Here is a 144,179-nt window from a genome sequence, read left to right on the forward strand (position 1 = left end):
ACAAAAATAAGCAAAGACCCATCGAAACAACATCTGATAAACAAATTTAATAATACTTTTAGATATTTGGATGATATTTTGGTTCTCAATAATGACGACTTCAGTATGTATATTAATGAAATTTATCCTGTTGAACTTACTTTAAATAAAGCTAATACTAACAATGACCACTGCCCTTTTCTCGATCTTGATATCTATATCACTAATGGAAAGCTGAATACTAAAATTTATGATAAAAGGGATGATTTTTCATTTCCTATCGTTAATTATCCGTTTTTAGATGGTGACGTTCCCTTGTCACCATCTTACGGTGTTTATATATCTCAACTTGTACGATTCGCTCGTGTATGTAACAATGTTTTAGATTTTAACGAGAGAAATTTATGTATTACTGAAAAATTATTACACCAGGGTTTTCGATATCACAAACTAGTCAAAACATTTACTAAATTTTATCATCGGTATAAAGACATCATTCGTAAATATAGTTCAACATGCAGACTTCTAATACGTTCAGGTATTTCACATCCAATTTTTTATGGAAATATTCTTTATAAAGCACAAAGGTGTCAGTATTCACCTCAGAAACTTACAAAACCTTTGAATAGACTTATTAAGAAGGGATATAATTACGATACTGTTGTCAAGTCATTAAAGATTGCATATTTTGGCGTTAATATTGAGTCACTGATAAGGTCTTAGCATCGGAACTAAACACATTTATTCTAAAAACAGTTGTTGGCATGACACGGGTTATGTTCTTCTCATATATGTTATGATGGTATGATACTAAACCCCTAACGGGAAGGATTGTGCCTGATGTTCATATGATGATATCATAATCTTTCAGTCAGTTTAATTGAAGTCTGGAGCTGGCATGTCAGTTAACTGCTAGTAGTCTGTTGTTATTTATGTATTATTGTCATTTTGTTTATTTTCTTTGGTTACATCTTCTGATATCAGACTCGGACTTCTCTTGAACTGAATTTTAATGTGCGTATTGTTATGCGTTTACTTTTCTACATTGATTAGAGGTATAGGGGGAGGGTTGAGATCTCACAAACATGTTTAACCCCGCCGCATTTTTGTGCCTGTCCCAAGTCAGGAGCCTCTGGCCTTTGTTAGTCTTGTATTATTTTAATTTTAGTTTCTTGTGTACAATTTGGAAATTAGTATGGCGTTCATTATCACTGGACCAGTATATATTTGTTTAGGGGCCAGCTGAAGGACGCCTCCGGGTGCGGGAATTTCTCGCTACATTGAAGACCTGTTGGTGACCCTCTGCTGTTGTTTTTTATTTGGTCGGGTTGTTGTCTCTTTGACACATTCCCCATTTCCATTCTCAATTTTAAACTAAATCAAAAGATTATTATTAGAGTTAAATCTTGTCTGTAATAGCCAAATTTCACAAATTTAAAGTTGTTTATAAAAAATTATATCATGAATGATGGTTAATTACGTTTTTTGTTTATCAGTTATTGGTTATCAGTTAAACCGCATGGTTCTATTATTACCATAGGAAAACACCCGAGACGTTAAACCGCATGGTTCTATTACCATAGGAAAACACCCGAAACGTCCCAAAAATACATAGGTGCTCCTATGATAGGAGGAACATTATACAGTTGTGTTCACACACATGGCGGCACGGAACACGATCCGAAATCCCTTTGACGATATCTAAACGTTTCGAAACGATGTGAAAAATATCGTGCGCCACGTGGGCGCTTACATTTGTCCATCTATGCGCCATTTCTAGTCAATATGCGCTATAGGCGCAGGGCGCACGTCCTTCCCGATCACTGAGTGCTCTTTTGCGTATCTTTTGAAAGGCAACTGGTCGAAATAACATACTGCATACAACATTATAAAGGGACATAAATCAAGAACGATAAAAGTGACGCTACACAAATTTATACTTGATCTGATTTTAATGATAATAAGTATTGTGTATATGTTTCATAATGTTTGGTATGGGCAAACTTTAGATACAGAACGGAAACTATTTTTTTGCAATTTTTCGATTTATAAAGGGGCATAACTCGATATTGGTTAAATTGACACTACCCAAATTCAATATTATCTGTATTTTGTGGCAATAAGCATTGTGTATAAGTTTCATAAAATTTGGTTGAGGCATTATAAGTTAGAGAACAAAAAACATATTTTTTTTGTAATTTTTCCATTTATAAACGAGCATAACTCTAGAATAGATAAAGTGACGCTACCAAAGATCACACTTGATCTGTGTTTTGTGGTTATAAGCATTGTGTATAAGTTTCATAACATTTGGTTGAGGTAAACTTAAGTTAAATAACGGACACCAATTTTGGGACTTTTATAGACACGGGACAATTTAGAGTTTAACATATTGCAAAGATATCTGGCTATTGTTATAGTTTGCAAGTTGTCCCCTAGATGTCTTAGTTGATTGGGGTTTTTTTTTTGCCGTTTAGTTTCTGTCTCATTGATGTTTAGATATCTCCGTTATTCATATATAGATATCATCTTAAAAGCACGAAATTGGATTAATTTGCTTTACGACAAAGAGACTGTGCATATACTGTGCATGTGTGCAGTCGTTCATTCCACGTGCATTTTTTTTTATAGACACACAATGAATGCTACAACCAAGATTTATAAACTATATATTTAATTGTAGTTTATTAACTTCTTCTCTTGTAATCTTATTTTAACAAGAGATTCGTCTTTTTTTTTAAAATTTAATACGTCTTGCTTACCTGCCAGTGGCATCTGTTTTAAAACGAGTACAAAATAATAAGAAATTGAACATTAAATTTTATTATCACTTACAAGTGGATCAATAGTCTCTAACTTTATCATGGTTTCTCTTTCAAAATGCGACTTTTGCTTAGAACATTTTATCAACTTTGCTATGTATTCTCCAATGCTAAAACATAAAAATAGCATTCCACTTTCTACTAACAAAATATAGCCAAACCAAATCGGTGCGGTCTTCATTTTTCTGCCAAGGATAATTGGGTTGACAATCACACCTATCATTGCACATGTCATGATCAATGCAGTCATTTTACCGTCAACATGGAAAAATTTTTCTTCCGTCCATGAAAAAAAAATTGGAAAAAAGATTGACATAGCAAATCCTGCAATGACAGATGCCACCCATACACCTTCACCAATAAGATTTAATGATGTAACAAGCAAGCAAATAAATGCTGCAATTATCAGCAAACTGTACACCCGTAATAATCTAGCTTGTCTGAATATATTTACAATAAAAATACCAGAAAATCTTCCAACGGCAAATGAAGTCCAAAAAACTGACGTTGCAAATGATCCTTCCGCTTTTGTCCATTTTAAATGCTTTACGGTGAAAGTCATCAAAAACCCCGCATATGTGTCTTCCACCGCAGTATAAAAAGCAATTATAAAAGCTAATATAACCAACACAGATACTCGTAAACGAAACGGTATGGCTTCTTTTTTTTCTTCCTCAATTTGAATTTGTGACGTAGGACAACTCGATTCATTATTGAGAATGTAAAGAACTAGAAAAGGAATGGCAGAAGACAATGATATGAACGCAATTATTGTATATGCTTTGTACACTTCTGAATCTCCGTTACCTCTGTCATATTCGTTTTGACTGAAAACTTCAGATATATTAAATGACACATTGGACTGTTGTAGTGTAAAGTTTACTGCAAAAGGTAGAGTTGTGTTTTCGTTATGAATCTTGACTTCGGATTTATTGAAGCTTAAATCATTGTTTTGATTCCGAGACGATAAAAAGGATGCCGATATGATAGGTGAAAGAATTCCTCCAAAAGCAAATGTGAAATGTAAAATTTGTATATATGTCTTCACAGTCTGTGCAAATATATGCAGCAATATAGCATTACCAACTACAAAAGAAAAAGAAAAGATGAAACTAATCGTTTACGAAATTAGAAAATATATAATTCTGAGTTGAGTCTTTGAGATGAAGAACAGCTATACAAGCGCGGGTCCATTGCTTTTTGTGTGTTTTTTTTGTTGTTGTGCATACACTGATTTTATGTCATGGATGGATACCCCATACCAAGGATTCGTATAGTGACTATATATATATATATATATATATATATATATATATATATATATATATATATATATACAACTGAATCCTTGCCCACACCCTTTGTTTTTCTATTATTTTTTCCAATCATTGCTGTACATATACTGATTTTATATCAATCTAATCTTAAAGATATGTTGTTGCAAGTCAAGAACAATATCATCACATATTAAAGAATGATATGGAATGTACTTGTATCCTCACCCATTTTCTCAAAATTTTGGCTAAAAAGACTGACTTGATTGGTTGTAAAATTTGAAAACTGAATTACTCAAAAAAAGATATCTCATAAAATAAGTTTTATAAGATATATTATAAACTATCTGAGATATCTTATAAAGTTTGTAAGCTATCTTGAAGTTAGAAAAAAAAGTAGAACGGCTTACCATGAAATACTGTTTCATTTCAACTGGATATCCGCCTTGAATGAAGGACATGTAACAATAAATATGGTAGAATATTTACCTGCATCAAGAAATCCCAAACAACAACCTTTGAAAAAATGTATGGTGACCATAGCTTCATATATAACGCACCACGGAATAGCTGCAACTACCCCTGACAATATAAGAATTGGAAAGAACATCTGCAACAGCTTGTTGAATCTTTCGAACATAATGCCGGTCAACACCGAAGATATTAGATATCCAATGGTATGGGCATTAAAGAAATATGATGCTTGATCTAAGCTACATCCTGTTATCATCTGCAGATCCAAGAGAGTTGGTCCAAACTGACCGATATTCAGACCCTGTAATGATAAGTTCAATATTTCTCGTGTAGGTATATACTATGAGATACGTGATAAAAAAAGCTTTCATTTTCTAATTTAAAAATCGACAATGCTTAATTCATTTTAAGGTTATTGTAAATTTCAAAAATGACTTAAGGAAAAATTATCCCTGAAAAATGAAACAATATGATAGGTAAGTTGAACTTACCAATACAAGAAAGGCGTAACACAGGCAAATAAAAATAATAAATTTCCTTTGAAATAACTTGTCATCCTTAAGTTGCAGGAAGAAGTCATTAACTGCTGACGATTTAGCATTTCCGCCCTTGTTCTCTACATGACCATCCAATAATGTAACGGCGTTCTCTCTTTGTGCAACGTCTGCTTCTAATTTATCTGATAGACCAGCCATTCTAAATCAGTTAAAACAGGTTGATTAACCATGATTAAACGGATTTAAGAAAGTTGTAAGAACCGAGGTAAGAACAATTCAGTTCAAAATATGATATAATAAAGGCCAATAGTGAGAAACAGATATACAATAGGTCACTTTTTCAACATACAAATGATTTATACTGGCTTATGATCATGTTTTAGCGGTATATACTACTGTTGCCTTTATTTAGGTAAGAAAGTCAAGAGACATTATGTAGCCAAGACATTTATAAAAACCAAGTAACAGGAAGTACACCTGCTCTAAATAATTCCCCAATGAATAAGCAATAAAAGTCAGGAAAGGGAAATAAATCGTATGAAAGTTTTTAAAGTTGGAGTCAAATTCGGGTGATGAAAAAAGACATGTCCTAGACAAGGCTATATTCTGTATAGATAAAATATGTGTATTTTTTGTTAACAGTATAGATTTAGGTAGATTCTTTTCTTTTAATTAATTTGATTGTAACTGACTTAAGGAGGCAGTATATATACGATTAATTGACAAAACAAAGGTTGATTTTTTTCAAGAATAGAAGACAGTGGTATTAGACAACTCTCCACCGTGAATAGAACAACTGACACAGAAATGAACAACTATGGTTACCGTTGGCCTTCAACAATGAGCAAAGCACATATCAAGTACATTTTCAAAATCTGTATATAAATAAGATTACAAGTGATATAACAATACGTGTTTGGGTTTTATTTTGCTTTGATTCTTAGGTTTGTATTATTGCATTCTGTTTTTGTTAGTTTTTTCTTCTTAGCCAAATCATGTCATATTTATACTAGTGGAATGCGCAAATGAAGTATATATTTTTTAACACAATAATCCTAGAATCTCATTATCAGAATATGCATACTCTGGAGTTAATGGGTTGCCGTAGATTATGTTTCCTTGTAATTTAATCGCAAATGGGTTGTCGTACTTGTAATGTTTTGTTTGATTACATACGAATAAATTTGATGTAATTTTTGGTAAAATCACGAAAGAAACATAACGTTTATATATAAGAAGTATGAAAACGCTGAGATATTTAGTAAAAAATTTATATAAAACAAAGAAATTCAATATACCTGGTTGTTTCCCCGTGTTATCATCGACAAATATAAAAAAGTACGATAGACCATTGGGGCAATTTTGTTGTTGAATGATTGTGCATTAGATAAGTAGGAAAAGGGGAAAATCTTTTGAAAGGAGAATGTGTTTATGTTGTAGGTGTTTTTGTATGTTGCGGTCGTATCACGGGGGGGGGGGGTAACTTCCTATTATTGGGTATACGGGGATGTGCCAAAAATATGGGTCATAATTTTGCGAGATTCCGTTATATAAAATGACCCTCCTTTTTAATGACATCCTATATTAAAATGCATTTACGTTTGATAACTGTATATTGATTTGGGGTATGATCTACATATATAGAAATATGCTATTGAGAATCTTACATTATTAATGGTCAATTATTATATTAAATTAAATCAATTCATTTGAAAGTTTTAAAAGTTTTTAAAAAAAGATTATTAAAAAAAGATTGTTGGCATGACACGGGTTATGTTCTTCTCATATATGTTATGATGGTATGATACTAAACCCCTTACGGGAAGGATTGTGCCTGATGTTCATATGATGAAATCATAATCTTTCAGTCAGTTTAATTGAAGTCTGGAGCTGGCATGTCAGTTAACTGCTAGTAGTCTGTTGTTATTTATGTATTATTGTCATTTTGTTTATTTTCTTTGGTTACATCTTCTGACATCAGACTCGGACTTCTCTTGAACTGAATTTTAATGTGCGTATTGTTATGCTTTTACTTTTCTACACTGGTTAGAGGTATAGGGGGGAGGGTTGAGATCTCACAAACATGTTTAACCCCGCCGCATTTTTTGCGCCTGTCCCAAGTCAGGAGCCTCTGGCCTTTGTTAGTCTTGTATTATTTAAATTTTAGTTTCTTGTGTACAATTTGGAAATTAGTATGGCGTTCATTATCACTGAACTAGTATATATTTGTTTAGGGGCCAGCTGAAGGACGCCTCCGGGTGCGGGAATTTCTCGCTACATTGAAGACCTGTTGGTGACCTTCTGCTGTTGTGTTTTTTTATTTTGGTCGGGTTGTTGTCTCTTTGACACATTCCCCATTTCCATTCTCAATTTTATATGTTAATCTAGGACTATTAACTAGTCCAGTATTAATATAGAAAATTTATACAAAATCTTCCCAAACTCTACATTAAAACATTGTTATCCAGGTGAGTGTCCAGGTGTCACCTCAATGTCTTTAACACAGTGGGAAACCCACATCATGAAGCAAGAGCCGACGCACTATAAATAAGTAATACCGTTCTATTTCGGCGCACTCCTATATAGAAGGATGGCTAATGCGCTAAATACACCCACACCCACTAAAATCTCATGCATGGACCCCTATTTTTTAAAACAGCAATTTGTTTCATTTTGCAAGGAGATTATGTGACCCAAATTTTATAAAACTGTAAATAGCGCAATTTTTTTAATTTTGATAAACATGCAGCAAAAAATGACGTTTTTCCTCTATTCATGAACATTTGATAAATATAGAGTTATTTCGGAATAAAAATTGCATAATTTTTAATGATACTTATAAAATACAGAAATTACCGATTATTTAACAAAAACCATTTTGTGTTTATCTTTTAAAACAAAAAAGTTATGTCTTTCTTTCGAAAAAGAAAATACGGACACAAATCTGAATTTTGAGCAAAAATACAAAATTTCGAACTCATTTTACTCAAAAAGTAGCACATGAAGGTATATTTTTTATTACATATTTGATTTAATGAGGTAAAAAATAGCCTATATGCAAATTTTCATCAACTTGTAAATACAGGTTCAATACTGTATCGTATGCCCTTAAACATGCAGTTAATCCAACAACCCATGCGTATATATAACGATAAAATATATGTGCACCAAACGATGTCAATTCATATATAAAAACTTAAGGGGTAGCTGGTATATTTATGAATTACGAGTGACGATGAGTTAGTGCTTATATAAGCATGGGTCATATTTCAAATATTGTATATAAGTATAGGTCATTCTTTCTTAAATATTTATATAACTATAGGTACTGAATTTCAGTGAATGTTATATTAAAATGGGTACGTTTTTTAAGGCAAAAATGGCACACCCCTAACAAAATATATCGAAGTTACCCCCTCCCCCCCCCCCGTGGGTCGTATACTATTATGAGTTCTATGGCGTTGTCCAAAAACATCAAGTTATAATAAATAAATAATCTTTATTGCAAAACATGAAACCCTGGCGGGTTAAAATATCAATAATATATTTTGAGTTGTATATATATATATATTATAATTGAACAATGTGGACCTTATTTTCGCAATTCCATAGTAATATAAATAATATTATTATAAAATAAAAATAATAAATAATAATAACTTTATTTACTGAGGGCATAGTTGTATAATTTACATCTATGCAGAGGGTAAAATCAGTTAGTACAATACTAATTTCCCCTAATGCCATCTGAATAATTCAAAATATAACAATAATATATATTATTGCATAGCAATATAATATTTCCCACAGAAAGTAACCAAAAGTTAGCGTGCAATAAATTCCAATATTGCACTAGTGCAATAAATCTTCAAAATTCGCAAGCTCGTGCAATATAAAATTCTACTCGGGGAAAATATTCACCAATATTCATGCAATAACCCTTTTATTGTATACCAATATAATATTTGAAAGTAAAAAATAATTTAAACTAAGATTTTGTCGTTGATGACGTCATGAATTTTGAAGAATTATTGCACTAGTGCAATATTAGAATTTATTGCACGCTAACTTTTGGTTACTTTCTGTGGGAATATCTTATTGCTATGCAATACATACATATACATACATACAGCTTTTTATGCAAAACAAATGGCGATAAAACATCCAGAATCATTTCATGGACATATTTTGTTAACGATATACAAGACAAATGATGGTAAGTTTTTGGTATTATTATAAATTTTCACTTCTTCATACTATGAAATTATTTGTTTTGTAAAAAATATTTCCATTTTCAATTCAAATTGTATACCTTACCACTAAATTATTTTCATTTTATCTGTGTATATTATTGTATATTATTATACATATAGCGGGTTTTTTTTCAAGGTTATTCGGGTTTTTTTAATTGGATTATAAAAGACTCAAATCTAATTAAGTGATGTTTATTCTAATTGATCAGACTGTTTCTCGAGATCTTCATTTAAATGATTTATCAATCCTCCGCCGGGTGCAAGCTTGATATGACCATAGAGGTTGCACCCTGATCAATTGAGGCAAGTATTGACACATCGGTTAAGCTTTTAAGAATTTGGATTGTGATGGAATATTTGACACAGCATAAGTCAGTTGTGACACAGAGTAGGTTTATGACACAAAATGAATGTGATCAAAGAACTGAAAAATTGAAATTGGACATTTTCTTATTTATATGGTCCAATATCCAAAATCTACTGAAAAACATGGTTAGAATCAGCATATCAGAAAACCCCAAGAATTTAATGTTTAATGAAATCAAATATTTATTTTATTTAGGACCCTTTGGACCTGTGGATCTCGGATCTGTATTTGTGTCTTTTTTGTTGGGATGTACAAGTACCAACATCCATCTATATTTTTGTCAGATGTATTTTTATTTGTATCCATCGGATGAGTTGAGCCTTTTTCAACTGATTCTTAAAGATAAACAGCTTTACTTCCAACAGAATTTTGTGTTTGGTTTAAAACTCCTTCCTTTTAATTATTGAGATAATAATACATAAATTGCCAAAATTTACGATAGCGTTAGTGTTACTTCTGTCAAAGTTGTAAGAAAGAAAAATGATTTCTAGATGTCATTCAAATTTAAAGTCATAAGAAACCTCAAATCAAAAAAATAGTGCATATGTTTTTTTTATAACTCAATGGATAGTTTACATTATAAAACTTATGTACATATACTTTTCTTGAAGAAAATTCTTTAATTTATTCATATTTAGAAGAAGTTTACTTTATTTGAATTGCTTCCTCCTTCCAGGAAGCAATTCCCCCAACATATTTTCCGTATGCAAAGTGACCTCAGTGTGACCCATCTCGTAAAAATCCGGTGATCGCAATACGCATGGATGTCCTTAAAATAAACTATTATCTGAATTTACATGTTAAACACGTGCTCAATTTCCATGCTTTTTTGTTTATTTTTTGTTGATTGTTGACAAACAGGTGACAATCGTTAAACTTCGGCTTCAAAACACGAACTTTAATTACCTGCCATATTTTCACAACAACACTGACCGATTGAGAAAGAAAAAAATTGACGATTATACGAAATTTATGCGAAAAAAATGACTCGAAAATTTTTGAACAGAAGACTAAGTTAATGATGTTTGTATGCATTGGTTCAAGAATTGGAAGAACATTATTTTTCATCGGTCACTCGTTTCTTATGACTTTAAAACGTTCTGATTACAATAGTTAAATTAGTAGCATATCAATATTTTTCTCACTATAACCTACTGATTTCATTTGAAGGACTATTACATTCTTTTACTTCCATAAGCAAATCACCTTCTTTACCGTGATTTAAACGTTCTAATTTGACCAATCGTGCTATGTAAACTGTCACAGCAAAGAATATCAACAATACTGCACTTTCCACCGTTAATATATATCCAAACCAAATAGGTGTAGTGTCCATAACTCTGGCAAGAATTATAGGGTTTATAATTACTCCTATACATGCGCATGCCATTATCAACGATGCAATCTTTCCGTCAACATGAAAAAACTTTTCCTCTGTCCACGAGAAAAATATAGGAAAGAAGATAGACATGCCAAACCCTACTACTGCAGATGCTATCCAAACTCCTTGGCTTACTTGATATAAGGATGTCACTAGAAGACAAGTAAAGGCTGAAATTATAGTTAAACTATAAAAAAGCAGCAACTTTACCTGACCCATTAAATTCACAATAAATATTCCACAAAATCTTCCAACAGCGAACGAAGTCCAAAAAACTGATGTTGCAAAAGCCCCCCTTGCCTTTGTCCACTTGAAGTATTTCACTATAAAAGCGACTAGAAAACCAGCATACGTGTCTTCCAATGCCGTGTAAGAGGCGATTATCATACATAAAATGATCAATCCAAATACTCGTATACAACCAGTTACTTTCTCTGTTTTGTGCTCTTCATTCTCACTTTTTAATGATGGACATGTTGATTCGTCACTTCTACAATAGAGAACTATAATTTATTCCTGTCAATCATCCCGGAATCGTAGAGGTGAAAGACCTTAAATGACCCAAGATTCTATGTGCCTTTGAAACTGTATAATTAGATGGAGAACAGCTTAATGTCCGTAAAATCTCTTTCATACTATGTACGTGCTTATCTAAATACTAATTAAATAGTGATACATCAAAGTTTTGACTGACCGCAAAAGTAAAGACATCTGTAGAGAACATAATATGTGTGTGAGTTAAACTGTAAAACAAATAAATATCTAGATCATTGATGAAGACCGTGAAAGTAATAAATATGTCTCACTGGCGATTTGTGGTCAACATCACCCAGTGGAAAATCAAGTACTCCTAAACATAAAATTGAGAATATAGACTACCAATTTTATTCAATAGATTTACATAAGTTTATGATTATACAATTATTTTTTGGCCCTTGGGAATCATCTCAGCTATGTATAAATTTTGACCGGTCCCTGCCTAAAAAGTTTATTAGCATTCATGAGAAGCAAACTTCAAAGGCAGTGACACACCCGTCAGTTCGAAGGAACCCAGCATGGCTCCCTACTGCTTTAGACAGCGCAGCATGGCTGCCGAACGAGTTGAACTGACGGTGGTGATGAGACAACTGAATTCTTGGGGAAATAAATGAAATTTGGTTTATAGATCCAGACAATAAAATTTCATTAATGTCCAAAAACTCAGATGAGAATCAGCTGAGTGCCCCCAAGGATGGTGTGAGGTGGTTTAGCCTTCAATATATCAACGATAATAAACTTGTTTCAAAGACAAGAGAAATTAACCGCGTAAACTAAAAATAAAGTGTATTAATATACATAAGCAAACAATCCTATATAACACAATGAGTATATACAAATGTAAAAATAAATTTACGACTCAGTTAAACTTTGTTGAGCATATTTGATAGAAGTTGGGGAAATCTTGATATATCTACAATAACTATCTGATTTCCATCGACCAAGTACTTTGATCATATGATCTTCTACGCGTGCTTTCCCCGCACTAGTTGCGGCACCAGATCTGAAAGAATGACCATTATACAAGTTTGGGTCATAACCGCAAAGTTCTAAAATATTCTTCAATTTCACTAGAAAAAATTGTCTTGTTAAAGCTTCCCTATTAACTGTTATAAAAAGCGGATCAGATGGAAATCCAATTCCAAATTCAGAATGCCTAATACTTAAAAATCTTTTTAAAGCCAAAAAAGGACAAATAGAGTTATCTATTTTAAAAAGTTTAATATCTATTCCCTTTCGGAATGGATCAGTTTTAGATTCTTTAAGTCTCAGAATAGCATAATCAGTCTTTAAAATAATATCAGATATGCATAAGCTAGTTAGAGGGTCAAACTTATCGACATTCATGACGGTAAATTCTCCACATCTCAAAAAGGCGAAAAACGCAACTATGCAAGTTGTTTCTATCAAACAATCAATATATTTACCAAACACGCCTTTTCTCATTCTAAGGCAGATTTCCTGTAAAATTGGAAAAGTAATCGGCAACCTAGTTCTAGTTTGTGAGCCTTGTATGCGTTTAACAGATTTTAAAATGAGAGTGAGTCTTGGTAAAAATTCGCCATGAGGCGTTTCTAGAGGATTATGATATCCTGACTTCAAATAAGCATGTCTTATACCACATAAATAAATTTTTATAGTAGTGTGTTTGAGTTTCAAAACTTTAAAACAATGTGCTATAAAGTAGATGAGAACGTCCTCTGATATATGAGGTAGATCGTGTGAATTATATGTAATACCATTTAGCAACAAAAATCTAACAAAGTGAGAAAAACCTATATTATACAAAGATCTTGTTGTATTAGCAACAGCATGTGTCCATAATTGTTTGACTGTTTCATTCAACACCACATTACTTCGTAGACAATCGGGCAGTTGTGTGGCAGCTTCTCTGCATGTGGAGCGAGGCGGTGGAATTTTTCCATCTGCAAACGAGATAAAGCGTCACTAATGTTATTTTTACGACCCTCAATATGTTTAGCAGTTACCTGGAAGTTGTTTACACATGCGCACCACGTTAACTGTCGCATAAGCTTCATAATTTCGATACATTTTGATCTTCCCTTTTTAACAATTGCTACAGTCGCCTCATTGTCACAAAGAAAGAGGATTTTCTTGCATTTCCATTCTTTACCTCACAAAAGAGCAGCTACTACTATCGGATATAGTTCTAAAAATGCCATTGATAGCGATTTATCGTTTAAAGAAGGTAACTCTTTTGGCCACGTCGAGCAAAACCATTTCCCTTGATAATAACCTCCGTACCCAATTGTAGATGAAGCATCAGTGTATAGTTGCATATCGAAATTAGAAGTGTAATTACAGTCGTAAAACATGTTTATTCCGTTCCAATTATGTAGAAATCGGAGCCAAAATTCTAGGTCAACTCGAGCTTCCTTGCGCAAATTGACATAGAAATGAAGTTCTTTAACCTTCGTGGATAATTTTATAAGATAGGAAACAAAAGATCTACCTGGCACAATAACACGTGATGCAAAGTTTAAATGGCCTAAAAGTTGAAGTAATTCTCTTGTTGACTTTTGAATTATGGAAATTATAAATTTGCAAATTCTTTCTACTTTGTTTGCAGGTAATCTAGCCTCCAATTTATCTGTATCTAACACAATACCAAGATATTCAATGCACGTTAGTGGGCCCATAGTTTTGTTTGCCGCAAGTGGAACATTTAATCGATTAAATATCATGGTCATTAACGCCATTGTTCTTTCGGCATCGAACTCTGGAGGGTCAACAGTAAGGAAGTCATCCAGTAAATGTAGAATATGTTTAACTTTGTAATTATGTTCTGCTATAAAAAAAATCGCTGTAGAGATATTATCAAATATTTTTGGGCTACTACGGCATCCGAATGACAATCGCACATAACAATAGTAAAGAGATTCCCATTTAAAACAAAATAATGGCCATTGATTCGGTAGCACTGGGCATATTTTAAATGCGTTTTGAATGTCGAACTTACAGAGTTTTGTCCCTTTCCCGTAATTAGTAATGAGACGAATTGCGTCATCTATCTTGACATACGTCATAGAGCACAAATCTTTGTCTATAAGATCGTTGATGCTAACGTTTGTATCGTTGTGCGGTGCGGACAAGTCTCAAATAAGACGCTTTTTGAAAGAATATTTACCTTCTGCAACTCCTAACGGACTTACTCGATAATCATCAAAAGGTAATTTTTCAAACGGACCATAAACGAAACCGTTAAGTAGTTCTTTGTTAATAAGATCTGCAACTGTATCTTTCTGTGACTTAGCGCTTAAATTATTTCTACATTCCATTGTTTTAATGTTATCATATTTAACCATAGTATCAAAGCCATAGTGTAACCCATTACATAAATAATCAACGAAATGTTTGTCGGGATGATTCATTAGTTCACTTTTAAGCTGTTTGACATTGACCGGGGTTGTAGCGTGCATATCAAATTTAGTTAGTCACATTTTACGAGATGTCTTTGGAGTTTCTTTATCAATCGGGGGTGTCTGATTGGATGAAGACGTTGCTGATGGGCGTTTCCCACATAGAACCTGTGAATGTCCTGGCGAACGGCATTTGGTGCAAACATGTGAAAAAGAACAGGTGCGTGTCACTCGTTTCTTATGACTTTAAAACGTTCTGATTACAATAGTTAAATTAGTAGCATATCAATATTTTTCTCACTATAACCTACTGATTTCATTTGAAGGACTATTACATTATTTTACTTCCATAAGCAAATCACCTTCTTTACCGTGATTTAAACGTTCTAATTTGACCAATCGTGCTATGTAAACTGCCACAGCAAAGAATATCAACAATACTGCACTTTCCACCGTTAATATATATCCAAACCAAATAGGTGTAGTGTCCATAACTCTGGCAAGAATTATAGGGTTTATAATTACTCCTATACATGCGCATGCCATTATCAACGATGCAATCTTTCCGTCAACATGAAAAAACTTTTCCTCTGTCCACGAGAAAAATATAGGAAAGAAGATAGACATGCCAAACCCTACTACTGCAGATGCTATCCAAACTCCTTGGCTTACTTGATATAAGGATGTCACTAGAAGACAAGTAAAGGCTGAAATTATAGTTAAACTATAAAAAAGCAGCAACTTTACCTGACCCATTAAATTCACAATAAATATTCCACAAAATCTTCCAACAGCGAACGAAGTCCAAAAAACTGATGTTGCAAAAGCCCCCCTTGCCTTTGTCCACTTGAAGTATTTCACTGTAAAAGCGACTAGAAAACCAGCATACGTGTCTTCCAATGCCGTGTAAGAGGCGATTATCATACATAAAATGATCAATCCAAATACTCGTATACAACCAGTTACTTTCTCTGTTTTGTGCTCTTCATTCTCACTTTTTAATGATGGACATGTTGATTCGTCACTTCTACAATAGAGAACTATAAACGACAAGGCTGATAATAGAGTCAGAATGGCTGATATTGTGTATGCTTTATAAACCTCAGAATCGCTACCGGTGCCGATGGAAAAATTGGATTGTATATAAATCTGTTCAGAGGTATTGATATGACTGACATTCAGAGATCCTGTTATATTCTGGAAAAAAGTATAGGTATCTGTACTATTGTTCCACGTCGTCCTGTTGTGTGGCTGTATTTCCATAGAATCTTCTGTTGACAAAAAAGGTGCAGATATCAATGGTGCTATAATTCCACCAAAGGCAAACATAAAATGTAGAATCTGCATGTATGTTTTTACATCTGACGCGAGAAGATGGATGAGTAAAGCGTTTCCAACTGAAATAAAAATAAACGTGGTCAAACAGACATTTATAAATTAATGTAAAGCGTTTCCAACTGAAATAAAAATAAACGTGGTCAAACAGACATTTATAAATTAATATATCAATATTGTTATATTAAGGTTTCAGACAAGGCTCAGAGATACGAACCCATAGCCGGGAATGTCAGATTAACACCTTGTCTGAAAACTGGAAAACACATATTACGGATGACTTCTGCCTTAAAGTATTTTCCAGTACCAGGTACTTGTTGAACATTTACATTGCAGTATATTTATTCAGTACATGTTTTTTGTAGGTACTTTGCTTTAATAAACAATTTTCTTAAATAGGTAATATATTTTAAAGTATAAAACTATTATGTTTGTGACTTTTTTGTATTTTTAACCAACAGATATCATATATTGATACTAGTAACTCACTCCTATTTTTTCCACATACGTGAACGATTTTGTTGTTTGCAATAAAAATAATTTCTCGTATATGCGATACTTTTTAACAATACTTGTAACCATTAATTTAGAATTAAAAGTGTTAATACCGTAATTTCCAATTAAAAACCTACCATTGAAAGATTCTTATAATTATTTGATCCTCAACGCTCTTCAACTTCGAACTTTATTTTGCATTTTTTTTTTTTTTTTTTTTTTTTTTTTACTTTTTTTGGATTCGAGCGTCACTTATGAGTGTCTTGTAGACGAAACGCGCGTCAGGCGTAAATAAAAATCTAATCCTGGGTATCTATGATGAGTTTGTTGTTAACCTCATTGTGAGCCTATGACATTCTTTTACCTATTTATTAAGACTGCGTCATAGTATAGTTATACTAGTTCCAGTTCTTTTACCGTTTGCCTCTGACCATTATAAGGATCGGATAATTAACAACCATTTTACCACCTGTTCCAAATATTGACTTGTTTTGAACGGTTTTCCATTTTGAAACAGAAAATACAGGGAATCAGAACCGAATAAATATATATTAAGAACAAGGCATACCATGGAACAACCAACGTCAGTAAGTGGGAATTGTCAGTAAAACAAGATCTAACGACGACAAGATTGAGTTCCACTCAGCACTTTTTTAATGACAGTTTGAAGTTAAAACAAGCGATTTTTTTTTTTGAGGAATCACATTTTACTTTTAAAAGAAGCAAAAATTCGTTGAAATTTATCAATAAAACCGAAGTAGAAATCGGTGTTTATCATATTGCGTGAAAAAGAAATCATAAAAACTTCGTCTGAACAGACCTTGAAACGATTCAGGATTCCGTAATGAGGAGTACCTAAATTGAATCCATAGTTAAATTCACATCCTTAAAAAATGAGTAACAGATGTTTTGTTCCATTTCTTCAAATATTAAGAACAATCTGACATTGATCCATGATTACTATCCATTTTATAGGAAATGGATGCTTGTAACATATTTGTTTTGATCATTTTTAGAAGATGACTTTTTGAGAACGCATGACGACGTTTCCGTAGATTCACTATTTCCAGTTAACGCTTCATCTATTGACATTTACTGTAAACGTTTTGTATATATTTCAATATATTCAGCCGTATGTTGAAAGACGCGTATAATGTCAAATCATAAAACTACGAAGTGTTTAGTTTCAAAGAAAACTTGAATAGGTGCAATTTGGGTACTGTGACGTTACCTGTTGCAAGCAGGTCATAAATGAATAACAAACAGTAATCAGAATCCATTATTATCAAAACTATAAAACTCTTCGTAAAAGGTCAGGCTTTCGGTCGATTGTTTTCTATTTGTACTTCCATTATATGTATGCGCCGTTTTTTATGCACATATTTTTTGTGACGGAATTCCGTTACAAACATGGTCACAAATTACCGGTCTTTGATAACAAAGGGAAGAGAACCAGTTTACGATCGTTATGATTAACGTCATTGAGGTTCTAAGTGTCTAATAAAAAGTATTAAACTTAATAAATGAACGAGATAAAAATATTAGTGGGATAGGAAAATCGGTAAATGAGAGAGATCCACTTTCTCCATCACACATGCCAAGAAGATACGCAGGTGCTGCAATACTCTTGAAGAAAGAACTGAATAATCTGCTCAACCCTTTCAGTGCCTTGGAAACGAAGGAATTTGATACGTCGAAATAAAAGAAATAACTGTCAAATTAATTCTTTTTTTCTTATTAGATGCCATATAGAAGCTCAAACAATAGCACGGCTACATTTATAGAATGTATCGAGATATTATATGAAATTATGCAATCATTTGGACCAACGCATACAATTATTATTAGAGAAAACCCAACTTGTTACCTCGAACATCAAAAGAACCCCATATATTTCTGTATTTTTTAAACAAAAGAAAGTAGAATACACAGAACGTCAGAAAGACTTTTATACACTCAAACGGCAAAGACTGTACTGCAATTGGTTATATCTTGTATCCTGAACACTTTACAGCTATGAAGAATATAAAGAACAAGTACTATTAATATATATCTGATCATTGTGACAGTGTGTGCCAATGTTAAATTTTGTTTCTCAGTGAAACCTATGCAAGGTATAAAGCAGTAATAGTGGACAAGCTCGTAAAATAGATTGGAATAAAATTGACAAAGATTTGTCATGTCAAACATGCCTTATCTGTTCAACTTGACTCCACAATTAATGATCTGGTAGAAATTGATAAGGCAATTACCAACATCAAAACTGCAGTAAGTTATGCATTAACAGATATTGTACCACTTCATAAAATGGAAAAATAAACGTAAAACAAAACTGAAATTTATAACTCACAATATTTATCTAGCAATCAAGGCAACGAAAAACGCCTTATGGGAATGAAAACCCAACGGCAGACAGGAAGACCCCTCAAATCCTACGACATATGACCTTGGAAAACTATTCAAAGCTGAAATATAATTGATGCTAAACTTTTTTATCTTTATATTATCAAAATATGGCTAGATGTCTACAGACAACAAGAAGTAACTACTGATGAATTAGAAAAAACAAAACACTACATTAATTGGATAGAAACCTGAGCAGCGGACGTTTTTGGTAATAATATAGAATGCCTTCTAATTCACTGGAGGGGGAAATTTGATAGCACGTTGCTTAAAGTCATCAATGCTCCTTTCAGCACTGTTATTTATCAAATACTTCAAAACTGGCATTCTTACCTAATAAAAAATAAGGGAGCCATTTTGAGTTCAAAGTATGGATTTACTGAAAACACTGCTCCAATAAAAGTATCCATAACCATGGAAAAAATCAAAGAAAAAGTAAGGATTTAGTGAAACCAACAAAATACGCAATGTTAGACGAAAGGTCTGCTTTTGATGCTACTTCTAAAGCTAACCGGAAAGGATGCATTTAATATTAAGCAAATTGTAACAACAAAGAAACGTTTAGTCTGATGCATACAGGATAAATTGGAAAAAAATGGTATAGACCCAATGAAGACAATAAGTATGCTACAGACATTTGTATTTCCGATTTCGTTTTATTGCTTAAAAATGTTACTGCCTACTGGAAAAAAAAATCTAAAATCACTTTCAAAACAATATAAAAAATAATTAAGCAAATCCTTACTTTATCCTTTAGAGGAGCGACCCAGCAATTTGCGTAATGATTACTTCCTGTTGAAGCAGTCATACACAAAATAAAAAAAACACTTATATGCACGACTTGATACAACTCGACTGAATAGAAAATTGCAGAATGCAGAACAACATATAGGAATTAAAATCACCAATAGTAACAGTTAGTTTAATGCTATCAAAGCCGTCTTCTTTGCATATGAAATTGCTGATCCATACGTGTAATTTTGTACAACAGAAAGTCAGTAACTATTGGACTAATCGGATTAAACAAGAAATTCCATACTGTATACAAACTTCATCAAATGCAAGAATCTTGTCAGCCAATACAAGAAACGTCTCTAGATTACCAGTCCGACTAAAAGTTTTAACCGGAAAGTACATAATACAGACAAAGACCAGTTTTATATAGCACTACATCTGCTGGTATCTGCTTAATGTGTAAGAAGAACGAGGAAACCATGAATCAGTTCCTTTGATAAATGTGGACCCAAAGCGCATACGAAATCCACTCATTTCAGAAATAATAAGCATTTGTAGTATGTGAGTTATTGTTATGGCCATAATGAACAATTAATGCTCCAAATCATGCCTCCTTTACGTCATTTATGTAATTTTTATAATTTTCCGCGTTTCGCAGTATAGAGGAAAATTATTGTACTAACGTTTCGTCTGATTAATCATGTGATTATCACATGTTTACATGTACATGTAATAAATGAGCGGGAAATAATCCCGTGGAGTAATCACTCTCTACCCAACACTGATACAGTCAAGATGGACACCGATATGTTGAGCAGCCCTTTAAGAAATGCCATTTCGAGAGAAGTTTCCAATGCCATATCAACATCTCAACAGGATTTATTGAACAGTATAAACGGTATAATGGACAGTAAACTGACAAATTTGCAGACCACCTTACAAGAAAGTCAACAAGAAATTTCGCAGACTCAAATGGCCAAGATGGAGGAAACTCTGACCGATAACTATACTTTTCAGAGGAAGGGCAACGAAAACCAATTCAAGTATGGTGTGAAGGTTCTAACAAAGCTGAAAGAGGCGAAGTCAAGCTTAGAAGTTCATGATTTGACCAGAGCGACCGTACAGAATGCTAAATCCAGGATTTCAGAAGGTATTGACATTGTGCAAGAGAGACAAAAGTTAATTAAACTTGCAGATTCTTCTCAACTCGGTTGGAAAGTGGTTAATGAGTATGTTGCCAACCCAATAGCAGAAGACTCCGAAGATGAGAGAAAAATGTTAAGAGCTCAGTCTAGAGCAGAGCGCAAGAGTAAAGCAGAGAAAACCAAGAAAAGCATCAAACCCAGACAAGTTCCTTATGCCAGGAATGCAGATAAAGATGATTCTTTCAAGCCTGGAAAGTGTTTCAATTGTGGAAAAAGGGGGCACTGGGCAGATAATTGTCCTGATAGAAAACAAAAGATAAGTAATTCTTTATATTTATCAAACTTAGATAGTTCAAACTTATTTTGTAGCTCAGATGATAATTTTTATTGCAATAATTCCAAAATAAGAAACGCCAATGAGAAGGTTTCAATAACAATTGATTGTTTACAAAAAGTTGATCTTGTTACTTATGTGGAAAAACCGGTTAGTCCAGTAGGTAGATTGAAAAATGCTATCGATGAATGGAGATTAATCACAGGTAATACACATATAATTGATGTTATACAAAACGGGTATAAGATACCTTTCAAAACAGAACCAGATCATAAAATTATTAGAAATAACAGATCATCTCTTGATAACGCAAGTTTTGTTAAGTCAGAAATTGAAACTTTGCTGTCAAAAGGTTGTATATCAGAAGTGAATGAGATACCTTGTGTAGTTAATCCTTTGACCGTTGCTTTTAATAAATCGAGCAAACCCAGGTTGGTATTGGATTGTAGACACATCAATCCTCATTTATTTAAATTTAGATTTAAATATGAAGACACAAAGTTAGCAAGGGAAATTTTTCATCAACATGATTTTCTATATGGCTATGATTTAAAAAGTGCTTATCACCATATTGAGATTGTTGAATTGCACAGAGAATATTTAGGTTTTGCATGGGAGATAGATGGTGCAAACAGATATTTCGTTTTTAATGTCTTGCCATTTGGATTGGCTACTGCTGGTTACATATTTACCAAAGTTCTCAGAGAAGTTGTAAAGTATTTCAGATCTAAAGGCACACAAATTATTATGTTTTTAGATGATGGTTTGGGAGGTGGTAAAGATTTTGAATCTTGTCAAAAAAGTAGTCAGTTTGTAAAATTTCAACTTCAAAAGCTAGGTTTTCTAATTGCACATGAAAAATGTGTTTGGGATCCATGCCAAAAATTGAAATGGTTAGGTTTCATTTGGAATACTGAAACTGGTAGAATATTCGTCAGTCCTGAGAGAATAGATAAAGCAGAGCAAACTGTAAACTATATACTTTCCGAGATTGGGAGAGGTAAAGTTTTGTTAAAGGCTCGAATTTTAGCGGGCATAGTCGGTCAACTCATATCAATGCAAATAGTATTTGGTGATCTCGTGAGATTGAGAACAAGATTTTTATATGCTTGTGTTAACGGTAGAGCAAGCTGGGAGGCATCTGTAAAAATTACATCAGAAGCTATTGATGAGTTAGAATTTTGGAGAGTTTCTTGCAGAGCAAGGAATAGTAAAGGTGTGAATATAAGCACAGTTAATTTTCACGACAATTTTGATGTCGATTTGTTTTGTGATGCCTCAGATGTAGGCTTTGGTGGTTTTTGTTCCACTTATGATCGTACCGAAGTATTCGGTAACTGGGTAGGTAATGAACCTTTTGAGAGTTCAACTTGGCGTGAACTTGAATGCGTCAAGAGAGTTTTGTATACTCAAGATTCGTTGTTGGAGAACAAATTAGTTCGAGTCAACAGTGACAATCAAAATGTCGCACGTATTTTGACGGTGGGGAGCAGAAATTTGTCACTACAAAAAACTGCGATTAATATTTTAGAATCTTGTGATCAGAAAAACATTAATATTCAGACTCGCTGGGTCCCTCGGGCTCAGAATGTGTATGCAGATCAACTTAGTCGTTATACAGATCACGATGACTGGTCTTTAAACGATGAAACATTCAGGTTTTTAAACAATATTTGGGGTCCGTGTAGCATAGACCGATTTGCCACTCATTACAATACACATTGTTCGCGTTTCAATTCAGTTATATGGTGCCCAGGAACTGAAGCAGTTGACAGTTTTAGTCAATATTGGGGAAATGACAACAATTGGTTGGTACCCCCACCTTCTTTGATTGCAAAAACAGTAAACAAAATGTGCAATGAGCGTGCTAATGGTATTTTGGTTATACCAGAATGGAAATCGGCGGCATTTTGGCCTTTACTTTGTGCACAAGAAATTTTTAAGAGTTTTGTTTCAGAAGCTATTTATCTTACAAATGACAAAGTTATAGTGAAGGGTGCCGGTAAAAACGGCATTTTCGGGAAATGGCCACTTAAATTTAGGTTGATAGCTTTAAATATTATGTTCTAATGATCCATATTTGCGATTTTCAGGCTTAGGACTGAGGCAACATGTTGTGGAGATTGTAGAGAAGAGTACTGTAGGATGTTCGGGTGAACTTGGAAAATTAGCAGAAAAGATGTCGGTTTATCTCATCCAGTCTAAAAGTGACAATACTACAAAAAAGTACTTTGCTAGTTATAATCGTTGGAGATCTTTTGCTCAAGGATATGGTTTTAACGAATTACCAGCAGATCCGATTCATGTTTCATTGTTTTTAACTTTATTGATTGACAAGAAGTCATCACCTTGTACTTTAGATTCGATAATTTATGCTTTAAAGTGGGTACATGAGCTTTATGGTTACGTTGATCCTACAAATAACGCTTACATTCATTCGTTAGCTCAATCATGTAAAAGATTAAATGGAAAACCAGTCGTAAAGAAGGACCCTGTTACCTCGGATATAATACTTGAACTTTGTAAAATTAATGAATTTGAAAATGACTTGCTTATTGTTAGAGATTTGACTATGATTTTGATAGGCTATGCTGGATTTTTGCGATATGACGAATTAAGTTCTATTACATGTAGGGATGTTAAGATTTTTGATGATCATATTTCTATTTTTCTGCCCCGGTCCAAGACCGATCAATACAGACAAGGTAACGAGATACTTATTTCTAGTGGTAACACTTTGGCATGTCCAGTTGTTATGTATAAGCGATACATTTCACTTGCTAGTTTGGATGTTAATTCGGATTATTTTATATTTCGACCGATTTTTAGGTCTAAGGGGTTAGCTAAGTTGATATATAAGAATAAGAAGTTAAGCTATACAGCCACAAAAGAGAATATTGTACGTAGGTTAAAGACTGTAGCTCCTGACTTGAACCTAGGTTTGCATTCTTTACGTTCTGGTGGTGCTTCTGCAGCAGCCAGGTCAGAAGTAAATGAGAGATGTATTAAACGTCATGGAAGATGGAAATCAGATATTAGCAAAGATGGTTACATTGCTGATTCCTTAGATATGAGATTATCAGTATCTAGAAAACTTGGTTTATAATTTGGGCTCTTTTCATCCCTTTCTTTGTGATCTCTAGATTACGTTGGGCAGTCGCCAAATATATATTTGGTTATTGTATTAATATTATGTATTATAGTGAGATTTATGGTATAAATTGCAATGAGATTACATCAGTAAAGTGTGTACTTATAATTTTCCGCGTTTCGCAGTATAGAGGAAAATTATTGTACTAACGTTTCGTCTGATTAATCATGTGATTATCACATGTTTACATGTACATGTAATAAATGAGCGGGAAATAATCCCGTGGAGTAATCACTCTCTTCCCAACACTGATACAGTCAAGTTTCTTAACGATATTTGCATATATCGTTTCTCATTAATATTTCATATCTAGATCTTAATTGGGTTTTTATAATGTTTGTGCAATGTATTATTACGTTTTTTGCTGAATGTACTGATGCACGTAGGGTTATTTTAAAGTTTCATGTTCCACTTTATATCATTTGTTTGTTTTTGTTATATGTCATATCTTTAAGTATACTGTCCAAGTATGACTCCGGAAACGGTCTTTCGAGCATATTAGCTTTCGACTAATTTAAGGTTTGGACACAGGTTTCCAACGCCGTCTATCGACATAGTTGGTTTTTCCTGGCCGGCGGGATCGTTAAGGATGGAGAAATTTTGATGATTTATAATTATTAATTACAACTCAGTATGTTATGCTGTATGGTTATATCACACATGCTGTTATATTTCACATGTCATGTTTATTTATTTGTAATAAATTCGGTGTCCTCTAGATTACGTTGGGCAGTCGGCAAATATATATTTGGTTATTGTATTAATATTATGTATTATAGTGAGATTTATGGTATAAATTGCAATGAGATTACATCAGTAAAGTGTGTACTAATTATTTCCTTCTACTTCTACTTTCTAGTCTTCAACAACTTAAAGTTTATGTCTCTTGTATTGCGCATTGCTTTGTGGTTACGTATATAAAGTGAAAATTAAACAGTTTTATAATTTAAACACAATTGATGATAACATTTTTACATAGTGGTAGTGCATAGTTTAGTTTTATTTTCAACTTCAGATATTTTACTTCACTAATAGTTGTTAACAAAGCCCTTGACAATGGAACTGAGGTTCTTCCCTGCAGTTAATAACTAATAAAACCAGGGGATTTCATTAGAAAACTTCTTATTAAGGTAGATAGGGTGTCTTCCTCCATCTTGGATTTTGAAATACTAGAAAACAAGGTCTAGATCTTTGATGAAATGTGCAAATTTTTATAGTAGTAGGTAATTCATGTGTAAGAATTTTCATTATAATATAGAAAATGCCATGTTTGATCATATTTATGATTGTATTTTACAAAAATAAGAATCCTTTTGTTTGATTCATTTTTTTCCAACTTTGTCAAATAAGGGGAGGCAACTCAAATGCAAGGGCAGATAATCCAGATAGTGTTGCTTTTACAATAGAATGTGTTAGGAATTTACCCATTTTTACATGTAGCAAGAAAACGAGTCCGGTGACCCCATTTTTTCTTTTTCTTGTCTGAAAGCATAATATTGAAGCTATCTTCTCATATTTTATCTCAAAATTCTATGGTGTGGTTTGCGTTTTATGGCGGAAAAATGGGTTTTCTATGCATAATCTATACAAAATCTTGACAATTTGAACAACCTGTAGCGTGAAAATAAGTCCGGTGACCCATTCTTTTTATTAATGTTTTTAAACAAGCAGGATATGAACTACATTTTGGCAAATTATTAAAAGATTCTATGGATTATAATTTAGACACCCCATCTACCTTAAGTCTATAAATCATTACGCTTTAGTTTCAATTTATCGAGTAATTCTGCAAGCACGTATACTTAGTGTGGCCTATAGCTATCAACTGAGACACAAGAAGCTTAGAACTGCGAAATTGCATTCCTTGTAATGGACTGATCGCATCTTGGAAATGTAGTGTTTTGCCTCATAACTTAATATAGGTATTTACTACCTCATGGACCGGTTTATACTGGTCTGGATCTGAAAACGTAGATATCTTCCCGTTGGTTTGGCAATTGGAAGCCATTTATAGACTGGTAAAATTATACGATCTGTAAATGTGTATGCCGTAAATTACAGATTTCATAGAAGCTGTTATAGTTTATACTGAATTATATAAAAAAAAATATATAATGCAACAAACAGTAGTATACCGCTGTTCAAAAGTCATAAATCGATTGAGGCAAAAGTATCTTGGTTACAAACTAAAACCCAGTATAATTTGCCACTCTTATACTGTATCAATGTATCATAAGTCGTGTAGAGATAGCGCCAAGCTTTTCCACGTTAAAAACCCTGTTGTATGCCAGAACTATATGCGGGGTCCGTAATAGGTCTTTGCAAGGCAAAATGCTTACCCCTTTCAAATATACACTCATGTTCCAATGGCAGTCAAAAATTCGCCGACCTTCATCTAGGATGGCCCCTATAACAGGACTTCCCTATTGCATTTGATGTTACTTTTTCGCAATCTGAAAATGCCTGAAATATTTGCTACTGGACATGAAAGACACCAACAATCAATGAATAATTATCCCTGAGATTTTTCTGGTAAAGACTTATTGAAAATTGTTCAAAGACATCTCCTAGCAGCAATATATAAAAAAAATAACAAAAAAATACCGAACTACGAGGAAAATTCAAAACGGAAAAACCTGAATCTAACGAATAAATCAAAAGCTCAAACATATCAAACTAATGGGTGACAACTATCACATTCCTGACTTAGTAAAGGCATTTTCTTATGTAGAAAAATGTGAATTGATGGAAGTACACCACAAATTTATGGCCCCATTAATTTTTATGTTAAATTCCTTAATTTCAAGCAGGCACAGCTCTTTCATTTTAAGATTAAATAAAATGACATTCATTGCATGTCGAAGCTTTACTTTATGGTGTCTTGTACTGAAAAAAAAAATCAACATACCTTTAATGACATATAAGAAAGAACTGGTTCCCGGAACGTCGGATGTACCAAAACAGATACTTCAGATCTGACAAACAGGCAAAATGTACCCTCTTTTAAAATTTGGTGCAGTTTTTTTAAATATCCAAAATTAAAGTCAAAAAGTGTTCTAAAATTATCACCAGTCATTCAGCTTTCATTTGATACCAAAAATACATAAATATTTTACATATTTAGAAAGTAACACTTATGCTTAGGAACTATTTTGTGTTAAAAATATTCTACTTTCTGGTATTTGCTTTCTGGCCGGGCCTGAATAAGGGGTGATACACCTGATCCCGGTTTTATAGCTAGCTAAACCTCTTTTGTTCTTATTGAAGAAGAATGTGGAAGATTTGCAATTGTTTGACGATAACTGAATCTGAAAACAACTTTTGTTATAAAGTATATCGAACTTTTATTTACGATTGCCTTATCCACAATATCTATTGTCAGTGTTTGTTGGGTCAGCTGTACACGACTCAAGATACAAGATTTATTTGTCTACAATTTTTATTCCTTTGTCATTCATCAGCTAATAGTCAGTCAGACTTTTTTTGGACATTGATCCATAATGTAATTCTTTTATTATATTTTAATACTTCTTACCTGCATCTTCTATTCCCATGAAAAAGCCTTTGAGAAAATGAATGGTAACCATAACTTCATATACTGAACACCATGGAATGACGGCTACCACCACAGAAAGTAAAGCGGCAGCAACACACATTTGAAGAAGTTTGTTAAATCTTTCAAACGTAAATCCAACGAAAACTGAAGAAGACAAGTAACCCAAGGTATTGGCATTGAACAGAAACGAAGCTTGGCCAAGACTACATCTTGTTATGTTCTTCAATTCGAGGATTGTAGGTCCAAACTGACCAACATTGACACCCTGCAAGATACAATCAAGTTTTTGTTGTGTTCTTTTCAATGTTTATATTTGTTTGTTTTTTTTTCATGTGTAACCTCTAAATAGTTAATCCTTGAATTAACCCCTAGCAAAGTCTGCTAATCTAGAGAATCAATTTTAATACAGAATTACAAGGTAGACTACCATTTTATGCATATGTTCGAAACCAAATATTTGATATTTAATATTAAAGATCTTAGAGAAGTGAACATATTAAAAGACAATCCAAACCAGCTTAGGAACAGCTTTGTATAAAGAGGAATCACTATTTTTAGCTGCATTAATAACATTTTCTCTATGGATAAACAAAGTGTTGATCTTGATCTAACGATTGATTGATTTAATGGAGTGTATTTCATGGCATTTCAATGCATGGAAAACAAATAGATCGATAAGAACTTAAATACAGAACAGATTTCTCATATTTTTTCCAGAAGAAAAAAGATCACTTTTGTTTATGTCTTTTTATTGAATTAAGCCATTTCAATTGAAATTTAATAGTGTGTCTTTCTATGTTGTGATGTTACACTATTGTTTCGGGTAAGGGTGAAGGTTGGTACCTATTTAAACGTTTAAACCCGCTGCATTTGTTTGCACCTGTCCTGAGTCAGGAACCTGATGTTCAGTAGTTGTCTTGATCTAACGATTGATTGATTCAATGGAGTGTATTTCATGGCATTTCAATGCATGGAAAACAAATAGATCGATAAGAACTTAAATACAGAACAGATTTCTCATATTTTTTCCTGAAGAAAAAAGATCACTTTTGTTTATATGTCTTTTTATTGAATTAAGCCATTTCAATTGAAATTTAATAGTGTGTCTTTCTATGTTGTGATGTTACACTATTGTTTCGGGTAAGGGTGAAGGTTGGTACCTATTTAAACGTTTAAACTCGCTGCATTTGTTTGCACCTGTCCTGAGTCAGGAACCTGATGTTCAGTAGTTGTCGTTTGTCGATGTGGTTTATAACAGTTTCTCGTTTGTCGTTTTTTATATAGATTAGACCGTTATGTTTCCCGTTTGAATTGTTTTACACTAGTCGTTATTTTGGGCCCTTTAAAGCTTTCTGTTCGGTGTTCGGTGTGAGCCAAAGCTACGCGTTGAAGACCGTACTTTGACCGATAATGGTTTTCCTTTTACAAATTGTGACTTGGATGGAGATTTGTCTCATTCGCACTCATAACACATCTTCCTATATCTATTTAAAGTAAAAATGACTGTGCAATCTTTCATTTTTATACGTTTAAAAATACAACTTCAAAACAGAAAGACATATTTCTCTTAATTTTTATTTTTGTAGGGGAAGTGTTTTTTTTTTTAATTTAAAGGCCTTTAATAACGCTCATGAAATGAAGACTGAATGCAAGAATAAAATAATAATCCAGGATGGCTTCCAACAGGAGGAGTAAGTTCAACATAGGACCCTGTGGGAAATATGTACAAATGTTTTCTTCTAGAGAACCAGTGAATAGAATGAACCCAAAGATGTCATGACTGTTCCTAATGAAGTGCTGACAAAGTCAAGTGTGGTTATTTTGTAGTCGAACCCAGTGGCGGATGCAGGAATTTTCGAAAGGGGGGGTGCTAGCCCAGGGCAAAGGGGGGGTGCAGGGGGGGTGCAAACATATGTCCCGTTTCAAATGCATTGATCGGCCAAAATAAAGGGGGGGTGCGGACCCCCGGAACCCCCCCTCTGGATCCGCCACTGGAACCATCACCCAAGATGACCGTTAAACATAAGAGATCATAAGACCCTATGGGAAATACTTTCATCTTTATAGATTGATATATACTGTAAACTGCAAAAATATCAAGAAAAGAAGACCAACATGACGGACTGACAGAATGAAGTACGGACGGACAGGGGTAAAACAATATGCTCCCAACTTTTAGTTGCAGGGCATAAAAATAGAAAGGTTAAAATATACATGTACTAGTAGTAAATATAGCAATGCATGATCATGCATTACATATGAAAAGGACTGAAACACTGCTAACAAAAAGTACAACTTTTAATATTGCACAGTTAAATTTTATGGGAAACTCTTTTACAAAATACATAGTAAATCATGTTAATCATTTTTCAGAGAGAAAGAGTGAGAATTACTTTGTCAGATTTTCGGAATCCTCTGGTTTTATCAATTTGAATGCCTTAACAAATTTTGCCCATTGACCTCCATTTTTCTTTTTATAAATCTTTGACATGTATCATTATAATCCATTTGTAAAAGTCTTATAGAAAACTAAGGATTTTCTTACCCCAGGAGTAGATTACCTTAGCCGTATTTGGCACAACTTTTTGGAATTTTGGATCCTCAATGCTCTTCAACTTTGTATTTATTTGGCTTTTTAACTATTTTGATCTGAGCGTCACTGATGAGTCTTATGTAGACGAAACGCGCGTCTGGCGTATAAAATTATAATCCTGGTAATTTTGATAACTATTTACACCACTGGGTCGATGCCACTGCTGGTGGACGTTTCGTCCCCGAGGGTATCACCAGCCCAGTAGTCAGCACTTCGGTGTTGACATGAATATCAATTATATGGTCATTTTTTGTAAATTTTCTGTTTACTAAACTTTGAATTTTTCGAAAACTAAGGATTTTCTTACCCCAGGAGTAGATTACCTTAGCCGTATTTGGCACAACTTTTTGGAATTTTGGATCCTCAATGCTCTTCAACTTTGTATTTATTTGGCTTTTTAACTATTTTGATCTGAGCGTCACTGATGAGTCTTATGTAGACGAAACGCGCGTCTGGCGTATAAAATTATAATCCTGGTAATTTTGATAACTATTATAAAATCGTTGTTATTTTATAACAGTTTTTGAGAACTTAAACTCTATAGATAAAGCTATGAAAAGTCAAGAGAGAACATTTTCCCGCCAAAATTTCTATGGCTTCTATCTCAAAACAAGTACATTCACCTTTATTTTATTTTTGCTTTTTTTGGTTCCTTTATTAATCCCCTATCAATATATACATGTACTAGTGTTATGAAAAGCTTGTCATTTTGAAACTGAGTAGCGAACTTCCTTAATCCTTAATCAACAGGGAATACTCAGTAAACACTTTAGTGCAAAAAGTCACTTTTGTCGACACAATGGTGTCATAAATACGTGAAAATTGACATATTAGATCCTACATGAGCAATAGCAAATATTTTGAAAAGCACATTTCATAACAAATTGTATGCTCGGGTCAAACAGTGACTCGTGTCTAAATATAAACCTATATAATTTAATTTTGGATGTAACGCGTCTTCTGATTTGCTGACACTGTTTTGTTTATCAGCTCATAGACATAGTTTTGTCATGTGACCGTGACGTTATCAACGTCTTTTCATGGTTTACTTGGGTATAAATTCAATTTAGAATCAAATTATAAGAAGTGACTATGATATTTTTTTCTGTCTATTCGAAATAACATAAAAATTGTGGTGCACACTTCAAAATAACCCACTACGTTTTATGTTATTTATTCATAGACAGAAAAAATATTACAGTCATTCCTTAAATAACCTATAAAAGGTTACAGATTGTTATTGATACGATATTAGACTAGTATGTTTCTAACGTTATCTTTTGTCAGTATCGTTTCACAAAATCTGAACTGTTGGAAATAAAATTACGTGTGAACTCAGCATTACAAAAATATACTCACCAAAACGAAGAAATTGTAACAGATTGTAACAAAAATGAGAAACTTTTTTCGATATGCTTCATCAAATTTCAATCTAGTTTTGTATTCCAAGATGGATGACGTTTTCTGATTGTCTGAAACTTTTCCTTCGGGTGACAATTGTTTATCCTCGGAAGAATTAACGTTATCATCACCATTGCAAAAGCCTTCAGTTACGTCTTTCTCATCGTTTTCTTCTACTGTTCCTTTTCTCATTGTTGCATCTTAATCTAAATTAAAATTAACTAATTATTAACTTATCTAAACTGTTGACACATAACATGACTTGCCTTATGTTATTTTGATAGTAAAATGCAAACATTAAAATCAAAATGATAACACTTTTAAAAGAGGCCATGTCAATAAGCATTGACTTTCATACTACATATACAAACCGTGAATGCGCATTAATTTATATTTAGTTTAAAATAAAATGCTCTCGTCAATAATAAAGATCATATATGTAAAAGAGAACAGTTTTTTTCGATCATGTCATTGCATCTTAATAGTGTTTTTAAGTAACGAAATCAAAGAACAATAAGAATACAAGTGTGGATACAGATCAGTATGGATTGGATGTTTGACAATGTTTTCTGACAAACAGAGATCTGTTTTTCCCAAAAGGTTTAAACTGTGTTGCACAATGACAGCCTACCTGAGCAAAATACTAAAACATCAGCAGTGCTGTACATTTTTATTTTGTATTTTGTTTTAAAGGGGCACTAGCTGCCAAATTCATGTTCACCGATTTGACCCAAATTCTCATATTTTATTGATAACAATGTAAAACATTTTTCCAAACTTCCAAAAGTATAAAATAATCAATTTACAGGACATGGTCTCAATAAGATGTAGCTTTGTTTCGTGTGAATTTTAGCCAAGACGTCATCTAATTAACTATCGCGTTGATCTTCTATGACCATATAAGCGATGTAAACATAAACATAGATATAAATAGATTAGCAACTCGTGCACTTGGAGTTTTATAGGTCTATTAAATTTTGTATTATAAATTAAAAATTTATGTTTATCGTCGTTTTTACCTATTTAAGAATTATGTTTTGTGGATCGAATCAGTTAATCAAACCATTTACCTTTGTTTCACTTTCAATGTTGACATTCTTTTCCTTTAAAAAAAACGTACACGGACAATGCATGAGTTATTCTATCTCTTTCTACGGGGTTAAATTGGAGTTCACATGAATACGGATTTAATGAGGTCGAATTATTCACTTGCAAGAGAATAATTCATTATCAATGTTTATTAGCTGAATTTGACAAAATTGAACCGTTTTAGCTGATAAAAGCAAATTATTATTTCACTATTTCACTTTCATTAATGATTCAACAAAAAAAAATATCATACTATAGATTTTTTATACATCTCGTAGCTAGTGCCCCTTTAATGTTCAAGACTGTGATTAGATGATATTTAATGGTTTTTAAGTAATGAAAATGCCTGACATGGTGCGTGGGGCTAGATAAGCTAGAAAGTAAACTTCTGTGTTATTTTACATAGTTCTTTTCGAAAATTTCTTTTCCGAAGTAAAAAATAGTTTTAATCAATATGAACAGTCAGGATTCTACTTCGTCAAAATTATCTCCCCATTACGCCAGTTAATTTTCACAATCGTAAAAATGGAAGCCATTGTAGGGATGGCGCGCTGCCAATTTGTGCTCTTGAAAACCGATAAATTTATTAGCATAGTATTATTACGATCCTTATATGTCAGTTGTATTTTAAAAGACAAATGTATCTACTAGCTAATGAGCATCAATTAATGATCTTGTCTGCATTGATTTAACTTAAAACTATTGTCTAATCGGTTGTCAGGTGGAATTTTTGAAAATTCATAAACATTTAAAAAAAATTCTACTGCTAATTAAATATTTCGTGCAAGGGCAGACTAGATTTTTTTAGTAGTTGAAGACTTTAGTTATCACACACACACACAAATATTTTTTGTTCGAAGATATGCATTTTCATCATCCAACTGGAAAGACTGTCGTCAAAGTACTTCAAGTAAAAAATAGATATTCGAACACACCTATTCTGTTTTTATGATTCATTGGATAGGTATTTCACTTGACCCATATATTTCATCTTTTAGTACTGTGATTTTTTTATGTTATAAAGTCAACCTGTAGGTTTGATATATAAAAATGATAGGATCTGAAGCGAGATGATGTATCACATATTCTTGCTTTGTACGTTTTCAAGACAAAATATTCAACTCAAACACGCCCTAACATAAAAAGGTGCACTCGATTTTCTCTTTTCGGTACAATTGTTATCCATTTTTTAGAATGTTTTTTTGAGTCATATAATGGAAGGGCAGACACAAAAATTTCTGAACTAATAGATTCTCCGTCCGTGGTATTTTTTTCAAAAAAATCGGAAGTTATGCATTTTCTACATCCAACTTGATAGATACCCATGTCGTCGACTTGATATCTAATTGTTCTGCTTAACTATGTAATAGATAATTGAAACCTTATGCAAATGGTGTTTTTATAATAGAACACTTCGTAATTTAGAAAATTGTCATTTAATTTGTTTCTATTAACTTTTAATTTTTTTGTTACTATAGTTAACATTACAGTAAGCATTTATCGCCTACTCTAACAAAGAGCTTCGATTCTTTTGATCTATTTCAACCGGGTTTCCGCCTGTGAAAAATAATATCAACAAAAGAATAGTGAGAGCATGCTCCAAAGACTCATACCTGCTACAAAAAGTCAACTTATAAAATTTCTAAAGACATTTTTTCTTATCATTTAAAAGTTAAAGTATTCAAAACGAAAAAAAGATATTTCCAAACAAATATTAAAGTATGAAAGTACTGTAATAAATATTTACAACATTTGTATGTGTGTTGATTGTTTTGTCATATGAGGTTATGCCAACGAGAAAATATGAAAATATTTGAACTGGAACTTCAGAAAATTAAATTATTTCTATCATACATGAACATTGACTTAACTATATATTTATGCATATCTTTTTTTGAATTGATGTTAAGTTAAAATTATTGTTTTGTAATAACTTTTGATTGTATTTATTACCTATAATTTTATAGTTTTTATTATAGTTCTTTTTTTTTTTTTTTTTTGTGTGTGTTCGCGTTTTTTTGTTGTTAGGTTTTCAGTCTCCAAAAAAATAAAATTAAATTATTGGTCTTTAAAACAATGTCATTACTGATCATGCACGTTAATGTATGCACACCACTGGGCTTCCATACGTCTGTTTGTTTCTTGTGTTATTTTTAGAACGAACTTTTTTCCGCGGACTTGGCATCCAATGCCGATTTGTTTACAATCAAAATGTAGGTTATATCAAGGAAACTATGAAATGAAGTTCTTGGACAAAATTATCGACATAATTTAGTTGTACCGCATTCCGTTTTTAAAAAAAGTCTTCGACTTAATTGTATGTACGAATCTACCGTACTAATATTGGATAACGCCGCGGCTTTGGCTATATAAACGGAAATGAATTATAGGAGCAATAAAATCGTGTCCTTACAATTGTTGTGACCTTTGTGGTAGCTTTAAACTAAGCTTACCTTATAAAATTAGGCTGGTGCCAAATGTAGATGATCTCGAATTTTAAGTGTCAAACTGTTAACCGAGTAGATTAGTGTAATTTACGAAAATACACACAAACCGAAAACAGATAATATTACGGAAACCTATAAGCGCCACAAATATTTTTTTTTTATAATTTTCTTCCTATGTTTGCGTTATAACGCAAAACTTTGCGGATCCCGGTAAAGTGAGAAACGGAACAGAAACGAAACGAAACATGGCAAAACGAAACGAAACACAGCGAAACAAAACGAAACATGTAAATTATGAAACGAAACACAACGAAACAGAACAAGTTCTGTATATTGAGGAACGGCCAATCATGAGAAAATCTGCCCGACGATTGTGTAATATCCTCCACTCCCCAAGTTCGTCCACCTAACGAATATCGCGGTGCATTTTCAGCTACGTTTCCCGTATATTCCCAATAATTTGCAGTCATAAAGATTCAATAAAATTCTAACCTTTGACACGAAAAAGAATCAACAAATAAAGACCGTCGTATAAGGTTAAAAGGAAGTATAATAGGTAGAAGTAAATTTATTTTCTGCTGCCTTGGTAATTAGAAATTAAAATTGAAATAGTGAGAAATGGGTGTTGGCCATTGGTGTAGAAATAGCGAGAAATTTAGAGAAAACTCTCTGTGAAAAGCAACATTTTCTGTGCCAAATTAAGCAAGGGGTGTTCTTCATTCATACTATTTCGAAAATTCCGGAACCGTTGAGTACCCTTAAAAAATGCCATTTTTCTATCAAAAAAACTGCGGCACCATATGTGTTTGACCATTGTAATTACATCCAAAGGTGTTGATGATTCAGAATTCGAAATTTTTTTCAATGGATCTTTGATAATGAAAAGGCAGGACCAAATAAGGCTACCATTGTCGCCTATGTAAATAATTACTTATTAACCATAACGGAAATGCAAAAGTGAACACTTACTTGAAATCAATGCCTGTTCTACTTTCGCCCCTCAAGTTCGTCCACCGGATGTACAACCTTGTTACGTCACACAGATTAGGCCAAGCATATTGCATTTTCGCATTGTTTTAAAAGGGTAAGTATTGAAAAAAATCATCAAAATTAAATAATTAACAATAAAATTTTCAACAAGTAACAATAACATGGAAATTTGGCCAAATTGTCTATTCCATGTCCTTGCAATGCATGCAGTAAAACTTGGTATTCCTCCTCACAGCCCTCAGTTCTGTTCAGTATTTCAGATGTGTCCAGTGCACCTATAATTGTCACACTAGTTGCACCCATTTGGTAAGTTCAACACCAACCCCAAGTCTAATTTGATTGGGGGTAAACTGTTTACACACACAGCATAGTTCGACTTCTTGAATGTCTTCATCGTCTGTATCGCTGAAGTCCATGAAATCATCAATGTATATATGTGACTAGGTCCTGTTTTTTGAGACGTGTGGCCTGGTTTATTAGATATGTGACTAGGTCCAGGTTTAGTGTGGCTAGGTCCTGATGTAAGTGACGAAGCAGAAGTGGACGTATTCTTTTTATTTTGTTATCCAGTTTTCTTACTACTCTGGTTGCTTGGTTTATTTTTTCCTTGGTTTTCAACGTGCTGTTTAACCTTTTCTGCCACCTCACTTTCACTTATTGGCATACCAGAGACAATCTTTCCAAGGGTTTTTCTTTCTTGTCATTTTCGGACTTCATTTTTTTTTAGTTTGTTTATTCTTTCCGCAAAAAAGTGTGATATAGCAGTATCATGGTCTTGAATATCTTCAACAACACCAGTCACAGCACTTTCAACAGCTTCCGTTACTTCTCTATTCATATTAACTTCAACTACTTGTATTTGTATCTCATCTGTTTTTGGTTCATCTGTAGTCTCCGTAGTTTCTTTGCATTCCTCATTTCTTGTAAATACCTCTGATTGATCTTGGTTGGTGACAGTCTTATCCAGGGGGTATATTCCAGTCTTCCTAAATGCTGACTGAAGGTTTTCTGGGGACAGTGCTTTCTGGTATGCTTTGCAGGCTAGTTCACATATATTGTATTTGGTTATTACCGAGGAGTTTTGACGTATGGTTTTGTGACATTCATTATCATAAATACGCTGCAACGGCCCATAACATCCAACATCCAAAGGTTGTAAAAAATGTGAGGTATGAGCTGGTAAGACGTGAATGATGATGTGGTTCCTCTGTCCATTCAATTATGTCAACTGCTACGTGATTTATGCCCGTCGAGGAGAAGAAGTACGTTGTCATTGTTTCTGCCAGGGATGTATTTAAGAAAGTGATCTGTTAAATATTGTCTGAATATGTTGGTATTGGACCATCCTGAGTCTGATACTGCACCAACAGCACCAGGTGTTGCACCATTCATTAATTCATTATTAATTCTTTTCCCTTCAAATACAAAATATGGAGGAACAGCAAATCCCGAGGCACTTCCACATCCAAGTATGGTGGTAGTACTAGACCTTTCAGATGTTACTGATGATGTGGTACATTCAATTCCAGATACAACATTAGGTGGTTTATGATTCAGTGTTATACCCTTCTCATCAACACATGAGATGTGGTTTATCCTGAAGATTGTATTTTAGGACGACTTCCTTTAAGCTTGCAAAGTATTTTTCAACATTAGCAACAGAACCACATTTTGCACGTAGAATCTCCAAACTTCTAGGTTTCACCACTCTAAGTTCTGGCCAGCTTTTTATGAAACCCTCAAACCATCTCAAGGTAAATTATTCACTCCTTGGTTTTATTTTGATTGTGTGGGCAAAATCAGTAGCTAGATCTGTAACTTCTTGTCTAGTGTACCCATATCCATATGAAGCCATGGACTTTACATGTTCCACAATCCGTGCCTCCTCTTCATTTATCTTTCGTTTAATAGTCTAAGTGTCCAATTTCATTGTAGTTTTTTTTTTTTTTTTTTTTTTTTTTTTTTTTTTGTGGTTTAATGTAAATATTACTTTGTTGAAAATTTTTGTTGTTTACAGTTTATCTTTATCATTAATAATATTCAAGATGATAACCAAAAACTGCAACATTTCCTTAAAATTACCAATTTAGTGGCAGCAACCCAACAATGGGTTGTAAGATTCATCTAAATATTTTCAGGGCTTTTCGGGGAATTTGACCTAATGAACACTTTTATCCCATGTCAGATCTGCTCTAAATGCTTTGCTTTTTGAGATACAAGCCAAAAACAGCATTTTACTATGTTGTATCTTTCTTTGCTGAACATATTTGCTGTTTACAGTTTATCTTTATCATTAATACTACTCAAGATAATTACCAAAAACTGCAAAATTTCCTTGAAATTACCAATTTAGTGGCAGAAACCCAACAATTGGTTATTTGATTCATCTGAAAATTTCAGGGCTGATAGAACTTTATCTTATAAACACTTTAACCCTGTCAGATTTGCTCTAACTGCTTTGGTTTTAAGATATAAGCCAAAAACTGCATTTTACCCCTTATGTTCTATTTTTAGTCATGGCGGCCATGTTTTTTGACGAAACAGAAAATAAAACACAAATTTTATTCTAGACACCCTAAGGAACATTCAGCTTAAGTTTGGTTGATTCAATAGTTTCAGCAAGATGTTTGAAATAGTTTACTCCAGACGGACGACGACGACGGACGCCAAGTGATGGCTAAAAAAATGATATGTGGTATGATTGCCAATGAGACTACTCTTCACAAAAGACCAAATGGCACAGAAATTAACAGCAATAGGTCTCCGTACGACCTTCAAACCCCATACCGCATAGTCAGCTATTATAAGTCCCCGAAATCACATACGTTAAGCAATTCAAACGGGAAAACTAACGACCCTAATTAATGTATAAAAAAAAGAACTAAAAACTAATATGTTACACGGCAACAAATGACAACCACTGAATAACAGGTTCCTGACTTGGGACATGCACATACATACAGAATGTGGAGGAGTTAACACACAATGAATTTAGCGGGATCCCAACCCTAATCTGGTACAGTGGTGTAACTGTACAACATAAGAACGAAGTATACAAATCAGTTGAAAAAGTCTTGCCTCATCAGATAGATACAAATAGAAATACATCTTACAAAACAGAGTGGACTTGGCCGGGTACTTGTACATCCCAAGAACAAAAAGACACTAAGTACAGATCTAAGATTACTCGCAGTACACATCCAACGTCCAATGGATTTATTGTAAAGACGTCTTGTTTATCATTTGGCTAAGATTAAAAAGGAGATCCCTGAGATCTCAAAACTAGGGTAGACCCACTACACAACCATTGATTTCGCATGTCCAAAGACCAGAACCTGATACGTGGTTGTTCTACGACAACGTCATATATATCTGGATTTTTATAATTTGCAGAATTTTGTGCAATCTAATTAAAAACCGATCTCTCATCGCTCCCGTTTTCTGATATGTCGCGTGGGAGATCTAACGAAACCGGCTTTGAGGTCACATGTGAGTGAACTAAAAGTTATGAATTTATAATGATATGCAAATGAGTTGACGACCTATTAATAAGCCAATCAAAAAAGTTTATGAATTATTTTGACTGACGATTTCGTCGTAAATAAAATGTGTTACATCCCTTTACCTTACGTTAAACTTTCAAGATCGTGGAAGACTCAATTTCATTGGTCGAAAAAGACACACCTACGAGGTCACTCACATGTGACCTCAAAGCGGGTTTCGTTAGATCTCCCACGCGACACATCAGAAACAGGAGCGATGAGAGATCGGTTTTTAATTAGATTGAATGTTGTGTTGACAGCAGAAGTAGTTTCTGTTCGATTTATCAACAACTATTATAGACTGGGTATTTTTAAGCTTGACACATACATATTGTTGAAGATTATATGTCTTCTGGTTGTTTTTGGCGTAGTATTGCTTTCGCATTGATACAGCCCGTAACAGAGAAGTGATCGAATTGATGTTTCTTTACCGTCAAAATTAGCTACGTTATCGACAAACTTAATTGAGTAGTGACCGAACTATTGGTACTTTAACGTTAAAAACATTGACAATGCTGACAAACTTTCATGTGTCGATAATCAAGTTTAATACCGATAATATTGAAAATAATTCTAATAATAGAAACAAAATATGTCCATGCACCATTTCGATTGGGCGAAAAGTAGTCATTTCTTCAAAGTCAGAACAGAAAAAAAAAGATTTATGGAAGGACGTCTTGATAGTATTATTTCCTTTACAATTTTACCCAAAACTAAAAGAAATATACTGGTAAACAATTAAAAAGGTGTTTGATAGGAATGAAGTCCTTTATTTTTTCGGACTACGTCGGACTACGTACTACTCTTACGTACGTCGGATACCGGGCAGTTTCTTTGTTATATCTGTACTTTATCAAATACATGTTAATATTTACCTAATATTAAATAGGTAAAAATTATTGCTGAAATTATAAAAAAGAAGATGTGGTATGATTGCTAATGAGACAACTATCCACAAAAGACCAAAATGACACAGACATTAACAACTATAAGTCACCGTACGGCCTTCAACAATGAGCAAAGCCCATACCGCATAGTCAGCTATAATAGGCCCCGATAAGACAATGTAAAACAATTCAAACGAGAAAACTAACGGCCTTATTTATGTAAAAAAATGAACGAAAAACAAATATGTAACACATAAACAAACGACAACCACTAAATTACAGGCACCTGACTTGGGACAGGCACATAGCCTGTTCAGGGTTTCTTTCTTGTGTATGTTTATATAATTTTTCACATGCTTTAACTCATTGACGATAATGTAAGGTGCTCTATTAGAAAAAAATGGATTTCTAGTTCGGGTTTGAAAAAGAAATTTCGCCTTTTCTTGAGCCTGTTTTGTACATTTAGTTTAACAGATATGATCCAATGGAAATTTTCACATGGAACCTTCGGTAAATAGGAAAATGAAAAGATATGGGGTAATTTACAGAGAGACCACACTCCATCCATGAGAAAAACGGAGGGAATTTAAAAATCTAGAGGTCTCCACAAGGCTTTCAACAATTAAGGGTGGAATCTCACTCCTTCTGAAAAGCTCTAAATCGCCCCAACGTGTACATACGTTTGGTCATCAAGAGATTCTGGTTTCTCTTTTTGTGTGTCATAAACATTCAATTCGGATTTGAATTTAATTTACCGAAACATTTCCGTACATTAAATCTTAGGACGGTCAGAACATTTTAAGGACGCAACAGATCGAAGTACAATTTTAAGTAGTACATAGATGTGCAATAATTCAGCTTCCTGTACATGTTCATGAAGTTGTAAATTTTGAATGTTGATTTCTTTAAATAACACCATTTTTTTACAATAAAAAATCTCAAAAAGTCCGTTAACAATGAAAAAGTTTGACCATGAAAAATCACATATCTAAGAAAAGCAGTCGTTTAATTGATTATAAGAAAGTTTTAGTATATCATGTCAAATTTCTTTAATTTGAGAGTTTTCCTTTAGTTACAAATGTAGCTCCGTGTCTGATGGTGAAATCAAAATGAATGTCTCAGAAAGTGGTGAATTAGTTTCCATAAATGACAGATGAATCGGGCCAAGCTTTGTAACTTACAGTAAACAGACTACCGTTACAATGACGCACTCGTCGAACTGTTTAAAAGATTTGTGTTTATGACCAAAAATTTATATACAACTTCATTTATAAATTAATCTGAATTTCATAGCGCGTCGTCACAATAATGAAAGTTATAAAAAAAATCTATAACCAGTAGATCTATACTTCTATAAAGAAAGTATTCTTGTACAAAAGGGTATTTATTATAAAATGGTCCTAACTATAGAATAGATAGTTTACCACAGAAATCTTAAACGGAAGTTTCGACAATTTTAAACAGAAGAGATTTGAAAATAAATTTAACTTTAAATAAACACTGAAATAATTTTAATACCTCGAAGGTGTAAAGAATAAACCAACAATCTCAATCTTTAAAAGTGTCTTCATTGCACTAACCGACGAGTTCATGTTTACAGTAGAAACAGTGGATGTGACTCCAATAAATTCATTATCATTGCAGTCGTGAATATTTATCGCTTATATTAAATTGATAAAGATTTTATCGAGGTCGCACCAACTCAGTCTGTTTCTACAGCTAAGACCAGTTACATGTAACATGATCTCGTCGATTCGCACGACGAAGCCATTGTTTATGACAGAACACACATTCTAGATTATGTATTTTTGTTTCCGTCAGTTCGAAAGTATTTGATCATTTCAACTCCTTTGTATAGGTTGATTATAAAAAATGTTTTACTGTGTTAAAAAAACTTCGACTTAAACAATGAAAACATACACGTTGGACATGAAATATTTTGTCGATGAAGAAAATTAAATTATGTCACTTCTGAAATAAGTTTGTCGATAACGTAACTTATTCTGACAGTAAAGAAACGCGAATTCGATCACTACTCTGTTACGGGCTGTATATACTCCACACCTTCTTTTGTTCTTATTCTTTGACGTTTTAAATGACGGACATAGATGGCAAGTATTGACAATAGCTGACATACCTGTTAGTCAGAGAGAGGAGCTTACAAAGGCTAGTCTCATTTAGAAACATAGAGATATCATGCCAATTTCCCCATGCCTGTCATCATGGGAACTTTATGTCTTAGAAATATACAAATCTTTGATTTGAATGATCATATTAGCTTTCATTTTAGTGAAACATTGCAACAGTTTCCAGCGTAGTCTGTAAATTCTCTCTTCCTCGAGTGGCCTTGTTATTAAACATAAAAACTGCAGCCCGTTTTTTTCCACCGGACCTGGGGTTAAAAAGAGAATGTGTAAATTATCGAAATGATATCAAGGAAGGGGGATGGCGGTATAAGCGTTCAATCCTTACTACAATGTCACATTGAATTTGGAGTTGTAACATCTTATGTGCTGATTACAAACGGATATACATTCAAATTGAAATAAGTACGAAATTTTAAACAATTGATTGCATACTGCATTAAAGACATTTTGTTGCCATATTTTTGCATTTTGTTTAATGTTATTACACCACCGGACCATGTTAAGGAAAAATATGTTAACTCCGCCATCTTAATGTGTCTTTCCAAAGTCAAGAGCCTGTTTTGCGATGGTTGTAGTTGATTGCTGCCTTTCATATTTGGGTTTCTTGTATAACTCATTCATAAATTATTAAGTTAGGTTTCTCGTTTAAATTGCTACACATTTTGTAATGTCGGGTGCTTTAATAATCGAGTAGACAGTTTTTAGTTATGCTAATTTTTGATGGCCGTATGGTGGCCTATCGTTGCTTACATTTACTTGGAGTCTAGTGAATATTTGTCTCATTGGCAATCATACCACATTTCAGGCCTCAATATAGACATAAAATTAATATTTTAAATTCTGCTCATTAAATATCTCCTCCCCACCCCAGCCCTAAAATAACGTGTAAAATTAGAAATATCCTGTCAAGTGAACCGCTCCTCTGTTTCAGTTGAAAAATAAAAAAAAATGTTGCTCTAGACTTTGATCTATTATTGGTGGCGGAGATAAAGGCAAAAAAAAAACAAACATGAATTCATGCTTCAGTGCTAATTAATTTCGGAAAGAAGTAACCATTTGGAACATCAAAAACATTACAATATTTACTTTACAAAATATATGATAAGGACATCAATTGTCAAATCTAGGCAATAATATAGACGAAAATGAAAAAAATCAGTTCCTCAAAAAACAGATTTTGTTCCATTTCGTTGTGTTTCGTTTCATTTCGCCATGTTTCGTTTCTGTTCCATTTCTCACTTTACCGGGACCCCCAAAAAGTTACAAAATGCGTCGGAGGCATCTATTATTAACTACCTCCACATAAGGCTATGTACCAATACAAGTTTTAAACAATCTATAAAATCTTAATTTATTACCATTGACATTATTGTTATCATTCCATACTTCATGATGCCAAGATTCTTTTTCAAAAGTTTGTATAGAATTCCATACATTACTCAAATTAATTTCATCTTTTACATTTTGAATCAAACTATATTTACGAGCTAACTGTAAAACTCTATCATCCCATGACGATTAACTTCTAATCGCCCAGGTACGAACCTTTTTACATATATTACTGGTATTGTCGCTTTTAAGGCGATAGTTTAAAAAATTCAACTTTTAGTAGTGCATCACCTGATAAAAAACCCACATCACCTCTAGCAGCTAAATTGCTGCTTCTCTTGCTTAAGCCTAAGAATAATTTACAAGCATTGTTTTGCAAACTATTTATACAATTATGTATATTAATGCCCCTTACACCGGAAGCATATGTAAAAATGGGTTTGACTAAAGTGTCATATAATTTAGTAAATTCATCAATATTCATACCACCAGTTTTACAAAATTTTGCTTTAAACACCAAGAGCTGTATTAGCTGACATACAATTCTCTGGAAATTATTGAATAATCCGAAAATTCATTCAAAAGTATACCAAGATATTTTTAACAAGCTGCATACTAATATTCAAGACAAAGTTCACCACATTTGAACTGATAATTACATTTTTGTATAAATTTATTTCTAAAATGAACAATTTTGGTTTTGTTTTTATTTAGAATTAATCTCTACTTTTCACACCACTTGTTGAAAATGTGCAACTGGTTTTGCAGTTTCTCTGCATCAGGTGCAATTAATGCAATGTCATCAGCATGTAAAAATATAGAGACCATTATGTCATCTACTTGAAAACCACAATTTGCTTCTTTAATATTTGAAACTATATCATTTACATAGATAGAAAATAAAGTCGGCGATAACACACAGCCTTGTTTTACACCAAGAGCAACAGAAAAAAGGATGTCATAAAGTTATTTACTCTGACTGCATAATTGACATTAGTGTATTTATAAGAAGTAATACAATTTTTAAAATATACTACTAGTAGACAGTCTCTTTCAACAGTATCAAATGCTTTCTTTGCGTCAACAATTTATACAAATGTATCCTTTTTTGCAGTTTTCTGCTTTTTTATGACGAAAATAAACTCATCATAGATACCAGGATTTAAATTTTATATTTACGCCAGACGCGCGTTTCCTTTACAAAAGACTCAACAGTGACGCTCAAATCAAACAATGTTTAAAAGGCCAAAGAAAGTACGAAGTAAGGCATTGTGGATTATTTCTTTTAGGCTATTTTTCAATTTTACATGGGGAATGGTGGTATACAGGGTTGAAAAATCAAAAGTTTTGATAGAACTAATTTCAAAAAGAGACCGAGATTAAGAATTATCCCGAAGTTCTTTAGAATTTTTAAGAATCCACATATGGTTAATACCACTACGCGAGTAAACAGTTTCGCAGTATTTCTGTAAACCCTCTTTCACTGCGGACAAAATTTTAGTCAATCTAATGATCAATTCTTTAATGGAATATGCAGATGAGCCGGCAATGTACCGTTGTTTGTACGGAATTTTGAGAAGCTTAGGTATCCAATACAAACAAGGTAAGTCCTCCGATTTGTTCTTCAATGTTATGTTTAATTAAGCAATGAAAGACTTGTGATTCGCCAAAATATCCTTGTCAAATGATATGTTTTGTATGTGGGATTACCTGAGTGCTCATGTATTCCTAATTCTTTTACTAGACATTCGTAGTTATACGATTTACATACACAGACAATATTATTTGAAGCTTTGTCCGAAGGAACAACACCATACTTAGAAGAGATGATAGACATTTCACAGCCCCTTTGTCTCTGAAAACGGATTTCGGTCGATCATTCACACAGTTTTCCAACTTGTGAAAGCGACATTTTATCAGAGACCTGATTGTTTTGACCCATTCTGACAAAATGTCCAGTTCATCTTCTTCTCATTTAGCCCATGCTCTGGCATAGACCTCAATGGAATCCATAATTATAACGAAGTTATGGTTCCAATTGTAGCGCCATGAGAAATCACCTATCGGTGATTTTCATGTTGAATTATGTTTAGATCCCCATGCAGTAATAACATGGCCAGAGGGGGAGAATGGGAACAATCACATGTCAGAGGTTTTTTTTAGGTAATGTTCGAAATCTAGGTCCTGCAATGCTTGTTTATAGATAAATTCTTTGGGTGTAATGGTTTTGGTGTAAATGTAGGATACAATAGGAATAGACTGATTTTGAAAATAAATAGGAATTTTATATGTCACCTCCTTGTGAAGTATAAAGGTTGCATATGTTGTTTGCATCAATTCCTCTATTGGTAAAGTGAACTGGAAGGAATTAGGAAGACTCTTTTTTACACTAGGTCGATGGTAATGTTTTTGCCCATGACTATGTTGTTGTCGTAAATAAACTCATCATAGATACCAGGATTGAAATTTATATAGGTAGTATTAAATAAACTCATTACATTAAAAGCACTGCATGCTGGTATGGCATGGTATTGGTTGCAAAAATTCGATATTTTTCATTTAAATGCAATATTTTATATTTAATTGGTATATTTCTTAATTTAAATGCAATATTTTTTCATTGGAATGGTATATTTTTTTCATTGGAATGGTATATTTTTTTATTTAGATGCAATATTTTTTATTCAAATGGTATAATTTTTCATTTAAATGGTATATTTTTTCATTTAAATGCAATATTTTATCATTTAAATGCAATATTTTTTATTCAAATGGTATAATTTTTCATTCAAATGGTATAATTTTTCGTTCAAATGGTATAATTTTTCATTCAAATGGTATAATTTTCATTCAAATGCAATATTTTTTATTCGATTGGTATAAAAAAATCATTTGCTTGCAACGTTTTTTTTATTCAATTGGTATAATAGTTTTTTTATTTATATGCAATAATTGCATTATGGGAAATTCTTTGACGTCTTAAGGTCAAATTTGCAACAACGTTTGTGATTTGTCAATAATAGTTTGGATTTCTCCCCTTTCTTTCTAAACATGGGTGACCAATAATTAAAAAAACGCTTCAGAATATCGCCCCTCTAACTTAACCTGGCTTTCGTGCGAGTCCTGCACTGGCTGTTTTATTAAAATCTTGAATCCCAACATGTATTTCTATTGCAAAATATCGATGGTCACAATGTTCTGACGGCCACTTTCCAACAACTTCCATTGTATATAGATATATATGCAAGTATGCCTTTTTTTTTTTAAATAGATTAGACTTTAAAGGGTTTCACGCTACTAATTTTTGGGTCCTTTATAGCTTACTGTTCGGTTTGAGCCAAGGCTCCGTGTTGAAGACCGTACTTGGATCTATAATGGTTTACATTTACAAATTTTGACTTAGCCATGAAGAGTGAGTGGTCTCACCGACACTCATACCACATCTTGTTATATCTATATACAACGTAAACTAGACGTTTTTCAGACTGTTTTCTTTATCATTCTAAATCCTTTGTCGCGCGTTGTGTCTGTTTGTTAACTCAATCTTGAAGAACAAGATTTATTTCAGTTCTAGTTGTTATTAGCTTTGAGCAAATTTCCAGTAATTGCAAATACTCTTAATATGTCAGTGCGTTTTCTATTGTCTTAAAATTAGTTTTTTTGTGTGTGTCTCATTTCGATCTTTTGAGTTAATCTAATTGCAGCAAATTGTACTGTTACAACACTGTCCCAGATTCGGGAGTGCTCACAAACATGTTGTACTGTTACACCGCTGTCCTAGATTATAGGGAGAGAATTTGGGATCCCGCTAACATGTTTAAACCCGCCACATTCTGTATGTATGTGCTAGTCCCAAGTCAGGAGCCTGTTATTCAGTGGTTGTCGTTTGTTGCTTTGTTATACATATTTGTGTTCGTTCGTTTTTTTTTTGTACATTAATTCGGCCGTTAGTTTTTTCGATTGAATTGTTTTACATTTGTGATTTCGGGGCCTATTATAGCTGACTATGCGATGTATGCTTAGCTTATTGTCGAAGGCCGTGCAGTGTTGATTTCTGTGTCATTTGGTCTCTTGTGGAGAGTTGTCTCATTTGCAATCATACCACATCTTCGTTTCTATATCAACCCTGCCATATTCTTTATTTACCTGTCCAAGGTCAGGACTCTGTAGTTTAGTGGTTGTCGTTGATTCATGTCTCGACTCATATTTGATATTTTGTAACTTAAATAATTTGACTTTTCATTTTTTATTGCATATCAATTTGATATGATATTACTTGGGCTAAAACAAATAATTGAAGAGTAAGTTTCATATATGAATATGGTTGCCTCGTAAGAGCTGAAAAATAGGCATGATTAGCGACAGATTGAAATGAATAATAATTCCCTCCCTCATCCTTCATTTATAAATTTAAACTGACCACCACAGAATAGCCCAATAGTGTTGAAAATAGTGTTACAATCTAATCAAAATGTTGATCTCTGATTACGTTATACTACATATGTATAGTATAACGTAATCAGAGATCAATATTTTAATTAGATTTAATCAATCAAAAACCCTTTCCTAGAATATCAAATAATTGTCCCTTAACAGTTATTGTCCGTGTAGTTTTTAGCTCGCCTGACCTGAAAGGTCAAGTGAGCTTTTGTCATCACTTGGCGTCCGTCGTCTGTCGTCCGGCGTCAGTCGTCCGTCGTCCGTCGTCCGTCGTCCGTCGTCCGTAAACTTTTACAAAAATCTTCTCTGAAACTACTGGGCCAAATTCAACCAAACTTGGCCACAATCATCCTTGGGGTATCTAGTTTAAAAAATATGTCCGATGACCTGGCCATTAAACCAAGATGGCCGCCATGGCTAAAAATAGAACACAGGGGTAAAATGTATATTTTGGCTTATATCTTTAAAACCAATGCATTTAGAGCAAATCTGACAGGGTAAATTTGTTGATCAGGTCAAGATCTATCTGCCCTGAAATTTTCAGACGAATCGGACAACCTGTTGTTTGGTTGCTGCCCCTGAATTGGTAATTTTAAGGAAATTTTGCAGTTTTTATACGCCCGTCTTTTAGACGGGACGTATTATGGTATACCGTTGTCCGTCCGTCCGTCCGTCCGTCGTCCACACTTCGGACAATAACTCAAAAACACTTTCACCAATTTCCATGAAACTTAAGTGAATTGTTTATATCTCTTGACGTAAGCTCCCTTTCGTTTTTTTTTAATTTCAGATTTTAAGTTTTGGATTTATGGGGCTTTATTCATAAAAAAGGGGGGATTTTCAACACTTCGGACAATAACTCAAAAAGGCTTTCACCAATGTTCATGAAACTTTGGTGAATTGTTTATATCTATTGATGTAAGCTCCCTTTCAATTTTTATAAATTTCAGGTTTTAAGTTTTGGATTAATGGGGCTTTATTCATAAAAAAAGGGGGATTTTTAACACTTCGGACAATAACTCAAAAAGGCTTTCACCAATGTCCATGAAACTTTGGTGAATTGTTTATATCTATTGATGTAAGCACCCTTTCAATTTTTATAAATTTCAGATTTTAAGTTTTGGATTTATGGGGCTTTATTCATAAAAAAAGGGGGATTTTTAACACTTCGGACAATAACTCAAAAAGGCTTTCACCAATGTCCATGAAACTTTGGTGAATTGTTTATATCTATTGATGTAACAAATAATACTTAATAAAATCTGATGAAAACATAAAATTTGTAAAATCTTTAGTTCAATTTAAAACATTAAATTTCTTGTAAAAGATAGGTTCCATGAATGTCATACGTTTGTACTATTATTGAATGGTTGCAAGGATGAAAGCACATTAGCAGTCCCTGAGATACTAACTGTTCCCTGAGGCATATATCATTTTATGATAACATTTAAGCTATGGATAAAAATCAAATACTGTTTTTGCATATAGGATGTTTTACTCTTGTTAAAACTGGTTGCAGTTGAAATCACAAATGATACCTTAGCATTGCAGCTTTTTTATAGAGTTCGGTTTCGGTGGAAGGGTTGAGCGCAATAAAAAATGTTATAAAACATAACTAGTCTACAATAGCACATAATAAGTGAACAAGCGACAACATGAAAATCCTAACATGTGACTAAATATTCCTTAAATGTTAAAGGGTGTCATTTTACTGTGTTCAACAGAATCTAACTATGAGCAATATACCCCAAGAAAATTACCTTCTTTCAAACTACTATAAAATTTGGAAATCAGCCATAGAATTACTAAAACCCATAATCATATATCACTTTCCTTATATTGCATTGAAGACTTCTATGTTATATGCCAATGTTAATGATATTTGTTTTTATGCTAAATATTGAAAAGCTGAACTAGGTTTAATCATCAGTGTCTTCTTCACTGTAATCACTGTCCTCATCATCAGAAAAATCCTCATTTTCATTCTCAGAAGAGGCCTCCTCATCATCAATGAAATCTTTATCTTCATCATCAGTGAAATCCTTACTTTCATCACCTACTTCCTCATTTAGTTCATAACTTTCAGTAGAGTCACTTTCGCCATCTTCACTTTCCCTGTTATCTTCTTGCTGCTCCTCATTGTCATTGTAGTCTTTTTTGCCATTTTTATACGCCCGTCGTCAATGAAATCCTTACTTTCATCACCTACTTCCTCATTTAGATCATAACTTTCAGTAGAGTCACTTTCACCATCTTCACTTTACCTGTTATCTTCTTGCTGCTCCTCATTGTCATTGTAGTCTTTTTTGCCATTTTTATACGCCCGTCGTCTTTCAAACAACGGGCGTATCATGAGCTAAAGCGCAGCCCTTTATTGGTTATTATCTTGAATACTATTATTGATAGAGATAAACTGTAAACAGCAATAATGTTCAGCAAAATAAGACCTACAAATAAGTCAACATGACCAAAATTGTCAGTCAACCCCTTAAGGAGTTATTGCCCTTTATAGTCAATTTTAACAACTTTTTCGTCATTTTTTGTAACTTGTACAAAAATCTTCTTCTCTGAAACAACTGGGCCAAATTTAAACTAACTTGGCCACAATCATAATTGTGGTATATAGTTTTAAAAATGTGTCCGATGACCCCACCTACCAAACAAAATGGCCGACATGGCTAAAATTAGAACATAGTGGTAAAATGCAGTTTTTGCTTTATATCTTTGAAACTAAGACATTTAGGGAAAACCTTTCCAGATTTAAATATCATTCAGAATAAGATCTATCCCCTCACAAATTTTCAGATGAATCCTATAACCCGTTGTTGGGTTGCTGCCCTAAAATTGGTAATTTAAAGGAAATTTTGCAGTTTTTGGTTATTATCTTGAATACTATTATAGATAGAGATAAACTGTAAACAGCAATGATGTTCAGCAAAGTTTGATATACAAATAAGTCAACATGACCAAAATTGTCAGAGAACCTCTTAAGGAGTTATTGTCCTTTATAGTCAATATTGAACAACTTTTTCGTCATTTTTGTAACTTGTACAAAAATCTTCTTTTCTAAAACTATGGGCCAAATTTAACCAAACTTGGCCACAATCATTACTAGGGTGTCTATTTTAAAAAAGTGTCTAATGACCCCGCCTACCAACCAAGATGGCGGACATCAGTAAATACAGTAACAGGTGAGCGACACAGGCTCTTGAGAGCCTCTAGTTATATTTATATAGCTTATCGTCCTACTGTCATACCATAAAAAAAAACGTTTATAAAACAGCTCACATTCTAATATATCTGCATTCATAAATTTATAAAGGAGTAGGTTCAGTAAGACCCCTTTTTGGCCCCAAAATACAGCAGTTTTACAAAATTGTTAAAATGTAAACTTTTAGCTATTCATTCGAAAGTAGAATGCTTCTGCTACATGAATATGGGCTGTTTTTGACAATACAATGTACATATATCGGGTACTAGTCATGCTAAATTACTGAAATCGTCATAAATATAGCATTTTAATTAAATTTTATACAGTTTCCATCTTAAACGAAAGTGGCCGCATCCGTGTTCATTCATAATATTGAAATGTAAGTTGTATTTGATGATAATACATAACATATATAAAGCTTGAGGATGAACACGAATGCGGCCACTTTAATTTGTTGGCATATTTGATAGATTTTTCCAATTTAAGCTTGAATGGGGGCGTTTTAAATGACTTAATTAGTTAAAATCTTTCACATAAACTAATTGAATCAACTGAAATAGACACTTAAGTGTTTAAAAAGTGTCCGAAATCTGTCGTCAGATGAACCTGAAATTTGAGGCCAAAATCGACCCTTACCGGACCTTCTCCTTTTATTTAGACTAAACGACGCCATGTGCCTCTGCCGTCTTTTAAAATAACCTATCAAAAAAGAAGAGTTAAAAGAGAGCCAGAATATCTTTCAAATGCAAAAAACAGAAAAAGTTTTCTTCTGGCTCACTTCCGAAGAACAAAAAAAAAAAAACATACACGCGACCAATTAATATGTTTTTAAAAACGCCTTGCCCCTTCCTCCCCCCCCCCCCTGTGGCACCGTTAAAGTCCACAATTCCTCTAAAGTCCACAACACCGCTAAAGTCCACAACAATTTTACGCTAAAGTCCACAACGCCGTTAAAGTCCACAAAATGACCTCCGCTAAAGTCCACAAGAAAACACCGTTAAAGTCCACAATAACAAGTTCCGCTAAAGTCCACAAAAAACACCGTTAAAGTCCAAACATTTTTTTTTTTTTTTTTATCCAAAGATCAATTTTCTATGTCTTACACCTGATATTATAGATGTAATCAAAAAGCATGGACTTTTGTTCTTAGAAAGTATATCGTGTCAGCATAAATTATATGTTTGATGAATGAAAAGATTATAGTATTTTCTTTATCACCAAAAATTCGATCTTTGTGTTGCGATTTTTTATCAATCAAACAGACAACATTTCGGAAAAGTTATCTAGCTATTATACTCTTTTTATTCTTTAGTAAACATTTGTTCATCCTCAAGAAACTCCAACATAGCGTTCTCTCTTTATGTATATGCTAGAGACATAATTTGGAACCTATACTAGTATTTGAATTTCCTTTGCAAATATTTATAAAACATAAGTAAGATGTCCATTCAGTGTCTGTTAGGCTCCAAAGCAGCCAAAACGGTCCGTAAATCTCAAAAATATATTTTGAACCATCATGTTCTTGTTTGAAAGCAAAATAATGATAAAGAATACCACACATTCATGCATTTTGTGGTTCTCAGCAGATTTCCATCACTCATTGGTTTGCATGTTTGTTTTGTTTTCAAAAAGAAAAATGAATTTGTTTCAGAATGAAAGATTAATTAAATAAATTATACGCGGATGTGGTTCTGTATTGTGTATTATCCATGATGAGTACAAGTACATTTTTTTCAACAATACTACATGTATATATGTTCCAGACAATATGAGTATTTGAATACTTATATGGTCCAGACGGCGACGGGTACGGTCTGGACCATATAAGTATACATGTACCTGAACGTATACTCCTACCGTATGAGTATACTCGTACGGTTTAGTACGCGCTCGACCATACATGCGCATTTGTCAAATTTATCAAGAGTCAGAAAATGAAATAAAAACTTTAACCAAATACAAAAGTGACGCTACATTTTTTAGTATGAAATTGAGTTCAAATGCTCAAATTGCAATTGAAGTTATTAGAAGTACATACATGTATATTTTGGAAGATAAGCTTTTAGAACATTTAGGAACGTTACTTCAAAAACCGTCAGTAAAATATGATGGTCAGAAATATTTGTCACTTACAATTTGTTGTTATATATATATATCATGAAAATCTACGGGTTTTTTTCATAACAAATATTTAGGGACTAAATCATGTAAAATTTTAATCAAAATTAGTACCAATAGAAGCAGATCTCTCATAGGTTTATTTGTTTATTTGGCAATATATCTATTTTGAAGCGTTAATTATCAATTTCTGACGATTTAACACACAGTTTTTTTTTATCCAAAAATCTGATTTGAAACAGGAGAAAAACAAAACTAACCGAAGACAAATATGACCAAATTTTAATAAACAAATAAATATTCAGAAAATTCTGCGCCTTTCAACAAATGGTTTGTGAAAATCCAACCGTAAATGCCGTCAAATGTAAAAAAAAATTTGCATTCACTTAATTGCCGATGTCTTTGTTGAGAAATCCAGAACTAATAAAAAAAATATGTGTCTATGAGCATTGGAGGGATTGGATATAGGATAAAGGCAGGGTGTGGATATAGAATAAAGGCGATAAGAACGTTCATTTTGCATCGATTGTTGAACTATCATATAGCCATATTGATTGATAAAATGTACGTCACGTCAAAGTTCACGGTATCGCTTTCAGAGTTAATTTCCTTTCTTTATTCTCTTTTAAAGATACTTTTTTAGTATTTTGAAAAGGATAAATGGAAGACTAGTATGAAGTTTTAAGCTGAAACTTTTACGAATTATATAATATCAAAGAACGTTTCTGTTCTTTTCATTACAATTTTATTGGTTACTGTAGAACAGATTTTATGTTTTGTGAGTTTATACATTTTAATCTTGTGAGTAATTTTACATGTGATTAAAACACTTTACCAAGATAAACAACTAGTGTATGTATATTTTATATTTTAAGTCCCATTTATGGGCAACGGTTTTCCCGTTTGAATGGTTTTACGCTTGTAAATTTTGTGGACCTTTATAGCTGGCTGTTCAGTCATGGTGAGCCAAGGTGCCTTGTTGAAGGCCGTAGCTTGACCTATAATGGTTTACTTTTATAAATTTTAACTGGGATGGAGAGTTGTCTCGTTGGCACTCATACCACATCTTCCTATATCGATCAAATTAGTTTTATTGTGACATTTCAATACCAATTCAACGCATCGATATCCGATACTAATCGATAAAAATATAATTTAATGCTTAAAATATTTTCTTTTTTATTTAGAATTTATCATATTGGCTTCATTTTTCCGTTCTGAAAATCATAACACATTATTTTTCGTTGTTTTCTATAACGAACACCGAAATTAATAACGTTAAACGTTGGTTAAAAGTGTTCCGACAGGAGACCTTTGGAACTTCATAAACTTAGTATTTTTTTGTTTTGTTTATGATATACAAGATTGTTGCCTGAATGAATGCCGTTCAAATGTTATAGATTAGAAGGAACATTTGCTTTGTACATTAATTATGTCAAAAAGTGATTATATGCAAAGAATAAGAGAAAAAAGTACTTGTAGAATGCAGTAATAATAACTAACGAATTTACAAACTTTATAGAAATGATGTCCAAATTGGCCATCATCATCATAATACAAAGATCAAAGTTAATGGAATAAAATCATATACAGATACTGTCCTTTTTTCATGTATCAAACTGATAAAAGAAAATACTACCCAGAAGAAAGGCCCATGCTTTGTATTGTACGAACGGGATAAAAATAACAAATAATACATTTTTAACAATAAAAAAATGGTGTGGACTTTAACGGTGCTTCTTTGGACTTTAGCGGAACTTGTTATTGTGGACTTTAACGGTGTTTTTTTTGTGGACTTTAGCGGAGGTCATTTTGTGGACTTTAGCGGAAAGTTTGTGGACTTTAACGGCGTTGTGGACTTTAGCGTAAAATTGTTGTGGACTTTAGCGGTGTTGTGGACTTTAGAGGAATTGTGGACTTTAACGGTGCCACCCCCCCCCCCCAAAAAAAAATAGCATTATCAAATATATAAACACAAAATAGATATGGGGCGGGACCAAACCTATAGATAACATAATAAAGAAATAATGAAATATACAGAATATGTTGATTGATTTTTGGTTGCCTTATGTCCAGTGGCAAATATGTCACGCATATTTAGGACAAATATAATAGAGATCACAGGATAAAGATTAGAATGAAATGATAAAAACTAAAATATATAGAATTATAGAAATGATCTTTGATCTAAAACCCTCCCCTCACACACACATCATAACCATTACTGTCAATACTCGCATATCTACATCTCTATACAAATATCTAAATTTGAACCTCCCCCCTCCCCCCTAAGACACCGAGGTTTTTTTATTCACCCCTGTTATATGTGTCTTATTATATACATTTTGTACGGGTCTAGATAATAGCTTAACGTACAATCATATAATTTGTTGGATACCTAATTATCTTATATACAGTATCCCCTTCTTTCCCAATGCAGTTTTGAAAAGTAAATCATTTAAAAGTCTTGAAGATAAAATATGTTTTGAAATATGCTCTGCATACTTATTTAAGCAATGACATATAGTAATTATTGAACTACTGAGAGGCTTGAAAAAAAGTCTATTTAAGGGATTCGGAGATGAGAACAGTAAAAAAAGCTCAGCAACGAATCCTAAATGTAAAATGATTTACGGAATAATACATGAGAACACATATTATAGATAGTATTAAATATGAAGTTCACGCCTCATACAGTAAAGTCCTATGTCATAGGACTATTGTTGTGTAACATGGCCGTAAGTAGCTGGTTCCAATTTATCCTGAATTGTCTTTATTAAAGAACTAGTTCCGGAGTATATCAGCTTATGTCTCTACTTGTCACGGGGTCTCTGGTTCTGCTGTTGTAATAAGGTGATTTTTTATGTGATGTAGCAAAAAAAGAGGTGGTTTGGTTCAAATAATTATACGTCCTGGAAGACTTTTTATTCTTTTTTTCATGTTTGCCCTCCTGCAACGTCTCTGAGGATCAAGAAAAGTAAAACATAGTATACATGTAGCACAAAAGAACGTCATGATAACATGTATCTGGACTTAGAGAGGGAAAAGGAGGGGGGGGGGGCTAGCTATGTATATTTTTTATGTGTAGACTGTAGGGGAGTTTCTTCAGAAAGGGTTTATTGGAGATGTTTTTGCATGCACGCAGGCATCTGTTTCTATCCATGAACAACTGTGTGTCAAATTGATTATCATTACTTACCATTCTCATTTTTTGCTCTACCTGGCCATTAATGGCATTAATTGCCAGTGCACGAACTCGCACGAACGCCAGATTTAGTTAGAGGGGCGATATTCTAAAGCGTTTTTTTTAATTATTGGTCACCCATGTTTAGAAAGAAAGGGGAGAAATCCAAACAATTATCGACCAATCACAAACGTTGTTGCAAATTTGACCTTAAGACGTCAAAGAATTTCCCATAATGTAATTATTGGATATAAATAAAAAAAAAACTACTATACCAATCGAATAGAAAATTACGGAAGCCGTAAGGGGACACACAAAACATTAGAAAATATTTTTTTTAATTCGAGATCACGATAAAACATTACCGTTTTACCGAGATCTCGATAAAAAATATATCGTTATCTCGATAAAACGAAATTGTTATATCGAGATCTCGGATTATTAAATCGTTATCTCGATTTATTATATCGTTATCTCGATTTATTATATCGAGATCTCGGATTATTAAATCGTTATCTCGGATTATTAAATCGTTATCTCGATTTATCAAATCCAGATCTCGGATTATTATATTGTTATCTCGGTTTAATATATCGTTATCTCGAGAAAACGAAACTGTTATATCGAGATCTCGGATTATTAAATCGTTATCTCGGTTTAATATATCGAGATCTCGATAAAAAATATATCGTTATCTCGAGAAAAACGAAACTGTTATATTGAGATCTCGGATTATTATATCCCTAACTATTTTTAACCGAAATTCCTTTGTTCAATGTATGGACGACCTGAATACCAAAACATATATTTTCAATTTTATTTTAAGAAATTAAGATCTTCTACTATCAAAATTATCAAAACAGAACATCACATTTCAAATTTAGAAACCTACATTAATCAAGGAATTATTCCGAAAGGACTTATTTTAAAGGCCTCCCCACTTACAACCGGAGAAAAGTCGAACAGATTTTTTCACAGATGGAACAACATTTTATACAACAGTTCTTTTCGTCTGATGGATCTCTTACGCCAAGAAGCAATTCATCAAGTTAATTATTTTTATAAACTACGTGATAATTTGCACTGCCGATCCCGTGAACATTTGTCTGATCCTGAACTTGACGAAATTCAAGTACGTCTTGGTGATATCAACCATATTGAATCACATAAGCTCCACGTCAAACAGATCAACAAATTTAAACGTGATGGTGTGCAAATTAACCACCCTTCAATTAGACCCTCTACAAAATCTAAGAAAAAGCCCCGAAATCGTAGATTTAAAAGAAAAATTCGAGTTCCGATGGATCCCAACAACACGGTTGTCAATTTATCCTCAGTCTCTTTATCTGAGGACGAAACTAAAGTCTTGTCCAAGGGTTTGAATTTTTGCCCTACTCCCAATAAAATAGATGATATGAAACTGGGAGATGACCTTGATAACTTTGCTAGAACCCTCAGAATCAAAGAATATTTTGGTAACAAGGATAAAGAGGTGGATAATGAGAAAGACACAGACACGTCTGACTCGGAGGAAGAAATCATAATTCCGCATTTTAAAAAGAAGAGTTCATGGATTCCAAAACCTAGTAAATCTGCTACACTGGAAGATGTTATCGACAAAATCAAATCGGATGTTGTTCATCTAGCTAGCAACAAGTACTCGTCATTTTACAACACCTCTCCTGACGAGAAAAAAGCCATACAATCGCTAAGAAACCGAGATGATATTGTGATAAAACCAGCAGACAAGGGCAGTGCCGTTGTGATAATGGACAAAGCTAACTACATCGCGGAAGCAGTGCGTCAGCTCTCTGATGAGAGATTTTATAAAAAGCTAGACTATGACCCTACTTCCGAGTTTAGCTCCAAAATTATCACTGCGGTACAAACCATGTACAATGACGGTCACATAGATGAGGATACAGTTGGTTATTTAAAGCCAGAGAATGCCAAGCCTGGTCGATTGTATCTTCTTCCCAAAATACACAAGGTTAACAACCCTGGTAGACCCATTGTATCCGCAAACGGCCATCCGACTGAGAAAATCTCGGAATTCGTCGATTTTCATTTAAGATCTCATGTAGAAAATCTTCCTTCCCACATTAAAGACACTACAGATTATCTTCGTAAAATGGAATCCATGAACCCTCTTCCTCCGGAAACCCTCCTTGTCACTTTAGATGTCACCTCATTGTATACCAACATACCTCATGATGACGGCATACAATCTTGTAGGGAAATATGGGACTCGCGCAACATTTTAGAACCACCTACTGAATGTTTAGTCCAGCTGCTTACTCTGGTCCTGAAATGCAACAATTTCACCTTTAATGGTGAGCATTACCTTCAAATTAACGGGACAGCGATGGGGACGAAAATGGCACCGTCTTACGCCAATATTTTCATGGGCAAATTAGAAAAACAAATTATTGCAACATCTTTATCCAAACCTTTGTCTTGGTTCCGTTTCATTGATGATGTTGACATGAAATGGATTGAATCTCAACAAAAACTGGATGATTTCATCAGACATGCAAACAACGCCCACCATACAATTAAATTTACGTATGAAATTTCCGACTCTAAGATATCTTTCTTAGACACAACCACATCTATAAAGGACGGTGTCATATCAACAGACCTTTACTGTAAACCCACAGATAAACATCAATACCTTTCTCCCCAAAGCTGTCACCCCAAACACTGTACAAAAAGTATCCCGTACAGTCAAGCTCTCAGAGTCAAGCGGATTTGCTCCTCGGAGGAGGCTGTCACGAAACGGTTACAGGAACTTCGGGGATATTTGACAAAACGAGGTTATAAGAAATTGGACATAGATAAGGGGTTTGCGCGCGCTAACAATAACAGCCGCAATGACCTCTTACAGTACAAACGGAAGAGGCGCAGCAAAATAGTCCCGTTTGTTCTTACATACAATCCAGCCTTTAATAACCTTTCACGTTTGATCCGTGCCAATTGGCAAACTATTGCCAAACACCCTAAATTATCCAAGATCTTTCCCAATCCTCCTGTCTTAGCTTTTCGGAGACCAGCAAGTCTGAAAGACTTATTTGTTAGAGCTGACGTCTCCTCAAATAAAAGCTGTTCAATTGCAGGATGGTGCAAGTCATGTGGTAACAGACGTTGCCTGACTTGTCAACAAATACTGAATACTCAAACATTCACTTGCCACTCGACTGGGTCTGTGTACACTATATATTGCAATGTAACTTGCAAAACCCAGAATGTTGTATACCTCCTTCAATGTCGATGTGGTATGCAGTATGTTGGCGAGACAGAGCAGCCATTTAACAAACGCATGAATGGTCATCGAAGTGACTACACTTGCAAGCCCGACCTACCCGTAAGTCGTCATTTGAGATCACCTGGACACACACAAGCTGATCTCAAAAACCTTACCATCACGATCATAGACCACAACGAGGGTTGGTCGAAGGTCGACAGAGTCGCTCGGGAAAGATTTTGGATAAGAAAGTTACGGACAGTCTCCCCAGAGGGTATAAATGAAAAAACATAGAACGAGTCCCTCATTTTCCTGTGACTACCTGTTTCAAACAACGCCGGATTTAGTACTGGCTTTACAGTTCGAAATTATTTTTAAAATAACAGTTTAAATTACAGGTTTTCATTGATTCGGGATGATGTATAAGTACGTTGCCACGTTCAATTATTTTACCTCATTATACAATACTTATTTTTTTCAATCATTATTAGACTGATATTCGTTTGGGAGGCTTAAATATGTAGTTTCTGTTGTAATTGCCCTACCGTTGTCTAATTTATACCATCCTGGATCGGTTAGGACATTTTTGATTTTTTTGTTTGAGGACTGCCCTCAATGCAGTTATAACATCTCAACTGTCACAACCTTTGGAAATCTAGAGTTGTGCCATTTCACATCGTAAATAACTATTTTTATTTTTGGCATATTTCTGTAGTCTTTGCGGTGTGTTTGGAAATTTTAAAATTGTTCCAGCGTTCGCTTAAATTGTATAAATCAAGATTTTGATAGAGTCTCAATTTGAATTGACATGATTCATTTGTCATTGTGCAATTACAGAAGAAGGATATCTGTTATCCGAAATATCTAATATTTGTATATTTTATAGTTATTTAATGGTGATGTTGTACCCTTTTTGACTTGTTATATTATATATATATATATATATATATATAAGTATTAAAATACTCAACGTTATCTTTTTTTTTATTTTCACGATACCTTTGCTGTTATTATACCTCATTTGAAAGCCTATTAATAGAGGAACAAAAGTTATATAGTCAATATGTTCCGCAACGCATATTAGAGGAGTAACGAAGGACATTATGTGAACATTATGAAAAAGCTTATTTTGAATAATGGAGTGAACTTCTGCGAACCGTCAGCCCCTAATTAAGGAAAACAAATGTATACACCATTTGAAAGCTTATTAATAGAGAAACAAAATGGTTATAAATAATATGTGCCGCAATGACCATTAGAGTGGGTTACGGAGGATGTAAATGCCAAAATACGCGTGAACGTTAACAAATAGCCAATTTTGAATAATGAAAGGGATATTTTGAATAATGGAATGGACTACTGCGACCCTTTAGCCCCTAATTACATACATACCTTATACCTCATTCGAAAGCTTATTTATAGAGAACAAAAGACATATACTCAATCTGTTCCACAACGCATATTAGAGGATTGACAGAGAACCTACATGTCGAAATACGCGTGAACATTAAGAAATAGCTTATTTTGAATAATGGAATGGATATTTTGAAAAATGGAATAGACTGCTGCAACCCTTCAGCCCCTAATTACATACATACCGTGTACCTCATTCGGAAGCTTGTTTATAGAAAACAAAAGACATATAATCAACATGTTCCGCAACGCTTATTAGAGGAGTAACACAGACCCTTCTGCCCCTTTATACACTACTTGAAAGCTTATAGAAAGAGGGATAAAATGGTATATTAGTAAGCTTTCGAATTATGTATAATGTAATTTTGGAATTAGGGATTGAAGGGTCGCAATAACATTCCAATATTCAAAATATTCATTCAATTATTCAATTTTGGCTATTTCTTAATTTTCACGTGTATTTTGGCATTTAGGTCCTCGGTAACCTCTCTAATTGTCATTGCGGCACATACTATTTATAACATTTTGTTCCTCTTTCAATAAGCTTTCAAATGGTGTATAAAGTTTTCATTAATTTGTGGCTGACGGGTCGCTGAAGTTCATTCCTTTATTTAAACTAAGCTTTTTCATAATGTTGACTCCCGTATTTCTATTTTTAGGTCCTTCGTTACTCCCCTAATATGCATTGCGGAACATATTGACTATATAACTTTTGTTCCTCTATTAATAGGCTTTCGAATGAGGTATAATAACAGCAAAGGTAACGTGAAAATAAAAAAAAAGATAACGTTGAGTATTTTAATACTTATATATATATATGTTTTGGTATTCAGGTCGTCCATACATTGAACAAAGGAATTTCGGTTAAAAATAGTTAGGGATATAATAATCCGAGATCTCAATATAACAGTTTCGTTTTCTCGAGATAACGATATATTTTTTATCGAGATCTCGATATATTAAACCGAGATAACGATTTAATAATCCGAGATCTCGATATAACAGTTTCGTTTTCTCGAGATAACGATATATTAAACCGAGATAACAATATAATAATCCGAGATCTGGATTTGATAAATCGAGATAACGATTTAATAATCCGAGATAACGATTTAATAATCCGAGATCTCGATATAATAATCCGAGATCTCGATATAATAAATCGAGATAACGATTTAATAATCCGAGATCTCGATATAACAATTTCGTTTTATCGAGATAACGATATATTTTTTATCGAGATCTCGGTAAAACGGTAATGTTTTATCGTGATCTCGAATTAAAAAAAATATTTTCTAATGTTTTGTGTGTCCCCTTACGGCTTCCGTAGAAAATATTGCATGCAAATGAATTTTTATAGCAATTGAATAAAAAATATTGCATTTGAATGAAAATTATACCACTTGAATGAAAAATTATACCATTTGAACGAAAAATTATACCATTTGAATGAAAAATTATACCATTTGAATAAAAAATATTGCATTTAAATGAAAAAATATTGCATTTAAATGAAAAAATGTACCATTTAAATGAAAAATTATACCATTTGAATAAAAAATATTGCATCTAAATGAAAAAAAATATACCATTCCAATGAAAAAATCTTGCATTTAAATTAAGAAATATACCAATTGAATATAAAATATTGCATTTAAATGAAAAATATCGAATTTTTGCAACCAATACCATGCCATATGCTGGACCTGACAAATTTCCTACTTTTTAGACATCATTGCAACCATATGGCATTGCAGTACTTAGTTCCCTTATCCAGAAATTTTCTCTATCTTTTCGGAAAGGATTACGAGTAATAAATGAGTATAATGTTAAAATTAAAATTCAAGTTCTTACTACACGAAGTCCTTAAGAACGCAATTACATTGAACTTCATTCAAGGTAGTACAAGGTGGTACACTCCACCGAGAGTCGTATATATGTCTCTTACTCAGGCGTCGTCTGAAAATTTAAGGTCTTCGCAATGTTTTGATTACCTTAACCACACAAAACACCCGTAAAATACCGTTTTTTTCTCGGCCCCTACCCAGTGTTATACTACCAAGTTTTTTGGGTGCTTTTTACGAATTCCTTAACTCAGTAGTATATTTTTATTACTGTTTGTAATAAAACATGATGACAATAGTGGAATTAACCATTTTTGAAGTTTAAAAAAAATCTGTGTACGTTTTAGATAAATAACGTCCTTTTGATTCGGTTGACAGGTTTGATTTTTCCACTCTTTCCACTTCACTTCCACACAATCTTATCAAACAAAAGTTTTCCTATCTAATTTGATGGTAGTTTGATAAATTTGATTGCAAATTTATTTGATGCAACTCATATAACGTCTTTTCCTGAATTGATAAAGGTAAATATGCTAGATATACTACCGAGCTGTGATGAGATGATGTAAACCTTACATTTTCTCTTTGACAACATGTATGTTCGTTTCGGCAATAAAGTTATTCGGCAGATTATATGTATTCCTATGGGTACCAATTGTGCCCTTTTTGTAGCAGACTTGTTCCTTCACTGCATGTTGTTAATCACAGTTTATGGTCAAACTCAGTAAAGAACCATCTAAATTCCATTGAATTGATAAACTCAACAACACTTACCATTATCTTGTGATGGTGATGATATTTTTTCGTTGAATAATCAAATATTCTCTAACAATACTGCTGAAATTTACCCAAAGTAACTTACATTTTACAAAGTCTATCCAAATTATTTTGCAAAGAATTCCGCTCAATTCTGTGCAAGGGACCGTCTTAAACTTGATGTGAGGTGAGAGTTTTTTTTTTGGGGGGGGGGGGGAGGGGGCTGTGCATGTTGAAGGCCTCACTATGACTTTGAGATGGAGAAAAGCAAGACAAGCGCTATTCCTGTGCTTTTTGTATGTTTTTTGTTGTGTCATGACTAGATACCCCATATCCTTTGATTTCTATTATATTAACTCCGTTGAAAGAGGACCGTCTTAAACTTGCAGTAAGGTGAGAATATTTTTTTGGCTTTGTGTTAAAGGCTTCGCTGTTACTTTGAAATGAAGAACAGCAATAAAGGCGAATATCCTTTGCTTTTTGTGTGTTTTTTCTGTTGTGCATGTCCTGATTTAGGCGTCATGAATATATACCCCATATCCTTTTTTTCTATTACTTTAGATAAGTCAATCATGAACAAAAATAAATGTCGTTTCATAGATTTAGATATTTCTTGAGAAATCCGTTTGCGTCAAAAATGCATCCTTTTGAGCCACAACTTCTTCTCTACAATGCTACGCTTGCACAACCGGTTTTAAAATTGCAAAGTATCATTTGCGCAAAAAAAAAAAAATATACGATTGCGCAAATTAAAAGAAAAATCCTTTCCCTCCGTTTTGTCTTCTCTTATTTTATCCGGGCTGCAAACCGGTTGTTTACACTGGCCCAGTTAAAAAAATAAGAATAAATATATATATTATTTTTTGTTTATGTATGATAGATATGTGTACAGGTAAACTGGCGCACATGAGTTCCGAATATTGGCGCAATTTATACATCTGAAGAAGAAAAATGGCGCAAATGATACCCTTGAAAAACAGTAATTGGCGCATGCTACCCTTGAAAAACAGTAGTTAGCCCATTAGTCCGCACTTCTATGCTAACATAAATTACCCTTGATATGGTCATATTTATAATTTAACTGTTTACAAAAACTTTAGAATTTTTGAAATACTAAGGCTTTTCTACCTCAGAAATAGGTTACCTTAGCTGTATTGGGTAAAACGTTTATGAGTTTTGGTCCTCAATGCTCTTCAACTTCGTACATTATTTACCATTTTTAACTTTTTGGCATTCAAGCGTCACTGATGAGTTTTTTCGTAGACTAAACGCGCGTCTACCGTAAATACAAAATTTAATCCTGGTATCTATGATGAGGTATTTTTTACAACCACTGGGTCGATGCCACTGCTGGTGGAGTTTTAATTCCTTGTGGGTATCACCAGGCCGGTAGTCAGTACTTCTGTGCTAACATGAATTAGCATTGATAAGGTCATATTTATAAATAAACTGTTTACAAAATTTTTGATTTTTTTTTAAATACTATGGCTTTTCTACCTCAGGAATAGATAACTTTAGCTGTATTTGGCAAAACTTTTATGAATTTTGGTCCTCAATGCTCTTCAACTTCGTACATTACATGTATTTGACATTGTTAACTTTTTGGGATTCGAGCGTCACTGATGAGTTTTTTGTAGACAAAACGCGTGTCTGGCGTAAATACCAAATTTAATCCTGGTATATATGATGAGTTTATTTACAACCACTGGGTCGATGCCACTGCTGGTCGAATTAAATTTCCCGAGGGTATCACCAGGTCAGTAGTCAGCAGTGTGTGCTGACATGAATTTTCATTGATATGGTCATATTTATAAACTAACTGTTTACAAAACTTTTGAATTTTTGAAATACTAAGGCTTTTCTACCTCAGGAATAGATTACCTTAGCTGTATTTGGCAAAACTTTTAGATGGTCCTCAATGCTCTTCAACTTCGTACATGAACTGGCATTTTTAACTTTTTTTTACAAAATTTAATCCTGGTATCTATGATGAGTTCATCTACACAAAAAATGACTATTGTTTTATTTTTCATATCGGACGGTGATGTTCCTTTGGCATCGTTTTACAGTGTTTATATCTCCCAACTCTTTTGCGATGCTATAACGTGTCTGTAGTGATGTTTAGTCAAGGATTTCATTACCACAAATTACTCAAAACCTTTACTAAATTCATCCATAGATACAAGGATTTGGTTTATAAGTTTGGCCTCTTCCTGTAGAAAATGTATTTCGAACGGAATAGCATAATTTTAAGGCGATGTTGTTTGCGCTAGTGGATAAGTACACTACACAATCTTGAAATTATGCACAGGAAATAATTTAAAATTGCAGGCACATGAATAGTTATATACAATTTTCATTGAAGTAAAATGTAAATAAGACAAAGGTCAGATGAACCCTGCTTCAGTCAAACATGTACACTTTACAATCATAACATACACCGAATATAGTTGGCCTATTGCTTAGCCTTTAATAGAGAAACTGAGAAACATTTGTCGCGTGTTGCAATGTGGAAGATCAGCTGCTCATGGTAATGTTGACTCGTTGGGCGGAATACTGGGTAGCTGTGAGTAAAGTATATCCGTGGTGCTAATTGGAGTTGATGTCTTCAGTTATTTGAATCACAGGCACTTGTCTAGAAAAAAAAATATCCTATACACCTTACTAAAACACATTAAGGTTTATAGGAATTTTTTTCTGAGACAAGTGCATGTAATTTAAAAGGGCGATCGTTCATCTGCTCACTTTTCCTGGCTGGTATACCAAAAGTGAGTTTGTGCATAGATTCATAGACCATTGGATGTATTATGTACATTTAAAGCAAACTGTAAATGGTACCCTTCATAGGAGATGTATTAGTCCAATGTATTTAATATAATGGTCAATAATTTATCTTAATGTATTTTACAATTCACAGATGAGGATGCCATTTGGAAATGCATTTGTTTTTACAGAAAAAAATACATGGGGTTTTAAAATTTCTCCACGTTTAAAAACTATATTTATTTGAAGGAAAAACGTAAAAACAAAATAACAAATATGCAATCAAAATGTATTGGAAATAGTTTTTAGCAGAGACGAATTCAGCTTCTTTTACAACTATTTTATTCAGATCACATTTAAACTGGTGCATTACGTAAATGTGCCAGCTCAATGAGATTTGATTGTTTGAAATCTTTACTAAGCTGAAATTGGTGATCATCCGCCTTATAGAATAAGAAGATAAGAGTTTGACTTAAGAGACAGAACTGTTAATTTTTATTGACACACTAGAATTGTTTAACAAGAATCTTGAGAGGTAAAGCTAGCTTTAAAACCAGGTTCCATCAACCGTTTTCTACATAAGAAAATGCCTGTACCAAGTCTGGAATATGACAGTTGTTATCCATTCGTTTGATGTGTTTGAACTTTTGATTTTGCCATTTGATTGGGGACTTTCCTTTTTGAATTTTCCTTGGAGTTCAGTATTTTTGTGATTTTACACCTTAATTGACCAAGCTGTCATACATATATAATTATAGATTATAATAAAAAGTTGAACAGTCATTAGACAAATCTTAATAAAATATCCCATTTTTTTATTTGGAATTTTTCTGAATTTATTAACTATTAAACATATATTATATAAATTCTTAAAAGCAATATTTTGAATGCTATATAAACATAAAGTTCATCTGATGTTTGACATTTGTTGGAAACACGTGAGTTGGATTTTTTAAAAGATGGAGAACCGTGAATAAACTGCGTCTTGCAACTCTACCTTCCTTAAACAACACTTCTAATTGCTATTTGAACACCAAGCCCATTATTTTATTGTTTTATATTTGTAAGATACACGTGGTTTGGATATTTAAAATGGTGAAGACCTTAGAACAAGAACGTCATTATTTAAAGTGTTAATAACTTTTAATATTTAAAGATCATTTTTTTTTTTTGCTTTTAAATATAGTAAATGAAATATTTAATTATATATTGACGTCATTGCAAACATGCGAACAACAATCGATTTTAAGCATGGGTTCTCGTAAATGGTTGCCATGCTGAAAAATGAAATGAAAGTTGCATCCATGCTCACTACACAGCTCAATCACAAAAAAAAAAATTCATATGAATATAAGTGGGGTTGATGCCAAAAATAAGACAAAGTAAGAATTAGAAATATTGTAAAAGAAGAATATATATGTGTGTTCCAATTGCATATGCTACATATTATTCATGAAATGGTAACCTAGATTTACCAAAATATTTGTAGATATTTTTGTTCATATAATTTCTACAATGTATATAGGATACGATCCACGATGGGAACAGACAAGACATTCATTGGCATTTGGTGTCATCTGTCACCTGCGATACAACTTACAATTATGATTGGTAATTCAAAAGTCCAGTCCCAAAAACACATTATTACAGTGGTTATTATAGTATTTGCTGTGAATGATTTCCACAGTACAATGCTTATAAAGGGATATTTAAAAAAAAACGTCCCAGTTTACTAACAATGTTGTTTCAATTTATTACATGTTGTTATTCCCTTTACAACCTCCACTTGTATATCCTCAAAAGGTTTGCATGTATGATACATTAACCATAGCTTATAAATGATTTTTCATAACGGCTTTTGGTCCTATGGAAAGCCAGTATAGTGTGCTCGGCGACAGATTAGAGAGTTAATGATATTTTTATAATACTATCCAATTTTCGCAGCAAAAATTTGACAATTAGTAACGGGAAAAACGATATCGAAGTTTGACTGGGGATCTCTATGTATAATTCCATTCTTGACTATTGTATCAGTGTCAATGAATGTGAGATTAGAGGCAGTGAACAAATACGTGAATTATATTGAGGGATATGCGTTGTTTGCATGCTGAATGAAACACAGTAACTTTTTGTTTAGTTTGGTCACACTTTATGTCGATATCGCCAATAAATCGAAAGAAAGGGAGAGGTGTACCGTGTATAAAAACAAGTATTTAACATTAAAAGAGGAACGAAAGATACCAAAGGGACAGTCAAACTCATAAATCTAAAACAAACTGACAACGCCATGGCTAAAAATAAAAGACAAACAAACAACAGCACACATGACACAACATAGAAAACTAAAGAATAAAAAACACTAACCCCACCAAAAAACTAGGGGTGATCTCATTAACTGTTATGATATAATAATATTGGAATAGGACGGTGTCATTTTCCCCTCTGCTGGAGATAGTGTTCCTCATTGAATATGAAGTTATTACTTTTCATGTGACATCACTTTGTGTGTTGAGGCTTTGGCTAACTCGACTGTGTATTTTTTATGTGCTGGATTAGGGTGTTTTATGTAATGTATCCGTTTTTATTCTATAGTTAGTCATCACTTCAGTTTTATTATGTATATCTATTATATACTTATTTTATAAAATTTACTGTTTGCAAAAGTATGACGTATTCTAAATAATAAAGATGTTCTTGTCCCAGGCAAAAAGTCCTAGCCGTATTGGGCACAACTTTTTTGAACTTCTGGTCCTCAGTGCTCTTCAAATTTGTACTTGTTTTGGCTTTCGAACTTTTTTCATCTGGGCGTCGCTGGTTATTCTTGTGTGGACGAAGCGCATGTCTGGTGTACTAAATTTTAAACCTGGTACCTTTTGTTAGTTATTATTTGTGTGTTTCTCTGTCCTATATGTTCTCCCATGTATTTGTATTATAGTCCTGTCATGTAATTTTGTCATTTTAATGTTATATTTAACATTGCCATAAAAACGGGCAGTTTGACATGCCACAAAACCAGTTTCAACCCATCAATTATCTTAAAATGTCCTGTACCAAGTCAGGAAAATGGCCATTGTTATATTATAGTTCGTTTCTGTGAGTGTTACATTTTAATGGTGTGTTTCTGTTGTTCTCCTCTTATATTTGATGCGTTCCCTCAGTTTTAGTTTGTAACCCGGATTTGTTTTTTTCGATGTATGAGTTTCGAGCAGCGGTATACTACTGTTGCCTTTATTTCAATAATATCAAAGTATAAAGCAGCTGATCAAACATATATATATATATATATATATATATATATATATATATATATATATATATATATATATATATATATATATATATATATATATATATATATATATATATATATATATATATATATGAGTCTAAAAGATTGTGTAACAATACCGATAAATAGATGGAAAACAAAACACTAAAAAGTGTTTGCACAAAGATGGAAAAACTGAACAGATGACATAAATTATACAATAATTGCAAATAGTTCGGCTCAACAAATGGCCTTCTTCGGTGCAAAAGTTTTAACAATACTGATATATAATGTATAAGGTGTAAACATAGATCAGTAATAATACAGGTAAGTTTTGGTCGATTGATTTTAATCCAAAATCCTGAATATAATATAAACACTAGACTGTAAATTTAATTATTTCTTTCTATTGATTCCGTCTGGATGGAGAACACCCAGTGTTTTTATCCAAAACTTCTCCCGATTCTCTCTTTGCCTATTTTGCCATGTACAATCCTGTTCGATCACAAGGATCTTCATGTGATCAAAATCTTTCAGATTGTGATCTGGTAACCTGAAGTGTTGGCTGACCGGAATATACGTTTTTTTTGTGAAGTCACTCCTGTGGCCATTAAGGCGTTTGTGAAATGGCTGCATAGATTCACCAACATATTGGAGACCACATCTAGGACACTCAAGAACGTAAATCACGTTTGAGCTTTTGCAATTGACATTGCAGAAGATCTTGTATGTCTTTTCTGTGGTCTTACTGTGAAATGTTGATGAATGCTGCAATTGGTTGCAACATTTGCAGCGCTTATCCCCACAAGGCTGGCAATTACCTACAGTATGGTTAGGTTTGGAAAGGTCAGCACGGACGAGTATATTTCTCAGGCTGTTAGGTTGTTTGAAGGCAATCATGGGAGGCTCAGGAAAGGTTTTGGATAACTTGGAATGTTTCTCGATTGCCGTCCAATGATCACGAATGGTCTTGAAACTATTTCTCAGGCATGGATGGTAAGTGAGCACACATGGAATTCTTTTACTTTTCTTTTTTTCTTTGTAAGTTAGCAGACTGCTTCTGGGGATGGATTCCGCTTTTCGAAAACTATTTTTGATGTTTTTGTTTTTATATCCCCTTCTTTTCAAATGTTCTTTGAGCTGCCCCAGACGTTGTTTTGCGGTGTCTTCAGAGGAACAGATTCGCCTTATTCTGAGAGCTTGGCTGTTTGGAATGCTCTTCGTGCAGTGTGGAGGATGGCAACTTTCAGGCGACAAGTATTGATGAGTATCTGTAGGTTTAGAGTATATATCTGTGTTTATTATACCTACAGAGAGGGTGCTAGATGTATCAAGGAAGTTTATGGTGGAATTAGATGTTTCATGAGTGAATTTGATGGTAGGGTGTTGATTGTTAGCATTTGTTATAAAAGTTTGTAATGCTTGGTCTCCCTTGTCCCATTTCATGTCAACGTCATCAATGAATCGATACCAGGAAAGCGGTTTTTCGATGGAGCACTCCAGCAGTTGCTTTTCAACTTTACCCATGCACCGAAGAAGGCCATTTGTTTGAGCCGAAATATTTGCAATTATTGTATAATTTATATCATCTGTTCAGTTTTTCCATCTTTGTGCGATGATATTCAACACTTTTTAGTGTTTTGTTTTCCATCTATACTAGTCAACAAAAGAAACGATACAAGACTTTTTTTCAAATTAAAGATAAAGTTTTCCGTTTATAGGACCAATATTGAAGGTAGTAATATTTAATCATTATGGAAATATAAATCCGTTTAAAAAAAATATGTTTTTGCTTTCGTGACGTTTTTTGGCGATTTTTTTTTTTTTTTTTACAAAATTTACATAAAACGACAATTTGAAAAACAGAAGTTCCAACTAATGATGCCAACCTCTCAATTAAAGGTAAAGACGATGTTTGCCATCAAATTGTTTTTAAAAATCATACAGTTTCTTCGTTTATTTGTTAAGCAAAGTTCGGCCCCACGAGAAATCGTTAAAATGTATACATTATCAACTGATTTACCATAGACAGTATGTGTAAAGTGATATTCAAAAAGCGGTCACAATCTTAAATCTAATCCGAAAGGTTCCAAATTTACTGTGTGTTGTTTTCATATCTAAAGCATTGATTTGAGACAAAAATAAAAAAAAAATTTGCATTTTTTGAGATTTCAAAAAAAACCTTTTTTCCCCAAAAATTTGAAAAAACAATATTTTAACCCATTAGTTACAACATGAAATACAACTTGATAAGCATATTGAATAGTTTTAAACAAATTTACTTTTCAGTAATTTTTGAATTATACTAGTTTTAATTACAGTTGGCAGGGATGTGTAAATACACAGCCACGTTCTATAACTTAACCTTAGTAAAAATTTATCACTCATTTTTCTTATTATCAAATTACTATATATTTGGGATGTTTAAATACGCAGCCTCTGTTGCAATTTTTCTACCGGTGTCATATTTTAAATATTGTACCAGCTTAGATCGGTCAGGACTGTTTATTGGGACTGTATTCCCACGCAGTTGTTTAACATCTCAACTATCACCACCTTTGGGAATTTAGAGTTGTACCAGTTCACATCGTAAATAACTATTTTTATTTTGGCATATCTCTGTAGTCTTTGCGCCGTGTTTGGAAATTTTAACATTGTTCCAGCGTTCGCTTAAATTGTATTAATTTCAAGATTTTGATAGAGTCTTAATTTGAATTGACATGATTCATTTGTCATCGTGCTATTACCGAGGAAGGATATATGTTATCCGAAATATCTAACATATTGTTCGTTTTATTGTGTTTTTGGTGATGTTTTACCCTTTTAGACTTGTTATATATATATATCAAACTCCAATTGTTTTATACAAAATGTATTCAAATACCAGACAAAGAATATAATATTTGAAAATGACATATTAATTTTAAAATTATATATTTAAAAATTTCTTGGAAACAGAACATCAAATTTCGCAAGTAATGTAACCTTTCTCTTACATTTTTCTACCTACTTGGGCAAGAAAAATCTTAAATGTCAATTTCATTAACAAAACTTGTAATGCTTAGAAAATTCTTAGATGTCAAGCATTGAATAGTCTTGATTAGTATGGAGACAGTCTTACTTATTTTGGTCGGTGTGCTGACATTCGGTAGTATCATCTCAAATATAAGCCATTTTATGATATTTTTTATCCCAAGAAGAAGAATAACCGCAATAAAACTATCAAGAATTTTGCCTGCAGGATTTTTGCTTGTGACTTCAATATTTGCATCTACACTGGATATGTACAGAATAGTTAATATAAAAGAAAACCCGCACTTGGTCATTCATCAAATTGGAGGTAATGTTTAGTGTACATATTTCTTTTTTTCTTCATTTTAATGGATTTCCACAATAGATATAATGTTTCAATCAAATCCCTATCTTCTTTTAACATGTCCTCGATTGCTGAGGGGTCTAAATAGTAATAAAAGTAGTCCTGTTTACTCCTGGTATGCCCACATTTATTTTTACTAATTATCTATTAGTTATTTAAACAAAAAAATGACACAAGGTTTGATGAGTATACTACAATGTAGTGGTTTTTCCAATTTTACAGGTATAGTTCATCTGTGATTTCTATACAGGCTGATACAAAATTGAATTTTAAAAAAGAAAAGTCGGGAACTCTTTATTATACAAGGTAAACATTGCCAATTTGGTAGATTTGATTTGTTTACATCTATTTCATGGGCACCTGTTTTGTGCATAAGCATAAATCAGTGGCGTAGCTAGGTAATTTTCAAGTGTACGCCCGAACCTCGGTCAGGGCCTAAAGGGCCCTATTGGATCCAGGCCAATGAACCAGCTGGTAGTAGATGGGCGGGTGCTAAGCCTTCGGAAGTTTTAAAGTTATTGAGAATGACATACCATTCCTGTTATTGAAAACTCATATCAATAACAACATTCTGTAGATTGAAAATGGTTATTTTTTTTATGTTTAATCTATTCATTGTTTATTTAGAATCGTAAATGAACATGAAATGATTAATTTTCTGAGTTGTTCAGGTGCAATATTAAAATGTGTAGATAGAAACCCTGGTTCTTGCCTGAAATTTTTCATTTCAGTGATATTTATTCATCAGTCCATTACAGGATTTAAACAAATGAAATATTTTCATTTAATTTCTGCACAGGTTTTATGACAAAATATGGAGGTTTATAAATTAATCATGTAAATTAACTCGACATCATAATTACCAGGATGGAAATTTATTCTTGTGCTATACGCGTTTTCCTCCAAGAAAGTTTCATTAACTTTGACCACGGTTTTACAAATAATTTATATGCACCAAATTTTAACCTCAGAATGTAAATCAAGTTCAAGAAATTCCTTTTAAACATCCATAAATTACAGAAAACTCATCATATATCATTTCGTCATGATGCGCTGGATACTCTTTTGACCATAAACAGTTTTTGTTCAGCTATCGCAAAATCATGCGATAGTTTGACATAAATAGCTATTGATATATTAAAATTTTAACCACATACTGAACCACACAGTTATAATAAAAACAAATGCAAACCCCATTTCGAATCTAAGTGCATAAGGACATTCTTTTAAAAAAGGAAAGCGAGTATAGAAATCACGGAAGATTTAGACTTTGACAGAAAATGAATAAATATATAAATATGACACCAATTTTGTCATTTTTATTCGAAATTACAAGCTGAGACTACTATATACTATGTTATAGTAGTCTCAATTACAAACAATTGAAGAAAGACTTAGAAGGTTGATGTACTGTTAACCAATTCTTTTAATAATATCTAGATGAAAATATTTTGTTTTACCAAATTCAAGTGTACGCCCAGGCGTTTTGACGTAAACGTAGCTACGCGCATGTAAATTATTTTGTTTGAGTTTGGCGACTATTTTGTCTTGAAAATGTATACTAAGAGTTTGAGGAACATTTTCTTTTACTAAAAGTGCACGTAAAGACTTTACTTGTGGATCTTTTTTTGTGCATAACCGTTTTCATAATGCTACAATGGCTTCCATTTTACGATTGAAAAATCAGATGACGTATTGTCCATTTGACTTCTATATATTTGCAGAAAAAAAATAATCAAACATTATAAGAACATGTATATTGTTTTTGTTTTTGTTTGAAGGCCGTTACACTACTTATACTTAGTTACTCCATCAGGTAATCAACAGTTCAAAAAATAAAATTAACATAGAGACCTAATGGGAAACTTTTTTAATTATTGACAAAAAATGATGAAATTAATAGTCAGAGTTAGTATATATCATATACTAACATATATCGAGACAAAAAAATATTTATAAAAATGAATTTTTAAGAATTTTTTTCTGAAAATATATAGAATTCAAATGGACAATACATGTACTGAGGAGACAATTTTGACGTAAGGTCATGTACAAGTAGAAAAGGAACATGTGGTATGAATGCAATGAAACAACTCTTCACAAGAGACCAGAATGATACAGAAATTATCAACTATTATAGGTCAGCGTATGGCCTTCAACAATGGGCAAATGCCATAACGCCTAGTCAGCTAAAAAAAACCGCCCCGAAATGACAAATGTAAAACAATTCAAACGAGAAAACAACGGCCTAATTTATGTACACAATTTAAAAAAAACATGTAACAAAACAATAATAGACAGACTGAATTACAGGCTCCTGACTTGGGACAGGTACAAACAAAATGGGGCGGGGTTAAACATGTTAGCAGGTGTCCACCCTCCCCAACCTGGGAGAGTGGTGGTATAGTACAACATGAGATCAAACTATAAAAATCCGTTTAAAAGACTTAACTTATTAGACACAACAGAAACACAACATTAAAATGTAACACACACAGAAACGAACTATAATATAACAATGGCCATTTTTTGGCTTGGTACAAGACATTTTAAGAAAAAATAATGGTGGGTTGAACCTGGTTTAGTGGCATACCAAACCTCCCGCGTTAAATATAACATTAAAATGACAACATTACATGACAGGACTACAATACAAATACATGGGAGAAAATATAGGACAGAGAAACACACGAATAATAGCTAACAAAAGGTATCAGGTTTAAAATTTAATACGCCAGACGTGCTTTTGGTCCACACAAGACTAACCAGTGACGCGTAAGAAAAAAGGTTCGAAAGCAAAAACAAGTACAAAGTTGTAGAGCACTGAAGACCAAAAGTTCAAAAAAGTGTGACCAATAAGGCTAAGGTTTTCTGTCTGGGATAAAGACATCCTTATTATTTAGAATAATTCATGTTTTGCAAACAGTCAATTTTATAAAATTTTATATAATAGATATACATGATAAAACCGAAGTGCTGACTAACTACAGAATAAAAACGGATACATTACATAAAACAACTTAAACCAGTACATCAGCCGAGTTAGCCAAAGTCATCAACGCACTTGGTGACGTCACATTTGAATTTCTTAAAAGATTTCCCAAAAATAAGATTGAATTAGGATAGAATTCAAGATTAGATTTGTAATACCGATAAAACATTTATTAATATCTATGAAAATTACAATACTTATTAATATCAAATTGTGGTAGTAATTAGATAATTAATTATATTATCTATAGATGCTTACCAAAACTGGGATACACAATTTGGAAAACATAGAGACAGCACTTTCAGTTACACCAACTACGTTCTCTCGAACACGATGGACATATTAAGAAAAATGATACAGTTTTATCATAAAAAATAGGAAATAATCTTGAAATTCATATCATTTACAGAACACAATTAGATCTGCAAAAAATGAACGAAATATACAATAAGCTGTATCTTTTCCTTATCGGAAATAGTCCTAGTTTCTGCAGTAGTTAGTGTTTCTGAGTTTTTGGTTTTCTATGCTGTGATTTCAATACTGTTGATTCTATATTGATCTTTTTTGTCATGGTATTGCTGATTGTTTCGACTTAAAAGTTTCAATATATCTTTCGATTCGTTAACCAGCATCCGATTGCATCTGGATGGCTGCACGCGTCCGATGAAGTTAGTCTGTCCGGTGAAATATTGCTGGATCCTATAAAATTTTATAACACACTAGTTAAAGCAACATTCTTATGCATTTATAAAGGCAGTTATTTAGATTTTAGTAACTGCATTGATTTATTTTCAAACTAATCAACACTTAAATGGATGTAATGGTGATTGTTGCTTTGTCTATAACCTATATATATGTGTGCGTATCTTTTATATTTCAGGCAGCTTTCAAGTATTTCAAATAAGCACTGTCCTAGGCTTAAATCTACTTGGTACAATTACCAAATTTAGATCATATAGATGCAATGGTAACTCCACGGTTGCTGTAAGGAAGAAATCTGTATTAATTTCTATGTGTGTCGTTATGCTGTTTTCATTTATTGCTGCTGCATGGTTCATTTTTTATCAGATGCATGGAGACAAGTTTGCTGGATACAGAATCAACTCCGACATTAAGTTAATAGCAGAAATGTTGTATTACCATCTTTTTGAAATAATCCCTACTGTTAGTGTCAACATCATTATGCTAGTCTTCGCGTATAAATACTATATAAATTCTCCACTCAACAACTATACAGTTCAACCATCTTCACCAAAGAAACAATTTCTTGCAATTAAAAAGCGTTTTCAAATCAATTTAATCATTTTCTTAAGTTCGTGGTTACCTTTTATAGTTTTCAATGTACTTTATGTCTTGACAAGAAATGGTTCGATGTTTTTCATATGTTATTATTTCATAATTTACACCAAACTTGTAATGTTTGCACTTAATCCATTTTCTGATGGTTTGTGGACAACCTACTGCAGAAGAAAGGTCAGACTGATTTTGTTAAATTCAGTTTGCTATAAAATAACACAGTATTGTAAAGAACACAATATCTCAAAGAATAAGACCAAAGAATCACACCAGGCATCGAATTTGTCTGTATTGACAAAAGAGTTTCCACCTAAAGAAAGACCGCACATAAAATTGAATAAGAATGCCAACATAGAAATGGCAGTGGTCAGTTTCAGAAACATTTTTGCAAACACTACTGTTGACCCAAAGACAGATGAAATATCAAATAGACTATATGCTAGACGAGGAAAACAACATATGCCAATGCTCCAGCTTCGATCAGTTATATCGAAAGAGTTCTTTAAAGGTTTGTCACCAAACCGCGATAAGACGTCTGGGTTATCATCTGATAAATCATTGAATGGCAACTGTTTTAAGGATTTCTCTGGTAACATGTCACCTAATCCAGCCACGTCAAAACACGCGTCATGTTGTTCGTCTCCTTATTTAACTTTATCACGTGGTTCATCTATCACTACGCCACTTTTTCAAATGTCGTGCCAGCAATCGTTTGACATAAGTTCTGATTTCGAAATACCAACGTGTTCAACATTTGATATATCACCACATCCGGACAAGTTTTACAAATCAATCGATACATTGTCATCTAATGAGTCTGTTTTTTCAATGTCACCTGAAACGTCCACTTATTTCTCCGTCAAGTCCGTACTGAGTAAACTACGTTCAATGTCATCACGATCTGATATGTCATATGTTACGCTGCGCTCTCCATTGTCTGAGCAAGTGAAGTTTGATTCAACGAGGACTGAAGATGTGAAGTCAGGTGCAAAAAGGACCGAACTAGTGGAGTCTCGTGCAATCGGGACTAAACAGGTCCAGTGTAATTCAAAACGGATTATGACGATATTACCATTAACAGCATACCCTAATAGTGCGAAATCAACCCACTCGTTTACTTTCTCGCCTCCTCGAGAATTAACACACGAAATGAAGTCGGACGTCCGAGGGTTGAAGAAAATGTTACTTACATTGACACCTGGTCCTAAAAGTGCACGCCCAAGATCATTTACATTTCCAAATTAAGAACTCGTTCATCATTTTGGTCAACAAGTTGTTTGGAAAGTCAATCACGGTAGGATGAAAAATGCATTATACTCCGTACTCGTTCTTTTTATTTCGTTGTGAATGCCATTGGTCGACAGCTGGGGTCAGATATGAGTCGGATATGATGTGATGGTAATTCGATATGACAAGGTCGGTAATTAATTACGTCACTAAGACTGAGTACCGGTAGTCCTTGATATCATTATACATATACGGATTATATGTCTGTATTGTTTATTTTCATTGTTTTACTGTATAATACATTTTCTTTTTAACTGTGATAGTTTATCGGACATGCCAACAAAAAGACATGATAACAGTGATAAATAATTGCTGCAAGAATTTTAAAAATATTGACCCTTACCAAAAATCTGATATGGTTAATGAAAAATGAAGATTGAGAATTTGTTATCAGAATTATGCATGTAATTAAGAAATTGTACCCCTAATATACACAGAAAAAAGTCCAACAAAATAATACTTTATTTTTTCAAAATGGCCACAAAGCCACAAATTCTTTAATGAAAAATGCGCAATTTTTTTTTTCAAATACCTACAACACTTCGGTTTTGTACATCTCATGAGCAGGAGATGATATAATATAGTCAAATACAAACTTACAACCCCATCAAAGTTTCATGCTTTACATGTCAATCAAAAACTGACAAAAAAAGAATAATTTTTGCGAAGTTATCTTCCCTTTCCAATGTTAATTTCATTGGAAGTAAAAGTGCTGATTTTGAGATTTCCTCAAGTTAGATTTTATGGGACTTTTTTTCTGTGTAAATTTGGGGCGTAATGTTAAAGATTAGAAAAACATTTTCTGTTGCAATTAGTTTGTGGTAAAAAACTTAGTTTGACTGGACTATTATGTATTGTGTATTTCACTAAACCCTTGTTTTATAATAATCATTGTATTATGATGTTTATCTGAGACTACTATAACACATGTGTTATAGTAGTCTCAGTGTTTATGTATCTTGCCAGACAAGGGATCATGACTGGTATAATAAAATGATGGCTAATGTTTAATTTGTATCATGTATTATGTTTGTAAGCCATTGCAGTGGCGGATCCAGAAGGAAAGAAGGGGGGTCCGGGGGTTTAGCCCCCTTTGTGTGGACGATCAATGCATGTGAATGGGGATATATGGTTGGACTCTCCCCTTTTATCCTGGGTTGGGAACCCCCTCTTTCATATATGGCTGGATTCTCCGCTGCATTGCGGGTCCATATGGGCGTAAAGTGCTTTTTAATTTCAAGTAAAAAAAAAAATCCGTTTTTATTTTATACTCATACTAAAATTATTAATATTGTATAGCTTCTGGACAAAACGTCACCTGTTTGATAATCGGTATGTTCAACCAGACTCAAGCTGGCAGCCACTTTTATCGGCCAATCAAGATAGCAGCCACTTTTTTCCAGCAGCCAATATTGACGATATGTCTAAAAACCAAAAAAACTGCGTGAGGCTCAAACGTTCCAAAAATCGCTAAATCTTAGTTAAATGCAATCTAACAGCGGAAATCGACAATTTCACGGTTTCTGCTAATTTCTAAAGCATTTCATTCCGCTTTAAATATGTATGTAAGCGGTCTGTCCTTTATTTGACATTCGATAATTGATATTCAATATCCAACCGGCTGCTAGCAGTCGGTTCAATATTTAAATTTAGTTGAAAATCACTATAAAGCCTGAGGGAAAAGATACCATTTTATGACCCCTTCAAGCTGTCATAAATTTTCGTTGTCCTCGAATATAAACCTTGATACAAGTTGTATATTTGTCTTTATGTTATATAGATTTTTATCAATAAAACATTACAGAGGATTCACCAAAGATGTAAGTTAATATATAAAATATGAAACAAAATCCAATTACTCCAGAAACATATAGAAATATACATAGAAATATTTATGGAAAGCCAAAAAAGAAATGCAATTAATAGTGAACACCTACCAAAGACTGCTTAAATGACGGTGACCACCCTAAGACGAATTTGGACCTCTGTGGTGGCCAGACGGGCCCGGATCCCAGAAAAATATTTAAGTGGCAAATAGCTTGGATCAATACCTATGAAATGAGCTGGGTCCGGTTCGGAACTTTGCCGTAGGGATATGTCGAGGAGTACCGAATGTGTGGTTGATATGGAAAATACGTAAATGGGCAACTTTGAACCTCTGTGGTGGCCAGACGGGCCCGGATCCCAGAAAAATATTTAAGTGGGGAATAGCTTGGGTCAATACCTTTAAAATGAGATAGGTCCAGTTCGGAACTTTGCCGTTGGTATATGCCGAAAAGTACCGAATGTATGCATATGGTTAATACGGAAAATTACGTTAAGGGGCACATTTGAACCTCTGTGGTGGCCACACGGGCCCGGATCCCAGAAAAATATTTAAGTGGCAAATAGTTTGGATCAATACCTATGAAATGAGCTGGGTCCGGTTCGGAACTTTGCCGTAGGGATATGTCGAGGAGTACCGAATGTTTGGTTGATATGGAAAATACGTAAATGGGCAACTTTGAACCTCTGTGGTGGCCAGACGGGCCCGGATCCCAAAAAAATATTTAAGTGGCAAATAGCTTGGATCAATACCTATGAAATGAGCTGGGTCCGGTTCGGAACTTTGCCGTAGGGATATGTCGAGGAGTACCGAATGTGTGGTTGATATGGAAAATACGTAAATGGGCAACTTTGAACCTCTGTGGTGGCCAGACGGGCCCGGATCCCAGAAAAATATTTAAGTGGGGAATAGCTTGGGTCAATACCTTTAAAATGAGATAGGTCCAGTTCGGAACTTTGCCGTTGGTATATGCCGAAAAGTACCGAATGTATGCATATGGTTAATACGGAAAATTACGTTAAGGGGCACATTTGAACCTCTGTGGTGGCCACACGGGCCCGGATCCCAGAAAAATATTTAAGTGGCAAATAGTTTGGATCAATACCTATGAAATGAGCTGGGTCCGGTTCGGAACTTTGCCGTAGGGATATGTCGAGGAGTACCGAATGTGTGGTTGATATGGAAAATACGTAAATGGGCAACTTTGAACCTCTGTGGTGGCCAGACGGGCCCGGATCCCAGAAAAATATTTAAGTGGCAAATAGCTTGGATCAATACCTATGAAATGAGCTGGGTCCGGTTCGGAACTTTGCCGTAGGGATATGTCGAGGAGTACCGAATGTGTGGTTGATATGGAAAATACGTAAATGGGCAACTTTGAACCTCTGTGGTGGCCAGACGGGCCCGGATCCCAGAAAAATATTTAAGTGGGGAATAGCTTGGGTCAATACCTTTAAAATGAGATAGGTCCAGTTCGGAACTTTGCCGTTGGTATATGCCGAAAAGTACCGAATGTATGCATATGGTTAATACGGAAAATTACGTTAAGGGGCACATTTGAACCTCTGTGGTGGCCACACGGGCCCGGATCCCAGAAAAATATTTAAGTGGCAAATAGCTTGGATCAATACCTATGAAATGAGCTGGGTCCGGTTCGGAACTTTGCCGTAGGGATATGTCGAGGAGTACCGAATGTGTGGTTGATATGGAAAATACGTAAATGGGCAACTTTGAACCTCTGTGGTGGCCAGACGGGCCCGGATCCCAGAAAAATATTTAAGTGGGGAATAGCTTGGGTCAATACCTTTAAAATGAGATAGGTCCAGTTCGGAACTTTGCCGTTGGTATATGCCGAAAAGTACCGAATGTATGCATATGGTTAATACGGAAAATTACGTTAAGGGGCACATTTGAACCTCTGTGGTGGCCACACGGACCCGGATCCCAGAAAAATATTTAAGTGGCAAATAGCTTGGATCAATACCTATGAAATGAGCTGGGTCCAGTTCGGAACTTTGCCGTAGGGATATGTCGAGGAGTACCGAATGTGTGGTTGATATGGAAAATACGTAAATGGGCAACTTTGAACCTCTGTGGTGGCCAGACGGGCCCGGATCCCAGAAAAATATTTAAGTGGGGAATAGCTTGGGTCAATACCTTTAAAATGAGCTAGGTCCGGTTCGGAACTTTGCCGTTGGTATATGCCGAAAAGTACCGAATGTATGCATATGGTAAAGACGGAAAATTACGTTAAGGGGCACCTTTGAACCTCTGTGGTGGCCAGACGGGCCCGGATCCCAGAAAAATATTTAAGTGGGGAATAGTTTGGGTCAATACCTTTAAAATGAGCTAGGTCCGGTTCGGAACTTTGCCGTTGGTATATGCCGAAAAGTACCGAATGTATGCATATGGTAAATACGGAAAATTACGTTAAGGGGCACCTTTGAACCTCTGTGGTGGCCAGACGGGCCCGGATCCCAGAAAAATATTTAAGTGGCAAATAGCTTGGATCAATACCTTTGAAATGAGCTGGGTCCGGTTCGGAACTTTGCCGTAGGGATATGTCGAGGAGTATCGAATGTGTGGTTGATATGGAAAATACGTAAATGGGCAACCTTGAACCTCTGTGGTGGCCAGACGGGCCCGGATCCCAGAAAAATATTTAAGTGGGGAATAGCTTGGGTCAATACCTTTAATATGAGCTAGGTCCGGTTCGGAACTTTGCCTTTGGTATATGCCGAAAAGTACCGAATATATGCATATGGCTAATACGGAAAATTACGTTAAGGGGCACCTTTGAACCTCTGTGGTAGCCAGACGGGCCCGGATCCCAAAAAAATATTTAAGTGGCAAATAGCTTGGATCAATACCTATGAAATGAGCTGGGTCCGGTTCGGAACTTTGCCGTAGGGATATGTCGAGGAGTACCGAATGTGTGGTTGATATGGAAAATACGTAAATGGGCAACTTTGAACCTCTGTAGTGGCCAGACGGGCCCGGATCCCAGAAAAATATTTAAGTGGCAAATCGCTTGGATCAATATCTTTGAAATGAGCTGGGTCCGGTTCAGAACTTTGCCGTAGGGATATGTCGAGGAGTACCGAATGTGTGGTTGATATGGAAAATACGTAAATGGGCAACTTTGAACCTCTGTGGTGGCCAGACGGGCCCGGATCCCAGAAAAATATTTAAGTGGGGAATAGCTTGGGTCAATACCTTTAAAATGAGCTAGGTCCGGTTCGGAACTTTGCCGTTGGTATATGCCGAAAAGTACCGAATGTATGCATATGGTTAATACGGAAAATTACGTTAAGGGGCACCTTTTAACCTATGTGGTGGCCAGACGGGCCTGGATCCCAGAAAAATATCTAAGTGGCAAATAGCTTGGATCAATACCTTTGAAAGGAGCTGGGTCCGGTTCGGAACTTTGCCGTAGGGATATGTCGAGGAGTACCGAATGTGTGGTTGATATGGAAAATACGTAAATGGGCAACTTTGAACCTCTGTGGTGGCCAGACGGGCCCGGATCCCAGAAAAATATTTAAGTGGGGAATAGCTTGGGTCAATACCTTTAAAATGAGCTAGGTCCGGTTCGGAACTTTGCCGTTGGTATATGCCGAAAAGTACCGAATGTATGCATATGGTTAATACGGAAAATTACGTTAAGGGGCACCTTTTAACCTCTGTGGTGGCCAGACGGGCCTGGATCCCAGAAAAATATTTAAGTGGCAAATAGCTTGGATCAATACCTTTGAAAGGAGCTGGGTCCGGTTAGGAACTTTGCCGTAGGGATATGTCGAGGAGTACCGAATGTGTGGTTGATATGGAAAATACGTAAATGGGCAACTTTGAACCTCTGTGGTGGCCAGACGGGCCCGGATCCCAGAAAAATATTTAAGTGGAGAATAGCTTGGGTCAATACCTTTAAAATGAGCTAGGTCCGGTTCGGAACTTTGCCGTTGGTATATGCCGAAAAGTACCGAATGTATGGATATGGTTAATACGGAAAATTACGTTAAGGGGCACTTTTGAACCTCTGTGGTGGCCAGACAGGCCCGGATCCCAGAAAAATATTTAAGTGGAGAATAGCTTGGGTCAATACCTTTGAAATGAGCTAGGTCCAGTTCGGAACTTTGCCGTAGGGATATGTCGAGGAGTACCGAATGTGTGGTTGATATGGAAAATACGTAAATAGGCAATTTTGAACCTCTGTGGTGGCCAGACGGGCCCGGATCCCAGAAAAATGTTTAAGTGGGGAAAAGCTTGGGTCAATACCTTTAAAATGAGCTAGTTCCGGTTCGGAACTTTGCCGTTGGTATATGCCAAAAAGTACCGAATGTGTGGTTAATACCGAAAATTACGTTAAGTGGCACCTTTGAACCTCTGTGATGATCAGACGGGCCCGGATCCGAGAAAAAATATTTAAGTGGAGAATAGCTTGGGTCAATACCTTTAAAATGAGCTAGGTCCGGTTTTGAACTTTGACGTTGGTATATGCCGAAAAGTACCGAATGTGTGGTTAATATGGAAAATTACGTTAAGGGGCACCTTTGAACCTCTGTGTTGGCCAGACGGGCCCGGATCCCAGAACAATATTTAAGTGGAGAATAGCTTGGATCAATATCTTAAAAATGAGCTAGGTCCGTTTCTAAAATTTGCCGTTGGAATTTGCCGGAAAGTACCAAACGTGACTGTGATTAATACTAAAAATTACGTTAAGGGGGACATTTGAACCTCTGTGGTGGCCAGACGGGCCCGGATCCCAGAAAAATATTGAAATGGGGAATAGCTTGGGTCAATACCTTTAAAATGAGCTAGTTCCGGCTCGGAACTTTGCCGTAGGGATATGTCGAGGAGTACCGAATGTGTGGTTGATATGGAAAATACGTAAATAGGCAACTTTGAACCTCTGTGGTGGCCAGACGGGCCCGGATCCCAGAAAAATATTAAAGTGGGGAAAAGCTTGGGTCAATACCTTTTAAAATGAGCTAGATCCGGTTCGGAACTTTGCCGTTGGTATATGCCGAAAAGTACCAAACGTGACTGTGATTATTACTGAAAATTACGTTAAGGGGCACCTTTGCACCTCTGTGTTGGCCAGACGGGCCCGGATCCCAGAAAAATATTTAAGTGGGGAATAGCTTGGGTCAATACCTTTAAAATTAGCTAGTTCCGGTTCGGAACTTTGCCGTTGGTATATGCCGAAAAGTACCGAATGTGTGGTTAATACGGAAAGTTACGTTAAGGGGCACCTTTGAACCTCTGTGGTGGCCAGACGGGCCCGAATCCCAGAAAATTATTGAAGAGGCGATCACCTCGGGTCAATACCTTCAAAATGAGCTATTATGGTTCGGAATTTTGCCGTAGAGATAAGCATGAGATTTCCGAAAGCATTTGTGGTTAATATGAAAAGTACGTTAAGGCACACCTTTGAATCCCTATAGTGGCCAATCTCCTTCATTAGTACAACACCTCCAAATATAGATCAATTAAGATGGCTTCTAATGATGTTAGTAAAAAAAGAACACGAATATAAATTGTACGGAACTTGTATGGTAACCTTCTTTCATTGAAACAGGTTAAATTTAAAGTAGGGATGGACACAGTTTTAAAACTTTAAAAGAAAAGAATGTTTAAAAAGGTGGACCGAGAAGAGTCTTAACTGTTGTCCCAAGTGTTAAACGCTTTAGCCCAAAGGTATCGCATCAAAGATTTTACTGACGAAGAAGTACAAAGTTCTTTTTATGAACCTTAACTTAAAAAGACGGTTCAGGATTTGAACAGCATCGGAAAAGTCTTGCGAAAACAAAACAGGTGTGGGGTGAAAGAGGTCTTTGTTCGATGAAAGGGTAACCTAAGTCCTTAAACTCTTGATTCAAACAATCAGATATGCAGTACCAACCTTTTAGCAAGTATAGTCCTTGACAATTCGCCCAAGATTATAAAGGATACTTTCGTTATGCGAGTATTGTGGTGAAGGCTTAAACATCTGGGCTACGTCTTTACCAAATAATAAACTACTAACGGCTTTTAATCTCCCACCAGCATGTTTCGATAGAATACACATCCTCAAACTCTCTAGATCTTCCTTGTTTTGCTCTTAAGCTTCTATTGACAACTAAAGTTTCAAGAGTTCATCAATGTTTTATGTGTCGAGTTTTTAATCTGATTTACCTCGAGTTCTTGGTGCAGAGTGGTCTTAAACTCATCTACCTTTTTCTCGAGTTCTTTAATGTGTATCATATCCTTTCTCTAGTCATTTTATATCCTTCTTCATATGGTTACACGCGGATTGTAATTTTAATTCTAATTGTTTCGTATAGTATTTCAATTGACGCATGATTCGTCGTTTTGTTGCAGCATCCGTATTATCATTCAGAGAAATAATGTTAGTGATACAGTTGTTGTTCATGTTTAATTATTCAAGCAATTGACTCCTTTTTATTTCTCAATTTCCATAAAATTTGTCTGTCATGGAAACGCAACTTCGTCAAGGTTTTCCTTCAGACAACAATTGTGACAAATACAAACAAAAGTGTCCACAGATCACTGGTGCTCTTATCTGAAGTTTATCGGTGATGTAGTAGATCTTAAGTTTCAAGTAATTTACTATTACGTAAGGGGGAATGAAAGTCCGTAAGAATCAAAATACACTTTGCTGGTTGTCGCCTTAAACTAACACGTCCAATGGGTTCCAGGTCTCATAATGGAATGGTTAAAAGGTCATCAAACACGTCTTGTAATCGTTAAATGTAATGTTCTGTCAATTGACTTGTTTCTTCGTTCCTTTAGCTTTCCTGGTGTGTTGACCATCACCCATTCGATATTAGCACATCTTGTAAGAAGCTTTACAAAGTTAGCCATCATTTGACCACCATATGCATACCAATCATTTTTTTTGTTGACATTGGTCGGAATTCCAAAAACGGGTTGTCCATACAATAGTTTGATGTGTCAATCTTGTTTTGAATGTGAGATATGTCTTTGTAAAAGTCGTCTGTTTGAATTTAATTGGTTTAACTATCAGTGTCTGTAAACAGTAGTCGAACTTTGTTCCCGTTGGTTTTACGCACAAAGTCCAAATGAATGTCGTACATTTAAAATCTTTGAAATGTCTAAGATGAATGATCCTTAGTACACAGGCTTGTCAAACTTAAGTTTGGTTTTCTTTATGTTTACTACTACCATGGACTCGTTATACACCACGAATTGGTCTCAGCTGGGTTAAGCTATTAGTTTCGACGGTTTCTTATCAGTAGTCATTAATGTTATATTTACCCGTTAACGTGTGTTTTCCATGGTATTTTCAAACATTGAGTTGTTCATCAGTTTGAAAGAATACTTTTCAGATACGATGCTGGCTATGATTTTAAAGTTAGTGTTCAGGTCAATGAAAATGTTAAGCCAAATTGATTGTTAAAATTTTGACACACGATGCACTTTGGTTAATACCAACCCGTGGGAACAACACTGTTTCAAATTTATAAAAAAATTATAAACACATGTTGTACATGAGCATAGTCAGCCACACTAACGTGTTCATTGTTCAGTCGGTCAGCAGATAGTAGTTGTGTTTTCGTCATGTTGTAATGACCCTTCATGAAATCGTAAGATAAACATTTTTGATCATTAATTCATTATACTACCCAAATCACGACTTTCATACCTTAAATTGGTTCAACTTTAAATTCTTAGCTTAATATATAAGGTGTCGAACGAATTTGACATAAACCTACACGAATCAATGAAAAGCATTTCTTACCCATCCACTTTCTTAGAAAAAAATATGTTCTTTTCATCAGTGTTGGGAATGCAATTCACTTCACCATCGGTAAACCCCAACGCCTTTACGAACAAGTGGGAGTCATACCCTGTTAAGTTATGAAACACAATGGGAACGCAGGTAGATAATTAACAGTCTAAGTTACATTTTTTATGTGCTGCACCACGATACTTACCTATCAAGTTCTCGTGATCACGCACTTTGTCGTCACCTAATTCATCATCGCACATGTGACAATCTTAACTCACTGTAAAACATTGGGGATCTTCTTCGATCATCACCAGGTCTTTTTATCAATGTGCATGTCTGCAATCTCCTTCATTATCTCTTCCATACAAGCCACAAATCTCTTAATAATGTCTTCCACTGAGTACACTTTTGTTTCATTGTATTCCCCATGAGCATACTTGACACGGTAGTAAAACCAGAAGGTGTATTTTGTTGGTTAACATTCGTGTAAGCTTTTAATTTGTCAGGTTAGCAAGTGTCTATCTGTTGTGAGTTACATTGAATGTCAGCACAAATAACATAAGGAAATCGCATTTTACGTTTGTACTATGTTGTAAGATATGGTAAAGGTATCTTCTCCTGGAATCTCAAATTTTCACTCCATTCCTCTTATCACAATACACTAAATGTTCGTCTAAAAACTCCTCACTTCAACAGTGGTGCATACATCTTCGACAAAAACACTTTACCATTGTGGGATGACACTTGGGGACTGAACAAATGTGATAAACTTTTTATCCAACTTTAATGTTGTTTAGTAGCATTGGTTAAATACAACATGTTTGTGTGAGTTCTATTCTTTCTGATGTTCTTTGAATTCTTAACGGGTACACTTCAAATTGTCTTAATAGTTGTTGCTTATTTCAACACCATACCGAAACACGTAAAGTATACATGGTAGTATTTAGCCTTTTAAATTTTGTCAATATGTTTCAACGACAATAACTAGCCCCTCCCCACTTTTAGTTCAACTCCTTTTCCTATTTTTTGTATTGACTCACTCGTAAAATGTACTTTTCTGATCCACCTCTTCATGATGTGATTTTGAGAACACAGCTCACGTTAATAATGGCCTTCTTCTGTGCTAGTTTTACTGAAAGGCGTAGGTAAGACTTACACTTCAAGGATACAATTTATCCATATGAAGGTGTACTTCTACAATATGACTAACGTTCACTCACTTCCATCACGCATGCAAGTTGCTATGCTTTCTTTTGCCTTTTCTATCATTACTGTTAACTAAGTGTCTTAGTTGGTCGATTCAGTAATACTAACTTGAGTTGACCTAAAAAGTGGAATCACTGTCACCTGTTGCAAGGTTTGTTTTTACCAACTGTACTAGAAGCACCTTCGATGCCTACTTTAAGTTGTGTGCTTCTGAAATTTTAATAATCATCTTTCGCCTTAAAAACAGGTTCCTTAGCTATGTCTTGTTGAAGTCGTTTTTCCTTTACCTAGATTTTTAAGGTATACCACGTTTCTTTGCTTTTAGTATTAATTCGTTTTTAGTGAACACTTCTGTATGCCCGCGTCACACTGTTCCGATTTTTACGCCGATGGCAACATGATTATGGAAATTTTTAAAATCGGGACTGATCGTATCCAGGTCGGGCTATTCGTAGTGCCATCTTTAACCATCGTAGAACCATCGGCAACTTTTTCTAGCCTTCGGGGACAACTTCGGGAAGGGTTATAATTTTTTTAACATGTTAAAAAATCCCCGAAGGTGCGTCCGATGTTGAGGGTTCGTATTGAATTCGTATCACCATCCTCACCATCGTAATGTCACCGGGAATGCATCTTTGAACATCGTATTGCATTCGTCATGTTCGTGTTTCCATCGTTTCCATCGGGCAGTTTTGACATTACGATGTCTACACGAATAAATCACGAAGCTACCCGAAGGTCTTACGATGGCAACACGACTTCGTGAATACCTCGTAATCCCATCGTGTTGCCATTTAATAAAAGTACGAAGGCGACAAGATGGAACTACGACGGCAATAAATCCAGCTAAATGTAAGTTAATTTTCGCGCTAAAATACATTTAAAGTGCCATGCGCGATATGCACTGGTCAATCTAATACGACAGTTAAGAAAGAAAAAAGAATCAGATTGTCTGCTATCAGTTAGGGGAGGCGTCGATGCTTGTTGTTCCGTCTTTTTGGGTTCTTGGTCCTGTTTATGGATTTATGTTCAGTTTCGATCGGACTTCCAGTTCTTTGTCTCTTTTTCTCTGTGCTATGGGTATCCGATTCCGAACTTTCCACTTCTATATCTATTTTATTTTGGTCTTGTACTTTCCTGCTAGACTCATACCCCTCCCTCTTTCTATTCCTTTCCCTCTCCCTGATTTTGGTGGCATTATATGCAGAGACTCAGAGTCAAGTTTTACCCTTGGAGCCCACGGTCTTCCGTCTTATGATTAAACCAGAAATTAAATGTACAATATAATATATATTCAATATTGATCAAACAATTTAAAACGCGTGATGCCTTCGGCATATAATTTAAATGCATCGTAAGCTGTACACGACGTCTTTTATACATCGTATGGCCATCGCGCTATCATCGTAATCCATCGTGTAGCCTTCGTAATCCATCGTGTAGGCTTCGGCTGAGATATGAAGCTTAAATAACCGTCTTCGCTTAACCTTCGTATGTCCATCTTTTGCTATCGTATATAATTATGGCACCATCGTATATACTTCGTTATTCAGCGTACTTGCTTCGGTCACTTTTTGGTATTTTAAAGAGATCGAGACCAACTTCGTACGAACTTACAATTTTTGCATTCGGTGTCCATCGTATATAAAAATCGGGACAGTGTGACGCGGGCAGTATGGGGTAACACTTGATGCATTTTGTCTTCAATAAGCTTTACCAACACGTCTTTTGAGTTTATACTATATCCTTTTAACCTCAAATCCTTTGTCATTCGATGTAATTAGTTTACCGTTATTTGTAAATGACCCGTTGGTATTGTCTTTATAAACCTAGCGCAACCTCTTTATTATGTATAGTACGTATATTAAATGACAATCTAGGCGGAGTTGGTATGTTTTTGTTTGTTAATGCCATTGTTTCTTTAATACCTTACACACACATGTCTTTTATGATGATTTTTTATGCCCCACCTACGATAGTAGAGGGGCATTATGTTTTCTGGTCTGTGTCTCCGTTCGTCCGTCCGTCCGTCTGTGGCTCCGTTCGTCCGTCCGCTTCAGGTTAAAGTTTTTGGTCAAGGTAGTTTTTGAAGAAGTTGAAGTCCAATCAACTTGAAACTTAGTACACTTGTTCCCCATGATATGATTTTTCTAATTTTAATGCCAAATTATAGTTTTGATCCCAATTTCATGGTCCACGGAACATAGAAAATGATAGTTCGAAGTTCAGGTTAAAGTTTTTGGTCAAGGTAGTTTTTGATGAAGTTAAAGTTACATCAACTTGGTGAAACTTAGTACATATTTTCCCTATGATATGATCTTTCTAATTTTAATTCCAAATTAAAGTTTTGACCCCAATTTCACGGTCCACTGAACATAGAAAATGATAGTGCGAGTGGGGCATTCGTGTACTATGGACACATTCTTGTTTTTTCAATTTTACACCCCTAACCACTACTTGTAGTTTTTTTTAATCTAATGTTTACTAGATGTGAAAAGGAAAACAAGGACACGTACTACTACGCGGTTTTTTGTCTTATTAGTGTGTAGGCAATCGTACTTCTGATGAACGGTCCTTCCAACGTTCTCGTTTCGTAATACAACCCACTCCAAGTCCACACCTTACTTGTTACCCACAAGATTAGTAGGTAACTATCACAAAATGTATCGTTCACACTTGACACTAGTGTCAATAATTTGGTTCACCTCACTTGTTGGCAGGTCCTTCCATTTTTGTTTTTCTTTTGTGTTAAAGGTATTCAGATCAATGACATAATATTGATTATAAGATGCCATCATAATCTTAATACTTATAAAAATATTTCTATATTCTATTTTTTTTTTTCGATTTAAAAAACACCACCCGTACTCCTATTCCAATTCTAACCCTAACACCCCTTACCCTTACACACCTTACCCTAAAACGTTAAACACCTTAGTATTTAAATCAGACTACTTTAACTTTTACACAATGACGCTACTTTACCTGTATAATGTTACGTCATTACTTGTACTTACTAATATGACGTCACTTTCTTTTTCACTGTCACCTTCCTACTTTCGCGTTCACTGTTAATTATTAAAATTGAAAGTGTGGCAGCATTCTATATTCTACACCACTGGTATCAACCCAGGCTATTCACTACTTTTTTTATATATAATCCTGAGCCATCTGCCTTACAGTGGTTCCGAAATTCATATAACGTATTTTACTTACAAACCACATATTCGGAACTTCTTAGCATATCCTTACGGCAAAGTTCCGAGCTTTAATATTTTTCTCGGATCATGGCAATTCTGACCACTATTGGGGTTTAAAGTTGTGCCAATAATCATGTCGGAAAATACGCGAAATACAAATACTATGCTATGGTAACGTTGTAACCATAACGCTTTAGTGAGTGATGTTATTGTATTATTCAATAGCTATCATGACGATTAAACGTATATAGAAAACACAACGCATTAATTGAGATTCTTTAACATTTATGGTGCCGTAACTGACGTTAAAGGCAATACTTGTCGGCAACAGAGCAGCAGTGACGAAGATATGGATCAAATTCGAGGAGCTGAAAGAGAATTCTGAAAACGTCGAAATGGGGGAATTCAAAGCCATAGACTATTGAGTATGCCATAACCCAGAAAAAGAAGATTATTTATGATTTAAACGAGAAGATGAAAGAAATCCTACACGGGGATCACATTGAACAAGAAATTACAGACTCGGATGAGTATATGTTTAATTTAGACAGTAAACTAAGGCAAATACGAAAAATTAAGCAAACACTCAAATCCCCCAACAATAATTCTAATTTAAAGAAAAGTAAACAATGAACGCTAACACTGAATACTATATACCTACATCAAACGCTAGTAGTACAAACACATCAGTCGTTTACATGCTAAATACTAGAAAACAAATTCCATCGGAGGAAAATCCTACCGTAAATCAATCATGCAACTTCACTGGTCTGAATTGACAAGCATACAATACCCAGGAAGAATGTTCGTATATACAACCACCAGCCCAACTACCAATTGTATTTAGTAATATAAACCATAGATTACCTAAATTAGATTAGCCACATTTTGACGGGTATGTTTTGCAGTGGAGCACATTTTGAAACTTTTACGAATGTACCATACATTAGAATAGTAGCCTTATATCAATACAGAAATTTAGTTATCTGAAAGCCCAGCTTATAAGAACCGCCGCCCAAACCATAGCAGGATTTGCGCTTGCGTACGCCAATTATGAGACAGCCGTTTGTTTGCTAAGAGAAAGATTTGGAAACCCACACAACATTTTTTTATGCTTACATGAAATCACTCATGAGCTTACCCGCACCGACAAATAATGCATTTAGCTTGAGGTCTTACGGAGACAAACTTGAATCATATGTGCGAGGATTAGTGTCACTTTGTCAAACACCTGAGATGTATGGTTCGTTTTTGTACCTGTAGTTTTGGACAAGTTACCGATTGACATAAGACATAAGACATATATATATTGACATAAAATCTATTGCAAGAAAACACGGGAGATATAACTTGATATTGAAAAATCTACGAAAAGCAATAACTAAAGAGATTGAAATACTTGAAGCTGGCGAAGGAGTTATGGATTCAGACATATTGTACGCCACTGCACTTTTTATGGGTACGCAATCACATTCATACAAGAGCAAATTCACAGACACACGTAAGAAGGTAAATACACATTCATGTATATTTTGTTTAGCTGAGCACTATCCGACAGAGTGTCCTGAAGTAACAGACGCAAACATAAGAAATCAAATTGTAAAACAGAAACAGTAATGCTTTAACTGTTAAGGTTCACACCAAGTGGCCGCATGCCAGTCTACTGAACGATGCAAAAAGTGTAACGGAATACATCATACTAGCATATGTAAAGGAAAAGAGGTAATTCCAGGTATGACACTGCAGCATACAATACAACAGTCAGCAATCAACGTAGTTTAAACACCAAACGAGACTACAGTAATGTATTCATCACATCAGAGTCACGACATTCTCCTGAAAACAACAACTGCACCAGTTGTAAATAACGACTAAGAAGTTGAATGTAACATCTTATTTGACGAGGGGGCACAGCCTTCTTTAATTTCATAACTCAGAAATTAAGTGATAAATTAGAAATAAATCCTACAGAAAAAGTAAGCATTCATCCGTCTGTGTTTTGAGATTTATCCCAGAAGATCCGCAACTTAGACACTGCAACAATACAGTTAGAGACCGACACAGGAGAAAAAGTCCATATCGACACACGCATTGTTCCAGAGATTGCCGTTCCGATTTAAAACAAGACTTACAAGGAGCTTGCCACATTTAAACTTAAGTACAGAACGTTTCGAAATAAACTTACTCATAGGCGCCGACTACTACTGGTAAATTATCGAGGACAGAGTTATAAGAGGAAAAGGACCCATCGATGTACAATCAAAGTTCGGATGTGTGTTATCAGGACTAATCAATAGAAACATCAACATCTACAGCTCTCAGCTCTGGTAAACGTCATTGAAGACCTGAACACCGCGAAAAAGGAAAGTCCACGGCAAAGTTGCTATGGAAACATGACCGTTCAGATGATATACCTTCAGGTACGACCATTGCCAAAAGAAGACCAGAAGACACATCACAAGGGCTCGTACAAAGGAGATCGCACATGAACCCATTTGAGGAAAATTTCCAAGAAAGTAACTTGCTACCTAGACGAATGAACACGACCTCAACTGGTATAGTCAAGAAGCCAAATAGATACAGGAAAGGAACTTACAACGCATAAAGAAAATTACCGCTGAATGAAGCTACCGTATGTGGCAGAAGTAAAAATCAATGAATGGGCTATAAGATAAACTTTAGTTGTGATCAGTTAATTAACTAGATTATTTAATTTGAGATGGACATTAATTTAAATTTCTTTTATCTATATTGTGAACTTTATATTCTTATAATTTTTTATTACATATTTCAGTTTTCTCGGCCCAAAGAATGTCGGAAAATACGCAAAGTACAAACATTATGCTATGGTAGCGTCGTAACTATAACGCTATAGTCAGTGACGTTATTGTATTATTCGTTACCTTTCACTACAATTAAACGTATATAGAAAACACAACGCATTTATTGAGATTCTTCAACAATCATACTTTCGGAACTCCTAAGAATATCTTTACGGCAAAGTTTCAAACCTATCCAAGCTCATTTCAAAGGCATTAACTTAGGCTATTCCCCACTTAAATATTTTTGTGGGATCCGGGCCCGTCTGGTCGCCACAGAGGTTCAAAGTTGCCCCTTAACGTATTTTTCATATCAACCACACATTCGGTACTTTTCGGCATATACCTGTGGCAAAGTTCCGAACCGGACCTAGCTCATTTCAAAGGTATTGACCCAGGCTATTCCCCACTGAAATATTTTTCTGGGATCCGGGCCCGTCTGGCCACCACAGAGGTTCAAAGGTGCCCCTTAACGTAATTTTCCGTATTAACCACACATTCAGTACTTTTCGGCATATACCTACGGCAAAGTTCCGAACCGGACCTAGCTCATTTCATAGGTATTGACCCAGGCTATTTCCCACTGAAATATTTTTCTGGGATCCGGGCCCGTCTGGCCACCCCAAAGGTCCAAAAGTGCCCTTTAACGTAATTTTCCGTATTAACCACACATTCGGTACTTTTCGGCATATACCAACGGCAAAGTTCCGAACCGGAACTAGCCCATTTTAAAGGTATTGACCCAAGCTTTTCCCCACTTAAATAATTTTCTGGGATCCGGGCCCGTCTGGCCACCACAGAGGTTCAAAGTTGCCTATTGACGTATTTTCCATATCAACCACACATTCGGTACTTTTCGGCATATACCTACGGCAAAGTTTCGAACCGGACCTAGCTTATTTTAAAGGTATTGACCCAAGCTATTCTCCACTTAAATATTTTTCTGGGATCCGGGCCCGTCTGGCCAACACAGAGGTTCAAAGGTGCCCCTTAACGTAATTTTCCGTATTAACCACAAATTCGGTACTTTTCGGCATATACCAACGGCAAAGTTCCAAAGTGGACCTAGCTCATTTTAAAGGTATTGATCCAAGCTATTCCCCACTGAAATATTTTTCTGGGATCCAGGCCCGTCTGATCACCACAGAGGTTCAAAGGTGCCCCTTAACGTAATTTTCCGTATTAACCACACATTCGGTACTTTTCGGCATATACCAACGGCAAAGTTCCGAACCGGAACTAGCTCATTTTAAAGGTATTGACCCAAGCTTTTCCCCACTTAAATTTTTTTGGGATCCGGGCCCGTCTGGCCACCACAGAGGTTCAAAGTTGCCTATTTACGTATTTTCCATATCAACCACACATTCGGTACTCCTCGACATATCCCTACGGCAAAGTTCCGAACCGGACCTAGCTCATTTCAAAGGTATTGACCCAAGCTATTCCCCACTTAAATATTTGTCTGGGATCCGGGCCTGTCTGGCCATCACAGAGGTTCAAAGTTGCCCAATTAGGTATTTTCCATATCAACCACACATTCGGTACTTTTCAGCATATACCAACGGCAAAGTTCCGAACCGGAACTAGCTCAGTTTAAAGGTATTGACCCAAGCTGTTCTCCACTTAAATATTTTTCTGGGATCCGGGCCCGTCTGGCCAACACAGAGGTTCAAAGGCGCCCCTTAACGTAATTTTCCGTATTAACCACACATTCGGTACTTTTCGTCATATACCAACGGCAAAGTTCCAAACCGGACCTAGCTCATTTTAACGGTATTGATCCAAGCTATTCCCCACTTAAATATTTTTCTGGGATCCGGGCCCGTTTGATCACCACAGAGGTTCAAAGGTGTCCCTTAACGTAATTTTCCGTATTAACCACACATTCGGTACTTTTCGGCCTATACCAACGGCAAAGTTCCGAACTGGAACTAGCTCATTTTAAAGGTATTGACCCAAGCTATTCCCCACTTAAATATTTTTTCTGGGATCCAAGCCCGTCTGGCCACCACAGAGGATTAAAGGTGCCCCTTAACGTAATTTTCAGTATTAATCACAGTCACGTTTGGTACTTTCCGGCATATACCAACGGCAAAGTTTCGAACCGAACTTAGCTCATTTTAAAGGTAGTGACCTAGAGCTGTTCTCCACTTAAATATTTTTCTGGGATCCGGGCCCGTCTGGCCAACACAGAGGTTCAAAGGCGCCCCTTAACGTAATTTTCCGTATTAACCACACATTCGGTACTTTTCGGCATATACCAACGGCAAAGTTCCAAACCGGACCTAGCTCATTTTAAAGGTATTGATCCAAGCTATTCCCCACTTAAATATTTTTTTGGGATCCGGGCCCGTCTGATCACCACAGAGGTTCAAAGGTGCCCCTTAACGTAATTTTCCGTATTAACCACACATTTGGTACTTTTCGGCATATACCAACGGCAAAGTTCCGAACCGGAACTAGCTCATTTTAAAGGTATTGACCCAAGCTTTTCCCCACTTAAATAATTTTCTGGGATCCGGGCCCGTCTGGCCACCACAGAGGTTCAAAGTTGCCTATTTACGTATTTTCCATATCAACCACACATTCGGTACTCCTCGACATATCCCTACGGCAAAGTTCCGAACCGGACCTAGCTCATTTCAAAGGTATTGACCCAAGCTATTCCCCACAGAGGTTCAAAGGTGCCCTTTAACGTAAGTTTCCGTATTAACCACACATTCGGTACTCCTCGACATATCCCTACGGCAAAGTTCCAAACCGGACCTAGCTCATTTCAAAGGTATTGACCCAAGCTATTCCCCACTTAAATATTTGTTTGGGATCCGGGCCCGTCTGGCCATCACAGAGGTTCAAAGTTGCCCAATTAGGTATTTTCCATATCAACCACACATTCGGTACTTTTCGGCATATACCAACGGCAAAAATCCGAACCGGACCTAGCTCATTTTAAAGGTATTGACCCAAGCTATTCCCCACTTAAATATTTTTCTGGGATCTGGGCCGGTCTGGCCACCACAGAGGTTCAAAGGTGCCCCTTAACGTACTTTTCAGTATTAATCACAGTCACGTTTGGTACTTTCCGGCATATACCAACGGCAAAGTTTCGAACCGGACCTAGCTCATTTTAAAGGTATTGACCCAAGCTATTCTCCACTTAAAATTTCTTTTGGGATCCAGGCCCGTCTGGCCAACACAGAGGTTCAAAGGTGCCCCTTTAACGTTATTTTCCGTATTAACCACACATTCGGTACTTTTCGGCATATACCTACGGCAAAGTTTCGAACCGGACCTAGCTCATTTTAAAGGTATTGACCCAAGCTATTCTCCACTTAAAATTTTTTTTGGGATCCAGGCCCGTCTGGCCAACACAGAGGTTCAAAGGTGCCCCTTAACGTAATTTTCGTATTAACCACACATTCGGTACTTTTCGGCATATACCAACGGCAAAGTTCCAAAGTGAACTTAGCTCATTTTAAAGGTATTGATCCAAGCTATTCCCTACTTAAATATTTTTCTGGGATCCGGGCCCGTCTGATCACCACAGAGGTTCAAAGGTGCCCCTTAACGTAATTTTCCGTATTAACCACACATTCGGTACTTTTCGGCATATACCAACGGCTAAGTTCCGAACCGGAACTAGCTCATTTTAAAGGTATTGACCCAAGCTTTTCCCTACTTAAATATTTTTCTGGGATCCGGGCCTGTCTGGCCATCACACAGGTTCAAAGTTGCCGATTTACGTATTTTCCATATCAACCACACATTCGGTACTCTTCGACATATCCCTAGGCAAAGTTCCGAAGCAGACCTAGCTCATTTCAAAGGTATTGACCTAAGCTATTCCCCACATAAATATTTGTTTGGGATCCGGGCCCGTCTGGCCATCACAGAGGTTCAAAGTTGCCCAATTAGGTATTTTCCATATCAACCACACATTCGGTACTTTTCGGCATATATCAACGGCAAAGTTCCGAACCGGAACTAGCTCATTTTAAAGGTATTGACCCAAGCTATTCTCCACTTAAATATTTTTCTGGGATCCGGGTCCGTCTGGCCAACACAGAGGTTCAAAGGTGCCCCTTAACGTAATTTTCCATATCAACCACACATTCGGTACTCCTCGACATATCCCTACGGCAAAGTTCCGAACCGGACCTAGCTCATTTCAAAGGTATTGACCCAAGCTATTCCCCACTTAAATATTTGTCTGGGATCCGAGCCCGTCTAGCCATCACAGAGGTTCAAAGTTGCCCAATTAGGCATTTTCCATATCAACCACACATTCGGTACTTTTCGGCATATACCAACGGCAAAGTTCCGAACCGGAACTAGCTCATTTTAAAGGTATTGACCCAAGCTATTCCCCACTTAAATATTTTTCTGGGATCCGGGCCCGTCTGGCCACCACAGAGGTTCAAAGGTGCCCCTTAACGTAATTTTCAGTATTAATCACAGTCACGTTTGGTACTTTCCGGCATATACCAACGGCAAAGTTTCGAACCGGACCTAGCTCATTTTAAAGGTATTGACCCAAGCTATTCCCCACTTAAATATGTGTATGGGATCCGGGCCCGTCTGGCCACCACACAGGTTCAAAGTTGCCCAATTAGGTATGTTCCATATCAACCACACATTCAGTATTAATCACAGTCACGTTTGGTACTTTCCGGCATATACCAACGGCAAAGTTTCGAACCGGACCTAGCTCATTTTAAAGGTATTGACCCAAGCTATTCCCCACTTAAATATTTGTCTGGGATCCGGGCCCGTCTGGCCACCACACAGGTTCAAAGTTGCCCAATTAGGTATTTTCCATATCAACCACACATTCGGTACTTTTCGGCATATACCAACGGCAAAGTTCCGAACCGGAACTAGCTCATTTTAAAGGTATTGACCCAAGCTATTCCCCACTTAAATATTTTTCTGGGATTCGAGCCCGTCTGGCCACCACAGAGGTTCAAAGGTGCCCCTTAACGTAATTTTCAGTATTAATCACAGTCACGTTTGGTACTTTCCGGCATATACCAACGGCAAAGTTCCGAACCGGACCTAGCTCATTTTAAAGGTATTGATCGAAGCTTTTCCCCACTTAAATATTTTTCTGGGATCCGGGCCCGTCTGGCCACCACAGAGGTTCAAAGTTGCCTATTTACGTATTTTCCATATCAACCACACATTCGGTACTCTTCGACATATCCCTACGGCAAAGTTCCGAACCGGACCTAGCTCATTTCAAAGATATTGACCCAAGCTATTCCCCACTTAAATATTTGTCTGGGAACCGGGCCCGTCTAGCCACCACAGAGGTTCAAAGGTGCCCCTTAACGTAATTTTCAGTATTAATCACAGTCACGTTTGGTACTTTCCGGCATATACCAACGGCAAAGTTCCGAACCGGACCTAGCTCATTTTAAAGGTATTGACCGAAGCTTTTCCCCACTTAAATATTTTTCTGGGATCCAGGCCCGTCTGGCCACCACAGAGGTTCAAAGTTGCCTATTTACGTATTTTCCATATCAACCACACATTCGGTACTCTTCGACATATCCCTACGGCAAAGTTCCGAACCGGACCTAGCTCATTTCAAAGGTATTGACCCAAGCTATTCCCCACTTAAATATTTGTCTGGGATCCGGGCCCGTCTAGCCACCACAGAGGTTCAAAGTTGCCCAATTAGGTATTTTCCATATCAACCACACATTCGGTACTTTTCGGCATATACCAACGGCAAAGTTCCGAACCGGAACTAGCTCATTTTAAAGGTATTGACCCAAGCTATTCCCCACTTAAATATTTTTTCTGGGATCCGGGCCCGTGTGGCCACCACAGGGGTTCAAAGTTGCACATTTCCGTATTTTCAATACCCAGATCTCGGAATCCTTTTAGTCACGTTTGTATCTACACTCAATTATATATACTACAGAGTCTATGATATCGTCGAATTCGGGACATTGAAAGACCAGGGGGTCTCACCATCTATGTCATGTCCGGTAGGTTTTCACTATATAATTATTCTTTTTTTGGCTTTCCATAGATATTGATATTTATATTTCTGAATGTTTTTAGAGTGGTCGGCTTTAGTTTTAGTTTTATATATTATATATCAAATCAAATCTTTGATGTCGTTTTATTGACAAAATATGCAACTTATATAAGGGTTTATATTCGAGGACAACGAGAATTTACGACAGCTTGAAGGGGTCATAAAACTATTTGCGGAGTATCCTTTCACTTCTGTTAACTATGAAAATCATACTTTTTAAATGATTTTCAACTAAATTTTAATATTGAACCGAATGCTAGCAGCCGGTTGGATATTGAATATCGAATATCCAATAACAAACCGGCAGCTAACTTCATATACATATTTAAAACGTAATGAAATGCTTTTAAAATCAGTACAAGCCGCTAAGTTGTCGAATACCGCTGTTAAATTATATTTAACTAAGATTTAGCGATTTTTGGAACGTTTGAGTCTCATGCAGATTTTTGGTTTTTAGACATATTGTCAAAATTGGCTGCTGGAAAAAAGTGGCTGCTATCTTGATTGGCCGATAAAAGTGGCTGCCAGCTTGAGTCTGGTGTATGTTCACATGGTTTTGTGCAGAAGGCAGGGATTTTATTTTTAAAATAAATTGTGACGATCTGACCGTTAAAGGGAAAATGAAGAAATTCAAAACGAGGTAAATAAACATTTTCTTTTTAAGGAAAAGAACAAATAATAAACTTCGATGTTTTTTTAAAAGTCATCCGAAAATTCTGTTACAATCATTCCGGATGTCTTTTAAGATGTCTCTAATGTGTCGAATTTTGCAGACGACGAGATTAAAGATCTGCGCAAGTATTTGCGGCCCTTGAAATCGGCACAGTCATATTCCACTTTAGGCAGATGTAGTTCAAAAAGGAAACACATTTGCAATTAGCGTTTTAAAAAGTTGAATTTACACTCTTCCAACGTTTTTAACACATTTGCAGATCTTCCAACATTACTAGACATATTCACAAATTCGGTACACAAATAGGACATCATATTCATCGTACCAATACAGGGGCGGATCCAGCCATTTAAAAACAAAGGGGAGAGGGTTCCCAACCAAGGATAAATGGGTAGATCGACCCCATTAACAGTGGCGGATCAAGAAATTTTCATAAGTGGGGGCCCACTGACTGACCTAAGAGGGGGCCCGCTCCAGTCACGCTTCAGTGATTCCCTATATAAGCAACCAAATTTTGTCCCAAAAGGGGGGGGGGCGGGCCCCCTGCCCCCTAAATCCGCCTCTGATAAAGGCATCGGTCGACCTCAAAACAAATATGTATACTAGTTCAGTGATAATAGACGTCATACTAAACTCCGAATTATACACAAGAAACTAAAATTAAAGATCATACAGGACTAACAAAGGCCAGAGGCTCCTGACTTGGGACAGGTGCAAAATTGCGGCGGGGTTAAACATGTTTTTCAAATCTCAACACTCCCCTATATATCTAGCTAATGTAGAAAAATAAACGCACAACAATACGCACAGTCAAACTCAGTTTAAGAGAAGTCCGAGTCCGATGTCAGAATATGAAACAAAAGAAAATAAACCGTGAAAATGATAATATTACATAAATAACAACAGACTACTAGCAGTAACTGACATGCCAGCTCCAGACCTCAATTAAACTGATTGAAAGATTATGTCTTCATCATATGAATATCAGACACAATCCCTCCTGTTAGGGGTATAGTATTATACCATTATGAAACATATGAGAAGAACATAACCCGTTTTAGTTTAAACATATTTTATTGTCTAAATATACAATAGGATCAATCTAATTAAAAACCGATCTCTCATCGCTCCCGGTTTCTGATATGTCGCGTGGGAGATCTAACGAAACCCGCTTTGAGGTCACATGTGAGTGAACTAGAAGTTATGAATTTATAACGATATGCAAATAAGTTGACGACCAATTTATAAGCCAATCAAAAAAGTCTATGAATTATTTTGACTGACAATTTCGTCGTAAATAAAATGAGTTACATCCCTTTACCTTACGATAAACTTTCAAGATCGTGGAAGACTCAATTTCATTGGTCGAAAAAGACACACCTACGAGGTCACTCACATGTGACCTCAAAGCGGGTTTCGTTAGATCTCCACGCGACATATCAGAAAACGTGAGCGATGAGAGATCGGTTTTTAATTAGATTGCAATAGGATTAGATACAAGTTATAACAACTTAAGATAATCCTCTCCATATAAGTACAATATACAAAATTTCAAGATGACAGCAATTATATATATTTCAGTACAGTATGAAAAATATATACAATAGATATACTATGTTTAAACAGTATAACAGTTGGATACGAGTACACTTTAAGTTACAGCAATATTAATCTAAGAATCCTTTTGTATGGCGTATATAACTATGTACATTTCTGAAAAGGATTGTGTTTTGTTCAACAGTAATTTCGTCTGTTCCAAATAAAATATGTTCTATGGAGATATCAGCTAAGTGTTGAATGTTTTTATAGAGCTGATTTATAAAATTTATGTAGAGTGGATATTCTAAGAAAAAATGAATCGAATCTTCTAATGGACACCCACATTCACAACTTGGGTCATTTACTAAATTAACTCTGTATAAATCAGCTTTTAAAGGACTACATCTGTGTCGTAATTTTGTATATAGTATATCTTCCATCCTGTTTCCAATGAAATAATATTTCGGTACCAAAAATTAAATATCATTTCTCCGGATGGTGTTTTTGAAATTTGGAGATACTTGTATGGATCTAATATCTAATGGTAATAAATTCCATGTACGAAAAATGAAAACTTGGAACAGAACCAAAATCGGTAAACTCGACTTTTAGGAATCGATGAACCATGTCGTATAAATTCTTGTTAATTTCATGTCTTCATATTAATATTGTTTATGATGTTATTATTATGTATTTCATATTTCTTCGGATATGTATTATTTGTATGTAATGGAGAAGACGTTCTAAGTTGCAAAACTTGTGTCCAATCCTATTGTCAATGTTTTTTGGACAATAAAATATGTTTAAACTAACCAAAATCACCAATATGTGCATGCAATTTATCAAGTACTTCCAACGAGTTTTTGACCTGCAAAAGTAATTAATTCCACTATTTTCAAAGGCCTTATTTTAACAATGTATTATCAGGTTTTTTTATTGTACCAAGTGTACTAGTAAGTAGAATAGACAATTTAGTAGTTGAACAATGGCTTGAAGATGAAATAAATTTATTTGTAAGGTGTTTTGTGTAGCTTCGGAAGTCAGTACATAGTTTGGACTTTCATTGTATTTGGTTCTGCTTGTAATAGCAGGGTGCCCAGTATCGAAAAAGACGTCTAGTTAACGAGTTTAAGTTAACGGATAACACACGGCTATATTTATATCCAAACTATCGGAAAATCATTATATTTTTCAATCATGAATGTCGTCGTAAGCTACCGTGGTCACGTTTTTCAAAATTTTGTGGTTTCTTAGGGTACCCAAAGATACCTCATTATACAGGCCATCTTCAACACGAAAAATAAAATTATTGCTTTCTGTGTTATTTGTTCAAATGATACTTATCATTTAGCTTGAACATTAAATTTATCATATAACGAAAGCTGAAAAGATTTATATAATTTAATTCTAAGTATATCATTTTTTTAGAAAGACTATTTTTAGCCGAAATTTACCACATTTTGAACGAAAGCAAATTTATTGTGTGTTACCTTCACGGGATTTTTACTCTGATTACATCCATAAGACATGGTTCATATGTGTGCCAAATATATTTCGTGTAATGTTAATTGGTGAAAAGAAAATAGCAATTAAAAACACAAATTTAGTGATAATTTTGCCTTGATTCAAACACGCCTTTTCTCGTGCCGTTAATCGTTTTGTAGCGTACACTATTAGGTCATTAACTAGGACAATTGTCACTAACTTCATTTCTCTTTTTTGCTTGTTGTATGGCCAATTTGTTTGTTTTTAATAGTCCAGTTTGTTTGAAGATCGTTGTTTTGTACTTTGAAATATCACTTTGTTGGTTTTTATAACTTTAATTGTGTTCTTTTAATTGATAGTTTTGTTATAATTGTAATATACAAAACAAATTCTTCGGTCACGTTTCAGACCCGGAATATGGCACACATAAACTATGCTAATCAAACCGTAAGCAAAGTTGGACTGAAATACAATGGGATAAGTGTGTTATAACTTATATGTCATGGTTCTTCTACTGAATTGCTTATTAATATGCGAGGAATTAACACTAAAGCTTTATCGAGGCTATGGGAAGACGGAAAGATCATGTATATTTTAGTATATTGCACGATGCTTCAGACCTAGACTATCTTCGTACTGATGATTACAAAATGTTGTACCATCATTCTTGCTGTAAATCTTACACTAGCAGACACAACTGCAGTTATTTCAAAGCTTAATCAAGTTCTTGTTCGTCTGTGAAATGTTTCAGGGCATATATAGAAGGTAGCCAAATTCCTGACTGTATAAAATTTCTTTGGGTCAGTGAGAACCAGCAGGCCTTAATCAGATTTCTTGGTAAATTGATTGTTCGGCATCATGGTATATCAACAGTTACTATAATACATGAAGAAGTCATATTCTATTTAACACTTCCAAGGACCCTAAATCAGCTCAGACGGAGTATTCAGGTTTGAAGAATTATTTTGTACGCCCGATGAAGTAGATACGCGCATGATTTTACATGCTATGCATGTAGACAAAGAGTTCGATGTGAAAGGAATCAAGAGTAGGCTAATAGTAAGGTCACAAGATACAGATGTTCTGATCATATGGGTTCATTAGTACAAGTGAGAGGTTTATCGCTATGAAACCAGGTTCAATCCACCATTTTCTACATTTGAAAATGTCTGTACCATGTTAGGAACATTACAGTTGTTGTCCATTCGTTTTTGATGAGTTTTGTCATTTGATTTTGACATGCGATTAGTGACTGCCCGATTGAATTTTCCTCGGAGTTCAGTATTTTGTGATTTGCATGAGCTATGGTTTCAAACAGGTAATCAATGATAGCCTGCACATGTAAAGTACAACCCAGATGATTTCACCGATTTGTCAAACCTTTCTCATTGCTATTTCTTATCAAAACACCTGCCTTGAGTAAACATTTATTATATAACTGGGATACTGTTAGCAATATTTATAATGTCTAACTTTAGCATACTGTTTTGTTGTTCTACTTTATTGTATTTGTAAATTGTAACTTTATATTGTCATATATGTATATGCACTATGCCCCTTGAGGGTACCTCTTATGGAAATAAAAGATATTCTATTCGTCTATTCTATTCTATTGTGATATCGATGAATCGATAGATGCAGCTCGAGATCTTGGTGTTAGGTTGGATTATCTCAAGTCAAAACTAAAAATAGATCATTGTGCTTAAACAAATTGAGCGTAAAATTGGCTACAATTTAAAATTTCTCCCTTGTCAAATTTCCTCCTTGTGAATCTACTTTTAAACAACACTGAAAAAATACACTAGTCAAACTGACTAGTTTACCTAGTCAAATTGACTGTCCACAGGATGACTATGTCAAAAGTAAATTGACTTATTATTTTTGTATATTAACTAGCTTTGCTAGTCATTTTGACTTTGTTAAAATAGTTTTTGTACTAGACCAATAGTCAAGTCTACTTATCATCCTAGTCAAGTTATCTCTTGCTGCGAACGCAGCCTGACTAGCCAGTCCCTAAGATAATGCATGTTCCACATGCATTTCCTCATTCTCAAGAGCGTCCAGTGAAGAGAGAAAAGGATTTGACTGCAAAATCTAAACATAGGCTTAACGAAATCAATCAGAAACAAACTTCAGGAAACGACTGACAATAAACCCCATTAAAGAAAACATGTCCTCGATTGATAATTGTCTCATTTATATTATACCAAATTTCTCAATTATGTACTTCTTGTTGATTTTATAAACCTGTTAGCATTTGTGTATTGTTTTGTTTTTTTGTGTTACCTATTTTAGAACACTAACATTAAGAATAGTAAATAAAAATACTCTAAACAAAGCAAAACATTTAATATCATTTATTTTGATAATTCTGGTCCAAACTTGGTCATCAATTGTTCTTGGTCCTACCAATACTTCTTGGACTGTTTGGAATTCATCCCTGTTCCCTGGTTCTACTTCCCAGATCTGCAAAATACAGAGATAGAATGTAAGATGTGAATAGAATTGAATAACCGATAGTGAAGTGTGTAATCAAACTTTAGTTTCACGGACTCATTTTTTTTTATGTCAGCCAGGTACAACATAATGATGTACTCCTGAATAGTGATTATTTCATTATGCCATATACACGCCACTTCCTGTTTCTGACCTAATATTTTTGAAATATTCAACTTTTTGGTTGTTTCTTTCAAAGTACATGTACATGAGCAGCAATGAATTACAGACAACAAATAATTATTATGCATTTTTATGAAATATACAACACAAGTGCACTTCTCAGCAGAAGAACTGGCTCAAGACAGCAGATGCATCTTTCCAATCCTAAAGGAACGAAGATTCCTTGTGTCGTAAAAATATAAATTGTTTCAGTTTGAATTTTGCATTTAAAAAAGTAAAGGTTAACTGAATTCATTTTTCGGTTCTTTATTTTCAAATGTACAAATGTCCATTTAATTTTACTTCAGTTTTATTTTCAATATTTTCTGTTCTTTGACCATACACTTTTTTCTTCATTTTTTTATAAGTATAGTTATACATTCTGAAATTTCATTTGCCTTTATCTGTTTATATATATTTATCTATATGTGAATGAGACATTTCATGTTTCGTGTTATATTGCAATATGCCTGATTTTTTTGTACATGTATTGGTTAACACATACATGTATTGGTGTTCTTTACGCACCACTTCCTTTATACTTCTGAACAAACTGACAACTAACTGTTATTAACATTAAAGTCAAAGGACAAAAGCCATCCAAAAGCAAGTTGTACTTTATTTAGAAAAAATATATTTTACCTATGTTTCTGCTAATATGATAAAAAAAATTAGGGTTGTAGGTATAAAGCAAACACAAGGACAAGAAAAGAGATATATATTGTATGCAGCTTAAAATATTTGCAACACGGAAAAAAATTATTTTCAAGTCCTGTCAATCTTGAAGCCCCTTCAAGCTTTTACACCCAAACCAAGCGACTTTAAAGAAGCGAACAAATAGGTGCAGCTGGTAGAATCAATATAGCCATATGGTAACCCAAAAACAAATCATTAATCAGTGGTAGATCAAGAACTTTATGTAAGGAGGCTCACTTACTGACCTAAAAGGGGGAGGGGGCTACAGTTTGTTCAGTGATTCCCTATATATAAGCAACCAATATTCCCACAAAAGCATACTTGTCGGATATTGGAAGAAAAATAGACTTTTATTAATAGTATCAAATTGGAAATATTCATAACAGAAACAGACAATTTAAGTTTGTGTATCCTCATTGTAGCCGTTTACCAGCTATGTTGTCTTAGTTATATTTGCGATTTCTTAAAATAAATAATAGGTGCTTTAACAATATTACATTAAAAAATGACAAACTTTGCAGAACATAAGAAATATTTACCTTTTTTCTAAGGAAACGATGTGAACTTCTTGTCCATTTTCTTTGTTATGAAAGCACGTGTTGAGGCGCGAGAAGATGTGCGTCGGCTATCCAGATGTTTAAGATAAGACGTCATAGCGGGCATCATCAAATTTCACTATGCATGCTGAGTAAAGGTACTAGGTTAAACAGTAGCGATTTGATCTACTAGACATCTAACTGAGATTACTAGACAGACTAGTCATTCTGACTAGGTATTTTTTTCAGTGAATATGAAATAAACGCTTCACTCCAGACGTAAAGATATCTTCCAAAATAGCAAAAATAACCTAGCATTCTCCTCTTCAGTTCGAATGGGGAAAAAAATGACTTCTATCCTGTACAGATGTATGCCCATGTCAGGCAAATGACATATGTAGAAATGTAAATACTCGTCTGGTTGCAGTTAGAACCATTGATGACGACGAAGATGGCGATGTATAAGATTTCATTTTTCTATATGTACCATATAAATCATTGTTAGCTATCGAATGAAAATTAAGAAGTCCATAATATTTTCAATTAACAATAAATAAAACATATAATCAATTTTGATATCGTTGGAAATATAGTAATAATCTTTCTAGTGGGGATTCCGAAAGATATGTAAATTAAAAAAAAAAAACTGCCATATGTTCTCTGACCTTGGCATGGTTGATGGGCTAAAACTACAGGAGACCACTAAGAACGTAGTAGGTAAAACTAGCCTCGATCATAATTTTCTAATTGCATTTGATCTTTTTTGTGTGTGTGTGTGTTTTAGCAATACTGTTGCCTGCTTGTTTTCATTTTATATGTTTTTAAAGTTCCTTTGGTTTCTTACGCCTTTTTTGTTTGCATTGAATGTAAAAACATCGGTGTTGTACATAACCCTCTCCCTTATTACATTTTTGGAATACTTATAAACTTTATAGCCAATTGTTGCTCATTTAGTCATCTGTATATGTAAGAAGGGGTGTTTTACCTGTTCTAATAGACGTTTTGTTTTCATAACTTTTGCCCCCCCCCTTTTCTCTGTTTGCAGTAATTTTTACTTCTTTAAAGCAAAGTTATACACAGAGCTTTAAATACAACCAAGTTCGACGTTAATTTCGGAATAAATCATTTATATATACTATTTCGCACCCAATAACAAAAATTTGATATTTACCTAGAAATTGACGAACACCTTCCTATCAAAAGACGTGAAAAACACATTTTGTTTTCAACAAATGATTAAAGTTAAGATCTAAAAAGCGTCTTTAGATATTACTTGTAACGAATTGAATACAAAAATAACAAATTTAGAAATTGAAATAGGTCAAGGTCACTGTTATTTAACAGCTGTTTGAAAATTTCAAATTTGCACCCTACATGCAAAAAAGTCATTCTAAAGTCATTTTTGGGGATAAAAATATAAAATAAGTTCTAAATGTAGATACAAAAGATATTTTTCTATAAATTAATTGTTTTTATTTTGCTCCAAACGCATAGATCTAGGAGAATCAAGCTATCTAAATGTGACTGTGCATTTTCCTTGAATTTTTGCTTTGACCTTTGACCCTGATTTAAAAAAATCGTGACCACGGTAGACAGCGACGACAATGCTATTTCGATGAGGCTTATTCTCCTCTTTCCAATGATATAAAATATAGCCGTGTGTTATTCCGTTAAGGCAAATCGATAAAATTTGTTGATTGGGCACCCTACTATAAAGAAGTATCTAAAAGTTTATGTTTGTTACAGATGTCGTTTTCTGAAAATGAAGTCAGTTGGAATGTTGGTGAATTCGTGATTTCCTTTTGCATGTTTTAAATATAGTTGCCCTTTTGCATATAGTATGCATGAAACAGTTCCAAACAAACTAAACCTGGAAAACTTAAAATTGACCAATAAACCATGAAAATGAGGTCATGGTCAGGTGATAATTGAAAGACAGAAATACACACCTTACAATCATCCCATACACCAAACTGATAACACTTTTAGACAGACCAGAAAAAAGCAATGAACCATAAAAATGAGGTAAGATAAAACATACCAGACTGACATGTAAATCGTAAAATATGTTCATACACCAAATGTAGTTGACCTATTGCATACAGTATTAAAATAACAGACCAAAACACACAAAAAATGAGGTTAAGGTCAGATGACACTTGCCAGATGGATATATAAACCTTACAATCATTCCATACACCAAAATATAGTAGACCTATTGCATACAGCATTAGAAAAACATACCAAAACAAAAACTCAACTGAAACCACCGAACCATGAAAATGGGGTCAAGGTCCGTCAGATGACACATGCAAGTTGGACATGTTCACCTTACAATCATTCCATACACCAAATTGATGAGACCTATTGCTTATATTATCTGATATATGGACTTAAACTTGTTCACTGATCCATAAAATGAGGTCGAGGTCAAGTGAAAACTTTCTGATTGAAATGAGAACCTTCCAAGGTAGGCACATACCAAATATAGTTATCATATTACTCATAATAAGAGAGAAATTAAGATTATACTAAAAATAGTAACTTCTTTTTTTTGGAAGTAGTCACTGAACCATGAAAATGAGATCAGACAATGGACATATGACAAACGGAAACTTCATAACATAAGGCATCCATATAAAAATTATGAAGCGAAATGAAAAAAAAACCATATAAATAACAAAACGATAGACAGAAATCAAAACAAACATGTAGCATTGAAAAAAATAAAAGTTATTAATATTTATTACAATACTATTTTGACAACTTGTCTTCATTACAAAGTTTTAAAGAATTTGCACGTACAATAATAGTGAATAGATCATAATAGGCTTAGCTAAAGCCACCGTGTCTAAATTACCCCGGCAAAAATATGTTTCGACTCCATAGTATCTAATGTCCGGTACTGTTTCCGACAGAGAAAAGTTCTGTTATTTATATTTTTTTATGATGGTATGATACTAAACCCCATAACGGTAGGGAGTGTGCGGCTTGAAATGCATATGATGAAGACATAATCTTTCGATCAGTTTAATTGAGGTCTAGAGCTGGCATGTCAGTAACTGCTGGTAGTCCTATAATGTTAATTTATGTAATTACTGTTCGATATCATATACAAAAAATTTAAGCGACATCTTGCGAAACCACAAAACATGTTTTAAAATTTGGCAGGAGAAAAAAAATTTAATCAGAACAAATACAATAGGTCTTTCCACAGAAAAGTGGAAAGACCTAATTAGTATGATCAAGGAGGTTATATTAGATAACCTCCTTGGTATGATAGTCTCAGGCCATCCAGAAAGTGTAATGACGATTTGTTGATTAGTAACTTTATAAATAAACGGTGTTCTCTCTCTTCATTGCGTTATGATTAGCCAAGGAGTTTATATTAGATAACCTCCTTGGATTAACGTACATTGATGTAATATGTATAATATCGTAATTATACCATCATAAAACTTAACAAAAACAGATCTAGAGACATACGCCGATTGCACATTTACTATAGAGGCTCAAATGGGTTGAAAATTTTCAATTGACCGATTTTTATAGTTTTTATGTGGTGCTGTTATACCAGGTTTTTTTTGTTTTTTTTTTTGTTTTTTTTTTGTTTTTGTTTGAGGAGGAGGCGCCTGTAAACACGTTCAACCCCGCCATTATGTCACAGTGTTTGCCAGTACCGAATCAATGAGCCTGTAAATCGGTGGTTGTATTTTGTTGCTTTATATCATATTTGTTTTTCGTTTTTCATTTTAAACATAAATCAGGTCGTTAATATTTTTTTTTATTTTTTCATTTCGGGGCCTTGTTTAGCTTGTTATACCGTATGGGCGTTTCTCGTTGTTGTATGCCATACGGTGACCCATATTTGTTAACTTTCGCGTCATTTGGTCTCAGTTGATGGACAGTTATCTTATTAGCTCACCTGGCCCAAAGGGCCAAGTGAGCTTTTCTCATCACTTGGCGTCCGGCGTCCGTCGTCGTTAACTTTTACAAAAATCTTCTCCTCTGAAACTACTGGGCCAAATTAAACTAAACTTGGCCACAATCATCATTGGGGTTTCTAGTTTAAAAAATGTGTGGCGTGACCCGGCCAACCAACCAAGATGGCCGCCATGGCTAAAAATAGAACATAGGGGTAAAATGCAGTTTTTGGCTTATAACTCAAATCTGACAGGGTAAAATTGTTTATCAGGTCAAGATCTATCTGCCCTGAAATTTTCAGATGAATCGGACAACCCGTTGTTGGGTTGCTGCCCCTAAATTGGTAATTTTAAGGAAATTTTACTGTTTTTGGTTATTATCTTGAATATCATTATAGATAGAGATAAACTTTAAACAGCAATAATGTACAGCAAAGTAAGATGTACAAATAAGTCAACATGACTGAAATGGTCAATTGACCCCCTAAGGAGTTATTGTCCTTTATAGTCAATTTTTAACAATTTTTATAAAATTTGTAAATTTTTACTAACATTTTCCACTGAAACTACTGGGCAAAGTTCATTATAGATAGAGATAACTGTAAGCAGCAAGAATGTTCAGTAAAGTAAGACATACAAACACATCACCATCACTAAAACACAATTTTGTCATGAATCCATCTGCTTCCTTTGTTTAATATTCACATAGACCAAGGTGAGCGACACAGGCTCTTTAGAGCCTCTAGTTGTCATTTTTGCGGGTTAAATTGAATAGGTTGTTCTAAATAAGATGAAGATATTGGGACGTTATGATGTTGCAAATCAACTTTTATTTATCAAAGTACCGAGTGGCTATTTGTCCGACCGGCATTGCAATGTGCATGCCATTTTATGTTCCGCGGAACCAAGTGTCTCACCTACGTTTGCTGTTAGTCGCAGGCTCAACAAGAAGGGGGAATATAAGAAAATCTAGATACTATAAACTATATTTGGTCGTAAGAAGATTCTGTCTAAGTTGTTAAAATTCAGGATGGTTTATTAATCTAATAAATGTTTTAAAAACTTTAAATATATACTGGAAGAAAAACTAAGTACATTAGTTAGTAATATACGGAAAAACAGGAAATCTTTTTTTACAAAATTTCCTCCTAGATTCAAGCTTTTGATCGTAAATAAGCTTCTGTCCAAGTTTGATAGAAAATCAGGATTACCGAATGACAATAAAATAATACAAAAGCACTTTTAATGATTAACAAAAGAATAACACAGTACGTGTAACACAAATATGTCGTTTAAGTTTTAAGTTGAATAGGCGCTAATTGAAATGACTAAAGGAATTAATTATTCTTTACGTAAGAAAACTAAGAATTATGCTAAGCTGTGACTTTATCTATTATTTACAAAAAGAATTATCTTGAAACTTTCCGATTAGATTGATTTTAACCATATTTCACCTTCGAAATTTCTTTTCTGTTCTAAATCATTAATTTTGCAGTTATTGTTGCTATATCGGCGTATAGTACATTTTCAATACAAAAAAATGTATATTTAGCATATTTATAATTCTTACATTTCCAAACATAAGATATACTAGCCTGCAATAGATGTAATTTGTGTGACATAACACGTTGGTAAAACATGACTCCATTATTATTTATTTAATTTTAACTATTTATTTTATTAATTGCCTTGAGTATGTATATGTTCCGGACCATAAGAGTATTTGGACCATACGCGTATGGTCATGACCATATGGGTATATACTCATATGGTCCAACCATACGCGTATGGTCGGGGTAAATAACAGGTACGTTTATGCTTACCTCTTTATATAACCCTTCTTATTACGTTATTAAAAAGACACTACCAAAGGTCATTTTTTCATTAAAAATTAGTAATAACAAGATTAACAAAATAAAATAAGCAGTTTCACACAGTAAATTCCATCACTAGTAAAAACTATAGTAAACACATGTTTTTCATTACCGATATGTTATTACGAGTGAATGACAAAATGGTCGACAGGATAAAGAGTCTAATAAACTGCTTACTTTTGAAACTTAATATAATTAGCATTAGCAGTGCAATATTCATAATTTTATATACTTATACGTGTTTTGTAAAAATAAAATGAATGACGTCACCGGCAAGGACACTAGTTTATTTTTTAAAGTTTTCTGATGATATGATGTACTTCAGTCATGTTACGATATTGGAGATCTAGAGCTTTTTCACCGTAGACACATCGGAATGACCAAGGACCCAAGCAAAGCTATGGTACCGTGTGGACGTAAATGTCACCCTACGCATCCATGCAAGATGACAATTAGCGATGAAAACTAACTTTGGCATCAATATTTAATGTTATTTGAATTGTAAATAAGACAATTGCACGTAGCAATCATTGTTATTTTATAAACTTTAAGTTTACTCATGCATATTATTGAAAAATATACCTATATGGTTCAAATACTCATATGGTCCGGCCCGTTTATAACCAAACGAGTATATACTCATTTGGTCCGACCATACGCGTACGGTCGGACCATACGCGTATGGTCGGATCATATGAGTATACGCATATGGTCATGACCATACGCGTATGGTCCAAATACTCATATGGTCGGGAACATATACAATATCAACGAGAGTGATTTTCTCCATTTTAGAGCTTAAAATATGTTGTCGACTTTATCCCTCGTAAACCTAGTAACATATTGACCATCATTTTGGTGATGTGTAGTTTCATTTAAAATGTATTCCCAACTAGTAACTGGATTGCAATGTGGGTGGATCGAGTCTGAGCAAGTATGGCATAACCTTATCCATCATATAGATATTTACAGATCACTGTTTAAGTACGGTTTGTGTTGTTGAAACGTTTTACATACATGTATATTTATCCTTCATTCAATTTCTATAGAAAATAATCAGACCACATTTTTAGCTGATCTCTAACTGAAAAAAAAATACAAAATTTATATTACACACAAGAAGGGCAACATTATTTTCAATATAACACATGAATTTTATGAACTGTTATGATCATTGATTTCAGAATTTCCCACTTAAAACATTGTAAACTTTCCTCGCTAAATCGTCAAAAGAGTTTTTAGAAGACTTTGTCCACTTTCTTCCGTATCTACTCCATGAGTTGCCGGTGACCACACCTTTGACTGGCCTTATATCCGGCTGATTAGAACATCGCACACCACTTATGTTAGACAGCCTATCAACAAGTGACTGGATATCTTTGGATCTCATTTTTTTGTCTCCAGTGAATTTTGCTTTAGCTGGCATCAAACTGTGTTCTTTGCAAACATGATCATGTGCAGTCGGACCTCTGATTGTATATCCGGTTTCTTCTTCTGGTTTAGAGAGTCTGTCACAAGATTCCATTATCTCAAAATGAGACATTGTTTTCGATGAGTTACGTGTTCTGTTTTTGTACCCTACCTTTTCATGTTGTCGGTGTTCCTGTTCTTCTTTCTCGGAAAAGGTATTCGAATGTGTTAGTCCTGTTTCCATGTTCTGCATTTCACACAAATAATTTCTATGAACAATTATGTTCTTCTGTGTTAATTCCTTGATATCGACAGACAAATTTCAGCTGTATATTATTGTAAATCTATTTCTGATGAATGAATATACAATTCTTTTTAAAGTCTATTGTTTGTGCATAACTATGATCGCTAAAATCGATTTCAAATGAATATTTGACAATGATACTACATACAGAGTATTTATGAAATATTTATGCTTGATTTTAATTGGATTATTAAACAATAATCAATTGCTAGCAGGCAATGCCTTTAAAATAATATGTGTATTTCTGTTTACATTAAAGATATTAAATTACAAATATTGATATGGTTTTTTGAAAGAATGACACAAAATGTCAGAATTATTAAAGGAGTCAAATGGTAGGTCATCTTTAAAAAGATAAACTGTCACGATTTATGATATATATACCGAGATTAACAAGTAATATACCTTGTCTTTACGACCAAATCAGCTTGATTTGTTTTTATTTTAAGATGAAATTAACAGAAATTATATTCCCTCTGTAATTTTCACCTAAATGCTTGTTATTTTTTTTTTTAAACTTTAACGTGCAAACTTTATTAGGAATTCATTTTGTAATGATATTGACCAGATAACCCCAACGTATGCATAATATATATATATTGGGCTTATGATGACGCTAGATTAAAACTGACGTGGAAGGTAACACCCGGCCACCGAAGGCTTCATTTTTATGAAGCCCAGGTGGTCGTGTGGTCTAGCGGGACGGCTACAGTGCAGGCGATTTGGTGTGACGATGTCTCAGTAGCACGGGTTCGAATCCCAGCGAGGGAAGAACAAAAAAATTGCGAAAGCAAATTTATAGATCTAACATTGTTGGGTTGATGTTTATACGAGTTGTATATGTTACAGACACTTTCTAAATTTAGGCATTTTGTCAAATGACTGAATTTTCAGGCAATTTAGAAAATGCCTAACCTTGACAGGCATTATACAAAATGACTAAAAATACCTAGTCATTTTGTAAAATGACTGCAATTTTAAGGCAAAATTCCACAAATTGCCTGTTGAGTTTCAGGCAATTTGTAGATGGAGGATATTATTGAGATGCATATGGCAAAAATTGAAAAAAAACACAATATCTTGCAAAGAAAATAACCAATAGTTCGGTAGAACTAATTTATTCTCTAAAAACCAGATCGGAAGTTTTTTATGACTTATGATATGTTCTTTTTAGTGAAACTACGTTAAGTACGTACTCACTACATGTATTTCAGATACCAACAGTGAATTTATGATTATTTTGTCAAAATGACAAATTGTTCTGTCAATTTAACAAAATTTACATTTACAAAGATTCAAAATAGTAAAGTGAAACATATGAAGTAGAGAAAAGTTCGTTTTTAATTGACCGATTGCTGTTTTTTGCTTTCAGTCGCAAATATGTCATGCATTTTTAAGACGTGAACAATTTTGTTATAATTCGAATGGATTATATCTACAGTGGATTAGACATTTAGACTGCACTACAAAATGCCTAAATTTAGAAAATGCCTGTAACATATATATATTCTAATCTTCAACTTGTGCAAACACCTTTTCTAGTTTATGATTGATGGGATTGTATTATATAAAAAATATCACTTCATTCATCGAATAGGAAAAACGAGGATTTGCAAATTCCTATTATGATATTCAAATTGGAACTAAAGTATCATTTATAGAGCGATCTTGGTAGCTTTTCATGTTGTTTTTATCAAGACTGCGGCTTATATAGACAATAATAGTGCATTGACTTGACTATCAACGATATAAGGATGAGGCATAGAAACGGGGAAATGCCGAGTTATGAACACGTTAAAAGATACGAAAAATTATGGTCGAAGAGAAGACACTGAATAATCCGTGATGTGCATATCTGCTTGAGTGTGAAATATTTCACGTGAGAATCATGTGAATCTCAATTCACGTGAGATTCACATGAAAATTTTCACGTGAGTTTCATGAATAAGCTCATTTGAGGTGAATATTTTTCACGTGATTTTCATGTGAGATTCATGTGAAATTCACGTGAGCAAATGTTGCCTGTGTAGACAAGAGGCTAACGCGTTTACATTAAGCTTATTGCCTGAAATTTGTTGAAGATTATTTAACACTTTTATATACCAAATACATGAATATTGATGAAAAAAAAAATATTTAAAAATTTTAGTATACATTCATTTACAAGATCTTCAATTTTTCGTATTCAAAGCAGAAATTACTCGTATTTCTCTTTGATATTGCAAAATTAATTAGTTTTAGTTTAAATTATAAGTCATTGGTTTCTATTGAAAAAGGGAGAATTGAAGATTCTATTTGAAAGTTACGTTTATAAATAACGTGATTGCACGCCTCTAGCGGAATATGGGATTAAAAACGTTCGTCGTAAGTTACTCCAGTTATCTCCCTTACTCCAAGAAAGGACACACGAAAGAGAAACTACTTTTTGCGGTCTATCATAACTTCAACGAGCACATTTGTCTTAAAACCTCATAGAAATTATCTGAATTACTCCAATTAGAAATTAAAGCATTCTGTACGTTGTTCTATGTGCAGCCTGACTTAAAAACACTATTTTTTTTCTTCTTTTTTTTTAAGACGCATAGGAGAAGGCATGATATCAACAGAAAGAAAAACACCTCACAACAAAATCATAAACAAATAAACAAATAAACATGTAACAATTTTACTTCTATTGATATCAAATTAATTAAAATGAAATTGACCCAACAATATCGTTTTAAATAACCAAATGAAATACTACCTATCGCCCCAAGTAAAGAAACAAGAAAAATGTTAACCAAATTTAGAATAAGCGATCGATCATTGTCTCTTTATAGAAACTGGACGATATTAATAGATTATTACATGGCATTTTTCATATCGCATGTATTATCAGCCCTAGGTCCAATATCAGCCCAAGAGCCGCATGGCTCGAGGGCTGATATTGACCGAGGGCTGATAATACATGCGATATGAAAAATGGCATGTTATGATCTTTTTATCATTATGCTTCAACAATGGAGAAAAATAACATATTCATATATTGATCCTTTTTCGTGGTTCACAAATAGAAGTTCAAAGAGTGAAAAGTTCACGGACGTCGGGCCCCAAATTAAGTATATTCAATATGAAATCTTTCTACCATATGCCTCAACAGAGAAGAAAAATATTTTAATATGGACGAATCGACAAAAGAAAAACATAATTCAACAATATATATAATGAACACTGTTGGAAAAAGTCAACTTTTTTTTTAAAGTAACTTTCTAAATTATGTTTGAAACTTTCTAAAAAATCCATTTTTTTGGGGTTTTTTTTTAGTTTTTTTTATAATTATTTTTAACAATATACTTTCCAGTATCTAAATAATTGTTTTGTACACTACTTTGTAAATGATTTTTTTAACCGAAAACGTAGCATTGAGGTGTATTTTCCGGAATTTGCCGAGTATCACCGGAATGCCATGCGATAACGTTACGGAAAGGCATGTGATAACAATTGAAGCATGTGATAAACTTTTCATATCAGCCCGCTAAGCACCAATTGAAAAATATTTGAATTTACGTTAATTTAATGCTATTATCATACAGTAAAAATCATATGTTATTTAGTCTAAGTATATGATAAACTAAAATACCACGAAATGAAAGAAAATGTAAAATATGTAATGTCTTGGACGATGAATTCCATTTTTTCTTTAACTGTAAAATAAATAAAAATAAAAGAGAAATCTTTCTAAAATATTATATACAAAAATATGTAAATTTTAATACACTTAATTTTACTGATAAACTCGTGATTATAGGCCAACTAAATCCATCAACACCAAATGATGTAAAACAGTTGTTTCTTTTATTAAAGAGTCATTAGAACTGAGGAAAGGAGAACAATAAATGTTTTTAACATATCTCTTAAAATATAATTGTCGAGTTTTCATTATGTTTTATCATGTTTGTTTTGTCAATGTATTTGCCATATCCAAAATTGTTTTTTGTCTGTTTTGCAAATAAATATTTATATTTAAAAAGTCGTATATATGGGCGTTTTTCAATAAAAACGTACTTTCTTGTCCCAGCCACTTAAAAAAAAAATGTGTTTGATCTTTGCAAGTAATTTTTTGTGCAGTCAGTACATAGAATTAAATATAACATTTTTACACAAAGAAACAGTTTATTTTTTAGAGGGATTGATAAGATATTGATTCCTGAATGGTCCAAAACAACCAAAATGGCATGTCCCTAGACCGCCTGTTCAACATTCATACTCTAAAATATCGTAAAAAAATGTTGAAATAAATATTAATTTTACTTAATATAAGTTCTTTAATAATTCAAAAGTATGTTTAGAGCCAACATATTTTAATAAACAGCTTTTAACATAGGATTTTTTATTTTAGAAGGTGTGTCCCTAACACAATGTCCACTACGAAACGAAGTAATTAAAACTTGCTTATAAACAGTTTTATAAAATCAATGTAACTTTTTGTTTGCAAGAGATATAAACATTAGGGTTTTACAAAAGAAGTGATGCTTTTATAACGGCAATTAAACTGTTGGTAAGAAAAATTGAGCACCTCAAATGGACCAGAGTGATACCGTATTTTTGTAAATGTCCACTACGAAACGGGTCAAATCTCCTTCAGTAACTGGTTTTAGAATTATGAAAAAAATATCAGTGTACAGCTTAATAACGCTTTGATGAATACAGTCAGTCTTGTTACTATGGCAATATAGGGGTTGTGAGAAAAAAATAAAACATGTGAATACGTCCCCTACGAAACAGTCCCCTACGAAACAAGTTTGGGAGAAAAACGTTTCGTAGTGGACACTACCACTACCATGCAATCTTTTTTTACTCTTTTTTCAATTATATTCGTGAAAAGCAAATAACAAAGGTTAGTTTCATGTAATTTTTATTATGTTTTTATTAACATAGAATAGGGTTGATGTCAACTACGAAACTTTTTGTCCACTACGAAACGGTTTTGTCAACTACGAAACGCATCAAAATGTCCACTACGTAACATGAGTTGTACCTTCATATGTGAAGTACTGTCTAATCTTTATCGATAAAAAATGGTTCTCCAATTCAGAAAAAAATGAGATTTTTCTAGTATATAAAGTAAACAAACTGGAATGTCTATAGGAAACATTTAAAATTGCAAAAAGATGTGTGTTTAGAAGCAGTTTCGTAGGGGACAAGTCCCCTACGAAACAGTACACAATTTATGAAAATAATATCATTTTAAAGAGTATTTAAGATTGCACTTTTTGTTTACAAACAGGTATATAATAGAGGTATTCAAAATAACTCTTGAAAATAAATTGTAGACTAGTTAATTTTCCATTTTTTTTAGGTCTGAAAGGAACGCTTTTATTGAAAAACGCCCATATATAGTCTTGAACAAAAAACACAGTACTCAACGTAAGGTTTTATAATAGGTTACAACTTGGATAATTAATGAAAGATATGTACCAGTAATTAAGGAGTCGCAGTTTGATGGGGAGACGTTGGATGTCTTTTGCAGAAGTCTGGATAGGCTACTTGACAGAGCATTGTGTAGATGACCAGTTTTATAGATACTCAACGTAAAGTTTTATAATAGGTTAAAAGTAATTAATTAAAGACGTGTGAATTTTTAAAATTGTTGAATTAAAAAGACGTTTGACATGTTCGCATTTAGTGCAATTGAAAATTTTAGGACATAATTTATTTTCAAATAAGAAATAAGACGATATCAAGAGAATAATTTGACCTTTAGTGCAACACTTACAAATCGGAAGAACAAAGACGGAAAACAAACAAAAAATAAACAAATTAGGCCCAAATAATTACTCAGTAACTTAAAAGTTGTCTCACTCTAACATTTATCTTAGAATAAGTAAAAATTATGTTATTCAACTCCCAGTTTCCAACCTTTTCTACATGTGCAGAAAATAAACAGGTGTCTTCTATTCAGTCCGCAATATATGGGAAAACTAAATCTAAATTTAGCACCAAATGGGAAATTGAAAGTTCACATGTAAGATAAAATATAACATGTCATTTCTTCTTTATCAAATTCCAATTTCGAAGAGATATATAGCGAAATCTGTTTTCTTTTATTGTGCATCATTCAAAATTAGAGAATGCAATTGTGTAGGCCATAAAAGACTCAGCTGACAAAATCAACTGCCTTATATAATAATATTTACAGAAAACAAGGATTTGTATAGTAAGACCTTCTTACTATACAAATCCTTGCAGAAAACAAATACCATGTTGTGAAGTAACAGAATTACAACCAGCTCTATGCTTTCACCTAAATCATGATCATACAAGAATTGAGAAGCCTGTGGTTTACTAGTCTTATAATATAATACTTTGGACTTCATATCATTTACATTCAACGTTTTTTTTTTTTATCGAATATTTTTTTTTTGGGGGGGGGGGGGGGTAGACTTTGATAGTAAGAAAGACATATTCGATCAAAAAACGTTGAATTTAAATGATATGAACTTCCAAAGTCTTATATTACAAGACTAGTAAACCACAGGCTTCTCAATTCTTGTATGATCATGAACTAGGTGAAACATCTCTTGCAATAAACTTTGGTTAAATTAAAAAAAAATAACCTCTAAAATGCTATCGAAATGTAATAGTCTGAGCACACTTCACCTCTCATTCCACTAAATATTAATTTGCAGTTCACAAAACTGTCCTGACCTCTTTTCTTTAACCGTAATAGAGGGAGGGGGTAGGAGGGGTCTAGATCCCGAAATCCCGACTCGATCCCGAATTGAAAAAATTTAAATCTCGACATCCCGAAATTCGGAACTAGAAATCCCGGATCCTGAAAGGGTCAATTCCAAAATCCCGAGCTAAAAAAACACCCGATCCCGGAGTCCCGATAAATGTCATATCCCCCCTCGTAATACTATATTCTACAATGTTCTATTCATTCATAATCTTGAATTGAGACTTGTTACTTCAAAATTATGTTTTTCCTTCAATTGTTAAAAACAGTATGGTTGTTTATACCTGAATTTAAGAGACTATTTTTTTTTTGATTTTTTTCGAAACATAAATCCTAATCAAGGAAAACAAAAACAAAAAGACAAGAAAACAAGGCAGCTATAGACTATTACAACTATTTTGACATTTTTTACCATAGGAGGTTTGAATGACTGGTTCTTACATATCTTACCATAGGAGGTTTGAATGACTGGTTCTTACATATCTTACCATAGGAGGTTTGAATGACTGGTTCTTAAGATAAACAAGAATGATGAGGGAAAGGTAAAATTTCTGTTTTTTCTAGAGGAGCTTGTGGTATTTTACGAGAACACATAAAGTAATAGATCATAGCCGCCTATTATTATTGTAGACTACATACAAAAAGATGGCGACAAGGTGTCAACAGGTGTGAAAATCAGATGAAAAAAAGTTGGACCATTTCCTATGTAACGGCGACCCTATGTTTTGGAACAGTGTTATGTCCCTTTAAAATGAACTGTTGTAAAATTAACATTTAATTACTATTGTTAATATGAATTATTGATAAAAATTGTTGTTTAACATTTCAATCATATTTAGTTACATTATTGTCCTATTATTCATTGAATTTATTCTCAGATTTTGTTGAATTTGCAACTTATAATTTAGTTATAAATTCTTTATATTTTAATAGTATTTGTTGAATAATTGCTGATTTAAATGATTGTACTGGGCTTGTTTTCATTATCTTTTTGTAGGAGATGATATTAAGAATTGAAGGATGGACAGTCAGTGTGTGAATGCTTCTTACTACCTGATTGGAAGATATAACGAGACGTGAATAATCAAAGTTTATTGATTGGTTAGAACAATCCAAACCTAGTAAATGTCTTTCAATCCCGTAAAGTATCGGATTTGTCCTCTTTATTTTAGCAATAAGATTTTGCCTGGTCATTAATCATGCATATTCATGAAATTGGTACACAGATAACTTTTATCTATTAATAGCCGAATCTTCTGGAGTTTCGTAAACAACAGCGTTATAACGATAATATATACTACTTCATAACGTGTGACCTCACGTGTGTGGTAAAATTTGTTGATTGATGAGCGTAGCTATTCTAGTAAATAAATTAATCTACAAAGCGAGAGCACTTTCCATTTTCATCAGCTAAGAGACGACTAGCCCTTTTTGAAAGGCTTATACTTGTAAGCCACTTTGGTTGATATAACGACCTCTCGTTTTAGCTTTTGGCTTGTTTTCAAAAGCCACTTTGATTGATATAACGACCTCTCAGTTTAGCTTTTATGTAAGAGCTTACTGGTCTTGCACAGACCTCACTACCTAACAGGTCTACCATAGACCTCAGTCACGGTCTTCGCAAAAGGTCTAGCACAGACTTCGCTGACTAACTGGTCTTGCACAGACCTTGCTCACTGTCTACACAAAAGGTGTTGTCTACACGAAAGGTGTAATGCATTTCACTGCATCTAGACACAATGTCGCTATTGTGTTTAGAATTATAATGCATCTAGACAAAGGTTAAAATGACAGATTAAGCTATGTCACTTGTATGTGAATCTGTTAACATGCTTTTCATATTCATGTTTCATATTTTTATCTTTATAAATTGTTGATATTTGTTGAATTATGTAATTTGCTAATAAACTATGAAAGCTTGCTAGTGTTAAGTTTTGCAAAGCCAAATATGAAGGATCAGAGACTCGGGATTCCGATACCTACTTTTTACACGGTCTAGGGTAAAATATGTAAAAGTTGACACAGAAAATACACAACGTAAAAACCCCTCCGGTGACATTTTGGTGGCAGCGGTGGGATCCTGAGGCGAAACTTCTGACCTTTTCATCAAGAGGCAATGCTATTGATACAGTTTAATATGTTAAGTAAAATTGTCAAATTTAAATATTGTAAAATAAATGTCATTATGCTTATTTGATGATAGTTTTAATTTTTAAAGATATTGCCATGTTTATGCATGGAATAATGATGAGTTATCATTTCAGTTTAACTTTATAGAGACTGATTATAGATTAGCACAGAGATAATTAAAGTATGTATTGATATTTATAGAATTGAAATGCAATTAATTGCATAGATGATAAATTTCCAATGGTTTAAATAGAATGGTATATTTTGATCATATTTGTCTTATTTAACACATTCAGTAATTATACATAGCTCAAGATGAATGTGTATGAATCGGCAGGAACACCTTGTAAAGTACCTCACTGTTGTGTCCTTTAGACCCACGAAAAGGGCTGTCGCTTACATTATTTTATTTTATGCTAACTTGCTTCAAGATTATTATGTTTATGTGGATATAAGCTTGGATGCCAACATAATTGTTTTTGCCCGATTGACGTGTTTTAATCGCTAATGTGAGCCTCTGATTCACGTAATCGCTTTTGGCCTTTTAAAATAAAGAGCTGGTTGTTGCATGATTGTTTTATTCTATAGTAAATATCTCTTAAACACATACAGAATATCTTCGCTACATCTTATACAGTTACATTATTTCCATAGCATTTGACACAACAGTTTAATACTGGATGACGATTCAGTTTAACTATTTGTTTAATTTTGTTGTTCAATTTTTCAGCACTTGTTTTCAGTGATGGTGATGATATGAGATAATATACGTGTGTTATAACTGATATTGGAGATGACCTGGCCAGCATTTCTAGTGTTCAAATGGTGAATGAATTGGACTGTGTACCGTGTGCAATATATATGAAAAATACTGTGTATATATATAATGGAGATTCATACCTGCCTTGTTTTTAAACTTCATGGCTTCAGTTTTTTAAGGAGGGAGGAATGTAACGGCGACCCTATGTTTTGGAACAGTATTATGTCCCTTTAAAATGGACTGTTGTAAATTTAACATTTAATTACTACGTGTATTGTTAATATGCATTATTGATAAAAATTGTTTTTTAACATTTTAATCATATTTAGTTACATTATTGTCCTATAATTCATTGAATTTATTCTCAGATTTTGTTGAATTTGCAACTTATAATTTAGTTATAGAGTGTTTATATTTGAATAGTATTTGTTGAATAATTGCTGATTAAATAATTGTACTGGGTAGTAGTAGTAGTTGGCGTACCCGCGTTAACATGCACTCCAAAACTATTGTATCATGGGGAGTGTTATGCCGATTAACGTCCGAGGGCTGTATCCTAGGCTGTTGGGTGATACGACCTTCATTTCACTGCCTCACGGCTTTGGTCCTGATAACGCTTCCTGTCATCTTTAGAACTACGTCCACCATTCATCTACCAGTACTCACTCATCGAGGTTAGCGGGCTGCCAAGCTGACCAAACTGGCCCTGAAAGCAGCCGTTGTGAAGAAGTAAAATCCAAAATAGTAAACAAACCAAAATCAACTCACCAAAACCAAGATGGCGGCCTCCATTCGGCGTCCTTACTACCTGTTCCTGACCCACGGCAGAAATTATTCAAACGCTCACCAATCGCCTTCGGGCACCGAGCCGACCGTGCGAGGCCTGTATAGCCAGTCAAGGTCGTTAAACACTTCCATTTGTTGTACTGGGCTTCAACAGTCACGTCTCAGTCATTACAGCTGAACGGACGTGCTGGGCCAGCTCTCCTTTACCCGCTATCTTCGATGAGGGTTTACAGTTAGATCATCAACGACTTACTACTTAAGATGACAGAAACCAATCCAAGCCGTACAAATAGACGTAGTAGTTGGCGTACCCGCGTTAACATGCACTCCAAAACCATTGTATCATGGGGAGTGTTATGCCGATTAACGTCCGAAGGCTGTATCCTAGGTATTGGGTGAAACGACCTTCATTTCACTGCCTAACGGCTTTGGTCCTGATAACGCTTCCTGTCATCTTTAGAACTACGTCCACGATTCATCTACCAGTACTCCATCACCGAGGCTAGCGGGCTGCCAAGCTGACCAAACTGGCCCTGAAAGCAGCCGTTAGTGAAGAAATAACAACAAAATAGTAAACAAAGAAAAATCAACTCACCAAAACCAAGATGGCGGCCTCCATTCGGCGTCCTCTACTACCTGTTCCTGACCCACGGCAAAAAATATTTAAACGCTCATCAATCGCCTTCGGGCACCGAGCCGACCGTGCGAGGGCTGTATAGCCAGTCAAGGTCGTTAAACACTTACATTTGTCGTACTGGGCTTGTTTTCATAAGCCACTTTGGTTGATATAACGACATCTCGTTTTAGCTTTTGGCTTGTTTTCATAAGCATAACGACCTCTCATTGTAGTTTTTATGTAAGAGCTTACTGGTCTTGCACAGACCTCACTGCCTAACAGGTCTACAATAGACCTCAGTCACGGTCTTCACGAAAGGTCTAGCACAGACTTCGCTGACTAACTGGTCTTGCACAGACCTTGCTCACTGTCTACACGAAAGCTGTTGTCTACACGAAAGGTGTCATGCATTTCACTGCATCTAGACACAATGTCGCTATTGTGTTTAGAATTATAATGCATCTAGACAAAGGTTAAAATGACAGATTAAGCTATGCCACTTGTATGTGAATCTTTTAACTTGCTTTTCATATTCATGTTTTATGTTTTTATCTTTATAAATTGTTGATATTTGTTGAATTATGTAATTTGCTAATAAACTACGAAAGCTTGCTAGAGTTAAGTTTTGCAAAGCCAAATATGAAGGATCAGAGACTCAGGATTCCGATACCTACTCTTTACACGGTCTGGGGTAAAATATGTAAAAGTTGACACAGAAAATACACAACGTAAAAACCCTTCCGGTTACACCTATAATACATTCATTGTGAGCTATTGACAATTTCTGTGGTTTTTGACTATCAACTTTTCGAATGGATTTATAATGTCAAATAATCCTAAAACATTTCAAAAACGATCTAGATCTTCAGAAGGTGAGACACCCCGTCCTGAATGTAAATAATCCAAAATTGCCAATACAGACGATATTTCGAGCTCAATATAACTTTTAGTGTCTAGTGTAAATAAGATAAAACAAGACCAAGAAAGGATGAAAAAAATGTTCGAGTTGACGTACTGTAATTTTACAACACTGGGGAACTAGCGGTAGATTTGAATAAATAAGAAATACACAGTTGTACTTTCAATGTTCTATTGTTGAATCCAAACTAAATCAATACAATTACATAAAACAAAGTTACATATGGAAGTCCATAAAACAATAACAACGGCACAGTCCGCATGAAAGTCCTTAAAAGTAGCAATACGAGTTCCGTAGTCGCAAAAGAAGTTAAAATTGCTGTCACGCGTCTTAAGCCAAGATTTCATGGAAAACCGGGATTAGGGAAAATGAGTCTTGAGAACACTTATCAGAAAATTCTTATTCTGCGCAATAAACAACAACTGAAAACCGATGAAAACTACAAAACAGTCTTTATTCAGGGCGCGAAATCAACGGAATTGAAAGACTAATAGAGAATAATACTCGGGCAATACTTCATGAACTCCCACAGGGAAATCAGTTTAGATTAACGGGAAACGGTAGAAAATTGCGAAAAACTCAAAATAACGAAGACAGCGATGTCGATGTTCCGAATAATCGCAGTTAGTGTGTACCCCCGGCCCAATGGAGCGATAAAACTAGGTCATTTAAACGTTTGTGGATGGACCGTTAACAACAATCTACTAAGGACTAAAATAGTGGAAGCCGTCGATGCTGATATTTTTAGTGTGTATGAAACACATCTTATTGCGGGTGACAATTTGCGCATAAACGGATATATATGGAAAGCGGCTTTAATAGAAAACATATTCATCGTGATGCACCGAAAGCTCAGGTGGCGTAGGATTATTTATAAAACAATGGATTTTAAATGATTACAATTTTGAAGTGGTCGATGCCAGTTTTGAAGGTCTTTTCTGTGTAAAATTTACGTCCAAATCAACAGACTTTAGTTTTACTGTCTTTTCGTGTTATTTGCCACCGGAAGGTTCTGTAAGTGACCGACTGAATTAACAAAGCTTTTTTCGCACTTACTGCTTAATATTTATGATTAGAGTGAAAGTGACGTTATGGTCATCTGTGGTGACTTCAACTCACGAATTGGTACACTAAATGACTTTTCTGATTTCGATTCAATACGAAGCAGGACAGCGATCGACAAAACAGTCAATCAACATGGGAAATCATTCTTAGAGTTCTTGAATGAAAACTAGTATTATTCCATCAATCTGGCGACAGGCAATAATTTGTCCAATTCTTAAATACAAAACATCCGATGAACGAAGTCCGCTAAACTATCGTGGAATAAGTTTGCTCCCTTGTATCTCAAAACTATATAGTGCGTTTATAAACAGCCGAGTATCTGCTTATTTAGAAACAAACAACATGTTAGCAGACGAACAGAATGGGTTCCGTGCGCATCGTTCATGTGAAGACCATATTTTCACACTAAATGCAATTGTGAGGAACTGTCCGAAAACGTTTGCAACATTTATAGATTTAAAAAAGGCATTTGACTGTGTTGATAGAGATATTCTACTGTACAAGCTTCTTTTAAATAAAATCGATGGGAAAATATATAACTCTATCAAAAGCATATACGTTAATACTACCGCTTGTATTCGTTTGAATGATACTTTGACGGATTGGTTTAGTTGTAATTCCGATGTTCGACAAGGCGATAATTTTTCGCCGACACTTTTCTCCATTTTCATTAATGATTTAGTGCAGGAAGTTAAAGACCTTCCCTTGGTGTTAGCATAGGAAACTCAAATGTATCGATACTGTTGTATGCTGACGATATAGTGTTAATTTCACCCAATGAAAATGACATGCAAGCGATGTTGAACAAAGTCCATGACTGGTGTAAGCGATGGCAAGTACTTATCAACACTGAGAAATCGAAAGTAGTTCATTTCCGCCATTCTCGTATAAAACGAATGCAAGTTTAAAATTGGAGGAAATTTCTTACAGACTCACGGTCAACAAGTACAAATATCTGGGTGAATTTAAAGACTGTAAAGTGAATGCAGAGAGACTGTCAGAAGCTGGAGGGCGAGCACTCGGTGGAATTATTTCAAAAATTCATAATCTTAAGAATTTTGGAATAAAGACGTTTGAAAAGCTGTTTACATCATGTGTCGTACCGATCTTAGACTAAAGCTCATCTGTCTGGGATTTTAAAGACTAGGCATGTGTTAACCTGGTACAAAACAAAGCCATTCGTTATTTCTTAGGTGTTCATAAATTCGCCCCGAAAGTTGCTACAAATGGTGATGTTGGATGGCTGCCATGTAAAGAAAGACACTGGTGCAATATAATTAGACTATGGAACAAGCTTATTCGAATGGACGATTCATGCGTATGTAAACTGGCTTTCAACTGGGACCTTGAACGGTGTTTGAACAATTGATCATCAGATATGAAACTAATTTTGTCACACATTGACTTGGAAGATTTTTTCCACCAAAAACAAACTTGTGATATTTCTCTTGTAAAAGACAGACTTCTCATGTTGTGTTCCACTGAATGAGAAAACTCTATTACAAACTTTCCGAAATTGCGGACATATAAAACATTCAAATCAGAATATATATGTGAAACATATGTTAGACTGAACCTCACTCGTTCTGAACAGTCTATACTGGCACAATTTAGATGCGGCATACTTCCTTTGAGGATCGAAACCGGACGGTTCGTCGGAGAAGCAGAAGCTGACCGCATTTGCAAAATGTGTGACTCAAATGTTGAAAATGAACGCCACTTCTTGATGGACTGAGATCTAAGAAATCAACTTATATTGGATACAGAACACTCTTTTGATGGCATTTCTAAAGATGAACAATTTAAACTGCTTATCTGCAAATATCCTAGAAAAAACTGCTAAATTTTTGAACAATGCATTTAATAAAAGAAAAAAACTTTTTGTACAGGAACAATCAAATATGAATTCTAACTTTGTCCGCTGTTAAATGATTATTATTTTTTTATGTATAAATGTTTATAGTGACTTATAGGTCCAAAGGGCCGGGTGTTGATACATGTAATTACAACTGCTTATATTGAAATATTGTATATTGTCATAAAACACTTGTCACTATAATAAACAATTTGGTATTGGTATTATAATAAAATAACCTAATAATGGCTTATGGTGTACCATATCATATAACAAAAAACAATATTTTATTAGAGCTGCTCTAATGTCAAAAAGTGCTTCAAAGGTAGCTTCTCATCTAATTGATGTTTTCACAATATTTGGTAGGCCTATTAAACAAAGGTCATGTATTTATTTTTTGTTATATCCGAATGAATGCTTTTGTGGCAGAACTAGTTATTGTTTACAAAAAGCCAATACACCACCAATCACAGGGTAGATTAAGTGGTCATGACTCAAGAAGAAATATTTATGACATGATTGCTGCACAGATGAGGAACAATGCATGAACTTAATGGTTAGTTGGAATCAAATAAGTCCATTTGTATTATATGTCTCTGGTGATAACAAATAAATTTAAATACATGTACACACAAATATTGATACGATCGTTTACCAGTCAAAAACGAAAGTCAAAATCTCTTTGGCATTATACATCGGAATGCCCTCACAGCCTCAGTCATCGCAATGTAAAAATCAGATGAAAATTAACTCATCACTGATTAGTATAAATAGAAATAGGCTTACTTCTATCAAAAGCATAGTGAACGTGGACATATGTTTGCCAATAATGTTTAGAAACGCGTGCGGTTTCATTTAAGACGTTTAGTTTCTATAGTATTCATAGTGCAATGCAATATGGAATTTATCTTCAATGGTATTTTAAGGAGGCTCGTGGGTACAAAAAATTAAACCTTTATTTTTTCATTACAAATTTTATTTATTACACTATTAATTATTACTTTATGATTTGGTACAAAAATCAACCAAAAAAATCGATTCAGATTGACCTCAGATGACTTTTAGAATGTTTATATCATTGAAAAAGCTCCAAATTATCTCCCTTTGGTGCAAAAATGCCATAAATTTTAAATATCTTTTTTTACTCATCGGTGACGTATATTTTTTATTATTGCATAGCAATATAATATTTCCCACAGAAAGTAACCGTAAGCGTGCAATAAATTCTAATATTGCACTAGTGCAATAAATCTTCAAAATTCATGACATCATCAACGACAAAATCTTAGTTTAAACCACTTTTTTACTTTCAAATATGATATTGCTATACAATAAAAGAGGGTGGTAAAGGGGGTAACTGAACACGGAAACACGTGAAATAAAAATCGCAAAAACGTTGCACGAAAAATAAAAATCGGGAAAAACGAAGCACGAGAAATAAAATCGTAAATATTAAGGAAAAAAGTACCGGAAGTTATTACTCAGTCGTTCGTGGAGATCATGCAGCCTTTTTTAATGGACATAGAGACCTTGCAGTCAAACAGAGACATATATACATATGTGTATATGTGTATATATATATGGCTCTGAGTCAACTTTTAGCGTCCGCTACTTGCATCTTATTTGAAAGAAAAAAAATATTCATAGTAATTTGATGGACTTCATTGATACCATACAAATTGCAAAAGTAGAATGGTAACAACATACATCAAATTCTATTAGATTACACAAATTTCAGAAGGTATTATAACACACTGACTTTTTAATCAAACGCGGGACATGCGGGACATGCACGAGAAATAAAGAACACAGACACGAAACACGGGAAATAAATAAGGGGAAACACGAAGCACGCAAATCGAGCCAAACACGAGAAAACGAGAAATAAAACGTCAAAACACGAAAATACGGGAAATAAAAAGGCCGAAAACGTTGCACGAAAATAACCCTTTACCACCCTCATAAAAGGGTTATTGCATGAATATTGGGGAATATTGTCCCTCGTAGAACATATATTGCACTCACAAGCTCGTGCAATATAAAATTCTACTCGGGACAATATTCCCCAATATTCATGCAATAACCCTATATTATTGTTTTCGAATAAGATATACATAAACTAAATAATTGTAAAATTAAAGCGATTTCTGTAATTAGGTTATTTTTTTATTTCAATATTACCTCAATTTCGCCTATTAGTTCAACCAGAGACATATATACACATATGTGTATATATGTCTCTGGTTCAACAGTAAAAAGAACATTAACAAAAAATGTATGCTTCTTCCGGAGGCAGATTGTGAGTTCAAATGAACGATGACCCCATTTTTTTTATTTCATTTCTCTATTAAGTATAGGATAAAGTTCATTTATAAAAAAAATATTGCGAAATCCTATATTAGAAAAAAAAAGATTTATACCCAGGAGCCACCTTAACCTTTTTGCTCATTGATCAGACTTCAACAACTTGACAAATAATCAGTTTTGAAGACAATCTACATGATCAAGTAGATTATTTACAAAATAATACTGACTTTTACAATTAAAAATTAAAAGTATTACCTTATACATTTTCACGCCGCATAGAAAAATATTGGGTACGAGTTGGTTGAGTACGAGAGGCCGAAGCTTCAAGTTACGAGTTAACATATATCCGATTTTGTCCCTATTTGAAACTGAATTGGTAATTGGTGAGACCCGACGAGACTGGAAACGAGAGGCGCGTTTTAGAAGATTCAAGTAATTTGTCAACATTGGAAAAAAGTAAACAAAAAAATCTTGTTTTTGTTCTGTGATCTGAATATCTGTCGCTGCTCCACGAATACAAGCTGATTATAAATGACCAAAGAGCTAACTGAGAGTGTATTATAAATCATTTATAATTTAATTCCCATGGCATAGTCATAGAGCACAGGTACTTGTTTCTATCCATGGGCATGGGAAGACCCACTATCAAATGATCAACGTAAATATACGTTGATAGTGGGTCTTCCCATGGATAGTAAATTATAAGTGCCTGTGGCATAGAGTGTTCACCCTTGGTTGTGGGGGTTATGATCACAGATCCTTATGATCACAGATCCCGCTTACTGTTTGTCAGAATTTCCCGGGATACATGTCAACTCGTACTTTCGGCAACTCGTACCCTATTTTTACCAACTCGTACTTCTACCAACTCGTACTTCTACTAAGTCGTACCCAATATTTTTTGACATTATAATATGTTATCGACTCATATCCGTAGATATGGATATTTTAACACCCTGAAGTAGATCCATAGAATATTTGAAAAGGATATGTTTTACTGAATATTGCGATGGACATGTCGTTTTTCTGTAGAAACTATTTTTCCATTATAATGCTTCATATTTTATTATTTTCTAGCTGTTCTACTGATAGGATTTATATCTAAAAAAATTCCTCAAGTGTTTCGCTCGATCCATAGAATATTTGAAGAGATTTTTTACTGAATACTGTGATAGACACGTTGTTTGTTGATGTGTTAATATTTGTGTTATATAGATATGGAAGTCAGTTCGTTTTCTCGTTTTCTGATTATACAACTCTTTAAAAATGCCTATAAGAAATAAAATGTATTGGTTTAATGTTGTATAATTATGATGCATAATTTTATTTTATAATTCAGTTTTACTAACACTTATATGCATGCAAAGGCACTTGCCACCACGTTTTTTTTACACATTATTGTTCCTATAAGAAATTGAAAAGTAAATATGGCACTTGAATAAACAAATTATTTTTTATAGTTCGCGTGCCTGTGATTAATTGATCATTGTTTCACACCTGAAGCATGTCGATTACCAGTTAATCGGCACTTATTCACACACGAAGCGTGCTATTAATTAACTTATCAACACAACTTCACACCTGATCTAAATTGCCGTCCAAACAATTTCAAACAATCAATTCTAAGGAATACTAATGATTATAATCATTTGCATTTGATAAGCTTTGATATACATGATATATTTAAAGCAATTATGATTGCATTTTATTAACAATAAATTTTTTTTTTTATTTATATGTTGCTATAATGATATACGAAAGAAAATTACAACAACATATAAATAATATCAAATAAAGCAAGGGTACGAGTTGGTAAAAATAGGGTACAAGTTAGTTGAGTACGAGTTGTCGTGTACCCATTTCCCGTATCCAGCTTACACTATGTACGTAAGCAATTATCATTTTCTTTGTAATTTCCTGTGTCCTGTTAGACTTCATTTCCCATTTTCACTCCGCAATAATTGACTTTCATGTGTCATGCCTACAAAAAAATCAGCAATCCTGCATCACGCTTAGACCCCAATGATACCCACTGGGTTAATACACCTTATCGCTATTTGTCCACCATTACTGGATATCACACAGGTTCCTGTAAATTTTGACGTCATTAAACAAAATATCTGATGCCACAATGGAAAAGTTCAAGTGGCCGGGATTAGCGATAAGGTGTATTTGTAAAGCAAAATTATATCCGGGTGAAATTTGATCCGGAGGAAAAAATGTCAGTCATACAGTAGTTGTTGTTATTTTTTTATCAGGAGGAAAATATTTCCCTGGGATATTTTTTCCTTTGCCGTGAAATTCTATCTGGGTAGTTAACTTGTTGAATAGTTATCAGAAAAAACTTATCCTTTAAAAATACTATGAAATAATAATAGTGTATTTGAAATAAAGCGAAATTGTTAAAAAAAAATTTTTATAATGGGAAATAATTTCACAAATTATCATTGAAAAAAAATCCTGAAATATTCAAGTCAATATCATCCTTTTAAAAAGAAAATTATCATGAAACATAGGGAAGAAAACCAGAAGTAATTTCAAAGATGGTAATTGTGAAAATAATATCTTACATGATTAAATAAGGTTAGTGAAATACATGTAAAAGTGAGTTGTTTTCAGATCTCAGTACAAATATAAATTGAAAAGTAAGGTAGAAATATAGTTGCATTACTACTGTTAACAGTAATAGAAGAATTTGATTATGATGATATTTTTAACTATATAAATAGTTTGTTCTGAGGACAGAGATGTAGTTGTTTATTATATGGAAATCAGATAAATCATAGCATAACAATATATTGGAACAAAAGCATATTTAACAGCTGGATAGTATTTACCTGTGAAATGTTATCTGTCTTATTAAATCAAGTTGTAAGTCATCTTTTTATAAATGAATATATCAAAAATAAGATTCAAGGAAAAATTTCACTATGAAATAGATTCAGAAATATATTAATATCTTTAAAATATAAATTGCTCATAATTAACTCCCTTTGATAAATTATGCAAATTTGTTCTACCTTTGTGAAACATTTTATAATTATAGTCAGGTATATATTGATTGTGAGTAACTTGCATAGTAGTTAATGGGACTGTATTTCACACAGTTCTGTGAAATATAGTACAGCAAATATATACCAGTACATACTATCCGCATATTAACACAGATAGATTTTCACTCCTCTGGAATTATTCAACCTGTGAAATACCATGCGTGGAAAAAAATTACCAGAAACAAATTTTCCTCAGGGCCTAAAATAAAATTTCATTTGTTTGGCATTGCCGCCCGACCCACTGAAAAACTTGCCGCCCAAATAATTTTATTTGCGTTTCAGAAATTTATTTTTTTTTATTTAAAAAAAATCGAACTTGTGCCGGAATTTGATCGTATCCGCCGAGTTTGTTCCTGGCTTTACTTATTTCAAATCACGATCTTTAAAGCGCTTGCCTTACACTGTATTGGGAGCAAACATTTAAATGACATGGAATAGAAAAAGTCTGCCAAAAGTAATGTCAAAGAGGCCGACAGGGGAAAGCATCTCCCTATGCTGCAATGCATTGGTTAAGGCCAATAAGGGAGATGGATTTAATCAAAAATCAAATTTTCAGCTATTCTTTGAAAGAAACGTTCTGAGACACCTTGTAGAGGACTCAAATTTTATCTTTTGTAAAGCAGAAACAGATGATGTCTGCTCGACTTTGTCGCTTCATGAGATAGAAGTTTTTCACCGGGACATCACAGAACAAATATGCGTGGCTCTTAAATTTGTTGAATATGCGTGGCTCTTACATTTGTTGAACTTATTAAATATTTGAAATTTATCATTGACAAATCTTCCCTTGAACCAGAGAACAATGTATCTACTATAGTCAGAACCACAATGATGCATTCAAGATAATTATGGCTGTAATCACCAAATCTTAAAGACCAAAATGGTCCCAGATTTACAGGTTATAGTAGTTTTGTACCAGTAGATGCTAGCCTGGTACAAAACATACATATTTTAAAGACTAGCATCTTGTGTCAATTGAAGTACTTCCCCCCTTTTCTTAATAACATGAATAAGATAATTCTTAAAACATAAAAGATACTGACAGAAACATATTTATAAACGTATCTTGTGTACTAGTGATGAATAAAATCCCCTCCTTTTCCACAATTCTAAGGGCTCATTAATTTATCTGTATTCATGTAATGCATGTCCAGATTTCTGTTAATCAAACAAGCATTACAACCCATAATTTATTTATCTGCAAAAATTGTCTGTCCTGCTGCATATTTCCATTTTGAATTTATCATACGTTTTAAACCTAGCCCTGATAAACCTTGCACTTAAGTATATTAGTATAAACACCATGTCTATTTGTGCCAACCTTTCAAATTTTTAATATTTTGCTATCCTAATTTGGTACAGATCCTTTATCCTCAAAACTTATCAGGGGCAGTAGGCGTGTTTGTATGGTAGTTTGTCACACCTTACATGTATGATTACTAGCCTCTAGGTATTGGTTTGAGCCCTAGTTGGGCAGTTGCAAAATTAAGGTTTGATTTTCATGTCATATGTGGTAAGGTTAGTCAGTTTCCTACCGCAGGTTGGCGTTTTCCTTCAAGTACTACAGTTTAGTACGCCACTAAAACTGACTGCCATGAAATTACCCATATGGTGTAGAAAGTGATGTTTATAAAACCAAGGCAAACAATCAAAGTTTTAAATCTTTGTCCATTTGTACAAGGAGCCGTAGTGGTTGAGCCATTTAACTTATGGTAATTTTACCAAACTGTGACCACAACTTCAAGATGTGACATCAGGCCTCTGTTCAATGGGCAGTCCCACAATAAACATTCAATTTTCATGTCATACATCTTATATGGTTAATTTGTCAGTTTCCTGCCTCAGTTCTGTGTTTTTTTCTGGGTACTTTGATTTACTCTGCCAATAAAACTGACTTTCTTGCATGAAATTATCCATATGATATAGAATGTGACATTGACGGTTGACCCCTTTCAAAGAATCCACCAGCATGTACACACAACAATGCTGCAATGCTTTAGACAACATTGGTCTAGAGACTTCATGATTTACATGTATAAAGCTTTTAAATGTAAAAAAAAAAAAAAAAATCCCTACCTACCTACCCACCTGCTGATAGTGTGGGTCGGCAATGCCAAACAAACAATTTTTTAAGGGTGGCCCAGGATAAAAATCACAGAGGAAGAAATAAACCGTTACATATTCTCCCTACTTTTATTGAAAATATTAGTACACAAAGTATTGGGTTATTTAAAGTTTAATAAACTTATTCATGATCAGGTATATATAAGTTCATGAAAACCAGAGACATATAATACAAGAGATTGGCAACTCGGCGAAATCCCGTAATATCACACGGCCAGATTTAAACCTCGCGAGATCTCTTTGGGTAATAGTCATTATCAAAGTATTAAAAGTACTCGAAGTAAGGATGAATGTTTAATCATAAATTAACTGTTTCAGTGTTAAATTTAACATAATTAATTAAATAATTTGAGTTCATACATAATTATTTATTTCAATGTCATTTTAATTTTTATTTGTATTATTGAAAATTAAAAGCGACATAATTTGATATTGAATTAAAAATAAAATCGATATTAAATAATTAGCACTTAATAAATTCAGAGTTTATTTTATTTGACAGTTTCATAATGGGTTTCTATTAAATATACACCTGTCTCTGAGACATAATTTCACAGTGTGACATGTATATTAGACTTGAATTATTCGATGGTCAGGTAAATCACAACCTGTTAAAGAGTTTTATTTGACACCTGGTACACAAGAAGTTGTTACACCACAGGTGTCCACACTCTTTCCAAAAATACTATTTACCAAATATAAAATTAATAAATGTGTAGAAAAAAAAAAATGTTAGTTCATTATTAATTGGGCTTGTATTAATTTTTTTTTTATGATTGTCGGTAAATTGGTTTTTAAGTGTTTTTTTCAAAATTTACATTATGAGCTTGCAGTGAGTTGTTTTTTATGATTGTCGGTAAATTTATGGTTTCTCCTTTTAACAGATTGTGTATTTAGGACTTACATTTAATGATCATTTAATAGAAAAAGGCAATATAAGTCTTACTTTTGACCTCGAATATAAAGAGATTAAACCAAATTTTAAGTGTAAGGAACTGCTAAATATACGATAAAAACTCACAGCAGCAGGTATTGCTGCCTTTTCATGTAACAATTTTTGTAAGAAGAAAATGTTTACTATGTTATACAATATACTTCTGTTAACTTGGCAAGTTAACTTCAAAGCATACACCAGTTTTAATGCCATATTGATATCTAAATGTTTCGAAATGTACATGTTTCCCTTCTTCTTTTTTTTAACTTTTGGACAAGTTAAAATCTCCTTTTAGTTTTGAAACAGACATGCACATGTGTAAATAGTTTTACAACTATTTGACTTGATTTGTAAGTTAAAACCTTTTTCTTTTACTTTATACAAACTGCACGAAAATGTGTCTACCTTTGTTGTTGATCAGGCTGATTTAATTGATGGTTGCCTAACGTCCAGTGGAAAGTATTTCATATTTTTTATATATTGATGTGCGAGTGTATGACATTTCTTTTCTGTACAGTATATGCAATATAATATTTTACTCTCCACAAGAAACCAAATGACACAGACATTAACAACTTTAGGTAACCATAAGGCTCTATTTCACCATTATCACAAGCCGTACAATTTTATATTCTTGTTTTTTTTTTTTTTTGTTATTTTTTTCCCACAGTAAGCACATCTATAAAACCTATAAACCAATTAATTTGGTGTGGCTTTTGGATAAACCAAATTACATCTGTAAAGAAACACCGACATGCATCCCATTATTCTGAAATGAAAAAGACCAGTCAGATTGAAAATCAGAACATGTATTTATGTATACAAGATATCTAGACTATCACTACATATGATTCCATCCTTTTTCAATAATTAAACCAAGATATAAGTGAACAAAAATCATTCCAGGTATAAATGATATTTTTATTATCAAACATTCACTTATAATGTTACTGTCAATGATAACTGAGAGCTTCATGCTAATTTCCCTGCAACTGATCTGGTACAGTTCAACTATATGCAAATTTTGGTATCTGTACAGCTAGGGATATATGTATGTATCATTGATGATTACTTTTATAAATTGCATAAAGTCTGAAAGGGAGAAAGGCAAGGTTCTTCATGTTCATTGTATGTCTCATTCACTGCAAATATCTCAATTTGTTGTGTAATCAGTTGCTCTGTGCCTTCCAGTGGTGCAAGAAAAACATCAGCATGACAATCAAATTCAAGTGTACATATTTTTTCATTCTCAAATGGCTGTTCTTTTGCTGCATAAGTGTGGTATGAGTGTTCATCTAACAAGAGTTCTCCTTTGTCTTCTTCTGAAGTAATAGAAATTTCCTCAGAACGAACAAACTCGACCAGAGATGTGTCATAGTTGGATGATCCTTTTCATCTTCAGTGTGGATTGAAACGGCAACAGATATCTCCTCCATAATGGTACCAACAGTCGTCCATGGTAGAGGATTACCTTTCATTTTAACTCCTTTTGTTAACATACTACATCTTTTCCTCTTTTGGCATTCTAAATTAAAAAAAAATAATATTTTAGAGTTGAAAAGAAATTTGAATTTGTAGAGCCTATTATACAACATCTATTTGTCTTACTTTTAAACTTTACTTCCTACATGTATGTCATACAACATTCTGCAGGTTTTTATTACGCTAAATCTTATTTAAAATTTCATTTTGTTATGTATAGGCCTTTCAAGCTTGCTATTAGGTACAAATATTTGATATGTTTGTCAATTGTTAAACATCGTACAGTAAACATACAATGTAAGTTGCTGACATTTATTTAGTCTCTGATTCTATCTCATCAGGGTCTGGAAGCATGGGCGGATCAGCCATTTTAAAAAGGGGGTCCCAACCCAGGATAAAGGGGGGTTCCAACCACATGTACCCATTCAAATTCATTGATCTTCAAAAAAAAAGAGGCTGGATCCGTCAATGGGAAGGAGTTTACAAAATGTAAACGGACAGAAAGTCACAGGACATAAAGTCACAAATTTGGTAGGACAAAAAGTCACAAATAATCTGTTGACAACTGTTTGAATATATAAGAGAAATGTCTTTTGAATATTTACTTTTTAATACATATACTCATATTGAAGTTTAATAAGTGTGTCATTTTATTTTAAAAAATAAAGATTTATTTAATTTTAATCATGCAAAAGAAAGATTTCTTGGCACCATGAAGCCATTTAAGTGCCAAACCAGTTTGACATTTTGTTTTTTTAACAATTATTTGATCATCTTTGATATGTTTTTGATATATTTTGTTTACAAAGTTGGTTTATATACAATAGTTCAAGAATAGAAATAAGCGTTTTTTGTTAAAAGAAAATAATCAGAAAAAATGAATTGTGACTTTTTGTCCTGTGACTTTCTGACACTGTCCTACATTCATACAATAAGAGTATTGGAATAACTGCATGAATTGAAATCAGAAAAGTAAAGACAAGAGGAAACAATTGATCAAAATATGAAAACTTGAGAATGATGGAGTGCTAAAATAAATAAAGAATAGAGAATAATGGGCAAAATTTATAAAGAAAAGAGGAATATATTTGGAATGTGTACATGTTCATGTCCATGGTAAACAAATACCTGCTGATCTTATTTTAACAAGATAACATTTGGAATTAATACAGGCTCATTAAATTGCATATTTATTCGATAATTCTTAAGTTTTATGAAAAAAAAGGTAATTCTTGCAAAGCTGGATTTGGGTATCAATGTGAAAATAATAAATCACCTTTGATGGTATTTTATGAAAACACTATTTGATCAAAATATACGAAAATAGTATCATTTTAACAGAATAACAATCGGGAGTAGAATAACACAATAAAATTGTATATATAATCGTAAATTTCTATGTTTTATGAAAAAAAGGTAGTTCTCGCATATCTGGATTTGGGTATCAATGTGAAAAAAATAATTCACCTTTGATGGTATTTTATGAAAACACTATTTGGACAAAATATACGAAAATAGTATCATTTTAACAGGATAACAATCGGGAGTAGAATAACACTATAAAATTGTATATATAATCATAAATTTCTAAGTTTTATGAAAAAAAAAAAATGGTGGGCCACACCGGTGTCCACCGGTTCTACAGCAAAAAAGAGGGGAAGCTGAATGGACCGAATTTAAATTGGTCTGCATTTGATTATTATCATCGTCTCAGCACATTATAGTATAAACAAGATGAATCTTTT

The 144,179-nt window shown here is 34.2% G+C and overlaps 3 protein-coding genes, 2 long non-coding RNA genes and 1 pseudogene across 8 annotated transcripts in view; 1 reads left to right on the top strand and 5 right to left on the bottom strand.

Moving 5' to 3' along the window:
* Positions 1-2,786: 2,786 nt before the first annotated feature.
* On the bottom strand, positions 2,787-36,661 carry LOC143063657 (sodium-dependent glucose transporter 1-like). The gene is made up of 4 exons (XM_076235924.1): positions 36,618-36,661; positions 5,041-5,245; positions 4,565-4,850; positions 2,787-3,887 (listed from the first exon to the last, which is right to left on the bottom strand). The coding sequence occupies exons 2-4, from the start codon at positions 5,242-5,244 to the stop codon at positions 2,794-2,796; spliced, it is 1,584 nt and encodes a 527-aa protein (XP_076092039.1). The 5' UTR covers position 5,245; positions 36,618-36,661; the 3' UTR covers positions 2,787-2,793.
* Positions 11,552-35,813, bottom strand: LOC143063658 (sodium-dependent glucose transporter 1-like). Its single transcript, XM_076235925.1, has 4 exons — positions 35,655-35,813; positions 32,071-32,318; positions 28,098-28,383; positions 11,552-16,361 (listed from the first exon to the last, which is right to left on the bottom strand). Exons 2-4 carry the CDS (start codon positions 32,302-32,304, stop codon positions 15,301-15,303), a joined length of 1,581 nt encoding a protein of 526 aa, XP_076092040.1. The 5' UTR covers positions 32,305-32,318; positions 35,655-35,813; the 3' UTR covers positions 11,552-15,300.
* Positions 36,662-37,028: 367 nt separating the features above from the next.
* Positions 37,029-44,650, bottom strand: LOC143062036 (uncharacterized; annotated as a pseudogene).
* Positions 44,651-108,626: 63,976 nt separating this feature from the next.
* Positions 108,627-110,419, bottom strand: LOC143062262 (uncharacterized). Its single transcript, XR_012974647.1, has 2 exons — positions 110,178-110,419; positions 108,627-108,750 (listed from the first exon to the last, which is right to left on the bottom strand). It is a non-coding gene; the product is annotated as an uncharacterized LOC143062262 (long non-coding RNA).
* Positions 110,420-135,194: 24,775 nt separating this feature from the next.
* Positions 135,195-144,179, top strand: part of LOC143063659 (condensin-2 complex subunit G2-like) — an 87,986-nt gene continuing 79,001 nt past the window's right edge. The window contains exon 1 of one of the 4 annotated variants that reach the window (XM_076235926.1): positions 135,195-135,297. The gene's annotated coding sequence lies outside the window, so the exon portion shown is untranslated. Of the gene's footprint in view, positions 135,449-144,179 lie in introns of all 4 variants that reach the window. The other 3 variants (XM_076235929.1, XM_076235928.1, XM_076235927.1) reach the window with 3 other exon arrangements.
* LOC143062263 (uncharacterized) overlaps positions 141,853-144,179 on the bottom strand; it is a 2,608-nt gene continuing 281 nt past the window's right edge. The window contains exon 2 of the long non-coding RNA XR_012974648.1: positions 141,853-142,477. This is a non-coding gene — a long non-coding RNA (uncharacterized LOC143062263). The remainder of the gene's footprint in view (positions 142,478-144,179) is intronic.

This window comes from Mytilus galloprovincialis, chromosome 2 (genome assembly GCF_965363235.1).
Source record: "Mytilus galloprovincialis chromosome 2, xbMytGall1.hap1.1, whole genome shotgun sequence".
Lineage (NCBI taxonomy): Eukaryota > Metazoa > Mollusca > Bivalvia > Mytilida > Mytilidae > Mytilus > Mytilus galloprovincialis.

Excerpts from the sequence above, each read along its gene's own strand:
- LOC143063657 (XM_076235924.1), bottom strand. The coding sequence starts at position 5,244 with ATGGCTGGTCTATCAGATAAATTAGAAGCAGACGTTGCACAAAGAGAG. Across the intron at positions 4,851-5,040 it reads GTTACGCCTTTCTTGTATTG|GGTCTGAATATCGGTCAGTT; the intron begins GTAAGTTCAACT and ends TTATCATTACAG. Across the intron at positions 3,888-4,564 it reads TTTGGGATTTCTTGATGCAG|TTGGTAATGCTATATTGCTG; the intron begins GTAAATATTCTA and ends TTTCTTTTGTAG.
- LOC143063658 (XM_076235925.1), bottom strand. The coding sequence starts at position 32,304 with ATGAGAAAAGGAACAGTAGAAGAAAACGATGAGAAAGACGTAACTGAA. Across the intron at positions 28,384-32,070 it reads GTTACAATTTCTTCGTTTTG|GGTGTCAATGTTGGTCAGTT; the intron begins GTGAGTATATTT and ends TGTATCTTGCAG. Across the intron at positions 16,362-28,097 it reads CATGGGAATAGAAGATGCAG|TTGGAAACGCTTTACTCATC; the intron begins GTAAGAAGTATT and ends TTTTTATTTCAG.